We start from the raw sequence: 107,139 nt of genomic DNA on the forward strand, positions 1-107,139 counted from the left end.
AAACTGGTCTTGAAATCGGCATGAAGATCAGGGATGTCCCAACCTGTCTCGTGCTGGGACTATGGGGAAAACATTGATTAAGACACAGCAGGTCTCTATGGACAGACTAGGTTTGGTGAGTGAGAGAATCGAAGAGCTAGAAGGAGAGAAGGGTGTTTCAATTATTCTTACTTCATAATATATCAGTTGAAAACTTTAGAGACTTAACACAATAATCTCTCTCTCTTTTTTTTTTTTAACTGGATTCAGTTAGGTGGTTCATATGTTGGTCTCTGATGCTGTTGCTATGGCTGGGGCTGGAGTTATCATAAAGGCTTCTTCAGTCCCATGTCTGGTGACTGATGTTGGCGGTCAGTTGAGACCTGAGGCTGTTGGCCTCTCTGTGTGGCCTGGGCTTCCTCACAACATGGCGACTGGCTTCAACCAGCAAGCACCTCAAGAAGACCACGGAGAAGTGGTTTATGGTCTGGTCTCAAAAGATACAGAGCATCATTTCTGCCACAGTTAGACTCTCTCCGATTTAAGGGGAAGGAACATCATCCCAAACTCTGGATGGGAACAGGACCAATATCACGTTGCAGAAGAGCATGTCGGGAGATCTGTTTGCCGCCATCTTGGAAAATGCAATCTGACGTAACAGGGAAGAACAAAGGGCAGAATATAGGTGTTTAAGATGTTAGAAACCTGGCCATTCAAAAGGACCACAAGGACCACTCCTGTGGACTGTTGAGGTAGAATGGCAGCAAAGGTCATCACAGTTGAGGAAGATATGGGACAATTAGCCAGGGGAGTTGCATGGCCATCTACAAAGACACTGACATCCTTGGGAAAACAGGGGACTTGAGAGAGGTGTGCCAAAGGCAGAAAGGTCAGATGCTATGGTAAAGGCTTTCTTGAGTTTTTGCCTTTTGTTCCCAGGTGGTGAAAAAAAGTAATCTCTGGTGGGGAGAACTTCTCTTTTATTTGGAAAAAGATATTTGCTGTAGGCTGGTAGCTTGTGCAAATATAGCTAACATTTTTTCATGCTCATACATTCATTTGTTCATTCCAAATGTATACTTACTGCATACCTGCTCTGTGGTCAGGTCCTGTTTGAGATTCTGATGCAGTAGTCAACAAAGCAGAAGATGTCTGCCTTTGGGGGCCTTATATTCTAGTGGGAGAGACAGACATAAAAAAAGATTTTTAAAAAATAATACATATTATGTCATGTGTGTGTGCATGTTAAGTCTCTTCAGTCGTGTCCGACTCTGTGCGAACCTATGGGCTATAACCTGCCATGCTTCTCTGTCCATGGGATTCTCCAAGTGAGAATATTGGAGTGAGTTGCCATGCCCTCCTCCGAGGGATCTTCCTGACCCAGGGATCAAACCCAAGTCTCTTAGGTCTCCTGCACAGGCAGGCGGATTCTTTACCACTAGCACCACCTGGGAAGCCCACATATTATGTCATATAGTGGTAAATGCTAAGGAAAAAGAAGTCTCAATTCTATGTATGTGTATTAGCTCATAGCACAGGAGCTAAGAGCATGGATCAGGGAGCTAGCCTGCTGGAGCTTGAATCCTAGTTTGGCAACTTACTATGTGATTTTTAGCAGTTTATTTAGCCTCTCTGAGCCTCAGTTTCCTTATCTGTAAAACATAGATAACAATAGTTCCTACATCAAATGTTGCCGTCAGAATTACATACAGGTTAAGAACTTGAGAAGAAGATGGCAGGGGAGGAGCAAGTCGCCAACATCAGGGTTCCTACTGGAGCTCTGGGGCCATGCTTAGACTGGGTGGTCAGGGTGGCCATGCTGGGTTCATGGATCTTGGAAGCAAGGATCCCATCAGGGGCGCCTCAGGGTGCCCTAGGGTGGTGTCTGGGATGGCAGTGAGCAGATGGAATTTCATCAGAGTTCAGCATTTAATCCTGGGTCCTGCCTACCACGGGGCTTCCCCAGTAGCTCAGCAGTACCCCTGTGGCTCAACAGTAAAGAATTAGCTTGCAATGCAGGAGACACAGGAGACATGGGTTCAATCCCTGGGTTGGAAGATCCCCTGGAGGAGAACATGGCAACCCATTCCAATATTCTTGCCTGGAGAATCCCATGGACAGAGGAGTCTGGTGGGCTACAGTCCATAGTGTTGCAAAGAGTCGGACATGACTGAGGCAACTTAGCACAGCACTCCAGCCTACCTCATATCACAGGGCTATATTGTTTTTTACAGTGAAGCGGGAGCAGGAAAAGACCCTGAAACTTGGTTACATGCAGAGGGTAGATGGAAGAGGAGGGTTGGTGAATAAACCATCCATTCTGGGGGAAAAAACAGACCTTCCATGTCAAATTGAGAGATGCTTTCTCAGAAGGAAGCCACATCGCCTGGTGGGAAGGTGGGAATGCGTAAACCAGATGGGCATAGGTGCTAATTGAAGGTTTACCTCTTACAGTAATTGGGCCAGGTACTTAGCCCTCTGAGACTTACTTCTTTCTCATGGAAATTGCAGCCAATGATACCTACCTTGCATCAAGCTTATGAAAATATATAATATAACATATCAAGAATCCAACACAGTGCTGGGCATGTAGATGTGTGCGTAGTGGACAACATCTTTGGTGGGTCGGCAGGTCATCTGTGCACATAGCATGATTTCTAGTCCACTCCTCATCCAGTATTTATTTTTTTAAACATATTTTTTGATGTGGATGATTTTTAAAGTCTCTATTGAATTTGTTACAATGTAGTTTCTGTTGTTTGTGTTCTGGTTTTTCGGCCATGAGGCATGCGGTATTTTAGCTCCCAGCCAGGGTTTGAATCCTGCCCCCTACATTGGAAGATGAAGTCTTAACTGGACCACCAGGGAAGTCCTTCATCCAGTGTTTAAGAAAGAGCATTTCCTCTGTACCAGCCATAATGAAATGATATCAGAATTCATTATCCCTTGAAAGAAAAATGGCACATCCATCTGATCTCAGTAGGATATTCACTGTGAGTGGGATTTTCTCAAAGGACACTGGGAGGCCTGGGATTTCACAGACCCTGCTATAAAAAGATTCCTAGGGAATCCCGTGGTGGTCCAGTGGCTAGGACTCTGCGCTTTCACTGATGAAGGCACAGGCTGGATCTTTGGTCGGGGAGCTAAGACCCAAAAGCTGCAGGGCACAACCAAAAATAAGATTTCTAGCCAGCTACTGCTATACCTAAAGGGTCCCTCGGTATCCTTGCTGTGACCTTTCTCAAAACTTGGACAGGCTGCCCTAACAAGGGTCTCAGCGCAGCGCCAGGACCCTGTGAGATGATCCTGCCTCCCGAGAGAGTCTTCAGTTCAAGAACTGTCCCAGGGCCTCCATGGTGGCTCGGTGGTGAAAGACCTACCTGCCAATGCAGGAGACGGGTTTGATCCCTGGTCCAGGATGATCCCACAGGCCCCGGAGCAGCTAAGCCTGTGCACCACAACTGTTGAACCTGTTCTCTAGAGCCCAGGAACCACAGCTACTGAGCCCACATGTCACAGTTGCTGAAGCCTGTGTGTCCTGAGCCCATACTCTGCGGTGGGAGAGGCCACTGCACTTAGAAGCCCATGCACAGCAACTAGAGAGTGGGCCCCACTTGCTGCAACTAAGAGAAGGCCCATGTGTAGAAATGAAGATCCATTGCAGCCAAAAATAAATAAAATTGTTTTAAAAATAAAAATAATTAAAAAACAAGCAAACAAACAACAACAACTTGGACAGGTATCCTTGCTGTGACCTTTCTCAAAACTTGGACAGAAAATATACAGTGTTGTAACCCAGTGTTGCAACCCAGCAGAGCAAGTTTGGGGTCACGAACAAGCTTGTAGAAATCTTTTGGGATTTCTGGTTCTGGTATGATGGATTGAGCCAACATAGAAAATACAGAAACACGAGATAAAACCTTCTAAGAAAAAAAAGCTGAGGGCATTCCCTGATGGTCCAGTGGTTAGGACTCTGCCCAGGGGCTGGGTTTGATTCCTGGTTGGGGAGCTAAAATCTCATAAGCCAAAAACAAAACATAAATAAATAGGAGAGCTTAGGAGAAAAAAAAAAGAAAGAAAAAAAGCTTAAATACATAGCCGAGCTCAGTAGGAAGACAGATTTCCAGGTGTGGATGAAAGAGACCTTAAAACCAGCCCTAAGAATGAATTGTTGTAGCTGTAGTGGCCGAAGGGCCTATGGCATGGGATGCTGGCTCCAGAAACTGTGATGATAAACTAGAGACTCTTTCCAACCTGAGTCTGTCCTTTCATGAAAAAGAACTGGAGGTGGCTCTTTGGGAGCACAGACGGGGAGAAGTTTCCAAAATGAGGTGGTATTTAAGCTGGCCCCATTCATTCAGTAACCCATTCATCAAATAACTCTTGAAAGTGAAAGTGAAGTCGCTCAGTCGTGTTCGACTCTTTGCGACCCCCCAAAAAACTGTAGGTCTACCAGGCTTCTCTGTCCATGGGATTTTCCAGACAAGGGTACTGGAGTGGGTTGCTATTTTCTTCTCCAGGGGATCTTCCCAACCCAGGAATCGAACCTGGGTTTCCTGCTTTGCAGGCAGATGCTTTACCCTCTGAGCCAGTTGTGCCAGAACACAACACAACACATGAGTGGTCAGATGTGTCTGACTCTTTGTGACGCCATGGATTGTAGCCTGCCAGGACCCTCTTGTCCATGGGATTTTTCAGGCAAGAATACTGGAGTGGGTTGCCGTTTCCTTCTCCAGGGGATCTTTCTGACCCCGGGATGGAACTCAAGTCTCCTTCGTCTCCTGCGTTGACATGTGGATTCTTTACCACTGGCGACACCTGGGAAGCCCATTGTTGTTCTAGGTACTACCTCCTACTGCTGGGAATACAGATGATCCAGGCACCCTCGCCACAGAATTTATAGTTGGTAGAGGCAGACATTGGAGAAGGCAGTGGCACCCCACTCCAGTACTGTTGCCTGGAAAATCCCATGGACGGAGGAGCATGGTAGGCTGCAGTCCATGGGGTCGCTAAGAGTCGGACACGACTGAGTGCCTTCACTTTCACTTTTCACTTTCGTGCATTGGAGAAGGAAATGGCAACCCACTCCAGTGTTCTTGCCTGGAGAATCCCAGGGACAGGGAAGCCTGGTGGGCTGCCGTCTATGGGGTTGCACAGAGTTGGACACGACTGAAGTGACTTAGCAGTAGCAGCAGCAGAGGCAGACATTAAGTCAGCAACTATAACACAGAAGCTCTGTGTACACCTTTTAAAAACAAGTTTTACTGAGATATAATTTACATACCATAAAGTTTACCCTTTTAGAGTAGTTTTATTCATAGCGTTGTGCTTCCACCATTCTAGTTCCAGAATGTTACATTACCCCCAAAAGAAACCTGTACCCATTAGCAATCACGTCACATTTTCCATCACCCCAGCTCTTGGCCACAAGTAATCTATTGTCTCTCTCTAGGGATTTGCCTGTTCTAGACATTTCATTTAAAAGGAATGATACAGGGCTTTTCTAGTGGTCCAGTGGTTAAAAATCTGCCTGCCAATGCAAGGGACATAGTTTCAGTCCCTGGCCCAGGAAGGTTCCACGTGCCACAGGGCAACTAAGCGTGTGTGCCACAACGAAGACCCAGTGAAGCCAATGAATAAATGCATAATTAAAATTTTAAAAATACATAAAAGGAATGATACAAAAATAAGCTTCAAGAATATATTGCACAACACAGGGACTATAGCCAATATTTAATAATAATTTTAAGTGGAGTATATCCTTTAAAAATCATCAATCACTATATTGCACACCTGTAACATATAATACTGTATTAGCAACTATGTGTACGTTCATGCTCAGTCGCTAAGTCGTGTCTGACTCTGTGACCCCAGAGACTGTAGCCTGCCAGGCTCCTCTGTCCATGGGATTTTCCAGGCAAGAATCCTGGAGTGGATTGCCATTTCCTCCTCCAGGGGATCTTCCTGATCCAGAGATTGAATCCACATCTCCTGTGTCTCCTGCATTGCAGGCAGATTCTTTACCACTGTGCCATCTGGGAAGCCCATTAGCAACTATAATTTAAAATAAATAAAAGGAGTGATACAATACTAGGCTGTTATGTCTGGATCTTTCACTTTGCATAATGTTTTCAAAGTTCATCCATATTATAGCATATATCAGTATTTCATTCCTTTTTATGATTGAATACCAATGCACTATTGTATGCATATACTACATTTTGTTTATTCATTTATCAGTTGATGGGCTTTTTTGGCTATTATGAATAATGCTGCTATGAACACTCATGGACAAGCTTTTGTGTGGACTTGTTTTCAGTTCTCTTGGGAATATATCCAGGAGTGGAGTTCTGGGGTCATATAGTAACTAGTAACTATGTTTAACATTTTGAGAAATTGCCAAACTGTTTTCTGAGAGGCTACACCCAGCAATGTATTGATGTGGTTTCCATCTGTGTATAGTGTGGTTTGTTTGTTTGTTTGTTTTGGCTGCATTATGTGGCTTGCAGGATCTTAGTTCCTCAACCAAGAATGGAACCTGGGCCCTGACAGTGGAAGCACAGAGTCCTAACCACTGGACTGCCATGGAATTCCCTATATACAAGTTTTAAAGCTTACATGTTTGGATTGGCGCAAAGTGACCTCCCAGAGTTGTGCCCATCAAGCACAGAAGGTCAGTTACCACTCGGCACTATAGAAAGGTTGATGAACCACTTATGAGACAGAGGAGCTTCTTCCATACAGAGACAAAGGCTCTTCCTGGTGAGCCTCCAACAGTGACAGCCTCATCCAACTTCTTGCCACAGTAGCTTCCTGTCTGCCCAGCCACCCCTTCCTGCTTCTGGGAACAGCACTTTCTTGTGTTTTTGGGAGAACTGGTTTTCATAGACTCTCTTGTAGGGCTGCTGGGAGCTAAGGTCTCCAGCACTCTTTCTTTCTAGCTACAGGGCTCGTGAGTGATCTGAGTCTGGTCGATGAATTCTTCATCAGGATTTTATCTTACTTTATGTATTTATTTCGTCTGCACTGAGTCTTCATTGCAGTGTGTGGGCTTCTCCAGTTGCACCAAGGAGGCTTAGTTGCCCTGCCACATGTGGGATATTTTAGTTCCTTAACCAGGGATCGAACCTGTGCCCCCTGCATTGGAAGATTAATTCTTAACCAGAGAAGTCCCTCATCAGAATTTTCAAAGTTGAATTTAAGGGAGGAAAGGCAGTCCTTTCCTGGTAGAGGGGAAAAAAAAAAGGTGCAAATGGAGAAACAATGGGACCATTTTTTCTTCTATAGGCAGAAAACTGGCTTGAGAAAACAAAATTGACACACAGAGATGAACGTGGACAGAGAGAGTCTTGATGGGGTTTGAATCCCCAGCCTGATGAGCTGGATTTGTGTCACCAGAGTCCCAATTAAGACAATAGAAGTGGAAAAGTCTTCCAGGAGAAAAAAAAAAATCTAAGTAGTGCGTCAGTTAAGAGTATGAAAGCTCCAAGGTGAAGGTAGTAGAATGTGTATGAGGAATTCAAAGAAGTCTCTTCAATTGTTTGGCAAAAAAACAAACAAACACCATTAACAGGGAAAGGGGGCAAGCCAAAGTATTGGAAACAATATCTTCAATACACATATTGACACATATTTGTATCCAAAAAGTATAAAGACCTTCTATAAACCAATAAGAAAAAGACAACTTGTTTTTTAAAGAGTAAACAAGGCTTAAATAAGCGCTTTGAAAAAGAGAAAAATCTAGGTAATCAATAAGCATATGAAAGGTGCTCAGATTCATTGCTCTTCAGGGACAGGCAATTTAAAAACCACCACGATCCCTCTAGAGAACCACATTTTCTAAAACTTAAAGCACGGAACTTGCTGAGGGTTGCTGAGGATGTGGAGTACCCAGAACTCTCATTCTTTGCTAATAGTTTAAATTGGTACAACCACTTTGGAAAACTTCGTAACAGCGTGGTGGCCCTGGTAAAGCTGCTATGAACATTCTGTAAATGTCTTTTGGTGGCTATATGGGCTCATGTCTATGGAGAATATATCCAGGAATGGAATTAGAGTCAAACAGTATTAGTAAATACTGCCTAGGTCAATTCAGTCAGTCTCCCTTCAAGAGAATCTGCTGCAAAGAGGCTAGATGGCCAGTAGCCTCCAGCTGACACCCCTTGGGTTTTTTTTTTTTTTTAAGTCTTACAAAAATTATTATTATTATTTTGGTTGCACTGGGTCTTTGTTGCTGCATGTGGGCTTTCTCTAGTTTCAGAGAGTGAGGGCTCTTCTTCGCTTTCGAGCACAGGTTTCTCACTGTGGTGGCTCTTTTGTTGTGGAGCATGGGCTCTAGGTGCATGGGCTTCAGTAGTGTCAGCCCAGGGGCTCAGTAGTGGCGACTTTCAGTTTCTAGAGCACAGGCTCAGTGGTTGTGGCACATGGGGCTTTGTTGCTCTGTGGCCTGTGGAATCTTCCCCGACTAGGGATTAAACCTGTGTCCCCTGCATTGGCACACAGATTCTTATCCACTGTATCATCAGGGAAGCCCTCAAGCAACGCTTTACTGGGGCACTTGCTACAGCAGTGGGGGGGGAGAACAAGCAACAGGTTCCCTTGCTCCACACCTTTGGATCCATCACAGCATTCATGCTGAGCCCGTGCTCTCCCCAGGCTGCTTCGAGTGCCTGGCAGGACCACTAGAACTGGATCACTCCTGCCTTGGTCCCTGTCAGCCTCGCTAAGACTGCAGAACTTTCACAGTGGTCAGACCTGCCCTGTGATCTGGAGGCTCTCCATACCTGCTCTTCTTCCCTGTCCCTTTTATTCTTCAGAGACATCACCTCCTGTAAATATCTCTTAGACATCTGATTTCACCTTGGTATCACTTCTTTGGAGGACATGAATTAACCTAGGCAATATTTACTAATACTGTCTGACTCTAATTCCACTCATGGATGTATTCTCAATAGACAAGACAGCATACAGCCACCAAAAGACATTTACAAAATGTTTGTAGCAGCTTTACTTATTATAGCTAAAAACTGGCCAAATGTCCACCAACAGTGGACAGACTGGATAAATAAAATTGTGGTTAATCATATAATACACTATTACTCAGCTGTGTACAATAACATGAATAAACCTCTCAGACATAATGATGAGTCAAAGAAGCCAGATAGTCAATAGATCTCATTAAGTGAGTAGAGGAATCCTGAAGGAGGAGGGCTACCAGGAGAATGAGCGCATTCAGTTATATGAAAACCACCAGAGAGTTAGAGCGGTGATCTTTTTGAGGACTGCGGTAGGCTGACTTTAAGATGATCCCAGTGATCTGTCTGCCGGTATTCATGCCTTTGTTTAATGCCCTCCCATTCAGCGCAGACTGGACCTAGGGACTTCTTTTTTCCCCCAGTTTTATTGAGATATAATTGACATGTAACATGGTGCTAAGTTTAAGACATACAACATGATTTGATACATGCTGTGAAAGTGCTGCACTCAATATGCCAGCAAATTTGGAAAACTCAGCAGTGGCCACAGGACTGGAAAAGGTCAGTTTTCATTCCAATCCCAAAGAAAGGCAATGCCAAAGAGTGCTCAAACGACCGCACAGTTGCACTCATCTCACACGCTAGCAATGCTCAAAATTCTCCAAGCCAGGCTTCAGCAATATGTGAACCATGAACTTCCTGATGTTCAAGCTGGTTTTCGAAAAGGCAGAGGAACCAGAGCTCAGATTGCCAACATCTGCTGGATCATCGAAAAAGCAAGAGAGTTCCAGAAAAACATCTATTTCTGCTTTATTGACTATGCCAAAGCTTTTGACTGTGTGGATCACAATAAACTGTGGAAAATTCTGAAAGAGATGGGAATACCAGACCACCTGACCTGCCTCTTGAGAAATCTGTATGCAGGTCAGGAAGCAACAGTTAGAACTGGACATGGAACAACAGACTGGTTCCGAATAGGAAAAGGAGTACGTCAAGGCTGTATATTGTCACCCTGCTTATTTAACTTCTATGCAGAGTACATCATGAGAAACGCTGGACTGGAAGAAACACAAGCTGGAATCAAGATTGCTGGGAGAAATATCAATAATCTCAGATATGCAGATGACACCACCCTTATGGCAGAAAGTGAAGAGGAACTCAAAAGCCTCTTGATGAAAGTGAAAGAGGAGAGTGAAAAAGTTGGCTTAAAGCTCAACATTCAGAAAACGAAGATCATGGCATCCGGTCCCATCACTTCATGGGAAATAGATGGGGAAACAGTGGGAACAGTGTCAGACTTTATTTTGGGGGGCTCCAAAATCACTACAGATGGTGACTGCAGCCATGAAATTAAAAGATGCTTCCTCCTTGGAAGGAAAGTTATGACCAACCTAGATAGCATTTTCAAAAGCAGAGACATTACTTTGCCAACAAAGGTTTGTCTAGTCAAGGCTATGGTTTTTCCTGTGGTCATGTATGGATGTGAGAGTTGGACTGTGAAGAAGGCTGAGCGCAGAAGAATGGATGCTTTTGAACTGTGGTGTTGGAGAAGACTCTTGAGAGTCCCTTGGACTGCAAGGAGATCCAACCAGTCCATTCTGAAGGAGATCAGCCCTGGGATTTCTTTGGAAGGAATGATGCTAAAGCTGAAACTCCAGTACTTTGGCCACCTCATGTGAAGAGTTGACTCATTGGAAAAGACTCTGATGCTGGGAGGGATTGGGGACAGGAGGAGAAGGGGATGACAGAGGATGAGATGGCTGGATGGCATCACTGACTCGATGGACGTGAGTTTGAGTAAGCTCCGGGAGTTGGTGATGGACAGGGAGGCCTGGCATGCTGCGATTCATGGGGTCACAAAGAATCGGACACGACTGAGCGACTGAACTGAACTGAGCTGATGCATTGTGAAATGATTACCACAATAAAATTAGTTAATGCATCCATCACCATATCTAATTACCTTTGCCTGGAGGGAGGAAATGAGAACATTTAAGATTTAGCCACTCTCTAAGCAACTTTCACATATACAATACATATTATTAACTACAGATTCCATTTGGTACATTACAGCTCCAGAACTAATTCATCTTATAATTGGAAGTTTATGCCCTTTGACTAACATCTCCCCATTTTCTCTACCTGCAAGCCCCTGCCAACCATCAATAAATGTTTCTATGATTTCAGCTTTTTTATTTTCCACGTGTGAGATTATATAGTACAGTTGACCCTTGAACAACACAGGTTTGAACTACACAGGTCCATTTGTACGTGGATTTTTTTCAATACACACATATACAGTACTAAACAATCCTCAGTTGGTTGCATCTGTGGTGGTGAAACCTCAGATATGGAGGGCTAACTGTAAAGTTATGTGGATTTTTGACTTCGCAGTGAGGTCAGTGCCTCTAAACCCTGCCTTGTTCAAGGGTCAACTGTAGTTGACTTTCTCTGATTTATTTCACTTAGCATAATGCCCTCAACGTTTTTCCATGTTGTCTCAAATGGGAGGATTTCTTTCCTTTTTTGTGGCTGAATAATATTGCATTGTGGATACATACCACATTTCCTTTATCCATTCATTCATCCATGGACACTTAGGTTAAGTAATCAGATCAGATCAGATCAGTCGCTCAGTCGTGTCTGATTCTTTGTGACCCCATGAATCATAGCACGCCAGGCCTCCCTGTCCATCACCAACTCCCGGAGTTCCCTCAGACTCACGTCCATCGAGTCAGTGATGCCATCCAGCCATCTCATCCTCTGTCGTCCCCTTCTCCTCCTGCCCCCAGTCCCTCCCAGCATGAGTCTTTTCCAATGAGTCAACTCTTCGCATGAGGTGGCCAAAGTACTGGAGTTTCAGCTTTAGCATCATTCCTTCCAAAGAACACTCAGGGCTGATCTCCTTCAGAATGGACTGGTTGGATCTCCTTGCAGTCCAAGGGACTCTCAAGAGTCTTCTCCAACACCACAGTTCAAAAGCATCCATTCTTCTGCGCTCAGCCTTCTTCACAGTCCAACTCTCACATCCATACATGACCACAGGAAAAACCATAGCCTTGACTAGACAAACCTTTGTTGGCAAAGTAATGTCTCTGCTTTTGAAAATGCTATCTAGGTTGGTCATAACTTTCCTTCCAAGGAGGAAGCATCTTTTAATTTCATGGCTGCAGTCACCATCTGTAGTGATTTTGGAGCCCCCCAAAATAAAGTCTGACACTGTTCCCACTGTTTCCCCATCTATTTCCCATGAAGTGATGGGACCGGATGCCATGATCTTCGTTTTCTGAATGTTGAGCTTTAAGCCAACTTTTTCACTCTCCTCTTTCACTTTCATCAAGAGGCTTTTGAGTTCCTCTTCACTTTCTGCCATAAGGGTGGTGTCATCTCCATATCTGAGGTTATTGATATTTCTCGCAGCAATCTTGATTCCAGCTTGTGTTTCTTCCAGTCCAGCGTTTCTCATGATGTACTCTGCATAGAAGTTAAATAAGCAGGGTGACAATATACAGCCTTGACGTACTCCTTTTCCTATTCGGAACCAGTCTGTTGTTCCATGTCCAGTTCTAACTGTTGCTTCCTGACCTGCATACAGGTTTCTCAAGAGGCAGGTCAGGTGGTCTGGTATTCCCATCTCTTTCAGAATTTCCCACAGTTTATTGTGATCCACACAGTCAAAGGCTTTGGCATAGTCAATAAAGCAGAAATAGATGTTTTTCTGGAACTCTCTTGCTTTTTCGATGATCCAGCAGATGTTGGCAATCTGAGCTCTGGTTCCTCTGCCTTTTCGAAAACCGGCTTGAACATCAGGAAGTTCATGGTTCACATATTGCTGAAGCCTGGCTTGGAGAATTTTGAAGAAAAAAGCAAAATGGCTGTCTGGGGAGGCCTTACAAATAGCTGTGAAAAGAAGAGAAGCGAAAAGCAAAGGAGAAAAGGAAAGATATAAACATCTGAATGCAGAGTTCCAAAGAATAGCAAGAAGAGATAAGAAAGCCTTCCTCAGCCATCAATGCAAAGAAATAGAGGAAAACAACAGAATGGGAAAGACTAGAGATCTCTTCAAGAAAATCAGAGATACCAAGGGAACATTTCATGCAAAGATGGGCTCGATAAAGGACAGAAATGGTATGGACCTAACAGAAGCAGAAGATATCAAGAAGAGATGGCAAGAATACACAGAAGAACTGTACAAAAAAGATCTTCACGACCCAGATAATCACGATGGCGTGATCACTGACCTAGAGCCAGACATCCTGGAATGTGAAGTCAAGTGGGCCTTAGAAAGCATCACTAGGAACAAAGCTAGTGGAGGTGATAGAATTCCAGTTGAGCTATTCCAAATCCTGAAAGATGATGCTGTGAAAGTGCTGCACTCAATATGCCAGCAAATTTGGAAAACTCAGCAGTGGCCACAGGACTGGAAAAGGTCAGCTTTCATTCCAATCCCAAAGAAAGGCAATGCCAAAGAATGCTCAAACGACCGCACAGTTGCACTCATCTCACACGCTAGTAAAGTAATGCTCAAAATTCTCCAAGCCAGGCTTCAGCAATATGTGAACCGTGAACTTCCTATATAAGTAATAGAATATGTAAAAGTGGTGGGCTGTCTCTTCTGAGAGTAGGTTACAAAAAAGACTGTGACTTCCATTTCTCTCTCTCTCTTATCCCTTGCTCTCAGGGAAGTTAGCAGCTTCTTATGGAGAAATGCAAGTGGCCAGAAACTCATGAATCCAGTCAACAGCCATGTGAGTGAGCTTGAAAGAGGATTCTCCTGCCTTGAGATGCCTGCAGCCCCAGTAAACATCCTGATGGCATCCTTGTGAGAGACCCTGAGCCAGGGAATCCAGCTAAACAATTCCTGACCCACAGAAACTATGAGGAAATATGTATTTTCCTTTATTTTGGGCTTCCCTGGTAGCTCAGCTGGTAAAGAATCTGCCTGCGATGCAGGAGATCTGAGTTCGATCCCTGGGTCAGGAAAAACCCCTGGAGAAGGGAATGGCTACCCACTCCAGTATTCTTGTCTGGAGAATTTCATGGATAGAGGAGTCTGGCAGGCTACAGTCCATGGGGTTGCAAAGAGTAGGACACGACTAAGTGATTTTCACTTCACTTTCTTTAAGTTACTAAGTTTGGGGAAGTTTGTTACTGATCAATACATAATACAAGGACAACAGTTACTCAAAATCACTATATGAAACAAATCTTGGACAGTTCAGTTCAGTTCAGTCACTCAGTCGTGTCCAACTCTTTGCGACCCCATGGACTGCAGCATGCCAGGCCTCCCAGTCTATCACCAACTCCCAGAGTTCACTCAAACTCATGTCCATTGAGTCGGTGATGCCATCCAACCATCTCATCTTGTCATCCCTTTCTACTCCCACCTTCAATCTCTCCCAGCATCAGGGTCTTTTCAAATGAGTCAGCTCTTTGCATCAGGTGGCCAAAGTATTGAAGCTTCAGCTTCAACATCAGTCCTCCCAATGAATATTCAGGACTGATTTCCTTTAGGATGAACTCCTTAGGTTGGATCTCCTTGCAGTTACAACCAGGAAAAAGCTAGCAATATCTAAGAACAATATGTTTCTTAGAGACAGTGAGAATAACATACATGTGTTTTTCTTTTAGTTTTGGCCACCAGGAAGCTCAGAGCCAGATTTGTGGCTCAGTTTTAATTATTATATGCTACTCTATGGCCTACTTGTCTATGTTCTTACTCCTGGTCTTTCCTTATATTTTGAATAGGCTTTTTCTTCATCCCAATTTTTTAGTTCATTTTTATATTTTACTGTATTACATGAAGTATGTTGTTGTTGTTCAGTGGCTCATGAATGCTGGCGACTTCCCCCACCCCTGCCATCTTGTTCTCAAGTTCTTAATCTGTATGTAATTCTGACAACAACATTTGATGTAGGAACTATTGTTTCCTATGTTTTCAGTTCAGTTCAGTTGCTCAGTCCTGTCTGACTCTCTGGGACCCCATGGATTGCAGCACGCAGGCTTCCCTTCCTATCAGAAACTCCCAGAGCTTTCTCAAAATTGTGTCCATCGAGTTAGTGACGCAATCCAACCATCTCATCCTCTGTCATCCCCTTCTTCTCCTGCCTTCAATCTTTCCCAGCATCAGGGTCTTTTCCAATGAGTCAGTTCTTCGAATCAGGAGGCCAAAGTATTAGAGCTTTAGCTTCAGCATCAGTCCTTCCATTGAATATTCAGGGTTGATTTTCTTTAGGATTGACTGGTTTGATATCTTTGCTGTCCTAGGGACCCTCAAAGGTCTTCTCCAACACCACAGTTCAAAAGCATCAATTCCTCGGCTCTCAGACTTTAGTTAAGCCATCTCAAATTCAGCTCACAGGGAAGCAAGGCATTCAGAAATAATTTTTAAAAATAGTTCAGCTTGCACTTGTTGAATATGAAGTGCGTGGAGGTGGTGATGGAGAACATCAGGGAACATAAGCGTGGTTCTAGAGCTTGGCTCTGGAATTCTGGCCAATGGCCAAGGTTAATTTGGATTGGGTGAGAAAATACCAAGTGATGATAAAAAAAAAAAGCGGAAAGTATGGCCATTGATTAGCCCCCCAGGAGGTGGGGCCAAGGGCTTATCCAGTCACACACGTTGATATCTTTGAAATTTATTCCTCGCACCCAGTCCTATAGGACCCGCCCGCGCCACCCGACCCCTGCTCGCCCCACCCCACCCCTGCTTGCCCCTCCCCTCCCGCCCCAAAGCCCCGCCCTTCACCCAATGGCCCCGCCCATTCTTTGGCCCCGCCCGCTGCGCGCGCCGCGCCGCCTCTGGCTCCGCCCGCCGGCCGGCCTCTCGGGCGGTTGCGCGCTCCGCCCCCTCCCTCCGCGCCCGCGCGCGCCTTCACAGCCCGGCAGGGCGCTCTCCTTTCGGGGCGGTTGGGCCGCGCGCCTGTGGGGGCGGGGCCCGGAGGAGGCGGTCGAGCCAATGGGGCGAGGCGGCGGCGGCGGCGGTGGCGGCGGCGGCGGAGGCGGTGGCGGTAGCGGCAGCGGCTGGGTCGGGCCCCGACGGGCGGCGGCGGCTGAGGTGGAGGCGGAGGGAGGCGGCGGCGGCGGCGGCGGTGAAGGAGGCGGCGGCGGCGGCGGCGGCGGAGGGGGGAAGATGGCGGCGCCCGTCCTGCTGAGAGTGTCGGTGCCGCGTTGGGAGCGGGTGGCCCGGTATGCAGTGTGCGCCGCCGGGATCCTGCTCTCCATCTACGCCTACCACGTGGAGCGGGAGAAGGAGCGGGACCCCGAGCACCGGGCCCTCTGCGACCTGGGGCCCTGGGTGAAGTGCTCCGCCGCCCTTGCCTCCAGGTAGCCCGGCTGGGGGGAGCGGGCCGGGAGCGGCCGAGCGGGGCGAGGGCGGAGGCTGGGGGTGGGGAGCGCGCGGCGGGAGCTCCGGCCTGGGGGGGTGGCGGGGACCGGGCCGCGAAGGGACCGACGGCGCCGCGAGCCGGGCAGGGGGCCGCGGCCGGGGCCGGAGGGGAGCGGCGGCCCGGGGTGGGGGGCGGCCGGAGTGCAGGCCGCCAGGGCTGAGGTGGCGGGGCCGCGAGAGCGACGAGGAGGGAGGGATGAGGTGGCAGAGTGCAGCCGGGGAGGCCGGAGCGGACCGAGAGCAGTTGGGGAGGCTGGGAAGGAGCGAGTGGGGCTCACGGAGGGTGGGTCCCGGCTGGCTTGACAGATTTCCTGGTTCTCGCCCCGGGAGGCGGGTCGGGGGTGCGGGACCCTGCTCGAAGTAGCCGTGAGGTCAGTGTCCACCCCTCGTCCGGGGTCGCCGCTGCTGCCCTAGGCTGTGCGGCCGGCGTGGGCTCGGAGGTTGCATTTCCCAATGTCTTCCCGGTGCTAGGACAGGTGTTTCCGTGGTCAGGCCTCTTTGTACTCTGGAGCGCTGATGGGAATTTTGCAGACTTCTTGAGACAGTGACATTTGCGGGCAAACACGAATTTGACCCTACTCTGGAAGAAGATACCGGCACTCAACATATCTGATTTCTTGGATTCCCCCTCGTATATTTCGGGATACCCGGTGGCCTGAGTTTGGGTCTAGTCTCAGCTTAATTTCAGTAAAATATGTCATGTGTGATGACGATGTTTGGGGAATAAGGGTGACTTTTAAACGTTGTCGGTTATTATAATGAAATACCCACCGAAGATTAAAAATACATAGATTGCTAAACTGAAAGGATTGGTTTGTTTTACTGATAATCTTAGGTTTTTAAGCATGTTGTAGTTGATTTATCTGTTACACTTTATTTTCTGCGTTAGATTTTCCTAGGCAAATTACTTTGAAAAAAAAGAGGAATTTACATCTTTAAAGTGACGGCTCTTTTTTTTTTTTTTTTTAGGAGGGTTCCTTTTTAAAAAGTAGCAAAAGTAAAAGAAATTATTTTACAATTGCTAGGTTACACAGGTTGCACTGTTAATAGAGACATACTATGCCTAATATTTTGAGTTTGTTAGCGGTAGTCACGTTTGAGCAGTTCTTCTCCTGTTGATCTGTAAATTGCTAGGCAGACAGTCATGTATATAGCTCACTAGTTATTTTGACCTACATATTGGTGATTATATGAACAACCTAGCATTGGAGTTTGTCTTGTTACTATTTACAAGCTCCAGGCTGAGGATCTTTTCCCCTTAATGTTCTTAGTGAGCCAAGTACTCTTTCTCATCTGTAACTTTTTAGTGGGAAAATAGTTATCATCATTGCTACATTAGACACAATGTGTTTAAAACGTAGATACCAGTTAACAGTTAAAATACAACAAAGTAACAAAAAGTTTACATTTGTTGTTGGGTATTTTGAACCAAGTTAATAGACCTAACAGACTCTCAGATACCCTTTTGAGGACTGCTGAGTGTATTTTATGTAAACATTTGTATATTATTTTCACTACCCATTGGGAAGGACTTTTATACTTCGAGTACCTTGCACCCAAAGTTAGCTGAATAAATATATAATGAAAAGACTGTGCAGCAGTATATATCAGGTATTTGAAAAAAGAAGAAATAAAATAAGTTTTGATATTAGACTAATGTGGAATTTAAGCAACATTATTACCAGTTTTAGCTTTTGGATACATTATAGTCTATAATTTTACTAGATCTGTTAAGTTTTGGGCATGGAAAGAGTGATTTATGTTATCCAGACTGTATGTTTAAGTTCTTAAAATTGGCTCTCCTTCAAAAAGAGTGGGTTTGAGTCATGTAGTAAGTACAGATTTTAAATATTTTCCGTTATGTGTCCTGCGAGATACAGGTTTTTGTGCTCTGATTTCATTTTAATAAGGCACCATAAAATAATATAAATAGCATCAAGTGAGATTAAAAGATGTGTAAGACTGAAAAATCTGGCTCTCTTTATAATTTTAAATGTGAATTTAATATGTTGTGACTGAAACTAATATTTAATTGTGTAGCTGTGTACATAGACTATTTTAAATTTGCTCACCAAAGGAGGTAAGAAATAAGAGAAGTATGCTAATAAGAAAAGTAAATAGCTATGTATACAGTAAATTTGCCATGTGTACAGTAGAATTCAAGAAATTTATCTAGTTTGACCAACTTGTTTGTAAACTACTTGCAAAGCCATATGTGTGTGTATATATATATACACACTATATTTATCTATCTATATACATTATATATATATACACACACACACACACACATACAGTGGAGATAGAGAAATGTGGAAATTTGCTTGAGTCTGATTTATTGACCAATTTTCTTTTGGAAGTAGTACACTAAACCTAATTAAAAGTTTTTATTTTGTCAAAGTGAAAAAGGCTTTAAATAAAAGCAAATTATTGGAGGCCTCAAGTAGTAGATCTTTTTATTTGACTTAAGTATTGATTGCCACCTAGCAGTAGTAGTAAAGAATGTAGTCACAAACTTTCTGTTCCTATTTTAGGAAGAGAAAGTTTGAGCCCAGGTTTGAGTGAGTAGAATTGAAGATAAAGAATGAGAAAAATCAACCAGTGAAACACATCTTGAGGAAAGTTCTCTGCCCAGCCCAACATTAACTCATGTGATTTTGGATCGCTGAAACTCACTTTATTCCCATTTCTCAATCCTTCAGTGTCCCCATCTAAGTAAAATAGAGATTAATGAGAGAGTCTTGAGGTGTCTGTGTGAAGTCCTCTGTTATTTTGGGAGGCGTCATTGTCTAAGGAAGTAGTTTCCAAATTTTTTTGGATTTCAGAAGTATTCCCCCCCCAAATTGGGAGGCTGCAAGAGAGGTGCCGGGCTTCTTCCTAGTGGTAAAGAACCCACCTGCTAATGCAGGAGACAAAAGACTGTCACTGTCATTTTAAGTAAGGATATTTTAACTCAAATAATTAGAACCAAATCTCAGCATGAAAGACCTTTAAATTGAATCAGTTAGCTTTGTTGAAAAGTTTACTCTCTTTTTACTTTTCCTCATTTACTTTTAAATTACTAAAAAACACCATTGCAAGTCTGCACCAGCCTGGCAGCTAATCCCTGTCTAGTGCACTGAGCTCGGATCCAAAGATTTTTGGTGGACTCCTAGCTCTTCACTTGTTAGACTGTGACATCAAGTTAATTGTCATCTTCATGGAGCCATAGTTGCTTCTCCTGTTAAACGGGGATATTAAAACCTACTTTGCCAGATGAATGGTAGGATTAAAAAGGATACACGGAATGAATAAATGGATGATACTTGGAATAAAGTATGTACTCAATTAGTTACAGCTGTTATTGACTGGAGGTGGAATGATTATTTTTTTGCAGTGTCTCATCATAAATGCCTTTAAATAGTAGAAGTTTCTTGTTTTAGGTGTAGTATTTATGTATTTTAAGTGTAAATTGTTCTAGTGTACTTTATTGCTGGGGCTTCCCAGGTGGCTCAGTGGTAAAGAATCCTGCCAGTGCAGGAGACAGGAGATGCTGGTTCGATCCCTGGGTTGGGAAGATCCCTTGGAGAAGAAAATAGCAACCCAGTATTATTGCCTAGAAAATCTCATGGACAGAGGAGCCTGGTGGGCTGCAGTCCATGAGGTCATGAAGTGTTAGATACAGCTTAGCAACTGAGCATGCACACATGCGCTTTATTGCTCACTCCATGGCATAGTATAAAGACTTTAGTATAAAAACTTAAAGTCCAGAGATTTCCCTGGTAGTCTAGTGGTTAAGACTTCGCCTTCCAGTGCAGGGTCATGGGTTCAATCCCTTGATCAGGGAGCAAAGTCCCACATGCCTAGGGGTCAAAAAACCAAAGCATAAAACAGAAGCAGTATTGTAACAAATTCAGTTAAGATTTTTAAAAATGGTCCATGTTAAAAAAACACACAAAACTTAATAAAATCCATTTAAACAACTCCAAAGGTATGGCGAGAGACACAAAATAATGAGCAGAATATTCTTTAAAGGTATTTCCTGTAAGTTGCATTAGACCCCTTCTAAGGAGAGCTTTTATGTAAGACAGAAATAATCTTGAAAGATTAATAAGCTTGACAGTTCATGTTCTCAAAAAGTTGCCTTACTTTGCAAAATGTTGAACTAGTACCCCCTCATATCTTAAAGATAGTACCATCTATTTACTACCCTCCTCTTTGATATACATTTTTGGAATTAGATTAGAACCTAGAAATCTTTGCTGTCCCTAGCTTGGTCCAGCTATAGTCACAGGTTAAATGACTTGCCCAGGGTAACAGAGTTAGTGCAGCTTGGGACTAGAAGACTAGCTTCCAGAGTACTTGTTTAGAGGGACCACCACCTACCACCTCCATTTTAAAAAGTAGATTCTTATACAGATAATATGGGCTTCCCTGGTGGCCCAGACGGTAAAGAATCTGCGTGCAGTGCAGGAGACCCAGGTTTGATCTCTGGGTTGGAAAGATCCTGTGGAGAAGGGAATGACAATCCATTCCAGTATTCTTGCCTGAAGAATTCCATGGACAGAGGAGCCTGGTGGGCTACAGTCGGTGGGGTTGCAAAGAGTCAAACATGACAGAGCAGCTAACACACACATAAATAATATATTCACTGCTTCAAATTTGAAAGATACTAAAGTATATACAATGAATCACCCCTTTCATGATCCTTCTCCCAGGCTTGTACTTCTCCCTTTCCTTAATCAGACATGAAACTTTATAGAGCCATCTTATGTGTATACAAGCATAAATATGACATTAGTCTCCCAGTTTTTTAAACATAAAGCTGCCATATTCTGTGTTGTGATCTGTACTTTCCTCTTTGCTAGCATTCTTTCCATCACCACTATACTTTTATAGTGGTGGAATGTTTGGTGGAATGTTAATAGTAACTGCTTCTATGTAAGAGAAAATTTGTTCTGCTAGTTAGTTTTGATCAAGATGAATTTAATAAATAAAACACAGATTCTTATGTGACCATTGTTTCAGGAGCAGTATGAACATCAGAGTGTAAGCGGAATAGATGTCACAAAGAGGTGAAGCTGGATTGCCATGTGTTAGAGATAATTGTTAATACTTGGATAATGTTTACTGTGTGCTAGGCACTGTTTTGAATGCTTTACATATGTTATTTAATTCTTGAAACTGTCCTGTGAGGCATTTTTATCACCATTTTACAGATGAGAAGATTGAAGTACACAGAAGGTAAATGAAACTTGATTTAGAAAATACAGTGGCAGAGATCACATTTTTACCCAGGCAATCTGGCTCTTTACCACTACTTTATTTTTAATTTTTTTGCTCTGCAGCTTGTGGGATCTTAGTTTCACACTTTGATTCCAGTTTTCAGGAATCAAACCGATACTCCTGCAGTGGGAGCTCAGTCTTAACTGGACTATCAAGGAAGTCCCTCTTTACCTCTACTTTAAATTTCATTTGATCTGATAGTGATACAGTAATACCAATATGAGCCAAATTTTAAAAAATAGACACACATCTATGCTTTTTTTTTTTTTTTTTTCAATCTGTGCCTAGTTTCATGTTTTAGCTTTTACTTATTGAGCGTGATCTTTTTGGAAAAGCAAGGACATTGCTATGAAGGCATGATGCTCAAGAAGTAACTCCTTGGAGTGTTTGCTTTCTAAGCCTAAACTTGTAAAGATAGGGCTTTTGTCACACCTAGTTAGTGAAGCGATTTCTAGTGGGGTGAAGATCAGGAAGACCTGACAGAATAGCTGAGAGGAGAATCATCAGGTGGATCTAGGTACCTGGAGGTATAGAGGGGAGGGGAAAAGAGTTATTTTGAATTTGTACTGGGGTGGGATAGTCCTTTCTGAGAGAGGTGTTGATTCATAAGGACTTAGAGACTAGAGAGTTGGGCCTGGGGTGTGGTGGAGGTAAATCTCCAGAACCAAGAATTTGAGAGAGATTCATTTCCTGGCTGATTTGAAAGAATTCTAAATATGTGGAAAGGCAAAAATGGTGACCATTCTGTGGAGGGAAGCAAACAGTCATATTCTCACGTAACAGAAACTTACCTGGGTCAGGAAAGGACTGAAATCTAGAGGCTGGCCAGAAAAATGCACAGCCAAGCATTCTTGTAATCCACGTGTTCTTGTAAACATAGATAAGACTTAGAAGCACTGTGCCATGGGCTTCTCTTCTGTAATGTGTTTGTACTAGATTGCACTAGATTTGTACCAGATTATTAATTTAAAGAATTCATTCCCCAGAATCCTAGTTTTATGGTAGTACAACATAGATTTCATAAGCATTTGAGTCACATTTTTACCATTGTAAACTTTAAAACACTGTAAACATTGTTACCCAGGGCTTCCCTGGTAGCTCAGCTGGTAAAGAATCTCCTGCAATGCAGGAGACCCCTGTTTTATGCCTGGGTTGGGGATCTGCTTGAGAAGGGATAGGCTACCCACTCCAGTATTCTTGGACTTCCCTGGTGGCTCAGACAGTAAAGAATCCACCTATTTCCACCTGCAATGTGGGAGACCTGGGTTCGATCCCTGTTTTGGGAAAATCCCCTGGAGAAGGGAACGGTTTCCCACTCCAGTATTCTGGCCTTGAGAATTCCATGGACAGAGTCTGGCAGACTATAGTCCATGGGGTCGCAAAGAGTTGGGCACGACTGAGCGATTTCCATTTCACTTCAAACATTGATACACATTCAAATGTTATATCATGCTAAATTTTAACAAATTAAAGACTGCTGATTTGTACTGCCAGATTATCTAGGTTAAAAAAAAAAGTCAGTCTTTAAAGGTTACATTCTATACAGTTGCATTTATATAACATTATTGAGATAACAAAATTATAGAGATGAAGAATGGATTAGTTGTTGCCAGAAGTTAGGAATAGGGGAAGGTGTGGTTAAGGAGGCAGCATGAGGGAGCTTTGTAGGGAGGGAACAGTTCTGTATCTCAACTGTTGTTACTCAAAGCTACAAGTGTCAAATGTGATGAAATTGCATAGAACACACACATGAATGTGAAAGTGGTGAAAATATTAATTAATAAACTCTGTGGATTGTACCACAGTCAGTTTCCTTGTGATCTTGCACTAGAAGTATGTAAGATATTACCATTGAAGGAAGTTAGGTGAAGGGTCCTTAGGACCTTCCTGTATAGTTTTTTGCAAATTCCTATGATTTATAACTATTTTTAGATGGGACATAAAAAAAAAAAGAAAAGGCAATGTATTTAGGATATTTGAGGGAAAATAAAAGAAAAAAACTAAAATTATCCATAATGCCAACAGCCAGGTAACGATTCTTATAATGACATTTCTTGCTTTCCTTGTGCATGTACTTGAATTTCTAAAAATTCTGTTGATTGGAAAAATTGTAGCTTTGTTTATATTGTTCTTTTAAAAATTCAGACCAGTGCTTATTTGTTCATGTAAGATTATAGGAGCAAATTTGCTCCTATAGACAGCTCTCATTTCATTGTGCAGTAACATGTGACTGCTTTGTATATATAATGTCTTGATGTCAGATTAGTATATATTTTAAGCTTCATATTTTTCTTTCTACCAAAATATTTGTGGTTACCACATATTCTCATTGATATTATTAGAGATTTAACTTAGAATTTTTCTACTTGGACTTCTGGACAGGTGTAATAAATCCTTAGATAGCAGTAATGTGCTGTTTTTAAAAGAATGACAAAGACTTATTTGTAACTGCTAATCTCTGTGAATCAGGTTTTTTTTTTTTATACTGGGCAATAAACAAAACAGATTTGTCCCGGTTTGAGTTCATCAGAAGAATTTCACGGTAAATATTATAAATTTGAACTTTTCAAATACACTAATAGAATAAAATGCTGCTTTGTTTCTCATATGGTAGGTCCATATAAAATTTCACTTAGAAAAGCATTCCTTTGCTTTAAAAAATTGTTTTAAATCCCCTGGATTATGATCTATAAAGTTTCTTTTGTCATTAGCACCTGAAACTGTCAGCATTTCAAGGATGCTGTTGTCACTGTTGTGTGATTATTGACCTTTTGAAAGCAGCATTATATTTAGAAGTAAAGTAATGGAATATCCATGACAAAATAGGAAGTGAGAGGAGTATATTCAACTCTTAGGAGTTTGATTTATTTCCACCTGTCCATTGTACTAGTAGTTACAATCACAGGCTAGAGCAGATGTATCTGGGTTGAAACCTTGGCTCCATGATTTGATCTCTCTTGTCACAGTCTGTCTATAAAATGAGGATAATAAAGTGTCTAACTCAAGATTATTGTAAATATGAAGTGCACCAGTGCACCAATAACCTGTAGACAGCCTTAGCTCAGTGTCTGGCAGAGAAGTAAGTGTCCATAAAACTTAGCTGTTATTTTAAAATATGGTTGAGATCATACTGTATGTATTTTATATCTTTTTTCCTTATTTAACAAGTCACAACTCTTTTCTCATATCATTAAAAATTCCACCTGTAAGGTAAATAGGAGATCATCAGGTGCCCTGTACCTCTGCCAGTATTGGCCATTCTCATTTTTTTACACCTTTATCAATTTCATGTGTGAAAAATGTCATCTCATTGTTTTGACTTCCTTTCCCCCCACAAGTACAAGCAAGGTTTCATGGTTTTCACATTGTTTTAACTGTTTGCATTTATTCTCTAGTCTTGCTCGTATAGATCTAAGAATTTCTATATTGATTTAGATAATGCTTTCTATATTTAAAGTATATGAACAATTTATTATATTTGTTAATATTTTTGCCATTTTCTATTTCATTAATTTTTGCAGTACTAGGGTTTTTTTAAAGTATATAAAATTTATTTTTCTTTAAGTTTTTGTTAGGTTTTAAGTTTATAAGGGCATTTCTCATTCTGACATCAGATGAATGTATATTTATTAATTTCTTTTAGTATTGAAAAAATTAATTTCTTAATCATCTAAAATGTAGCTTATCAGACTTTAGATGAGTCTGTAACCTAACTTTTGTGCAGACATGTTAATGGGCATTCATATTCCTTCTGGATATTGCCTGTTCATGTCTTTGACCATTTTTTCCCCTTCAGGGTTGTCTTTTTTTTTTTTCTTATTGATTAGCAGGAATTCTTCAGATATGCAGTAGTTAATCCTTTGTTGTATGCATTACACATATTTTTTCAACTAGTTTCTTCTCACTTGTCTTTTAATTTCATTTATGGTGTTTTTATTCATATAGAACTTTAAACTTTTTATGTGGTCCCATCTTTGACTTCTTTGTAGCTTTTGAGGTTTGTTTTTTTTTTTTTTTTTCCTTTAATCTTGTTTAACAAAATCTCTACCATCCCAAGATTTTTTTTTTTTAACTCTCATGTGTTTGAAATTTGTTTTTTCATATCATATTTACTCCTTCAGTTTATGTGGAATTTACTTTTTGTCTGATGTGGAGTCGAGATCTTTTTTCTAAATTGACAAGCTTTTCCTAATTTCACTTATTGACTTGTCCATGTTTGAAATGCTGCAAGAATTTCTTTATATACGTAGGGCCTCTGGATTTGCTGTTCAATCCCCGTGGTGTGTTTGTGTATGTTTCTGCAGAATTCTATTACACAGTCCCCCTTCCCCCTGCAGCTTTATATACTACAGTTTGATACTAGATAGAGCGGGGATGCCTGGTGGGCTGCCGTCTATGGGGTCGCACAGAGTCAGACACGACTGAAGTGACTTAGCAGCAGCAGCAGAGCAAATATGCTCATTTTCAGTTTTTTCTTGGCTGTTATCATGCATTTATTGTTTCAGGTGAATTTTAAAATTTATTTTGATAAGGTCTAAAAAAATTCCATTGAAATTTTGATTAGAGTTGTACTGACTTTATAGGTGAATTTGGGAAGGAGACAGCCTTCACTAAAATCTTTTTATTAAGGAACAAACCTGTTTTGGCTTTCTGCTTCTTCTGAAGTTGCTAATCTCATGCACATTTAACCTAGATGCCCATTGTGTTTTGTTTTGTATGTGATTGATCTGGTACTAGAAATTGAGAAATTTTAGGATGGTATTCTGGTGGGATCCAGGAATATTAGAATTCTCTCCAGTCCACAGCCACAGTTTTCAAATTATGGGGCTCCTAAGGCAGAGATTTATATTAAGGATTTGTACTGGCAATAAAAACCACCAAACTTTGCCTCTTATCCTTGACTAGGACTTGAGCACCAAAGCCCAAGACAGAAGACTCCAATGAGCCCCACTGCTTTTATGTGGAGTTGCTGTTTTTCTCAATGTAGTTTAGCTTCATTTGTTTGAAACTGACCCAGGCCATGAGATGGATGCCCTCCATCTCCCCAGTTTTTGAGCACAGCTAGATCTTTCTCCTGTGATGTGGGCGAAGCTGGCCTGACTCATTCCTATCAGTGCTCAGGGCCTTGTAACCAGAGAGAGCCCATTTGCCCCGGCTGACTGCTGATCTGGCCTTGGCCTCCTGCCTCTGGCCTTTTCTGCCCAAGTAGTAGGTTTAGCCCTGGCTCTTCCTTGGAGTAGCAGAAGTCCTCTCTTGAAGGCGTCTCATGCCATTTCAGTCACATGAAGACACGTAAAAGTGAGCTTGCACCTGTGTGCTGACCTTTTCATACCGATTCTGCCCAGTGGTGCAGACCTAACGCTCTCCAGTCTTATCTTCTTCCTTCCTGAGAAGCAGGGAGAAGAGTGAGAGGGGCCTTCGTTTCCCACTTCTAAAGACAACATGAAAACTTAGGACCATTCTCAGAAGCATTGGTTTTCTCTTGGTTGTTCTTTTCCCCAATCAGCCAGAGAGAGGTGGAGTAAAAACTGGCTCTCTGAGTATTGCACATAACCCGTATGCTTCCTTCACTACGCACCAACCTGCAGTGAGTGACTGATTACTCAGGAGGCGTTCTCTTCCTTTGCTTAATGGTTCACCACACACTCTTGATAGTCCTCCCACCACTTGGGTCCTTCTCAGTTTTTTTGTTCTTTTTTACTGGCTTATCCTCCTGGACCTGCCCGTTAAATGTTGGCATGCCCGGGATCAGCCCCATACCTCCTTGTCAATCTTCTTTCCCTAGACAGTCATCTCCCTGTCCATGATTTCCCTGACAGGTGAATCCAAAATTTCTCTCTCACCTGGACCTCTCCTTTGAGCTCGAGATCGGCATATCTAATTGCCCACTGGACATCTCTACCTGGATGTCTCAAAGGTACTATAAATTCACCGTGTCCAAGCTTAAATTCATATCTTTCCCTTGAAAATGCTGTTTCCTTATCTCAGTGAAAGGCATCCCCACCCAAACTGGTGTGCAAGTCAGAAATCTGGCAGTTTCCCTTGGCTGTCTCTTTATTTCTCTCTTCCCCCAGCAAACCCCATCAGTTACCGAGTCCAGCTGACTTTTTAAAATCTTTTTTTTTTTTTTTCTGATTTGTAACCTTTTCAGTTTTGTTCTGATACATACAGAAAAGTCATTGGTCTGTGCATCTTTCTTTGACGTAGTGATTAAAAAGCATAAGCCTTGTTAACAAACATTCAGGTCACTAAGTAGACAATTGTCAGCATCGCAGAAAGCCCTCCTTAAAATTCCTGCTTATGAACTATACTTCTGCTCCTTCACTAGAGTGATCTCTGTCCTGACGATATATATATAAAATTTTATTTATTTATTTATTTTTAGCTGTGCTGTCTCTTCATTGCTGTATGGGCTTTTCTCTAGTTGCAGAGAACAGGGTTACTCTTCATTGTGGTACGTGGGCCTCTCATTGTGGTGGCTTTTCTTGTTGCAGAGCACTGGCTCTAGGGTGCGTGGGCTTCAGTGATGCAGCTTGTGGGCTCTAGAGTGCAGGCTCAGTAGTTGTGATGCATGGGCTTAGTTGCTCTAAGGCATGTGGGGTCTTCCTAGACCAGAGATTGAACCTGTGTCTCCTGTGTTGGTAGGCAGGTTCTTTACCACTGAGCCATCAGGGAAGCCCTCTGTCCTGACTCTTATGATATCATATCGTAATCACTTTCTTACTTTTCTACCTAAGGTTGCACCCAAATTTGGTAGTTTAGTTTTGCCTGCTTTTTCAACCTTATATAAATGGAACCATTTATTTTGTATACTTTGCTCTGGCTGTTTTCACTCAACATTATTTTGTGAGATTCATCTGTGTGTGATGGAGCTGTAGTTGGTTCGTTATTATGGAATGTTCTCTTATACAAATATATCACAGTTGATTATTTTGCTTTTTTTTTTTCGATGAGTTGCACCGGTTTTATCAGTTGCTTAGTCCCATTTTTCATTGCTTAGTCTCATTTTCGGAGAAGGCAATGGCAACCCACCCCAGTACTCTTGCCTGGAAAATCCCATGGACAGAGGCGCCTGGTAGGCTGCAGTCCTTGGGGTCGCTAAGAGCCAGACATGACTGAGCGACTTCACTTTCACTTTTCACGTTCATGCATTGGAGAAGGAAATGGCAACCCACTCCAGTGTTCTTGCCTGGAGAACCCAGGAATGGGGGAACCTGGTGGGCTGCTGTCTATGAGGTCGCACAGAGTCAGGCACAACTGAAGTGACTTAGCAGGAGCAGCAGCAGTCCCATTTTATGATTATCATTTTTTTTATTGACTTGTTTCTAAGTTTGGCTATTGTGAATTAAGCTGCTATGAACATTCTCATGCACATCTTTCTATATATACATACTCATTTCTCTTGAGTATATTTGAGGTGTGGATTTTGGGTCATCAGGCAGGCATCTAATTTTATTAGAAACTACAGAATAGTTTCCCAAAGTGGTTGTACTATTTAACAATCCTTGTTGGTTTTAATTTGCATTCCCCTGATTACTACTGTGATTGAGCAGCCTTTCGTTTATTTATTGACCGTCATCTTTTTGAAGGACTCATTAAAATCATTTGCCCATTTTCCTATCTGCTGTTCTGTCTTTTTCTTATTTGTGTGTGTGTGTGTGTGTGTATTTTCGGATACCTATATTGCAGATATCATCTTCCACTCGTGGCTTGCCTTACCTTTTCGTTTTCTTAAAGGTATTTTTGGATGAACAAATTCTCAATTTTAATATAGTTAAGTACATCAGTCTTTTCCTTTATAATTAGAACTTTTTGTATCCAGGTGATGAAGATATATTTGCTATTGTTTTCTGTTAGGTTTTGCTATCCATAGATCAACAGTCTATGTGGGATTTTTTTAATGGTGTAAGATAGGGATCAATTTAGTTCTTTTCCTATATAAATATCTAATTACTGTTGGGTTGACCAAAGTGTTTGGGCTTTTCCCATTACATTGTACAGAAAAACCCGAACAAGGTTTTTGGCCAACCCAGTATTATTGTGGCACTGCTTTTTAAAATGTCCGCTGTCCCCTGCTCTGTAGAGTCACTTTGGTCATGAGTCAGCTGGGTGTATAGACAAGGATTTGTCTGGGCCCTCCTATTCCATTTCTCTATTTTGTCTGTCCTTATGCCAAAATGCCATTGCATTAAGTAGTCTATTTCAGTAGCTCTCCTGGGACCATGTAGAGTCCCTGAGACCCTTTAAGGGGTCTCTGAGGTCAAAACTGTTTTCATAGTAATAATAAGATGTTATTTGCTTTATTCACTCAACTGTCTCATGAGTGCACAGTAGGTTTTCCAGAGAATGTGTGACGTGTGATATTGAAGTTGAATGAATAAAGGAGCAGATTTGAGAATCCAGCCATCTCCTGTTAAGCTAGATGTTGAAGAGATTTATGAAAATGTAAAACAGTGCCACTCTTCTCACTAAATGTTTTGGAAAACAGTTGTTTTTCATAAATTTATTTCTATTAGCATGTGATAAGCTTCTTATTATTTTAAAATGAATTTTCTGTTTAGTTTCAAAGGTAAAAGATAAACTCCCATAAACTAAAGCTCTTTAGAGTCTCAATAACTTGTAAGAGTATAAGACTAAAAAAAAAGTTTGAGAATTACTACTCTAGTTTGATAAATCTGGATATGCAATAGATAATTCCTGGTTATTTTGGGCTCCTTGCATTTGCATATACCTTTTCAAATCAGCTTGTAAGATTCCACAATGGTAAGTTTAGGTGCAACTGCAATCTTTATACCAATGAGTCTTCTAGTTTATGAATATTATCTCTCCATGTGTTTTGATCTTCTTTTGTTTTTTTTCTCAATAATGTTTTATAGACTTCTAGAGGTATTGCATATCTTCCTAACAAAATTTTTGAAGAGAAAAAAGTAATTTAACAATAGACATAAAAATCGTCAGTATTATGCCATAGCTGGGCAATGTCTTTCTTTTTTTAGTGGTACATAAAATAATTGTATCTTTTTAGAAAAATATTTATTGGAGTATACTTGATTTATAGTGTTGTGTTAGTTTCATATTGAAGGTATCTTGAAGTTCATAAAATATAATCTGTAAACCCAGTATAATAATAATATCTCAAACAAGATTTTCAAAACTTGATTCTAAAGTTCATATGAAAGGACAAAAGTGAAATTTTTCATAAAAATTATGGAAAAGCCAGTGTTCATGAAGAAGGGATTAATGCTATTAGAGTCTGTGTTAAAGCAGAAGTAATAAAGAGCACCAGAGTAGACAAGTTACACTAGATAGAGTTGAGAGGACTGAAGTAGCCTTATTTGTAGAAATGTCAAATGTGATAAAGATGAAAACAAATTTTCAATAAATAGTATTGGGTGTACTACATCCCGGAAGTTGTTTACACTGGCGTCTACCCGCCTTATGCAGGAGGAGGCAGATTCCTCTACTCCGGCCACCTGGCCCTGAGACTGTACAATATGACTGACCGGGTCCTTCTTTACCCCATCGATGATGTTTATACTGGAATGTGCCTTCAGAAACTCGGCCTCTCTCCAGAGAGACACAAAGGCTTCAGGACATTTGATATAGAAGAGAAAAGCAGGAGTAACATTTGTTCCTATGTAGATTTGATGTTGTTACATAGTAGAAAACCTCAAGAGATAATTGATATTTGGTCTAGGTTGCAGAGTGCTCAGTTAAAATGCTGAATTATGTGCAAACTACATTTACATAGAAATGTATCTCAAATAGTTCCCATTTGTGTTCTCTTCCATTAGAGGTAATTTCTATGTAAAACCATCAAAATTGCCTTTATAGGTCGTGTCCGTTTGACAGCCTCTAAACCCTTCAGTTCAGACGGTAAAGCATCTGCCTGCAATGCGGGAGACCTGGGTTTGATCCCTGGGTTGGGAAGATCCCCTGGAGAAGGAGATGGCAACCCACTCCAGTATTCTTGCCTGGAGAATCCCATGGGCGGAGGAGTCTGGGGGGCTAGTCCACGGGGTTGCAAAGAGTCGGACACGACTGAGTGACTTCACTTCACTCAAACTGAGTAGCCATTTGGGGGGGGAAAAAAGCTAGCTTGTGATCTCACTTTAAAAGAGAAAAACCTTGGAGAAGGAAATGGCAACCCACTCCAGTTTCTTGCCTGGGAAATCCCATGGACAGGGGAGCCTGGCAGGCTACTGTCCATGGGATCGCGAAAGTCAGACATGACTTAGCAACTAAACAACAATAACAAAACCACAAACAACTTGGTCTTCCTGCCTCTCAGAAAATAAACATTATTTTTATTTAATGAAAAAGAAACTTTTATCGAAATGCAATTCACAGGAAAGTACACATATTTAAGGGATCAACTCAACAAATTTTTATGTGTGTATACACAAAGTACTCACTGCCTTGATCAAGATGTAGACCATCTCCAACACTTAGAAAATCTCTCTTATGTTCTTCCTAGTCAATATGACCTCCCCTAGTGATAACTACTATTCTGACCTCTGTCCATAGATTAGTTTTGCCTGGTTTTGGTCTTCACATAAATTGAATCATATGGTAAGTCTTTTGGGTCTAGTTTCTTTTGCTTAATATTATGTATGGCATTTATTTATGTTGCACATAGCAACATAATGAAAGCATTTTTAATATGTATGATTGGTGAAGAGAAAAAAGTTTGATTGATTTAGCTAACATGTAGGGGAATAGCTACTTCCATTTTAGTAATAGTTCTTTTTTAGTGTTGTGTTGAATTATATTGTGTTAATATGTCACACTTTATTCTCCTGTTGATAGAAATTTTGGTTGTTTATACTTTTGGGAGTAAAACTGCTGAGAACATTCTTATGCATGTTTGTGGGGAGAGCACAAGTGCTCATTTTCCGTTGGAATTGAGAGGAAATGCTGGGTCACAGGATATGTGTATGTTTAATTTTAGTATATATTGCCAAACAGTTTTCCAGAGTGACTCTACCAGCTTATATCCACCAGCAAAATATGAGAGTTCATTTGCCCTGAGTGTTGTGAAACAGCAGAAACTATAAAGAAGAAAAGTTGATGAGTTTGCATAAAGACAGATAAAACCTGTGCATGGCAATAACTAACATAAACAAAATTAGAACTCCAGAGACATACTGGGAGAAAACTAGCCACGCATCATATTTAAGGAACTTCTTGTCGTTCAGTTGCTTAGTTGTGCCGACTCTTGGTGATCCCATAGACTGCAGCACACCAGGCTTCCCTGTTCTTCACCATCTCCTGGAGTTTGTTCAGACTCATGTCTGTTGAGTCAGTGATGCCATCGAACCGTCTCATCCTCTGCTGTCCCCTTGTTGTCCTGCCTTCCGTCTTTCCCAGTGTCATGGTTTTTACCAATGAGTCGGCTTTTCGCATCAGGTGGCCAAAGTATCAGAGCCTCAGCTTCAGCATCAGTCCTTCCAATGAATATTCAGGATTAATTTCCTTTTTAATTGACTGGTTTGATCTTCTTGCAGTTCAAGGGACTCTCAAGAGTCTCCTCCAGCACCACAGTTTGAAAGGATCATTTCTTTGGTGCTCAGCCTTCTTTATGGTCCAATTCTCACATCTGTTCATGACTACTGGAAAAAAACATAACTTTGACTATGGACCTTTGTTGGCCATGTAATGACTCTGCTTTTTAATACGATGCTAGGTTGGTCATAGCTTTCCTTCCGAGGAGCACGTGTCCTTTAATTTCATGGCTGCAGTCACCATCCACACTGATTTTGGAGCCCAAGAAAATAATGTCTGTCACTGTTTCCCTTGTTACCCCATATATTTGCCATGAAGTAGCAGAACCAGATGCCATAATTTTAGTTTTTTGAATGTTGAGATTTAAGAAGTTAATTTTCTTTCAAAAAAACTGGGAGTCCATTTAAATCAATACAAAAAAGGCCAACAACTCAATAACAAGTAGACATAGGACATTCAGGGGCTTCTCAGGTGGTAAAGTATCTGCCTGCCAATGTAGAAGATGCAGGAGATGCGGGTTCTATTCCTGGATCAGGAGGGTCCCCTGGAGAAGCAAATGGCAACCCACTCCAATATTCTTGCTTGGAAAATCCCATAGACAGAGGAGCCTGGCAGACTATAGTCCACAGAGTCACAGAGTCAGACACGACTTAGCAAATGAGCATGCATGCACAGGACATTCAAAGATGGTTGAAAGTAAAAACAGTTTTTAAACAGGAAATAATTTCCAGGTTCAGTCATAATAAGAGAAAAGCAAATGTAAAGTATATTGAAAGCATTTTTAATAAATATGATTGGCAAAGAGAAAAATGTTTAGCTAACATGTAGGGGAATAGCTACTTCCATATAGTAACAGGATTCTAAACTATGGAGAGAAGATGGTATCCATTATAATTAAGAATGCACATATCTCAAGAGTAGTATGGATAAGTTATGATACATTAAACAATGAAATATTGCAGAGAGCAAGAATGAATGAATTATAGGACTTCCCTGGCAGTTCAGTGGTTAAGATTCCATGCTTCCAATGCAGGTGGCATGGGTTCAATCCCTGATCTGGGAATTAAGATCCCACATGCCATGTGGCCCAGCAAAAAAAAAAAAAAAAAAGGAATGAATGAATTACGATTCACACATCATATAAATGATTCTCACAAATGTATTATTGAGTGGAAGCTGCTGCTGCTGCTGCTAAGTTGCTTCAGTCGTGTCTGACTCTGTGTGACCCCATAGATGGCAGCCCAGCAGGTTCCCCAGTCCCTGGGATTTTCGAGGCAAGAACACTGGAGTGGGTTGCCATTTCCTTCTCCAATGCATGAACGTGAAAAGTGAAAGTGAAGTCGCTCAGTCGTGTCCGGCTCTTAGCGACCCCATGGACTGCAGCCCACCAGGCTCCTCCATCCATGGGGTTTTCCAGGCAAGAGTACTGGAGTGGGGTGCTGTTGCCTTCTCCGATTGAGTGAAAGAGCTAGACACAAAAGTTCAAAAGCAGACACAATTAATCTATGGTGTTACAAATCAGAGTAGTGTTACCCTTGATGGAGCTTACTGAAAGGAACACAAGAAGGGCTTTGAGGGCTTGTAATGTCCTGTATCTTGATGTGGGTGCTGGTTACACAGTTGTGTTTACACTGGGAAAATTCATCGAGCTATAAATCTAGGATTTGTATATTTTTCTGTGTGTATGATATACTTTAATAATAATTTTTAAAAAGTGTATATGTATAGTCATTAAGCTCATACCTTTGTTTTAGCAAGTCCCGTCTATGCTTGTAAGTACACACATACATAAACATACACGTTTGTATATATTGGGGATGAAATAGTACGAACATATTCACTGCTGTGTTTATAACAGCAAAATTTTGGACAAAACCTATTTACCCATCAGTGGGGAGCTGGTAGAATAACTAATGGTTATAGTCATACAGTGGATTAGTAGTAGCTCTCAGAAGTTCTATGTGTATTCCTTTAGAAATATCTCTAAGATACATTAAATGAAGAGACCAAGGTGCATGAACACTATATGTAGTTTGCTGTCCTTTCCATGTGTGTATTTTTTAAGGCATGTACATACAGACTTATATAGAATATCTCTAGAAGGATAGAAAATATACATATATATGTATATGGACAGAGAAATGTGTGTGTGTGTGTATACATTTTTTTTTCCCTCTGAGAGTGAGCGAGTGACTTAATGGGAAACACTCTCCCATTATTATTTTGTGACTTTTAAATTAAAAAAAATTTAAATTGCCGCAAAATACACAAAGCATAAATTTTGCCATCTTAACCATTTTAAGTATGCAGTTCAGGATTTACTGTTAAGTATATATACATTGTTGTGCACCCAACCTCCAGAGCCTTTCGTACCCATTAAATGACTCTAAAATTTCCTATTTCCTCTTCACCTTGATCCCTAGCTGTTACCATTCTACTTTTGTTTTTTCTATGACTTTGACTACTCTGGATGCCTCATAAAAGTAGAGTCATAAAGTATTTGTCTTTCTGCAGTTGGCTTATTTCACTTAGCATAACATCCTCAAAATTCATTTAAACTATTTTGTGACCTTTGAGTTCTGTACCTTGTTCATTTATTACTTAGTTTTAAGAGATCATTAAAATATAAAGTTAGAACCATATTGTTCAGAATGGCTAGTCAGACGGTAAAAAGTTGATCCTGTGTATTACTCACCTAACCAACATTTAACACCAGTTGTGGCAGCAAAAGCACTTGATGCCAAAGTGGTATTTGAAGCTTTATCTCACCTCTTGTTTCTCCTGTTTTCGTCTGTAGGTGCCAGTCAAACTCAGGCTCATGAAGTTCTCAGTCTCTTGACCATCAGCCTGCTCAGTAGTTTTTCCCCTGGGCTTACTGTCCAACTTTGGTCTTCTCAAAATCTACCTCTTCACCTCAGGCACAGTCTGGTTCTGTGCCAAGGGAATTGCTTTCTCTTGGCAGCTTTCTCCCCTATTTCTGACTTATCTTAAAGGGGGTTTTCGTTCTGCTAGGTGTTCAGTACTGTTTGAGATCATTAGTCTAGAGCCTTCTGTAGTAATATTGTTTCATTGGAACCTTTGACTGGGGGAATTGATGTGGAGATAGAGGAACAAGTTGAAATGACTTTGAAGTTTATGGGAGGACTTGTCCCATTAAATAGAACAGAGGGAGACAGGCAGGTCCTAGGTGGAAGATATATGATTTGGGGAAATATTGGCTTGAGATGCTGGCCTATAAAACAGCAGGAGCTGTGATGTAGAAATGGGAATTTAGAAAATAAACTTCTCATTGTAAATGTAGTGTTTGTGTATGTATATGTATAATGAAAATACAGAAAATATATAGAATAAAAAGTATTCATAAAACAATTATTCTTAACATTGAATTAACTTTTTGTGTGTGTGTGTGTGGTTACATACATATAAATGTACGTATAAAAACTCAAATTTCAAGATGTAGTTGAGCTTTTGCATTTTGTATTCTGCTTTCTGGTGTGTGTGTTCTATTCATGAATGAAGAAGTCCAAGGCCAGTTACATATGGTGCTTCTCTTGTGTTAAGAGTCAGCAGCAAAAGAGGTCACAAATGAAACTGTGGGGCTTGTTGAAATTACACATGGTACTATCCTGCACAGATGGAGAAGGAAATGTGGCAAGCACAGGACTTTGGAAACTTGCCTGTATTTGAGGATTCAAGAATAAATCATAATCAGAGAAGTAAAATTAAAAGAGTGTAGTGTCAAATTGAGAGTGGAGCAAATTCCAACAAAAAATAGATTTTTTTTTTTTTTTTTTTTTTTTTTTTCAAAAAGAGGGCTGGATGAAGACTAAGACAAAGGCTTTAGGAAATAGTAAAATCGATAGTTGATATACCATATTTTTACCATATTTATTCTGCCCAGCATTGTTTGGAATAACAAGGACTGAATTTACCTTGCTGCCTTAAGCAATTAGAAAACTAGACAATATATGAAATAACAGACAAACACAGGAATGTGATCACTGAAAGAAGGGAAGCAAATCTAAGGAGCCTCTATGGTCGCCCCGCTTTATTATCTGGAGGTAGTTTTCGGGCTGCATAGCAGGAGTGGGGAACCCAAGTAGAGCCCAGTGATCTCACTGAGTTGAGAAGACAGAGAAGTTTGAAGGGGCCCAGGCAGCTATAATTTGTGGGGCTTACAGGAGGAAGTGGCATAGAAAACACCAGAGATATGCAGAGGTGTCCCCTTGAGTCTGGCTGAGTACTGATCTGCACATGCATGAGAGGAAATCACCTGAGGCCAGAGAAAGAACCGTGCTGGAAAAATGGTGAGCTGGAACTCATCCAGGTTGGGAATGTCTGTGTTCTCACTTGCCAGAGTATGCACAGGGCATTAAAAAGGTACTGCCCTGGTAATAGGTCTCAATTAACCTTAAATTAAAGGCTGTTCTGGACCCACTCCAACAGAGCACAAAAGCAAGCTTTGGAGGGTCCAACTGATTTCAAGAAACTTAACTGTACACCAGAACAAAGTCAAGCACTATTTAAAGGAGTATAGCAAAATCCAGCACCCAAAGCATAAAATTCACAATCAAATCAAAAGTTACCAGACATGCAAAGAACCAGAAACTGTGGGCTTCTCTCGTTGCGATGCGTGGGTTTAGTTGTCCCATGACATATGGGGTCTTGGTTCCCCAACCAGGGATCGATTCACGTCCCCTGCATTGGAAGGCAGGTTCTTAACCACTGGACCACCAGGGAAGTCCCTGTGTTTTTGTTTTGTTTTGTTTTGTTTTTTTAAGAACAAAATTGAGACTGTGCTCTTTGTTTTCATTTAATTTTGAATTGTAAGCATTTTGACTTGTAATAAAATATTTGAAAGCAGCTTTTGATGTGTGTGTAGAATTCCACTAAATGGCCAAAATGTAATTTGTTTTGTCCTGGACTGTTTCCCATGTAGGTTTTTTCAATTTGCTGTTTTAAATGCTGTGATGAGCACCCTTGTACACTTTTATGTAAACCTTTACCTCATTGGTTATTTTTCTATAACCAACCATTTTCAGGCTATGTTCCTGGAGGTAGAATTGTGAAATTTATTTCTAGACAATTATAGCAATTTATGTTCCCTCTATAGCATATAGGAATGTTGAATTAATGTCATCCTTGTCCACCTGTAATAGTAGTTAAACATTGCCTAAATGTTTAACATTAAACATTAAAACAGTTTTTTAAATTGTAGGTAACTTGACTTCCACTCTGAAGGCTTATAAGGATACTGTTTCCTTGAAGTTCGAAAATTCTACCAGAATGTCTTTGTATTAAATTTGGCCAGAAGACAAAATTGTACATTTATTTTTCCTTCTCCTTCCTCCTCTTCTTCCTTCTTTTCTTCCTTTCTCCATCCTTCAGCAGTATATTGTTTCCATTTCTTTGGTTATTGCTTCAGCCTCATTTGTTCTAGAAGATGAACTTTTCCATGTCTATCTTGTTCACTGTTGTTTCCTCACTGCCTGAATATATTATACCATATGCTCAATAAATTTGTAGAATAATGAACTCTTTTCCTTTCTACAGCTCTTATTGGTAAAAGTTGATCTGTATAATATTTCTAACTTTTAAATTTCATTGTCCTTTTGATTAGAGTTGTGGGATAATTTGTCCATTTGTGTTATCATGTCACTAATTTTCGTTTGGTAATACTTCATCTGCTGTTCACTGCTTCTATTGCTATTTCGAATTTGGCAAATCATGTTTTTCATCTCAGAAAATCTTTTCATTTCTGTGAAGTTGTTCCTCATCTTAGATTATTCTCACTTCATGATTATTTACATATGTGGAATTCTCTCAAATTCTTTTAAAACATTAAATTTTCACCTCAATTTATACCAGCTTTTTTAGACTCTTAGCTTTTTATATCTTTTTATTACCTCTAGGGAATTTAAACCAGTAGGAAATAAAAGAAAATGGAGTATCCATTTGTTGATTAGTTTTGTCATTTGTTTCTTTACCTCAGCCACTTCAACACACAATTTAAATGTGGTATCACAAGATACTTAGTAGTAGAAATTTAGGCTGAAGGGTTATTAGCAAATAGTGCTATGTGGGACTATTCTAGAACTTCTTGAGCTATTTTTTGAGACTTCCAAAGGTAGAGAGCTGAATCAAAGAAACAGGTAATCAAAGAAAGTTTGAACATAAACTACCTATTTTTAAGAAGACCACAAATTCAGAAAAATCCAGAACTTGAAAGAGTCGGAATTATTCCTTTCCTTAATTACATACACTTTGGAATTTGACCTTGGGAACTCAGAAATGAATAAATAAGAGTTCCTGTCCCCCAGGAGTCCATCGCCTGTGTCTTAAATTAGACAGAATGGTGGTGGTGGTGATGAACCGGATGGTGAAGGAGCTCCATAGTTCCTGGTCTCCGTTTTCTTCTGAGAGAAGCCAGGAGACATGCAGAGTGAAAGAGGTTTCAGATTGCATTTTGGAGTAATAGACTTGAACCTGGGATGAGTGAAAAAATTACAAATTAAAATTAAAAAAATTTTTTTTCTTAGTATGAGTCCTCACATAAGTGTAGAAAATGACAGTAAAATTGACTCAAGGTAATTTGAAGGAGAATTTGAAGCACTTGTCAAGCAACAGGTGCTTGACAAACTCAGATTTGTATATATAACTACTTGAATCCTCGTTACTTTGCATATTTAATGTGAAATTAATTGCTGAAGCCTCAAGTTAGAATGGAAGTTTAAAATGTTTTTCCTCATACCTGAAAACTATTCCTGGTAGCAGTATTTCTAATGATCTCAGGCATCCTCTTTCCCAATCCTGAATAACTGTCTGGAAAGAATGGCTTTGCTTTCACATTACAGAATGACCCACAGTAGACTTCCTGGTGTTTAGTTTTGATTACTGGCAACATACACCACTGTGAACACTACTGGTTTTGTGTTTTGTATTTTAATCGTGGTGGAAAGGTCTAATATTTTCATCAATATTAGCTAGGCTAATGATCTACCAATCTCTGAACCAGGTGTTTAATTAGTTTTCAAGTTCAAATTCACTCAAACTTCAGGGAGTCTGAGATTAAAATCAGAATACTTCAATATTTCCAAAGACAATTTTGTTCAGCTTATTACGCTAAACAGGATAGGTTTTGTTCTTTGGAGAATCTTCCTTGTCTCCCCACCCCACCATCAGAGACATCAGTTTCAATGGATTTTGGATTAAATACGGAAATGTGCTCTAGTCCATGCTTTCATTATTTATTGTGAAAACAAGCAAAATGTCAGGCCTAATAACTCCTGTGCTACCTGGGGTCTATGAGCACTTTTCACATAAATACCCACAGCTGGTTAAAATATTTTCCTCTATCCATCAGATTTCAAGATATTTAAAAATTTATGTTTGTTTTAGGTGTTCGCAAAATCTCAATAAATATATGTTCAGAATTTACATGAATTTACTCTGTTGACACTCAGGACACAAGTATCTATTCAGAGTTAGCCCAGAGAATCCGATAGGAACCTGAAACGTCTTGAAGTTGTCTGAAGATTCTTCAATCACTATGTCAAGCGACACAGATATTTCTCTTTCTTCATATGATGAAGATCAGGGATCTAAACTTATCCGAAAAGCTAGAGAGGCTCCATTTGTCCCCATTGGAATGGCAGGTTTTGCAGCAGTTGTTGCATATGGATTATATAGATTGAAGAGCAGGGGACATACTAAAATGTCTGTTCACCTGATCCACATGCGTGTGGCAGCCCAAGGCTTTGTTGTGGGAGCAATGGCCCTTGGTATGGGCTGTTCCCTGCATCAAGAATTCTGGGGGAACCTAAACCTTAGAAGAGGAGATGCTGTCTTGGTCGTCTTGGTGGTGCTTGCTTTAGTTAGACATCTCATATTGAGGTTATATGTTTATGCTGAAAATAAATTGTTTGGGTCAGACAAGAACATGGCAATTTGAAAATTGGCTTCCTTTCTTGCAGGCTTGATTTGCCTGGTGACCAAGTTACTGGTGACTAGTTCACTAGTTAGGTCATTCAGGGGAGTCAGACCAGCACAAAAGAAACATGTCACTTTTAAATACACTTGATAGTGGTACCTGTCCACCTTCTTAAACTCTTCTGTTGAAATTAGTTCTAAAGAAGACAGCATGCCAATCCTGAAAATGCTCCCAGTTGCTGCAGAATATATGCTTTTGATGTAATGTAGGAATCCTATTTACCCCAGTTAATTTAACTTTCTGACGGCCTTGTGGACTGAGTACTGTTTTAAGGGCTGGTTGGCTCTTGAGGAACCCTTTCAGAACAGTGCATGGAATACAACATTACAAACCTCCCTGGAAGTCTGTGTGTGTTTTTAAACCAAAACTAAAAAGCTGGTAACAGAGCCACTTTGAAGTAGTATTTATTTTAGAATCATAGTTATAAACATGAGAGTAACTTGTGGATCCCTTTTAGCTCTTTTGTAATTGCCGAATTATATTTTGCTGCTGTTATATTAGAATAATTTTAAATTATTTTGAAACATGTATTTTAAGTGCTAATGCAAAGGTAAATGAAAAACACTTTTTAAATGTGTGCAGTATGTTTATTTTCTCCAAAAGTATCATCAACTAAATAAAATCCCTATAATGGACGTCATTGATGAGCAAGCTGGTTTGGTCAGACATTATACAAACTTTGGTATATCACAGAATGCTTTGTTGTACTTGTGAAATTCTCGTCTAACCTGAATTTACATTCCATGGTGATAACATGGTAAATGTAGTGTTATTAAAGTAAATGAACACACACACACACACACACACACACACACAAAACAAAGTTAGCCCAATGTTTCGCAAACTGTGGTGAAGGAAGAGTGAGATTTCCAGTCAATTATGGACCAATATTTGTGCAAAGTGAATTATTAAAAAATAGGTGAAAACAACAAACATGCTAAATACAAGCTCATGTAGTTTAATCATCTTACAAAATTATATTTTAATGATTAGGCAGTAAATAACAGAATACAAAGAGTTACAAAAACTGTAAAAAAAAAAAAAGAAAAGAAAAAACTATACCTGTGTAGTCAATGTGGTGAATTTCTCCGTTATGTTCTTAATGTAATTTTGTAGTTGTAACTTTAAAAAGTTATGCAATAGCAATTAGGTATTCTAAATACCTAACATACATCTTGAACAAACACTGTTTTATCAATATTTAAAGTTTTTTAAAAATTTTTATTTATTGTCTTTGGCTGAGCTGTCTTCATTGCTGCATGTGGGTTTTCTCTAGTTGTGGCCAGCAGGGGCTACTCTCTAGGTGTGGTACGTGGGCTTCTCGTTACAGTGGCTTCTCTTGTTGCAGAGCACAGACTCTAGGGTGAACAGGCACAGTGGTTGGGGCATGTGGGATCAACCCTTCCCGGGCCAGGGGTTGGATCCATGTTCTTAAATTGGCAGGTGGATTCTTAACCACTGGACCACCAGAGAAGTCCAGTGTTTAAAGTTTTAATGTAATAAGCTCACTTCTTGCTTGTTATCTAGGTTGAAGACAGCACTACTTTCAGGTAGTAACATATAGCTAATCTGTTGTGCTTTGGTTTAACAATACTCAAGTAGAGAAACCATCTTTACTGAGTTATGTTGATGGGACTGGAAGAAGAGATACTGAAGGCAATGTCATCAAGCTCAGGATATTCATTTAGAATTTCATCCAAAAACAAGTGCTGTAATCTCAAATTTGTCCTTTACCATTCAAGAGTAGCCAATTCCAGTAGTTATATGATGAACAGTTAAATTGTATTTAAATGAAAGAAATAGGTTTAGTTCTATTACATTTATTATCTATGGATGCTATTGGGTTGGAAAATTAAATTTCAAAATTTCATTGGAAAATGTGGATTGAGGCAATATTTCCAAGCAAATATCTTTGATGTAATTGTTCATTTGTCTTTTAACAATTGTATTTAGCATTTTAGTCTTGGAATCCAAAGTGCAAGAATAGGAAGCCTCTAAAACCAACATTTATTGAGAAAATATTGAATATGTGCTTTTGTTAGCCTAATTCAGTGTTCTTTCTTTCAGAAAATTCTTTTGGCTCTGAGCTTATTTTTGTGTGTTTTTGTAAGTGTTGTTCAGTCACTAAGTCATGACTGACTCTCTGAGAGCAGGCTTCCCTGTTGACATTCCACTATCTCCCAGAGTTTGCTCAAGTTCACGTCCATTGAGTCGGTGATGCTATCTAACCATCTCATCCTCTGCTGCCCTCTTCTTTTGCCTTCAGTCTTTCCCAGCATCAGGGTCTTTTCCAATGAGCTGGCTCTTCGCCGACTTTGTGAGTGCTCCTTAAATTTTGGTATTTTTGTTGCTCCATTAACTAATATATCTCTGCAGTTAACACACATGATGATAACACTTTACCATCAGTTATGGCTACAAATTGATGATATGGGGCTTCCCTGGTGGCTCAGATGGTAAAGAATCCATCTATAATGCAGAAGACCTGGATTCAATCCCTGGGTTGGGAATATCTCCTGGAGAAGGGAATGGCTACCCACTCCAGTATTCTGGCCTGGAGAATTCCATGGGCAGAGAAGCCTGGCAGGCTACAGTCCGTGGGGTTGCTAAGAGTTGAACACAACTGAGTGACTTAAAAAAAGGCTACAGAACTGAACTCAGTATATAAGGGATCATACTCCTGAGTGAAAGAAGGCCTCTTTTGATCTACATCTGGAATCACTTCCTTTACCCTCATTTGCTTTGCAGATACAGGCACATTCAGAAAAGATGTGTCTTTTCCACTAAAATGTTGCTGAAAAATATACTGAAGTTTGTTCATCCACGTGTAAATTCGGTTCAAAAGTCATATAAATTTCACTTCTCTCATTTAGCTAATGATATTATAATTTAAAAAGCATGATTAAGAACAAACTGCTATAAAATTAACTAGTTATAAAAATGAGTAAACTTGTGTATTTTCTCAGGTTTTTATAAATCTTTTAGGTAGTTGACAAAGTAACCTTAAAATGTCACATGAAACTTTGTTATACTGTGCTTCCCTAGCGCAGTCATGCCAGATGCAATTCGTCACGTAAGTCTGGTAACACTTGGATCTGTCTGTATTTTCTTCATCAAGACAAATCCGCTAATCATGTACTTTGATGTCATGGCAATGTCAAATGTCTATAAAAATTTCTAAGTGCTTACTTTCAGTTTCTAAACTGATCTCATCACAGATCCATAGCAGATAGTTCATAGACCATCACTGATGTGTGATCCATGCTTTCAGTAGCAGTGGACCTCTAGTAGAGTTGTAGGCTTTATGTGCACTGATACTTAAATCTGTTGGAAATAACCAGCTTCATTGCATCTTTTTAAAGATTTATTTGACACCCATTACATGGCACAACAGAGCCTATTATGCACTGAATGTGCTTAGTTGCTCGGCTGTGTCTGACTCTTTGTGATTGTATGGACTGTAGCCTGCCAGGCTCCTCTGTCCATGGGATTCTCCAGACAAGAACACTGGAACAGGTAGCCATACCCTTCTTCAGGGGATTTTCCTGACCCAGGGATTAAGCCTGAGTCCCCTGCATTGCATGCAGATTCTTTACCAACTGAGCCACCGGGGAAGCCCTATTACACACAGTTGAGGTATAATTCCATAATAAGGTAATATTAAGGCAAGAAACACTGTACTTTATACTTAGTGATTATTATAATTTTCAAATATTTGCAGTGCTTTCATGAAAAAATGTGCAGGCATCTATTGTTTTAACTGGAATTTCAGAACACTTAAAAGTAGATATGAGCTGTTCTCTTGGCTCTGCTGGGTCTTCTTTGCTGCGCGTGGGCTTTCTGTAACTGCGGTGTGCGGGCCTCTCATTGCAGTGGCTTCTCTTGATGCGGAGCACAGGCTCAGTAGTTGTGGCTCATGGGCTTAGTTGCCCCGTGGCGTGTGGGATCTTCCTGGACCAGGGATCAAACCCAAGTCCCCTTTATTAGCAGACAGATTCTTAACCACTGGACCACCAGGGAAGTCCTGTGAGCTGTTTATAAGGCATGAATGTGCAGATGTAACTTCTTAATGTTGGTGGAGCTGTTGGGTACTGTTTCTTCCCCAAGTAGCCATCAAGAACCACTGTGTGGTGTAACCTGTGGCTCTTCCCAAGATCACAGTGCTTACAGCTGACCCTTTTTAGTGCATACTTAACCCCCATGTTTCTGAACTGGCGCCATCAGATGTGTTCTGATTTATGTGATCGATAAGAATGTGTGATGAAATGGGTGAGAATAACCCACCATTTTATTACAAGAATTTTCAAGCATTCAGAAAATGTTAAAGAATTTGAGTGCCTGTATACCCACCACTTAGATTCTTCCATTAACATTTTACTATAGTTGTATTTATTACATGCCTGTACAAATGTCTACACTTCTATCCAGCCATCACTAAAACCTTTCTCCTAAAAACTTCCGCATACACATCATTAACTGGAATTCATTGTTTGTTTACAGTCTGTTTTCTTTGAGCTAAAATACACATACAATGAAACACACAGATTTCAAATGGATATTCTCTGAATTTTGACAAATGTATATGTCTATGTAAGTCAAATCTGTCAAGATGTAGGGCAGTTGTGTTCATTTAGCGGCGGTTTTGCCTCCAAGGGGAGATTTGACAGTTTCTGGAGTTATTTTTGGTTGTCCAAGCTGGGCGGCAGCGTGCTGACATCTAGTGGGTAGAGTCCACTCACAATTCTTTGTCAGGAGTGCCTCATTTGAGAAATCATGTAGAGCATTACCCCAACCCTGGAAAGTTTCATCATGTCTCTGGCCAGTCAACCCCTACCCTCACCCCCAACATTTTAGAGATAACCATTGGGGTGGGTGTTTTTTTTTTTACTTACTATAGTTTTACTTGTTCTAGAATATCAATATAAATGGGACCAAACATTATATACTTCACAGCAGTCTTGCCTTAATAACACAAAACTGCCTCAAGGGAGGCAGTTTTTCCCCCCATTAACTATAAAAGAAATCTTTTGTAGGATTTCACATAAAGGATGCAGAAATATATAGACAGTATTCGCAGCAACATGCCCGTAAGAAACAAATTACAGGTGTTCCCTCAGTATACGCAAAGGATTGGCTCCAGGACCTACCATAGACTGTAAAACCCGCAGATGCTCAAGTCCCTCTGTCAGCCCTTTGCAGTCATGCTTCCACATACTAAGATTCAACCAATCTCAGATCATGTGGTACTCTATGTATTTATTGAAAAAATGTCTGCATATAAACCTGCATAGTTTAAAACTATGTTGTTCAAGGGTCAGTTGTAAAGGATTTCACATGACTGTTCCCTTCAGACATAATGCCAACATGAAACTCAGTGCAAGCAGCTTTACATAGAGACAATATTGTCCAAAGACATAGGTTTCTAATAGTCCAGTTTGATTTCAAATTAAAACCCTTAGATGAATATTTGGGATGATCTTCAGATACTCCCCATGAAGGGTACTTTGTTCAGCAGGATTTGACAAGACATGTACAGCATCCATTTCAAGGTATATACGCAGTGTAGACAACATGATGCCAGTTAAGGGGAAATCTACCAGCTTTGGAGAACAAATAAGAAACTTGCCTCACATTTAATGTTACCTATACATTATTTTCCTTGAAGGTAGTATTTGAGAATATCTGAAGGCAAAGAAAGGTTTAAAAACCCAAATAACACAGTTGTTCCACTCTAACAGAAGCTCAGATCTCCAAGTTAACTACCACTTTCATCCTTGGCGGCTCTGATGACTAATAGTCATGTTTATTAGTCACTGATTGATGAATTGATTCATTTATGTCAGAAGTCACTTGGTGTTGTCATTGTCTCATGAATTTGAATGCCATGTATGTGCTGCTGCTGCTGCTAAGTCACGTCAGTCATGTCCAACTCTGTGCAACCCCATAGACAGCAGCCCACCAGGCTCCCCCGTCCCTGGGATTCTCCAGGCAAGAATACTGGACTGGGTTGCCATTTCCTTCTCCAGTGCATGAAAGTGAAAAGTGAAAGTGAAGTCGCTCAGTGGTAAATAACCCACCTGCCAATGTAGGTGACCAAAGAGACATGGTTTGATCCCTGGGTCAGGAAGATCCTTTGGAGAAGGGCATGGCAACCCACTCCAGTAGTCTTGCCTGAAGAATCCCATGGACAGAGGAGCCTGGTAGGCTACAGTCCATGGGGTCACAAGGAGTCGCAACCCCATGGAAGAGTACTGGTTCCCAAACATTCATCTAAGGGTTTTAATTTGAAATCAAACTGGACTATTAGAAACCTATGTCTTTGGACAATATTGTCTCTATGTAAAGCTGCTTGCACTGAGTTTCATGTTGGCATTATGTCTGAAGGGAACAGTCATGTGAACTCCTTTACAACTGACCCTTGAACAACATAGTTTTAAACTATGCAGGTTTATATGCAGACATCTATATATATATGTCTGCATATATGCTGACATCTCCCAAATTCCTTAAACTATAAACGCATAAATCCAATTGCCTACCTGACATCTCCACTTGGATATATAAAAGGCAATTCAAACTTGATGTTTCCAGAACTGAAGTCTCTCTCTGATTATTTCCCTAAAGCCTTCTCTTTCACATCTCAGAAAATAGCCTAAGTTATTTTTCCTAATAGCCTTGAGCTTTCTAGCAGCTCAAGTCAAAAGCTTGGTGTCACCTTAGACCATTTTTATCGCACACTGCACATCCAACCAACTCTTTATTTATTCATTTAGGTCATGCTGCATGGCTTGTGGGATCTTAGTTCCCCAACCAGGGCTGGAACCTGGACCCTCGGCAGGGACAATATGGAGTCTTAACCACTGGACCGCCAGGGAATTCCCTGAAGAACTCATTTTAGTGTGGGTCTTCTAGTGAACATGTTTAGGTTTTATTCATCTCAGAAAGTATTTTCCCTTCATTTTCAAATAATATTTAGACTAGATATAGAATTGTAAGTTGGCAGTTCATTGTCTTTTAGCTTCCCTTTCTGTTGGTGTTAGCGGTCAGTCTTATTGTTGCTGATTTAAGAGTAATGTGTCTGTTTCTCCCTCTTTTGTGGCTGCTTCTTTCATTTTCTGGAGTTTTATTATAATATTCCCGTATGTGTTTTTCTTTAAATGTCCTGCTTGGAATTCAGCACCTCTTGACTCTGGCTTGGTATCCATCTTCAGTTTTGGAAGATTCTTAACAATTATCTATTACTTCAAATATTGCTTCTGTCCCACTTTCTTCTGTCTCTGGTGACAGCAAAGTGGAAGGTTTGGTCAGGGGGACGGACAACTGACTTGGGGTTGCTGAATGGGTAGTTGATGTGGTGGGATGATTCACCTATGTGGTGTCCAGGTCTCTTAAAAAGATGATAGGAGTTGGGGAAGAGAGAAAGACTATGAACCAGGAGCCAAAGCCTCCCTTGATTATAAGGGTGTGAGAGTACAATCATCCGTATGATTATAAGGTTGGTGGGTGGAAATGGCTGGGCTTGTGTATTGAAACACAACTGCAAGGAGCAGGGAGTTTTGGAAGAGGGAAAGAGAAGCAAAGCCCTGAAAGCAAAAATTAGAAGAAAGGAGCATATTTTCCTTCCTGGCTCTAACAAATGAATATGAGACAAAATGAAGTCAGCATTTGAATGGGCTGTAAAGGAATTTGTGTTGTCAGAAGAGCTAAAGAAGGCAGAAAAGGCTCTTCTAAAAGTTAATGAACAGAATTTCAGAAGACATAATTTGAGAGGTTTGGGAGGTAGGGGAGAAGAATGAGAAATTAGATTTTAATGGGAAGTAAAAGCAGTGTGAGATTAATGTGATTATTTAGGATGTTTGACCTGGCACTGACAGGTACAAGAGGCACAGTGAGAAGGGTCCTGAGAGTTTCTAAAGATGGGCTATCACATTTTTCCTCCTGATTATGAAGGCTTCCCCTTCAGGTATGGAGAAGTGAGATGGTTCTTAATGTATCACTTCTTCTGAGCTTTTTGGATAGGGTGACTTAGCCAGGGCAGGCTTCCCAGTAGAGACTCAGTGTGCTAATATTTTCATATGTGGCTCACTGAGGCTGGAAATAGTAGCTTCTCAGGGGTTTTCAAGGTTTTGAGATTTTGAAACCCAAAGCCAGGGCCTTGACTATGATCAGTGAAAGCCAGACCCTTGGCTTTGACCAATGCACCAAGCTAAATACTAATTGTGAGATGTCTGGCAGCTTCACGGTTGGTATTTTTCTTTTTTTTGGTTAGTCTTTACCCTCTGTTAAGCTGGACAGTTTATCTTTACATTCTATAACTGTATGATCTTTATCAGTAGTGACGTTATTCTAGTTAAATGCAAAGATTGGCTTTTTCTTCTTTTTACAGTAGGTCCTTGTTGGTTATCTGTTTTAAATATAGCAGTGTGAATGCGTCAATCCCAAACAATTTATCCCACAGCCCCCTTCCTCCTGGTAACCATAATTTCATTCTCTAAATCTGTGAGTATGTTCCTATCTTGTAAATAATTTCATTTATATTATATAATAAGTTCATATATATGTATGTATATGTATATTTAGTTTACAGTATTTAGTATGCAATATATGTATACATATATAGTATATGTATACATATATAGTATATGTATACATATATAGTATATGTATATATACACACACATATATAGTATATGTATATATGTATGTATATATATACATATATTTAGTATACAGTGTATGTATATATATATGTATATTTAGAGTACAGTATTTGCCTTTTCCTGTGGCTGACTTTTTCTTTAAGGGCCAGATAGCAATTATTTTAGATTTTGTGGGCCACGTGATCTCTGTAGCAAGAGATAGTACAGATGAGAGTGGTCATGTTCTAATTAAATTTTATTTACAAAAACAGGCAATGGGACTGAATTTGGCCCTTGAGTTGTAGTCTTCCAGCCTTTGGGCAAATGAAACCCTTAAGGATATTTTTCATTGAAACCACTGTCACTTTGACAGTACACTTTAGTAAATTTTTTGTGCCATGTGGTCTTCAAATTTTGTGAAAATCTATCTAGTAATTTTTGCAAATGTGGTAACAGACAAATGTTCAACTGCTTAGTTTTATTTATATGAATTTGCTGGGTGGTGATTGACAGCTGTACCTACCCGTGATTCTTAAATCATTGTTAATCACTAGCTTAATTGCCAACTCTAGGAAGTATTTTTTACTCTGTATTTTGCTAATCTTTTCCTCACGGTTTGATATTGAATATTGTATTTTCTGTAAATCCTGTCTTCCTGTGACTGCGCTCCCCTGGTTCTCCTACCACTCTTGCCCATTTTCAGTCACCCTCATGGATTTCTTCTCTCTGCTCTTTTTTTTTTCTGACTACTCTCCCTGAGCTCTCTTACTTGTGGCTGTGGTTTTTTAGAGCCATATTTTTAAACCCACATTTTAGACCAGTTTATAAACCTTCAGATTTTTACTTTTGGCTGCTTATTAACTGTAATTATCTGTGTAACTCCGAGGTACATGAAAACTCAGAATGTCAGAACTAAACTCAGTTCTCCATCGTTCTCACTCCTATGTTTGTCTCATAAAGAGCCTCACTGTCTACCCAGTCATCCTGGCAACTTGGGAGTCAGTCATCCTTTCCCCATAATTCAGTACATTATCAAATCCTCTCCATTGTACTTCCTAACTATCTTTTGGATCCATCTTCAGTGCTCTGAGTCCTAGTTCATACCATATTTCCCCTAAATTATTATAGTGGTTTGCTAATTGGCCTTACTCTTTTCAATTCTGACCCCTTTGATCTTTGATTGGTGCTGTATACCAATGCCATACTCCCTTGTTAACCCTCCCAGACAGAATTAAACCCTCTTCATCTAGGTACATAGTTACTTTACAGTGTTTTATTACTTTGCATTATGTTTCTGGATGTCATTTTTCTCTCTATTCTTGAGTATTTATTTATTTATTTAGCTGTGCCAGGTCTTAGTTGCGGAATATGAACTCCCACTTGTGGCACATGGGGTCTAGTTCCCTGACCAAGGATCAAACTCAGGCTTCGTGCATTGGCAACGTGGAGTCTTAGCCACTGGACCACCAGGAGAGTCTCTCTGTTCTTTAAGATGAAGCTTCTTGAGGGTATGGACTGTGCTTCATGCATTTATATGTCTAACTTCACACCCTCTGCTGCTTCAAACACCTGCTGCCTGGCATATATGTATTTGATAAAATTTGAGTAAGTGAATTTTAGATTTCCAGATAAACATAATGGATTTTATGCACGTGTTTATCTCTTACCGTCAGAGAATTCCAAGGAAAGGAGAGTAAAGGAATGAAAGAAATTATATAAAACCACAAGGACAGAAAGAATGGGATAGCAGACATAGCTCTAAGAACACTAGCAGCCAGGCATCGTCAGCATACCCTTACTAGCAATAGGAGATGGGGCGGTGGCGGGGGGGGGTGGGGGTGGGGGTGGGTTGGGTGTTTAAAAAATGTCTCCTAAACATATTAGGAAAAAATGTTTCTTTAGAAAAAGAAATTCCTCCAGTCTCCTACTGCTTGTAAGGATATGGTGAAGATGCTGGGCGGCCTGGCATGCTGCAGTCCATGAGGTTGCAAAGAGTCGGACACGACTTTGTGACTGAACAACAATGGTATGATTAACTCTGTATTTTATAACCCATCTATAGTAACATCTCATGTTGACAAAATCATACCCAATAATAGAAATTCCATGCTTCCCTGATGGCTCAGATGGTAAAGAGTTTCCCTTTTTACAGGAGACACTGGTTATATCCCTGGATAGGGAAAATCCCCTGGAGAAGGGAATGACTACTCACTCTAGTATTCTTGAGCTTCCCTGGTGACTCAGATGATAAAGAATCTGCCTGCAAGTCAGGAGATCTGGATTCGATCCCTGAGTCAAGAAGATCCCCTGGAGTAGGAAATGGCAACCCACTCCTGTATTCTTAACTGGAGAATTCCCATGGACAGAGGAGCCTGATGGGCTACAGTCCATGGGGGTCACAAAGAGTCAGACATTACTGAGCAACTAAACAATAACAATCTTGAAATTAGTGTGTGTTCTCCAGTTGCATTATTTTTAAAAAATATTTTGACTTTTTCTAGTTCCTCTACCTTTCTATATAAATTTTTGTCACTATCTATAAAAAAATCTCACTGTTATTATTATTTTTATTAGAATTGAGTTGAATCTGCATTAATGTCTGAACAGAATTAGTATCCTAACCATTTTGAGTCTTCCAGTCTTTCTCCATCTATGTAGGTCTTCTTTGTATCATAACTTTTCAGCATGTGAAAGTCGCTCAGTCATGTCTGACTCTTTGTGACCCCATGGACTATAGTCCATGGAATTCTCCACGCCAGAATACTGGAGTGGGTAGCCTTTCCCTTCTCCAGGGGATCTTCCCAACCCAGGGATCCAACCCAGGTTTCCTGCATTGCAGGTGGATTCTTTACCAGATGAGCCACAAGGGAAGGTCTTCTTTATTTTATCATAATTTTCAGCATACAGGTACTATTAATACATATACATTGTTAGGTTTGTACCTATGTACTTTATTTTTGTGTATGTACTATTGTAGATGATCATTTTAAATGTTTTATTTCCAATAATTAATTTCTAGTATATAGAAATATGGGCTTCTTCTTAATGAGTAAAGAACCTGCCTGCAATGCAGGAGATGCTGGAGATAAGACTTCAGTTCCTGGGTCGGCAAGATCCCCTGGAGGAGGGCATAGCAACTCACTCCAGTATTCCTACCTGGAGAATCCCCATGGACAGAGGAGCCTGGTGGGTCATGATGTGTTATCCTTCATGTATTTTGCTGGATAGAATTTACAGTGTTTTGTTGAGGATCTTTGAGTCTGTTTTCAGGAGTGTAGTGGTTTTTTGGTTTGTTTTGATGTTATTGTCTGGCTTTGATATCACGGAATCCCCATGGACAGAGGAGCCTGGCAGGCCACAGTCCATAGGTCGCAAAGTTGGACGTGACTGAAGTGACTGAGCACAGCACAGCACGGCGTATAGAAATACAGTTGATTTTTTTTATTTTGATCTTGTGTTGTATAACCTCATAAACTTACTCACCTGTTAATTCTAGGAATTTCCTTTAGTAGACTCCTGATATGGAAATAAATGAAGACCATCCAAAAAAAAGTAGGGCATCAGCCACCATTTCTTGCATTTGGCACAGAATCAGAAGGAAATCTAAGAGTATGAAAACTTTTATAATGAACCTGAAGGGAAAGCTTCAGGTTGCCTTAATTGGAAGTTGTTGGCATGAGGAAGCTGGAAGTGGGCCTAACTAGAAGTAGGGCATCCTGTGTGGTTGGTGGGGGGAGTTTATTTGACTTTGGTTGGTCCTAAATTGGAAGTGGGGGCAAAAGTTAGGGAAGCTGGCAGTTATTGATCAAGGCCTGGCAGTTTGGAATTAGTTGCTACAGAAGCTGCGGTCTGCCTTCCTGGACTGGTTGTTGCAGAGGGTGTGGGTCAAGGTTGTTTTTGGATGTGATCTGGCTGTTGTCCTTTTGTATATTCAGTCTCTCACTTGGGATTTTCTATGGAGACAATCACGTGGTCTTGCAAATAGAGTTTTATTTCTTCCTTTCTAATTGGTATGCCTTTATTTTCTTCCCTAATTGTACCAGCTAGGACTTCCAGTACAGTGTTGAATATGAGTGGTGCAAGCAGACATCTTTTTTTTTTTTCCCTTTGAGAGCAGATGTCTTTGATTTTGTTCCTAGTCTTAGGGGAAAAAATTTAGTCTTTCCTCATTGAATGTGATGTTAGCTGTAGGTTTTATGTAGGTGACTTTTATTAGATAAACGAAAATCCCTTCTCTTCCTAGTTTGTTAGGCATTTTAAAAATCACGAACGGGAGACTTCCTGGTGGTCCAGTGTTCAAGACTCCACACTTCCAATGTAGGGCACAAGGGTTCCATCCTTGGTCGGGGAACTAAGACCCCTCATGTCACACAGCATGGCCAAAAAATACGTAAAATAAGAATGATAAAATAATTGTTTAAAAAATCATGAGTGGATGTTGTGTTTTGTCAAGTGCATTTTCTGCATCTACTGAGATCATCATGTGGTTTTTCCCTTTAGTCTGTTAATGTGATGAATCACACTGATAGATTTTTGAATGTTGAACTAGCTTTCCATTCTCACAATTCATCCCCTTTGGACATGATGTGTTATCCTTCATGTATTTTGCTGGATTGAATTTACAGTGTTTTGTTGAGGATCTTTGAGTCTGTTTTCAGGAGTGTAGTGGTTTTTTGGTTTGTTTGTTGTGATGTTATTGTCTGGCTTTGATATCACAGTAATTCTGGTCTCATAAAATGATTGAGTTGAGAAATGTTGCACCTTCTACTGTTTTCTGGAAGAGATTGTATAGAATTGGTGCTGATATAATATTGGTATTATATATGGTAGAATTTCCATATATATATAGTGCAGCCATCTAGATGTGGAGAGTTAAGTTGTCAAATTTATAGGCATAGTTGTTTGTAGCATCCTTTTAGTGTCTGTACCTTATAGATACGTGTGTGTGTGCTCAGTCACACAGTTGTGTCCAGCTCTTGCAACACCCTGACCTATAGCCTGCCGGGCCTCTGTCCGTGGAATTTTCTAGGCAAGAATACTGAAGTGGGTTGCCATTTCCTCGTCCAGGGGATCTTCCCAGTGCAGGGATCAAACCTGCATCTCTTGTATCTCCTGAATTGGCAGGCAGATTCTTTATCACTGAGCCATCTGGGAAGCCCCTATAATGATATATACCCTCTTTCATTTCTGATTTTGATGCTCTGTGTGTGTGTGTGTGTGGCCACAGCACACAAATTGTGGGATCTTAATTCCCCAGCAAGGGATCAAACCCAGGCCCTTGGCAGTGAAAGCACGGAGTCCTAACTACTGACCTGCCAGAGAATTCCTTGATATTGATATTTTTAGTCTTCTCTCTCTTTCTTTTTCTCGTTGTCAAGTATAGCTAGAGGTTTATCAATTTTATTGATCATTTCAAAGAACCAGCTGAGCCACAAGAGAATTCCAAGAATACTGGAGTGGGTAGCCTATCCCTTCTCCAGTGGATCTTCCTGACCTAGGAATCAAACCAGAGTCTTCTGCATTGCAGGTGGATTCTTTACCAACTGAGCTACCAGCTTTTTATTCCATTTATTGTTTTTCTGTATCAATTTCATTGATTTCTGATCTAGTCTCATTTTCCCTTCCTCCTTTAATCTTTATTTGTTTATTTATGGCTGCGTTGGGTCTTAGTTACAGCACCGTTCATTGAAGATGCGTGATCTTTGATTGTGGTGCCCAGGCTATTTGTTGTGGACCATGGGCTTCTCTCTAATTGCAGCTCTCAGGCTCTAGAGCACGCATGCTCTGTAGTTGCAGCAGGCATGTTTAGTTGCCCCACAGCATGTGGGATCTTAGTTCCCTAGTTCAGTTCAGTTCAGTTCGGTCGCTCAGTCGTGTCCGACTCTTTGCGACCCCATGAATCGCAGCACGCCAGGCCTCCCTGTCCATCACCAACTCCCGGAGCTTACTCAAACTCATGTCTATCGAGTCGGTGATGCCATCCAGCCATCTCATCCTCTGTCATCCCCTTCTCCTCCTGCCCCCAATCCCTCCCAGCATCAGGGTCTTTTCCAAGGAGTCAACTCTTGGCATGAGGTGGCCAAAGTACTGGAGTTTCAGCTTTAGCATCAGTCCTTCCAATGAACCAGTGATCAAATCAGAGTCCCCTGCATTGGAAGGTGGATTCTTAACCACTGGACCACCCGGGAAATCCCCTTTACCATTTTTTTTAAATTAAAATTTTGTTTTGGTTTTGCTGGGTCTTCATTGCTGCGCATAGGCTTTCTCGAGTTACGACGAGCGGGGGCTACTCTTTGTTGCAGTCCACGGGCTTCTCATTGCATGGCCTCTTCTGTTGTGGAGCATAGGGTCTAGGCACAGGGGCTGCAGCACGTAGGCTCAGTAGTTGTAGCTCAAGGGCTTTAGAGCACGGGCTCAGTAGTTGGGCACACAGGCTAAGTTGCTCCTTGGCATGTGGAATCTTCCTGGACCAGGGATTGAACCCATGTCCGCTGCTCTGGCAGGTGGATTCCCATCCACTGTATCCCCCACTATTGGATAATTTCTATTAATCTTTCAGCTCACTGAATCTTCCCCTTGGCCATCTTCATTCTGCTTTTGACCTCCTCTAGTGGAACAGACTGGTTTCATATAGGAAAAGGAGTACGTCAAGGCTGTATATTGTCACCCTGCTTATTTAACTTCTATGCAGAGTACATCATGAGAAACGCTGGGCTGGAAGAAGCACAAGCTGGAATCAAGATTGCTGGGAGAAATATCAATAACCTCAGATATGCAGATGACACCACCCTTATGGTAGAAAGTGAAGAGGAACTCAAAAGCCTCTTGATGAAAGTGAAAGAGGAGAGTGAAAAAGTTGGTTAAAGCTCAACATTCAGAAAACTAAGATCATGGCATCCGGTCCCACCACTTCATGGGAAATAGATGGGGAAACAGTGGAAACAGTGTCAGACTTTATTTTGGGGGGCTCCAAAATCACTACAGATGGTGACTGCAGCCATGAAATTAAAAGACACTTACTCCTTGAAAGGAAAGTTATGTCTAACCTAGATAGCATATTCAAAAGCAGAGACATCACTTTGCCAACAAAGGTCCGTCTAGTCAAGGCTATGGTTTTTCCTGTGGTCATGTATGGATGTGAGAGTTGGACTGTGAAGAAGGTTGAGTGCCAAAAAATTGATGCTTTTGAACTGTGGTGTTGGAGAAGACTCTTGCGAGTCCCTTGGACTGCAAGGAGATCCAACCAGTCCATTCTGAAGGAGATCAGCCCTGGGATTTCTTTGGAAGGAATGATGCTAAAGCTGAAACTCCAGTACTTTGGCCACTTCATGTGAAGAGTTGACTCATTGGAAAAGACTCTGATGCTGGGAGGGACTGCGGGCAGGAGGAGAAGGGGACGACAGAGGATGAGATGGCTGGATGGCGTCATTGACTCGATGGACGTGGGTCTGGGTGAACTCCGGGAATTGGTGATGGACAGGGAGGCATGGCGTGCTGCGATTCATGGGGTTGCAAAGAGTCGGACACGACTGAGCAACTGAACTGAACTGAACTGAGTGCATTGTTTAGTTAAATAATTTCAATTTAGCTTCTGTTTATAGTTATTCTTTCTCTTCTGAGAACTTCCATCTTTCCAGTCGTTTCTCATTACCTTCACCTGTGGAACACAGATATAACTGTTCTAAATCTTTTTTTCTGATAACTCCAGTATCTAAGCCATTTTAGGATTCACTTTTGTTCCCTTAAGAATTGATCAGTTTGGGGGGTTTGGTTTTGTTTTGGATTTTTTGTTCATTGTATGCTACGTGATTTTGAAAGGTATCTTTAGCTCATTGTATTTTGAACATTTTGCTTTTAGACTCTGGGTTCTGTTCAGATCTTCTGAGAATGCTGATTTTTGTTTTGTTTCAACAGATAATCAAGTTGTAGATTAAACCTACAAATTTTGTCTCCTCTGTTGGTGATGGTTTCAATCTCACTTCCATTTTTAAAACCTTTGCCCTCACACGCCCCACCCAGTAGTCAGTCTGCCACTTGAGTGGTGGTGTAGGCAGTTTTGGTCTCAAAGACTTGGCTGGGCTTCTCTGATTCTGTTCCATGCATGTGCAACTCAAGGGTGAGGCTGGGACTTTTGTAGTTGTTACACAGCATCAGTTCAGTTCAGTTGTTCAGTCGTGTCCGACTCTGCGACCCCATGAATCACAGCATGCCAGGCCTCCCTGTCCATCACCAACTCCCGGAGTTTACTCATCAGGAGCTCCTTTCTCCAACTCACCCCTTGCTGGGATGTTCTTCCCAACCTCTGGGTCCAACACCCACTTACCCCCCCCACCCACCCCCGACTCCGTGTCTAGTTCCTCTGGCTAGAAAGACAGGTTTCTCACAGAGCATTTTAGGTCCCTCGCTGTCTTAGAGTTCCATGTGGCAGATTTCGCCCTCAGGGTAAAGTAATGAGAACAAAGAGGAAAAAAATGACAGGGATTCCCTTTCCATGCTTAAGAGCATGGGGGCCCCTTTTCTCATTTCTTCCAAGCAGAGACAAGTTTTCTGTCAGTTTGAGGTATGTGGACTGTCATCCCTGAGATTCGGTTTCAGAACACTTGCTCACTTTTAAGCAAGGCCAGGAAAGAAAAAAATAAATATGGAAGCAAACTGTGGTTGCCCCCACACTATTCAGCTCACATGGGTCCTTTTTCTTCATCTTCTAGCCAGAAAGAGGGGCTCTGGGGCTGTCCACCACCCCTGGTCAGTTCTGCAACTTGAGCTACTCTTGGTTCAAAGGCAGATGGCAGAAGAGAAGAAAAACCCCAGAAAACTCCACAGTACTGATTGTTCAAGTTTCAACTTCTCCCACCTGTCCCCTTGCTGGTTTTTACTTTTTAGAGTCCTCAGGTAGCTGGTTTTTGTATTCTTTCCAATTTTCAGTTGTAATCAGTGAAGGAGACAGGCTTTGGTGGGCATAATCTTTTTTGCCCGGCACTGAAATTGGCATTCATATTTTTAATGCCTGTCTACAAGTGAGACATTTGAGAAAAGTCTTCAGTATGGGAGACAGACAAACATAGACATCCATCAAAGAACTCAGAGGAAGGACTATTCAGAGAAGGACTGGGACAAAAGGCAGGAATGTTACCCAAATGGAGGCATCTCCATGTGGAAATTTGAAGAACAGGGAGTGATTCAAATATCTGTGTATGTGTTTGCATATAGAGAGAATTTTTAAATTGTTTTTAAAGAATGTTGATATTATTAAAAAGCAAGATGATCACACATTTATTGGTAACAGAAATTTAAATACCTAAGAAAAAAAGCAAATAATTTCTAAAATATCAGTAAAGCAAGTAAATAAAGGTAATCAGGAGTTTAAACTTGGGAGTATATTTTTCTGTTTAAATATAAAGGCAGGTATATCCTTAATTCAGTTCTAGTTGTTTCAAAGAAGATATTTCAGGGACTGATATATAAATTTCAGGGACTGAAGTATAAGTTGGTGTAACTTTTATGCACAACTTTTTGCTCAATAACACAATACTTTTTAGGATGCTTCTGCCACCAGATCAAGTCATTTCTTTCTTTGTAGTCTATCTTATAGAAATAATGCAATATGCAGACAGACATTTTGCACAATATGTTCATTTAATGGTTTTTATAACTTTGAGAGGTAGAAACAACCCACCAACTTTTACCAAAAAAGGATATGTTCAGTTAAGTTAATTGTAATACAAATATACCTATAAAATATAGACTATTTTAAAATATTTAGGATCAAAATTTAAAAGTGTCAATAAAGTAAGCATATATTTATGGATGGAAAAAAGCTTTATATAAATTCTATTTCAAAACAACTGCCTTGAAGAGAGAATGCCAGGTAGCAGAATGTCTTATGTATAACTCAGTCACATTGCTGTAAGGAGAAATTAAATACAACATTCTAAATCAACCATGCTTCAATAAATTTTGTTTTAAATGGTAAACCACTACATAATTATTCTCAACACAGTTATTTCTCACAACAGTCCTGTGAATTGGCTGCCATAATCATCTCCATTCTACAAATGAGGGAATTCAGAGTTCAAGGTTAAATGACTCACCGAAAGTCATCAAACCTGTTGATAGTAAAACCAAGTTTGTCTGACTCTGAAACTCTCACTCTTGGCCCTGCTGTCTCTGGATGCCTGGCAGGAAGCAGGTCCGCAGTGGGTAGACTTTTCCTTTGTGTAAATTACATTTGTAGGATTATTTTAAAGCTGCTGTAAGACAATCTTATTTTTCTTGAAGATGCCCAACTTTTTGCCATATCACTTCATAATGTCATAATGCCCCCAGCCAACTTTGGAAGTCACTTGGATTTTTCTGTGGATTGCAGCTTATACAGATTGGTTGGTTGGTTGTTTTTTTCAGTAAAGTGTACTTCCCAGAGTTGTATAACATAAAAAAATACAGTTTAAAATGCTAAAATAGACTAATACCAATAGGCTTACATCATGCTTATAAGATCTAAAATTAGAAAATTGTAGGCAAAATATACTTCATTAACAAAGCTGGAATTTAAGAGGGAAAAAAAGCAAGAGTCCAGTTGTCTTGGGTATATTTATAAGCGAAAAGTGTATTTTTAAGTGAGGTATGTAAGCAAGCATCTCAGTAAAGTCTTCCTCAGAGTAAGGAAAATACTAGGGGAGCTCTTATATTCTTGTATTCATTTTCTCTCTTTACTAATTTTGTATTCCTGAATGTTTTAGTCATGATCTTAGAGCTTTGGTAGATTTTCCATGATGAAAAAGATTGTTTGCAGTAAAATTTATCATATGCTTTTTATGTATTGAGATTATATGATTTTTTTCTTTCATGCTATTAATGTGATGTATCACATTGACTGATTTGCATAAATTGAATCATCCCTGCATCCTGAATGTAAATTCCACTTGATTCATGGTGAATGGTCCTTTTAATATGCTGCTGACTTTGGTTTGCTAGTATTTTTTTTTTTTTTTTTTTTTTGGTTGCACTGGGTCTTAGTTGCAGCATGCGAGATCTTTTTAGTTGCCGCATGTGGGATCTAGTTCCCTGACCAGGGATCAAACCCAGGCCCTCTGCATTAGGAGCTCAGAGTCTTACCCACTGGACTACCAAACAGGGAAGTCCTGGTTTGCTAGTATTTTATTGACAGTTTTTGCATCTGGTAGTGTCTTTCTTTTTGCTTTGGTATCAGGGCTGGCCTCATAAGATGAGTCTGGCCTCGTCACATATTTTGGAAGATCTCGGGGAAGATTGGTGCAAAGGTCATCATTTTAAAGAGTACACTCAGTGACGTGTAGTACACTTGCAGTGTTGCGCATCCATCACCTCATCTAGTGGCAGAACATTTTGATTACCCACAAAGGAGGTATTGTACTCATTAAGCAGTCACTCCTCACTGCCCCTCTCCCCTAGCCTCTGGCAACCACTAGCCTACTTTCTGTCTCTATGGATCTGTCTGTCCTGAAACTCGCATACGGATGTGGTCTTTTGTGTCTGGCATTTTTCACTTAGCACAATTATTCAAGATTCATCCGTGTTGTGGCATGTATCAGCACTTCATTCCTTTGTATGGATATACCATGTTTTGAGTATTGAGTTGTTTTTACCTTTTGACTATTGTGAATGGTGCTGTTGTGAACAAGTACTTGTACTTGCTTGAATACCTGTTTTCAAATATTTGGGGTATATACCTAGGAGTGGAATTGCTGAATCATATGGTAATTCCATGTTTCACTTTTTGAGGAACAAACAAATTGTTTTCCTCTGTGACTGCACCTTTTTATCCACCAGCAGTATACAGGGGTTCCCAAATCTCCACATCCTCATCAACATGTGTTAGTTTCTTCTTTAAAAAAAAAAAGTTACAGCCATGGAATCTTTTAAAAATATAATTTATTTAAAAATAAATTGAAAATATTTATTGAAAGGTATAATATTTATTTTATTGAGGTATAATTGACATATCATTTTAGGTGTACCATGCATTGACTTGACATTTGCATATATTGCAAAATGATCACCATAATAAGTCCAGTTAACAACCATCACCATACACAGGTATACAACATTTTTTTCTTGTGATGAGAACTTTGAAGAGCCATTTACCTAGCTACTTTCAAATAGACAATACAGTATTCTTAACTGTAGCCAGCACACTGTACATTACACCCTCAGGGTTTATTCATTTTGTAACTGGAAATTTGTACCTTTTGACTCCCTTCACCAATTTTGTTCCCTCCCTCCCAACCACCAATCTATTCTCTATATCCATGAACTCAGTTTTTTTGTTCATTTGTTATTTGTTGTTTTAGATCTCACATATAAGTGAGATCATACAATCTCTATCTTTTTCTGACTTATTTCATTTAGCATAAGGCCCTTAAGTTCTATCCATGGTGTTACACATAGCAAACTTCCCTTCTTTTTTATGGTTGAATAACCTATTATATGCCACGTTTTCTTTACCCATTCACCCACTGATGGACGGTTTAGTTTGTTTCCATGTCTTGGCTGTTGTAAATAACGCTACAGTGAAGATAAGGGTACTGTCTTTTTCAGTTAGTGTTTTTGTTTTCTTCAGATAAATACCCAGTCGTAGAACGGCCGGATCATGCGGTGGTTCTATTTTTAGTTGCTTAAGAAAGCTATATACTGTTTTCCATAGTGGCTACACCAAAAAGCATTCCCACCAGCAAGTGTTCTCTCTTCTCCATATCTTTACCAACCCTCATTTCTTGTCTTTTTGATAGTAGCCATTCTAACAGGTGTGAGGTGATATCTCACTGTGGTTTTGATTTGCATTTCCCTATGACTAGTGATGTTGAACACCTTCAAATACCTATTGGCCAACTGTGTCTTCTTTGGAAAAATGTCTATTTAGTTCCTCAGCCCATTTAAACAATCAGATTGTTTGATTTTTTGCTATTGCACTGTATGAGTTCTTTATGCATTTTGGGTATTAAGTCCTCATCAGATATATAATTTGGAAATATCTTCTCCCACTCAGTAGGTTGCCTTTTATTATTATTATTTTTTGATGCTTCTTTTTGCCCTGAAGCAGCTGCTTAGTTTGATGTAGTCCCACTTGTTTATTTTTGCTTTTGTTGCCTTTACTTTTGGTGTTAAATCCAAAAAATTGCCAGGACTAATGTCAGGGAACTTACTACATATGTTTTCTTCTAGAGTTTATGGCTTCAGTTCTTACATTCACGTCTTTAATGCATTTTGAGTTAATTTTTATGTGTGGTGTATATAGTGGTCTAGTTTCATTCTTTTGATGGGTTGTCCAGTTTTCCCAACATCATTTACTGAAGAGACTATTCTTTCCCCATTGTATATTCTTGGCTCTTTTATCATAAATTAGTTGGCCATACATGTGTGGGTTTATTTCTGGGCCCTCTGTTCTGTTCCATTGATCTGTGTGTCTCTTTTTATGCAACTGCCATACTGATTGGGGAAGGCGATGGCACCCCACTCCAGTACTTTTGCCTAGAAAATCCCATGGACGGAGGAGCCTGGTAGGCTGCAGTCCATGGGGTCGTGAAGAGTTGGACATGACTGAGTGACTTCACTTTCACTTTTCACTTTCCTGTATTGGAGAAGGAAATGGCAACCCACTCCAGTGTTCTTGCCTAGAGAATCCCAGGGACGGGGGAACCTGGAGGGCTACCATCTATGGGGTCGCACAGAGTTGGACACGACTGAAGTGACTTAGCAGCAGCAGCAGCCGTACTGATTTGATTGCTGTAGCTTTTTGTATAGTTTAAAATCAAAGACTGTGATGCCTCCAGCTTTGTTCTTCTTTCTCAAGATTACTTTGGCTATTCAGAGTCTTTTTTGATTCCACAAAGACTTTAGGATTGTTTGTTCTAATTCTACTTTATCTCATCCCAGTTTATAAAATTTTGTCTGACTTGTGATTTGGGGTTTTTTTGGGGGGTGAACTGGTCAAAAGCAGTGATTTTCAAACTTTTTGATAGGAGAACCCCTTTATACTTTTAATAATTATTGAATACCCCTAAAAGGCCTTATGTGGGTTATATCTGTATTTGGTATTTTGGTATTGACTGTATTAGAAATTACAAACTGAGAAATTATTTAAATATGCATCCATTCATTGAAATATAATAAACCCATTATATGTTAACAAAATATTATGAATAATAACTCCCCCCTACCCCACACATGCACATACTCAATAATGGAAAGACTTGCATAGTTTCTCTTATCGCAAGTCTCTTTAATGTCTGCTGTAAGGTAGACTGTTGATTCTCACATAAGGTCCTGAGATCTGCATGTAGCCTTTGGAAAACTCCCCTATACACTTGTGAGAGAATGGTAATGAAGGAGGCAAATAATGTCTTAGATTTCTCCTCAGTGACTGAGGATACCCAGGTTGGAGAGCAATTGGTTTTAAGAGTTGTTGTTTCTGGCAAAACTAGGAGTGTTTAAAAACCTTTCAGCAATTTTTTATCATAGCTTAGGGAATGGTATTGGTTGTTTTGAACCCAAATACAAAATATTCAAGGAACTTACTATTTGGGTCAAAGATGAACCTTTTTTTAAGAATCAAAGATTAAAGAGGAGTTATCAATTGCATAATCTCTTCTTTTATGTTATCACACTGAAGCAAAATGAACAGCTGTATAACTAGTACTTTCAGAAAACATTTCTTTTTGCTCAGTCAGTTAATATCGCATCCCACCTTGTTCCATAAGGTACTTGGGGCAACTCTGCAGATAAGTGGTATAATAGAATTTTGAATACAGATGGGACAAGAAGAAGATGGTTAGAAACTAAGACAAAGCCAAGTATAAAGTAGCACATACACTTTTGTATAACTTTTAGGAGTGGGAGAAAACTATAGTGTTTTCAAATGTTCCAACTTGGGAAGAAGATTCACTAGGGGTTTTTAATGACTCACACCATCCTTTGCAATTGTGCAGCATAGTGTCTTTAATGAAAATCTGTTCTTACCTTTCCAAGGAAAATAATCTTACATATTGCCAGTCTACTTTGCTAGTTACTTGACTTGCTAACAGTTATTACATCAGCTTTATCAAAATGTATTAAGCTATGCTAAGTCACTTCAGTCATGTCCGACTCTGTGCGACCCCATAGACGGCAGCCCACCAGGCCCCGCTGTCCCTGGGATTCTCCAGGCAAGAACACTGGAGTGGGTTGCCATTTCCTTCTCCAGTATTAAGCTATACTCAGCATTATTAATTGTATTTGTATGTGTGCTCAGTCATGTCCAGCTCTTTGCAACCCCGTGGACTGTAGCCCACCAGGCTCCTCTGCCCGAGGGATTCTCCAGGAAAGAATCTGGAGTGAGTTGTCATTTCTTTCTCCAGGGATCTTTAGTTATAGCATGTGAGATCTAGTTCCCTGATCAGGTATGGAACCTGGGCCCCCTGCATTGGGAGCATGGAGACTTAGTCACTGGATCACCAGGGAAGTCCCGGTAATTGCATTTTATAATGTTATGTAGGATAAAGGAAAGAGCACAGCACTGCAATCCAGGAGACCAGAGATCTAACTAAGGTTCCGAGGCTGGATTCCTACAAGCCTAGGCAGTCACTTTTTCTTGCTCGCGGGCAGAGAGGAGAACAGGTTTCTGGAAAGGGGCTAACAATTTAATTTGGGAGATGGAAGCACTCTATAGAGTGTTGAGGTGGTTTTTGTTTTTTTTAATGAAAGGTAAAAAAAAACCTTTCTCGCTTCACACTACTAGAATTACTTCACACTCCAGAATTGCTATACCATGATTACAATTTGTATACCAGGGTTACTCAGGTATTTGTATTGGTCAAAATTGTACAGTTAAGATTTGTGCATGTATATATATTTTACCTTAAAAAAATTAAAAATAATCAAGTGGTTAGTGGGTAAAGGTGGCAATAAAACAAGAAAGGCACAATTTTCAAAGCTACACGATAGGGACGTGAGGTTACTACCCAGCTCCGTTCACTTTGTGTATGTACATTTGAAGCTTTCCGTGTTGAAATGTTTTTGTTTAAGCAGCTTTCTGCTCTGCCATATTAGAATGTCAAAAGATAGCATTTAGAATTGATAAATCAAGAAATAGCAATGTAAATAAATACTTTAGAAATGTGGAAATAAAAGGGGAAAATAATTAAAAGGTATCAAAGTGGTTGCCTATGGGGATCAGAGCTGAGTGTAGAGAGGGCTGGAGTAGGAAATACCTCGATTTTGTTTTATAAGAATTTCAGTGTTATTTGAGTTTTAAACCTTATGCATGTATTCCTTGGATGAAATAGTATATTCATTCTGTGAATTACTGCATTGCTTTCGAGGAACATATCCACAGGATCATATGTGGACAGTTAGTATTAATTCTAAGCACAGACCAATGCTTAGAATAAAAATTGTTTACTTATGATAATTTTGGCAGTATGCGCAGTTGTTTCCATTGCCAGAGTTGATGATTTACATTTGAATTCCTGCTTCAGATGCAGAGGGCTCCAGAGTTTGATTGCATAGTTTGTCCCTGCCCTCCTGTAGTTTGTTCTTGACACCATAGTCAAGAGTGATCATTATAAAGCCTCTATTACTCTCCTGTTCAAAAGCCACCGAGTGGCTTCCCATGGCAGTTAGACTAGAATTCAAAGTCTTCATCATGGCCCACAGACAAGGCTGTAAGTTACTTAAGTGATGGGATGGTGCCTTATCTTCTTGTCACTCTCCCTCCTCAGAGTCAGCTGGATGGCCTTTCACACACTCTGAGCTCTTGCCTGCCTCCAGGCCCTCATACTTGCCATTGCTCCTGAGACTGGCTGCTTCTCCTCATTCAGGAATTAATTCCTGAAAAAGGCCTCCCCTGACCATCTAGTTATATAGTAGCTCCTTCCACCCCTTCTCCATGTAGAGCAGTGGCACTGAGAGTGGTCCTCAGACCAGAAGCATGAGCATCACATGGGAACACTTTGTTTTGTTTGGAAATGCATCACAGACCTGCTGAAATAAAATCTGCATTTTAACAAAATCCTCTGGTATGCAGTGTAAATTTTTCCAAAGTTGTGATCTAAAATAAACCCCCCTTCTCAGTTTTCCTGTTAATAGCTCATTTCTGAAGATAACCTGGTCATTTGCCTGTCCATTACTTCTCCCTAAATGAAATAACTGTACAACAACAATCTTCATGGTGTTCATTTATTTGTAAAATTGGGGTCATACTATCTCCCACCCTCGTCATTATGAAGAGATTCACTATTTCTTGGACTACTGAAGTCATGCAACTAATAAAGAATCATTCATTTATCCTTATCTTCAGGTAGTTTGCCTTCAGAACTGAAGTTTAGGTTTTATTGAGCACTTTGCTACAGATTGAAAACACTTTCTTTTTGGTATTTTATAAAGCACTTCCATTCAGAGTGCTGACTTTAAAAAATGCACAACGTGAGAGTTGCAAGTTAAGTTTTACTTGGGGCAAAGTGAGGACTGTAGCCCGGCAGACAGCATTTCAGATCAGCGGGGGAGCATGACCTTGGCTGAGGGCAGTACATGCAGTCAAGCACGTGTTTTCTTGCAGGTATCTTCTAGTCAGGAGCAGCAGTTGTCACTACGAAGGATTTTAGTGCTTTTCTAGATATGAGGAGGTAGAAAAATTGGGCTCATGAAATCAGCTCCTGAACACATCTGTCTGAAAACCTGTCCTGTGGGGTACTGAAAATCAACAGCTGCAGCAGCACATGATTTAATCCTTGTAGAGGTAGATGGCAGGTGCCCATTTGGAGTTGACAAGGGTTAAAGTTGTCATTAAAGGTTTTTATCCAAAGGAAGTGTTAGTCTACTATTTGTATCAAATTTTATTAAATCAGAATTTAATAAATTTTTAATAAGAAAAGATTCTGAAAATGGAAAGTCAAATGCAAAATTTTCAGTTAAACTAAAATAAAAACTGATGGGGCAAATAATGCATCAACTTTTTACTTGTGAGGTAAGATTCTAGGAAAAACTTTAGTTTTGGATAGTCTACATTTAAAGATAATGTTCCCAGGATATGTCTCCTCATGCATGTCCTGGGTCAGGAAAAGCTTCATTCTACGTACTTTGAGTGAAGAAATAGGACAGCTTACATCAGTGACTTTCAACTGGGGGTGATTTTGCCCCCAGGGACATTTGGCAATGGCTGAAGACATTTTTGGTAGGCGCAGCTGGTGGAGAGGTGGGTGTAGAGGCCAGGGACCTCCAAATACCGTGTAATGCCCCCCACTTAACAGCTCTCCACCACAAAGAATTATTTAGCCCAGAATGTCAGTGGTGCTGCTTCAAAGAGACCCTGGCTTAAAATTCAAAGAGCCCTTCCTCTGCAAATACCAATGCTATCAGAAAAACAACACTTTGTTCAACCTTTTGGAAAAGAGACTATATAGAAACTGGCAATTTAGAGATTCAGATCGGTATGTGGGCAGGAAATGCTCAGATAGTTCTCCTTTTTTAAAAAGAAGAAAACTCAAATATAGGGTTACTGGTTTTCTTTATTTTACAGATGGGGTCGAGGATTTGGTCTTTTGGGTTCCATTTTTGGAAAGGATGGTGTATTAAACCAGCCAAACAGTATCTTTGGACTTATATTTTATATACTACAGTTATTACTTGGTAAGTATTTATACAGCAATACATAAATAAGTTTGTTTTGTTATATTTCATTTAGTACTTTGTCTCTTTGTCCTGATGTGTCTTTATAGTAAGTAAAAAAGCAGATGTTGATGGTAGAACCACTAGTTTGTAACACATTTTTGTGTTGTGAAAACTTGGTTCACTAAGATTTTGATGACACTCAGCCTGAACTTGGTATCTGTTGGTATTTAATCAGGGATAGGAGCATCCCAGGATGCTCAGAAAAACGAGTCCCATTCAGGGAAATTATTACTCCAAACAGTTTGCCTTGGAAACCTTGTTTCCTTGTTATTTTGTATGCTCTGTAGCTATTTTAAAATATTATGCATTGAGAAAACATTAATGCTAAATGATATTCAGTCATAATTCCATCACCTTTGTATAGCCACTATTGCCATTGTTCCTTACTTTTTTTACTTAATTTTATGTGAACTCTCTTACACTGTCTATCCTCTTAAGTGCTTTGCTGTTGTGGATATCAGGCTTCAGATTTTTTAATGTTCTAAATAATACTACAGTGATTAACTTTGTTTAAAGTCCTTTTCTCATACTTCCTTTTCTCTTTGAATTATTTCTGCAAAACAAATATCTAAATGTAGGATGAATGAGTCAACAAACATAGATTTTTGTGGGGTATGGATTTTAATAGGTAGAAACAAACTGATTTTCCCTCAGTTGTCAGGTTTTCCCAAAGCTTCAACCATCCTCATTTTTTTTTCTATAAAATTTCTAATTCAGTAGTTATATATTAATAGCCATATTAATTTTATTTTTAATTTTATAGTATTTTAATTTCCTTTTATTGCCAATTGAGTTATTGGGATCCTGATAACAGAACATTTCTTATTTGTTACAAACATTTTACTCATTCTTTATTCTTGTTTTAGAAATATTGATTTTGTGAATTTTGATTATACAGAAGGTTTTATAGTTTCAGAGCAATTGTTAATATTTTATCCTGTTATCTGGCAGGTCTTCTTTCTAGCAACAATAGATTTATTCCAAGGCAAACTGTGTACCTAAATTTTTCTCAATAGCCTTATCAAGTTTGCCCCCTTCCATATCTGTATATCCTGCAGAAGTAAAAAAACACACACAAGGATATTCATAGCAGTTCAGTTTAAAATAGCAAAAAATTAGAAGTAGCTTGTAAGGATTGAATAAATTAGGTTACAAGCATGCTAAAAAATACTATGTAGCCATTAAAGGGAAAAGTAGGTCTACAAACCCTGGAAGATCAAAACCTAGTTTAGCAATTAAAAAAAAAAAGCAAATTGTGGTATAATAAATAGAGGATAAGTATATGTTTATATATGTGCAGGGTTGAGACTTCCACCTTTTATTTCATTTAATTGTTTTGTTTGGATTTCTAAAGAAGAATATAAAGTATAAGTTCACAATAAAATAACCTAAGAAAAGCTTCTGACTATGTTAATTTTGGGAGATGGGGTTGAACATCTCCCAAATTTTGTAATATTTAATTTGTTAATTTCATTTAAAATCATGTGTATCATATGTATTTTTTCTAGTCACATTTTAGGCATTCACATGCATTTTTAGTGTTTGTGTCTTTACCACCAGAGGCACATTTGAACTCCCCAAACGTGGTTTTCCAGAGCACATCAGGTTCACTCCCTTCTAAGTTGTTCAAGATAGAGCCTTTTTTCTTTTGGCAGCACTGTGCAGCTTTGTGGGATCTTAGTTCCCCAACCAGGAATTGAACCTAGGCCACCCCAGTGAAAGTCCTGAGTCCTAACCACCGGACTGCTGGGGAAATCCCATCCTATTAGGTCTTTAAATCTGCACAATAGTCTTAAGAGGCAGTCATGATTATTATCCCACTTTTACAGTTAAGGAAAAGAGTTGCACAGAGAGCGCAAATAACTTGCCTATATCATTTTGAAATTAACTTTCTTAGATAAAAATTAAGGTGCCAGCATTCATTTTTGAAGTTTGAGATATTCACATAAATGAAGTCAGCCAACTTTGTATTTTAGTAAAGGGCCAGATAGGAAGTCATTTAGGCTTTGCTGACTATGACAGCTACTCAGCTCTGCCACTCTAGTGCCAAAGCAGTCATGGTCATTACATACACGAATGAGTGTGGCTGGGCTACGATAAATCTATTTACAAAAGCAGGTGGCATAAGTAATCCAATGGTATCTTAGTCTGGAAAGAGCCTTGTTAAAGCATCAGGGATGTCTCTGGCGGTCCAGTAGTTAAGACTCTGTATTCCCAATGCAGGGGACGCAGGTTCAATCCCTGGTCAGGGAACTAAGATCCCACATGCCACACAGTGTAGTCAAATAAATAAATTAATAAATACTCCTCTGCTTTAAAAAAAAAAATGATTTCTTCAAAAAACATGTACTCTCTTAAGTGGTCTCTAGGCAAGTCGGTCCCCATGGCTAGGCTACAGCCCAGATGCAACTTCTCATTGTACTGGCAGTGTGATCTCAGCTCCTTAATTAACCTCTTCAAACCACTACCACTTATTTATTTGTATCTGTTTCTGTGATCCTTATCCATTAGTTGTTGGGTAGGAGGGTAGGTAGTTTAATATGCTCTGCTATCTCTTGTCCTTAAAAATAAATGCACATGTTCTCAATACTGTTGGCTACAGGAAATTACAAAACCAAACATGTGAAGATGTCAGATGATAGCATCAAGAGTTCAGGCTAGTCTTTGTCTTGAGAACTCAGGTTGTCTCCATCTGGTTTGACCCACATGTGGCCAACTGGCCAAATGTGGTTTTCCTTATGCCCCAGGGTGAGCCCTTTCTGAAATGTTTATCATGATTTTTTTTTTTCCCCTTCAACAGCATGTTGATGTAATCATCTCCCATTATGGGATTTTTGATAAATTTGATCTGAACACAGGAAAGCAAATTTTACTTTCCACAGGTGGGGAGCCTGCCTATAGTGAAAAGGGTCTGTCTGGATGGTCTCACCAAATGTGTCCTGCTTGGAAGAGAAGGTTGTGGTCCTCACATTACTTTTTTCTCCTCCTCTCATTACTTTATTCATTATAGGAGGTAGGGCTGTCAGTTTTACAAATCTGCTTCATTGCATAATGTGATTGTAAAAGTGCATATTTTCTTTACATGCCTTAGCTAAGGCTAGTTTATGAAATATATAATATTTCATCCAGAATATTTACCAGTCAAAAACAGTGCAGCTATGGGATGGACATGTACACACTGCTATATTTTAAGTGGATGACCAACAAAGACCTACTGTATAGCACAGGGAACTCTGCTCAGTGTTATGTGGCAGCCTGGACAGGATGCGAGTTTGGGGAAGAATATTGTTGTTGTTTAGTGACTAAGTTATGTCTGACTCTTTTGCAACCCCATGGACTGTAGGTCGCCAGGCTCCTCTGTCTGTGGGATTTCCCAAGCAAGAATACTGGAGTAGGTTGCCATTTCCGCTCCAGGGGATCTTCCTAATCCAGGTGGATTCTTTACCACTGAGCCACCAGGGAAGCCCTTGGGAGAGAATGGATACGTGTATATGTATGGCTGAGTCCCTTCGCTATTCACCTGGAACTATCACAACATCACAACATTGTTAATCAGCCATACTCCAATACAAAAAAAAAACAAAAAACAAATCAGTAACACTGCAGCTATAAAACTTAAGAAAATAGACCTGTAGGTCTTGTCCTCAAATTTCAGTGTTTTGTCTTAAGATCAGTGTTCCAACCCTGAAGCAAATCACAAAATGTTCCCTTTGAACTGGAAAGCTTGTTCTCCAGTGTCAAGGTCTGACTGAGCCAGTGTCCGTTCCTCTTGCAGGCCTGACAGCGAGTGCGGTTGCAGCTTTAATCCTCATGACATCCTCCATCATGTCCGTAGTGGGGTCTTTGTACCTGGCCTACATCCTGTACTTTGTGCTGAAGGAGTTTTGCATCATCTGCGTCATCACATATGTGCTGAACTTCATTCTTCTTATCATCAACTACAAACGACTAGTTTACTTGAACGAAGCCTGGAAACGGCAACTGCAGCCCAAGCAGGACTGACCGCCTGATGAACTCTTTAACTGACAGTCTGAAGTCCCTTTTTCCATTAAGTTTATTTTGCAGCAGTTTGGGTTTTTTTTTTTTTTTTAATTCTTCTTCTTCTTCTTCTTCTTCACAACAGACACTTTCCCTAAGAATCTTAAACTGATTTTTTAAAATCCTATAAATTAGAAGGGGCTCTAGCTATTTTCTGTGTCAATCTTCATTTTAAATATGGATACAAAGAAAGGATATACCAAGCCAATCAAAGACAAGCTTTAACTTTACTTTGGAGATGTTTCTGAAATGGTAAAATGTAGCCCTAGCCCCTTCCCCTCAGTTGTAAAGTGAGCAACCATTGCTAGTAATTCTCTAATGTGTATAAATTCAATTTCAGGTATAACAAATGTGATCATGACATGAAAATATTTTAGAATAGATACTGTATTCAATATTGCCATGTTTACAATATGTAATATGTTTTTTAGCCGATGGATTTAAACATGTAGATTCAACTAGAATCCATTTATGTGATATTTGTAAATAAAGGTAGAGATATTGGATCCAGCCCTGCAGAAACTTGCTGTACAGCTTAGTTGGAGTGTAGCGATGAGGAACAATCAGCTCAACGCTGACTGAAGACGTAGTGAAAATACTAAGTCCACACAGAGCATCTTGTGGAAAGGACTGGCAGCTGTGGGTCCAGCACTGACAGCAAAAATAATAGGGTGACTGGTTCCCTTTCATCTCCTTCCTTTGAAAGGAAGAAACTAAATTTGGACATTCAAGTCAAGCTTGTACCTAGTCATAAAACTGGATCAATTAGAAACTTACAGTGTGAGTCATGTGACCAGACTTTCAAGGCTTTCAGGACACTAAAGGTGGGAAAATGGGTAGATTTCTCTGGCAAAAAGCTGGAAATAGTACTATGGCATTTCATAGTCTCTTGCAACAGGTGAATTTTCATGCAGATAATTTTCCTTCACATTAGTGCCAGTCAACCAAACAGTATTGGCTTGGAAAGTCATCAGTATAAGCCCCAGTCACTCCAGAGTAGGATTACTCTTGGGTAGCTCCATATGTTTCTCCTGTTTCTTTCTTCACTAACTAACCAGACATCTAGTTTGTTTTAGAGTCAGATATTAGATTCGTAAACTTTAGGGCTGACATGCTGCTCAATTGGCTTAACTGGGAGGAGTACTAAAGGGAGAAGTATCTCAAGGTGGAACATAGTACTCTTTCTAATAACTACCCCAATGCAGAGTCTTTGAAAGAGATTTGAATGAACCCAAATGAAACAGTGACAGTATGTTTCTCTGGTTAACATCTTCTATCAGAATGTTCAAAGTGCCTTCTGTCTTAAATCTCAAACCAAATATTTTGTGTGTTGAACTTGGGCAGAAGTGTCCTTCCTTCCTTTCTCAGCATGAAGTAGGAAACTTGCATTCTATAGAAAGGTTCTGTGTGGTCTTTTCATTCCTTAGATTGAGAAGGAGTTGCCATGTTTTTGCTTCTATTTCTGTTCATCATTACGTTAAGAAGAAACCGGTAACTATTGAGTGTTCTGCCTTCTTTTGTAGGGAGGGGACAGGCTCTGCTCTGTAAACCATAACGTGTAGAGTCATCAACTGTCCAGCAGTTTCCAACCAACTGTCATAATTGATGCAGTGTACTCTTCTAGCCCAAGGCAGGTATCAAATTGCATTGTAATGTACTTTTAACCAGTTTAAACCAGTTTTGTAAAAGATATCCTTGTTCTGATTTCATCCAGGCTTATGTTTTTTCCCATGAATGTGAATATTTCAATGTCTGTTTTATTATGTATGTATTGTTCTTGTTTCTCTAAAGAACTCTAGAAAGTGTTGATTAGATGTCTGGTATTTATGGAGAAATGAGTTCTCTGGAGAACTGCACGATGAGCTCGTCTGGCAGCAGAGCTTCCCCTCTACCTAGCAGATCAGCAGTTCACTGCTTCTCTTTTCTCCACTAGTCTGGAGACAGCTTCACCGTGATGACATTATGGTATATATATATATATATATATATATAAACTCTGGTTGTGCTAAACAAGTTCCTTGTGTCCCCATTTAAAATTGTTCTTTGCCCTCCTCTGTCAGTGGAGTAGAGTTAAAGCTTGTCTCAATGTTGCGTTCTTGCGAACCCCTACAGTTCTTTTGTGAGAAAACATCAGAGTGTTCAGCCAGACCCTTCAAGTTTTTCCTTTGCTTTTCTAAGCCTTGGGGACACCACTGTTTCAGTTGTAGAAAAATTGTTGCCACATTCCTACAACCCCAGAATTCATGTCCTTCTCACTAAGGGATGAACATGTGCTGCCTGAAATAACCACGTGGTGATGCCTATCTCTCTAAGCAAAGGACCCCCACGCTGGTGTGTGTGATTTGGTATTTTTCCCTGGGAAGAATTTAGGCTTCCCTCTACATCCTCAATTCTACCCTAGAAGAAGGGGAAAACCCCCTGTTATAAAAGTCTGAGGGTTATTAAGATTACTTCAGACTGAATATTTAAACATTGCAACATTATTAGCTACCAGTGTTGAAGAACAGGTGGGGGAAAATGTGAATTTCTGCTTCTCAGTTTTCAAAATGATTTGTAACAGATGAAGCCTCTTATTTACTTGACAGTCCTATCATTTGAAGAAATAAGAGAAGTCGTGGTTACATGATAAATTTTAGGAAAGCTCGGTGGTTTGAAGGGTTTCATTTGATTTTTTTTTTTCATTGCAGCTAGTTGCTATCAGTTGAGGATCAACTTCTGGTGAAGTGTCAGATTTAACTAGCTGTGTGCCCTGGGTGTATGTCGCCCCTCCTTAAATCCATGACTTCTAAAGATGTTGATAGCATTGATTATTTTCATTCAGAGAGACAAAAATCTCTCATTTGATACAAGAGATCTTTGGACCTCCTACGTAGAATACAGGACCAAGACTACAATGAAATTAAACTGTGAGTTGGCTTTAGTTTTCTTAGACTTCATTTAAGACTATCAGCAGAAGTACAAAGTTGTATCCAGCAAAGCTTGAGACCAGTAACTGCTGACAGATCGTACCCTGAACGTCAGTACTGGACAACTGCCAGCAAGAAACCCGCTCTCATTTTTGGTAACCTATTTGGGAAAGAATACCTAATATTCAGCCTTCGTCCTCGTGTATTTTTCTGTATTTTTTCCCCAATGGGCAAGTTCTGGTGAAACACTGCTCTTTATGTATTTTAGGCAGCACTTACGAGTCCTAATTTGTGAGAACTACCCTTCGATAAATCAAGGGACGGGGGTGGGAGTCCAGGTGACTTGGTTAAACTTTTTTTTTTAACATATTAGCCCAGAAAAGGTAAAATGTTTTGTTATAAAACTGTATTAAGCATGGCCTAAGTATTAGGTGTATGATCTGTATAGTATGTTCCATCAAAAAATATTTATTACTAGTGCTTTAAGCTCCAGAGTAAACACTCATTTAAAATGGAGTTCACTGGGCAGATTTCCCCTTTAATATAGATAGAAATATTCTTTATCAGAGGTTTAGGACACAGTTTTGCTAACTGGTAAAAACAAATGTAAATATGTAAGAATGTTTATTTGTTGCACATAACTTTTTTGGTATAAAATAAATGTAGAAGTTACCTGTGGAAGTTGTGCTGCCCTCATTCTTATACTGCAGTGTTATATTTCAAAAAAGCAGTAGAAATGAATTCAGTCTTAGAAGCGATTTTAAGTTCTGGTCACACCCTGAGGTCAGGACCTTAGTTCCCCAACCAGGGATCGAACCCGTGTCCCTTGCACTGGAAGGCAGAGTCTTAACCATTGGACCATCAGAAGTCCCTATAAATGATCCTTGCAATTAGTACCATGGCCTCATTTCTACAGGTATAGAGTTGACTCTTTTTCTCTTAAATTATAGGTAAACTTATAGAAGACAGAAGCAGAATTCTTAGAGATTCTAGTTCTTGGAATTCCTGTGGGCTTATGATGTATGTGGTTGTCAAGAATTAATGAAGATGTTACTGCTTATAGTTCTGTGAACACATAGATTGTATTAATCAGCTGTTTTTTCACTGCTTTAGTGTACCTCACCTTGAATACTCCACTCTTATGATCTCCTAAAAAGTTAATATCTGCAAGAAAGATAATTTCGTTGGAAATGCAGTTAGCCATATTTTATTGAATAGAACAAATGTGTCCTTTGTTAGGACCTTAGGACTTGAGAAAAGAATCTTACCCCTAATTTGTAAAACATTTAAGTGTGTCTTTCATGTTTCTTTTTTTTTTTATAATGTTTGTCAGGTAAAGAATTTTATATATTATTCCTTGACATTAAACTGGAACATAAAACTTGATTACTTCAAGAAACTTAGAAATTTTAGGGTAACAAAAGAAATATACAGCCCCTAAAATTCCTAACTTATTACTGGAACGGACTACACTCTCATTTCTTCACGGAGATTGGAAAGAAAGGTTAAAAAAGGGCATGTGTTGAGACATGAAATCCCCTACAAGTGGATCAAACTCTGTATCAAGAACTACATTAATTTATGGTCTTCAATTTGATTGGACCGTATTTTTCCAAAGCTTTCAGCTTTAAATCAGGGTTGATGAACACTGAAATCTTACAAATAACATACCTTACTTAATGCAGCCTGCGGAAGAGGGGCAGGAGGACAGATTCCTAAGGAAAGGCTGTCCTCGGGAGCAGAGCAGGTGGCGGCACCAGGTATGGAAGCCTGTCCTGTCTGCGGCCCACGCATTCAGAGGCTGCATCTCCACCTTCAGTGGAGTTGGCTGCAATGGTCCAGTGGGCTTCTACAGCTGTCTATCCCTTTCAGTCCAGACAAGACGACGGCTGCGGTTGGAAGAACGTCCCAGCCGCACTGGAAACCTCTGAGCTCCCTTCCAGCTCCAACATTGCTCCATTCTTACCTTTCTTCTGCTTCTGTGTCAGCTTGGCTGTGGTTCACAGACCCCGTGCCTTCTTCTTCCAGCCTGATACTACTTTCTGGGAATTTGCTGAAACTTCAGCCCTTCTGTGTTTTCTGCCGTCACCCACTCAAGTCAAGGCTGGCCCAAAGCGCGCAGCAGGGCTAGTTTGGTGGCAGCACAGTTTGTAAGCCACACTCTGAGTGGGGCGTGAGTGCCAAAGCAGAGGTTTCCCCAGACTCTGTGCTTAGTTAAGGCTACAAAAACAGGCTGAGACACCGAAAAGAAATGCAGATGCTTTTCAGCAGTATAGATCATTCAGTTTACGGATGGTCACTTTTAAGCCAACTCTTTATTCTCATATGACAAAAGCTTTTCTTTATTATTATTATTGGCCATGCTGTGCAACATGTGGGATCTTAGTTTCTCAACCAGGGATCAAACTCAGGCCCCCTACAATGGAAGTGCTGAGTCTTAACCACTGGACTGCCAGGGAAGGCCCTACAAGTCTTTATTTTCACCTCTAATGTTCCCTTCTAGCAAATGACCACAAAATCCAGGTGAGAAGCTTCCAGGTCTGCCATGCACAGCGCAGGAAACACTTGCTCTGTGTGCGATGGAAGTAGCCCCCTCCCTGGGGAGGAGGAGCTGACCGAGCCAGTGTCTGCAGAGAGGTAGTTCTCGCTTTAAACAGTAAACAGGCCGCTTCCCACACACTGTGACGTCACAGCTGACCGCTGGTACCTGGTTTCATTGGCAAGTTTCCAGTATCTCTCTCGCAACAGGAAAGCTGCACTCTTTGGTTGTCTCTGCCGAGTGAAGATCCCTTTTCTGTTCCCAATCATCCGAACTGGTGCTAAAAACAAGACAAAAGGTGTTTCACATGACTTCTGATGGGGAAAATCAGAACCAGCCTGGAGCCAAGCTGGGCACTCAGCAATGTCTTCATGCTTTAGAGCTGCTCGGCCTGCTGTGGACTCGGAAGTGGCCACTTAATGGGGTAAAGACTTAAATACCAGTGCTCCCCAAAATACTTCAGCTTTCATCCCTTAGGGGAAGAATCCAAAACTGTTTATCTTTTCCTTGCAATATAATGTTTAAGACATTTAGGGTACCCAGCTGCCTGGTAACTGGAGTGGGGCTGAGACAAAGTTACTCTTCGAAAGGCTAGAGCCCTCTCTGAAAGGACTACTCTCCTAGTAGGAGCCAGAGTCTTGACTACTCACAGGAGCCCAAGTGGATGTTAAAGTCCTCCCAGGCAGACTTCCAGCTGGGTCCCCACCCCTGGAGGCAGGTCTGCCAGAGAGGGAGGTAGAAAGAGCAGCTATGCTCCCAGCAAGTCTTCTCTCCAACCCCAAGAGAAGCCACTCCTTCTGTGAAATGGAAAGGTCTCTCCCACTGAAAAGTTCAAGACAACAATCATTTCTTCCATGAAAAGCAAACACCAGGCACCGTGCCAAGCACTTCAAGTGGAATCCCCATGTCAACCTGCGAGCTGGTGGGTGTTATCCCCACTTCATAGGCTTGTGAAAAGGTAGGTACCTTGTCCAAGGTCACACAGCTAATTCCTTACTACACAAAGCCAGTGACCCTACTCACAAAACTAGGCTTCCATCCAAGTTTATTTCCAGGAGCCACTAATCTCATTTGCCAAGCAGAGTAGAGGATCACGTTCTCTTTCTTTTTCCTCTTTCACTCTTGCCATTCTGATTTTCTATTTTTTCTTATTTTGTATTTTTTTGGCCATGCTGCATGGCATGAGGAATCTTAGTCCTCTGACAACAGTTCAAACCCACGCTCCCTGCATTGGGAGTGCAGTCTTAACCACTGGACCACCAGGAAGCACCACCCCCCCACCACCAAATTCTGATTTTTAATTGAACTTTAACTTTCCAAAAACCTGTCTTTCCCCAGAAGTAATAAAAGGTAATTACCACTGTTATCAGTTCTTCCCTACCTCCCCCAGCTTGCTCTCCTCAATTTACAATATATCAAGAAGCTAGTAACCTAGAGGGGTAAAAAGATACAGGAAACATTCATTTGAAAGTTTCTCATTGTTCTCACTTGAGGAAGTACAGACCATGTTCACTCTGAAGGCTTTTAAACACTCCTACATTCAAAACCGTTTGATACTTACGTATATTTGGTGAACCTGCCTTTCATAAGCAAATCATATAAAACAGACTGAAATGTCTTGGGTTCTCAGGCTTTGTACCTCACCCTAGAATCACGAGTCTACCCTAGTAAATCCAATGCAAGATCCACTGTTCCCTCATACTATTGTGAAACAGGGAAAAGCTGGCCACCTCTGCCTTGAGATGGTCACCTCTCCCATTTACTTCAGAAAATGATTTGCATTACTTGCAGCACACAAGTAATCAGCTGCTTGCTCAACACAACTGACTTTATCCTAGGAAATCCTCTGTGTAGCCTGCTTTGATGATATCAGCCTTCCCCTGCTTGTTTCCAGGGTTCTTAGAACCAAATGTCCTGAACTAACACACCCACCAAAAACAATGAGAAGGGCTACATCCCGTGCACCCAAATGCCACTTACATTGATTAGTCATGAAATCAGCAAAATTCCAGATGAGCTCGCCAACCACATATTCTTTGCGTTTTTGGTCCAGAACCACATGATACTGCTCGAGCAGGCCTTTCTGGTACTCTTCACTGAACATCAGTGGTGGATCCTGGAATTCAAGGCAGAGAGAGAAGTTAGGAGTCAGAACCAGCAAAACTGCAAACATTAGATAAAGATCCATCTGATGATGACCAAAATATCTGTCCTTGTGGTGGGCTATAGTGCCTGCAGGACTTGCTGATACTGGTGGAGGGCCAGGCCAGTGTGTGATGTAGCCCAGGATTAAAAAAAAAAAAAAAAGTTTAAAAAACCACCACCACCACCATAATTAGTAACTTCTTTATTTATTAACAGAATTTGTGTTTTTTGGCCACACCAAGTGGCTGGTGGAATTTTAGTTCCCCAAACGAATTGAACCTGGACCTTCGGCAGTGAAAGCGCAAGTTCTAACCACTGGACCACCAGGGAATTCCCATTAAACAGAATTTAATATTTGCTTTACTTTTCTCCACCTCTATTTCCCACTGCAGTCTTACAACTGAACTACACTAGGAATAAAAGTACGTCTCCGGATAATAAAATTAAAACCCAAGGCTGAAGTAGCTGCCAATGCATAATTTGAACACTGGTGTGACTCAGCTTGAACTTCACTCCAATTCCCCTGTATCTCATCTAGGTAAGGAGCTGCTATTTAGCCCATTGACTATTCAACAAATCATTATGTAGAATCTGCTTATATGCCAGGCATTAGTGGCAAAGAAACTACAAAGATAGAGTCCCTGCCCTCATGGGCTTTACAATCTGGCAAGACACAAGCTCTAAGTGTAACAAGGGTGAATTGGGAGCATGTAGTGGGTGGGGGGTGGGTAGGAGGAGGTTAGCAGGGGGCGCAGACGGAGGCGGGGGCCACAGAAAGCTTCACTGAAGCGGAGACCTGCCAGGTGAGGAGGGGAAAAGCAGAGGCCACATCTATGGACTCAGCCTCCGGAGAAGAGCTCACATCTGCCGTGTGCTAAGATACAACGATCTCTGAGGTGTTCTTAGAGCGTAAGGTCTGTGTCTTCATCTCATGGGAATTAGTGGGGCTGCTGGGTCTTTGACGCTCGAGGGTGCAGCACCGCAGTCAACTTACAAGAGAACCAACCCCTGCTGCCCTTGGTCCTCCTTCCCAACAGGAAGGAGAGAACGCTGTTACATAGGATGCACTGCAGACACAACTGCGGAGTGCTTAGGAAGCCAAGGGAAACGCAATTTAATCTCCCTCCTGGAGCCCCCGGTCTGGTCAAGGAGAGAACCAAAGAGAGCAGGACAGCTCACGGTGTTCCTCTGCCAGCTAGCTGGGGCCCTCCTCCCCAAAGAGTGGACACCTGAGCTGAAGCATAACCACTGAGTCAAATTCCACTAGCTGGCGGTTACGGAGCTAAGAAGGGCTTGCTGGGCAGAAGGAAGAGGCCAGGCCAGCACAGGAGCCACCAAACAGAACAGACCAGGATCTGGGACTGAAGGCCTGGGAGAGGGCAGAGGACGCGGACAGCCCCGAGCACAGATTACGGCTTCGTCCTGTGGGGTCAGGGAAAGCCAGGGACAGGACAAGGCTTGGATTTGTTCCAGGGACCACGTGGGCAGCTTGTGGGAGGCTACCTGAGGACCACGCACATGGAACAGAGGCTGAGTCCGGGCTGGCCGTGTGGAGAGGCAGCTTAGGAAAAGCCTGGTTAGATGTGGGAGGTGGCCAGGACAAGGGAGGGACGGACAAGGAGGCAGATCTGTAGTCTGGGGCAGTGATGACTGACATCACTCTCCGAGAGAGGGAAAAAATAACCCCCATCTTCGATGCACTTACCTCGTGAAACCCTTCAATGGCATCTGCTCCGTACTCGCTCTGAATCATCGGCTTCTGGTAGGCCTTATACCAGTTCTCGAACTGGGTTGCCAACTGCAGCTGAATCACCTCCATGTGCCCATAGTCGTGGTACCAGGAATAGTAACTGTTCACACAGATGACGTCCACGTACGGCGCCTGCAAGAGCATAGGGAGAGTCCACCATCCAGGAGAGTGGAGGACTCACACTCGGGGTGCTTCTGGCAGAGGAGGTAAGAAGTGAGTGTGGAAAGTGCGTTAGATGCACACGTGTAGGAAATAATAGTCAGAAGGGACCTGAATGGAGCGAGTGAAGGGAGCAAGCCTCTCGTTCTGAGCCGGCACCCCTGACCTGGCTGCAGCTGGGCTCCGGGGAGGGCGATGAGAGAGCGGCCCCAGGCACACCAGCCCAGGGGAGCCCATCCAGACTGGACTTCCTTCATCTCTAGGTGGTGCTCCTGTCACTAGTCATCCCCTTCGCCCAACTGAGGGCCGAAGGCAGTTTTCTCCTCACAGAGCCTCCCGAGTCCCCTTTCTGAGCTACTGTCACGGGCCCTGAAGAGACTGGACAGTTCCCTCCTAGGAGAGCAGCCTGGGTTGGGGGCAGCACCGCCGCGAATCTGAGCAATGTGCCGCTCAGTGGATCCCAAAGCTCACCTGAACCCACGCTCACCTGCAGAGTCTGCACTGGGACCCACGTGGTCCATCTCTCCCAAGGGGCTGCAGCACCCTTCTGAGCTTGGGGCGGAAAGATGCCGCTGGGAAGTGGTACCTCTGGGTGGGCACGTGACCACAGCTCACACATCCCAGTGGGTGAGCCTGGCAACCTTCTGGGGGGACCAGCACAGGCTCCCCTGCCCACTAGAGCAGGAAGGGAAGCCACTGAGACTATGAGATGCCCAGGTCGCCTGTGCCCCGCTGGTGTTCCATTCCAGCACAGTCGTGTTCCTTTGAAGGGACGGCCCCAGATCACTAGGGCTGCAAACCATCAGGTCCATGTGAAAACGACAGCGCTCACACTTACACTTGAACACAGTGCTCTCTTATCCGCTCTTCCTCGAGAGGATTCGCTTTCTGGAGCACTTCTTAGTACTGACCTCAGTTCCCTAGTGAGGCATCTTCTTGCTCCTGTTTTACAGCTTTTGTGCAACAACTCAACACAGTTTCTGAGGGGCTGCTCTGCCCAGGGACCGTGAGAGGAGCATGGGGTCCAACTGGCTGGGTGAGCCTCTCCCTTCAATTTTCACTCCCCCTGACCCTGGATCTCAGCAGTGGTTCCCAAAGCTGATTGATGCCTGTAATCACTGAGGAGTTTTTTAAAAACTCAGATTCCTATCCTGGACATTATAAATCAGAATCACAAAATCCGGACCTCTGTACTTTCAAAAGCTTCCATTTGTGGCTCCAATAATCAGCCAAGTGGAGAAACAAGTCAATGATGACTTTAAGCTCCCTTAAAACTCTGCCCCTTTCTAAGCATATTAAACTTGGGGGCATAAAATTAAATCAAAGTGCAGAGAAATCGATGAATTGAGAATGAACTGAGAAGGAATTCGGCCTCCCTATGCCTGACCTCCTTAGCGTCAAGAAGCTACACTGCCTGGCAAATCACTCCCTGGCAGCTCTCTTTAACCCAAAGACCATCTATGGAAATGGTCAGACTGGCTGCTCGTGGTCCCTCCCAGCAGCTCATCTCAGCAAGCATCAGGGCAGGACAAGAGGACAGGCAGAAGGAAGATGTGCAGAGACCCCCAGGCTCACCCCCAGGTCTGCTTCATAGTTGGTGTTGGTCACAAAGGTCACGGGCCGGGAGGGGTCCAAGGCTTTAGTGTGGGCAATCAGCGTCCTGTCCACGGAGGGCAGAAGACACGGTGCCGTCAGTCTGGGGAGGGCCTCAGGTTCCCCTCCTGAATCCTCTCTTTCCCATCTTCCCAGACAGAACACCCCCAAGACATGGCTTTCCTCCCTGCCTTCTAGGGCACTTCAGGTAAGCAAACGTGCTCCTCGAGACATCATGTTCCCTGACATCATTTTCTCTTCCTCCCTCCCTAGATCTTAGCCCCCTACCCGTCCCCCAAAGGGGGCCATCCTCAAGAGAGGAGAGGCACAGCTGAGATCTTTGAGCTGGGCGCTGCCAAAAGCAAGTTTCCTCATCTCCGACAAAACTAGGATGTTCTGCAGGTTAGGATGAGTATTAATGTAACACATCACTAGGGAGCGTGTCCTGGGAGGCAAGCTGTGCACTGGGCATTCACTAGAGACTTAAATAGGCATGTATTGGCCTGGCCAGAAAGTTCACTCGAGTTTTTCACCAATGTTATGAAAAAACACAAACTTTTTGCCCAACCCGAGCTCCAGCTGTGTGTCCAGAGCTCGTCTTTGCCCAGGAAGGTCCACTACTCAGAGCCTCCATCCAGGACAGGGGGATGCAGGCAGTGTCTCCTAGGGAGTATTTCCATGGCCTCTGCTGCCTCCGCAGTAAGTGAAATAATTCCCCACACCCGGCTATGATACAACTGCAGGATGGCAAGAAAACGAAGAAACCAAGGAACACGCCAGGAGGCTGGCCCACTGTGGGGAGATGGCCCCTATGTGAGGTTTCTGCCCAGGACAATGCCTGGGGGTTGGGGGAAGTTACTGGTATGCAGTGAACGGACAATGAACTTCAGGTGACCTGGTCCCGTCTAACAACGTAACTTTAGAATAGTCAGAATATGCCCGTCTTTGAAAATCTGTTTATAATTACATGCCTAGGTAAGTCAGCTTTATAAAGCTTAAAGCCCTTTACAGGTGAACTCAAAAGCATTGCAAAGTGGTTTTGAGCAGTTCTAACATGTACTAAATTTCCCAGGAATGGGGACAGCATAAATATCAAGGGAAGACGCAGGTGGCTTAGTGGTGAAGAACCCGCCTGCCAAGCGGAAGACGCGGGCTTGATCACTAGGTCAGGCAGATCCCCTGGAGAAGGAAATGGCAACCCACTCCAGTATTCAGCCTGGGAAATCCCAAGGACAGAGGAGCCTGGTGGGCTACAGTCCATGAGGTCGCAAAGAGTTGGACACGACTTAGCGACTAAACAGTAACAGCAGGGCTTGGTTTTGACTGGAGCTCTGTCGGCCATGGCTCAGTGCCTCAGAAAAGAGCAGAACGGAGGGAAATGCTGCTCGCGGCACCAGAGTCGCCCACTATGCTTTCCAGCTTCTGTAGCTGTGTTTCCATGGAGTTTCCCAGAAGGTGCAAGCGCCTGAGTCCTTCAGTGGCCCTTCTGGAAAGTCAGCCTCACACATTTATGTATTCTTTGACAAACGTCTCTTCCTTATGTCAGGCCACGTCACTATCTTTTTTCTTTAATTTGAAGTTTTATGTATAAATAGGTAGGTAACTCTGCATTTCATTTCAGGTGTGTCAAGGAGACACTTGGCTGAAATCATAATCTGGGTGGGTGGGTACCTTGTCCCCTGAATTGACCAGGGACAGATGCCCCTGGGCTGGAAGCAGCCCACACCCACCGCAGGGCCCACCGCCACTCTCCCGTGGCTGCCAGCCAAGGCTGAGCTGGGCCAGCAGGCTGCGGTCTCACCCGGGACCCGGCCCAGGCAAGGCAGGAGCACTCACTTGAAGTAGTAACCAGCCGGTTTCAGGAAGGAAGCGGGCTCATTGGCCAAGGACCACATTACAACGGCCGGGTGATTCTTGTCCCTGCGGATCATTTCCTCCATCACCTCCAGGTGGTGCTGCAGAGACACGTTGCTGAAGCTCTCGCTGCAGGCCAAGGGAGGAAAGGGAGCAGGTCAGTCTGATTTTCTTTCTCTCTAGTAGAAACTCTGGGCTTCCCTGATGACTCAGTGGTAAACAACCCGCCTCCCAACGTAGGAAACACAAGTTCGATCCTTGGGTCGGGAAGATCCACTGAAGAAGGAAAATGGCAACCCACTCTCGTATTCTGGCCTGGAGAATCCCATAGATAGAGGAGTCTGCTGGGCTACAGTCCATAGGGTCCCAGAGTCAGACACGACTGAGCGACAGCATGCACGCACAGGCTGCCGAGCTGGGGGAGCCGCGCAGTGCAGACAGCAGGCACTCACACCAGCACGATGCCCACGCCAGGGCTCTCGTCGATGACTACGATCCCGTAGCGGTCACAGAGCTGCAGCACCTCCTCTGCGTAGGGGTAATGGCTGGTGCGGAAGGCATTGGCGCCCAGCCAGCGAAGCAGGTTGAAGTCCTTCACCAGCAGCGCCCAATCAAAGCCCTTCCCTCGGATCTGGAGGACAGCAGAGATGGGTGAGCCACTGCCCTCGACCCCATCCCAGACACGTTTCCACCAAGAGCTGGGCCCGCCGGAGTCACCCTATCAGCCCGCTATCCAGGCCAAGCACAGGCAGTGGTTTGGGGCCATTTGTTCTGAGCTGTCCTCAGCCACTCCAGGGGACGGGGAAGGGGATGGCGAGAAACGGGGACCCAGGAGCCCCTACTCACGTCTGAATCCTCATGCTTGTTGACCCCTCGGAAATAGAACGGCTTCCCATTGATGAGGAACTGGCTCTCAGTGACGGCCACGGTGCGGATCCCCACTGGGAGGGTGTAGAAGTCAGACACGGGCCCCACGGCCGTCTGCGCCGTCAGCTTCACCTGAGAAATCGAGCACTGGGCGTGAGGCAGCCTGACCGGCCTGAGCCCCATGCAGCCTCAGCTTCTCAGGACAGCCTCTGGCAAATCACCGCAGCCCACCTCTGGATCTGCAGGTGGAGAGAGGCAGAAATTATATCTGCTGTGAGCAAGAAAAAACTTTCGCCCACACTGTCGTGGGGCTTCTCTTACAACTCGGCCTCCCCACCAATGGCTGAAAAAAATCAGGCTGGGGACTCTTCAATCCAATGGACCAGGAAGCTGAGGGGGCCAGGCCTGCTGAAGCTAGGGCTGCTGGATGGGGGCAAAAGGCCTCCCCCAGCCCAATCCTCACCACCATTACCTCCAACGAGTACAGGTAGGCAGGGTGCTCATGCATCAGGTACGGCCACCAGAGGTGGGCACTGGGCACCTGCAGCTGGCCCTGGGCCCCTGCCCCTTTGGCCACGACTTTGCCTTCCTCATCCAGAAGAGACACGTCCACTTGGAAGTGGTCACTGCCCTGGACGATGATCTGGTAATTCACCAGCCCTACAGGAGACGAGAAATCAGATGAGAGAGAAGAGGGGGGCATGTGGCCTGTGGTACTACAGGTGAGAGCACGTTGAGGAGCTGGATGGGAGAGCCCGTCTCCAAGGGGATCTTTCCAAACAGGGAACCAAGCCACTCTGGGCCTGGCTGAGGGCAGATCCTGGCAGGAGCCTCACCAATGTCTTGGTCCATGTCGGTGGTGACGGTAATGTCATCGATGTAGGTGGTAGGTGTGGTGTAGAGGAGCACGGACCGATGCAGTCCCGCGTAGTTGAAGAAGTCAAACTTTGTGTTCTGGACAAAGTAACCCTTGGGGTACCTAGGACGGAGCAAGGGGACAGTGGCCTTGTCCTGAATCCTTCGATCTCAACTCACATGTCTCCTTGGCCTCCAAGAGCCAGGGCCTCACCTCTGCTGAAGCCACCCTGTCCCCTCGTGGGAAGACGTCTGGGCAAGGTAGGGAGTGGGGGTGGGGGCGGGGGCTGGGCAAGGTGCTGCTCACATGGAGGGGTCCGTCTTGTAGAGGATGGTCCCAGGCGGCAGGGTGTGGGGGGACAGCGTGTTGTTGACGGCGATGGTGATGCGGCAGGAGGACAGGGGCCCGCTCTGGACCAGCTTGCTGATGTCAGCCTCGAAGGGGAGATGGCCCCCCTCGTGCTCTAACACATGGACCCCATTCACCCACTGCAGATACAGGGAGACAAGCGGGGATGGGGGGCCCGACAGTTTCTGGCACACCCTCACACACAAGTGCAGGATGAGGGAAGCGGGCAGAGTGTGGCGGGCTGAGGGTTCTGCTAGTTGCCACTGACCTCGGGAGTGGAAGAATGGGGCTCCAGAGGAATAGAAGGGACCACTCTCCGCCACCCAGGGCACACTCCCCAGTGTGGGGCCTTAAATTTGCCCCCGCCCCCGCATGTACCCCAGAGGCAGGCCGTCAGGTGACGGCTGGGAGCAGGCACCCCAGGACAGCCCATCCCCCACCCTGCCCCACGCCTGGCCACCCGCTCTGCCTGCCGCCCGCTGCACTGACCACAATGGCATAGTAGTGGGCGCTGCCGATCCTCAGAACCACTCTTGTGCCCAGGTCTTCGGTCCACCGCTGGGGCAGGGTGATCTCCCGTTCATACCACACCCAGCCGACAAAACTCCGCAGCTGCCCATCCTGGCCCACGTCGTTGAAGCTGGAGGGCACCGGCATGTCCAGGGTAGGGCCCGACTGAGGAGACAAGGGTGGGAATTAGGTCCAGATCACCCGGGAAACTAAAGGGCCAGGTCCCCCAGCAATTCCTCCTGCAGGACAAAGCTGGACAAAATGACTTCTCCCCAGGGCCCTTCCTGGTGGCCCAGCAATAAGGAATCTGCTTTGCAATGCACGGGACACAGGTTCGATCCTGGTCTGGGAAGATTCCACATGCTGCAGGGCAATTAAGCCCAAGCACCAAAACTAAGACTGGATGCAGCCAAATACTTATTAGGCTGCACATTAAAATATTTAAAAAAAGACGTCTCCCAGACCCTCCCAGATTCCAGACCACCCTACCAGCAACTCACCAATGTCTTTTATGGATTCATTTAATTTTTATGACTCCATGAAGCAGACCCAGTCACTCACTCACTCATTCACTCAAGGGTGCACAGGGAACACCCACATGGCGTTCTAGGTGCTGGGAATAGAACACTGAACATGGCCTCTGCTGTCAGTGAGCAGCTCTGTGTAGAGTGTGTGGAGAGGGGCAGGGAACTATCTTGGGGTCAGGGAAGGCCTCTGGGGGCCAGGGCCCATGAGATCAACCTCTGGACATCCTGGCAGAACCTGAGCCCCACAAGGAACCCACTGAACCTCTTGACCCTGAACACCTCAGGGAGAAGGCAAGGCAGGAGCGGACAGATAGCTCAGTGAGTCTGGAAGCAGCTTGGGGAAGAGCTTCCTGAAGACACAGATGGGACAAGGGCGCTCGGAGGAAGCGGGATTCCCTGCCCCTCACAGCTGTACGCCCAGTGGCTGGCCCACAGCCTGCCACACAGTGAGGACCCAGTAAATACTGACTGAATGAATGGATAACTTTCTGATGACACCAACAGCAAGGATGCTTTGTGTCCCAGGTCTGGTGGGAGCAGAAGTTCTTTCTCAGGGCAGGGGGCACCAGAGTTTCCATGGAAAGGGGTGTGCCCAGGGCCACAGCCAGCCTGGGGCAAGAAGGATATCCAGAAATGAGACCCTGACTAAGAGGAAGATGATCAACTGACTGCCACCAGGAGGAAGGCTGGTCGGGGAGCCGGGGCGCTTTGCAGAGGAAACTGTGAGTGGGGCACGTGCCCAGCTCCCCCGCCCCTTTCTTCCTGTGATGAGGGCTGAGCGGCAAAGACTGAAAAAAGAGGATGTAAGGGAGGTGACCGTTGGATGCTCAAGGCCGACCCCCAACCCAGTTCTCTGCCCACCCGAGCCAAATCAGAGGGAAGACCTAGAAGTGGGTGCTCGGCTGGATGCCAAGCACCGTTCTCTACCTAAACCTTGGAACTCAGGGTTCTTCCTGCCAGGGCAAAGGTGCGGCCCCGAAATGTCCCAAGACTCCTCTCCAGCCTCGGGGCGGCCACTGGCATTAGCTCGCGGCAGGGACACCGCTTCGGCTCCGCCTCCCCTACCGAAGTCCCGCCCGCCCATTTCCTCCTGCCGGTCATGCTCCGGGTGGGTCGACACACGGCCCCTTAGGGCCGTCCATCAGTTCCGAGGCCACAAGGGGAAGGCTCCCCACGCCCCCCACACCGGGCTTCCAGGAGCTCCCCGGCCCTGGCCCAGGTCCCGTCTCCCGAGCGCGCACCTCCCGCAGCGGCGCCCGGTACCACTGCTGCTCGAAGCCCTGGCGCCGGTTGTCGGAGAAGTCGGCGCGAAAGCTCCAGAGGCCGTCCAGCTCCTTGCGCTCCCGCGACCGGCTCTCCCGGGGATAGAGCATCCCGCCCTGCAGCAGCGACAGCCCGCAGCCCCAAAGCAGAGGGCCGAGCACGGCCCAGGCGCCCGCCGATCCCCGGAGCATGGTTGCAGGGTGGCTGCGGGCAGCCAGCTGCCGGGCGTCCCGGGCAGCGCGCTGATAACAGGGCCGGGGCGGGGCCCAGAGTCACGGGTCCCGCCCCCGCGCCATCTTGGCCATTCGGGGCACCCCCTCCCCGCGAGGCCCGCGCCCCTCACGCCGCGACAGGTCCTCCTTCCTGCCCGAGGGCGGCGCGGCGGAGGGCCCGTTGGGAGCTGGAGCGCCAGCCCGGACCCGGAAGGGCGGAGGTCATAGCTCGCAGGCTCCGCACCCGCGGGGTCACCGCCCTCCTCCCTGGCGTCCCCAGCTGCTCGCGCCCAAGGCGGCTCGTCCAGACCGGACCTGAGAGACTGCGGGTTCCCCGCCACACACACCGATTCTTCAAGGAGACCGGCTGGGGACACCTCCAATCGCTTATGCCTGCGGGACACCGGTAAGCTCAAGCGAAGCCTGTATGCCTAGTGCCCTCCGGCCCACAGGCGTGATCACCCGGCTCTTGGCCTTGACCCTGGGCCTCCACCAGCAGTCCCCTGGTCCCCAACCCCTACCCAGGGGCCCTGCGCTCCTTGGCATTACGGACGTACACATAATGAGATGGAGTCTATGGGTAGTACCAGGACCCTGGCCTGGATGCATTTGTTCCTACAATTACTTGATTTTTAAATTATTACTTTTTCCTCTGATTCCATGTTCACCAAAGCAACCTTCTGGCTTGGACCTTGACACTGTAAACAAAGTAGATCCCGGGATAGTACAAATAAATAAATTGCAAGAATTGGCAAGGCCTAAAGATTTTTTTCCCCCAAATGCTTACAATATAAAGATAAGAAAAAGATGCAAAAGTTTATACTGTATGACCCTGGTAGTGCTAAAATTAAATCCACACAGATAGATGTGAAGTGTTATTATCAGTGTTACAGGTGATTTCCATTTTCTTCTTCATATGTTCTGAGTCTTTGAAAATTTCTATCATGAACATACGTTAATTTTATAATCAGAATGAAAACAGTGGGAACTTGCCTGGAGTTCCAGTGGATAAGACTTCCCCTGCAGTGCAGGGGTGTGGGTTTGATCCCTGGTCAGGGGCTAGTATCCCACCTGCCTCTAGGCCAAAAACCAAAACATAAATAAAACAGAAGCAATAATGTAACAAATTCAATAAATCCTTCAAAATTAAAAAAAAAAAGGTCCACATTAAAAAAAGAAAGAAACCAATGATCTTCTTAAAACTCGCACGTGGGCACAAATAAGTTGATCTGCTTCTGTATGTGTGCGTGTCCAGGCACTCTGTTGCTCAGTCGTGTGCCCCTCCTTCCAACCCCACAGGCTATAGCCTGCCCGACTCCTCTCTCCATGGGACTTGCCAGTCAAGAATACTGGAGTGGGTTGCCATATTCATCCAAGTGCATATTCCTGACTCAGGGATCAACCCTCGTCTCTTGCGCCTCCTGCTTTGGCAGGCAGACTCTTTCCCATTAGTGCCACCAAGAAAGAAAACAATAACCATTTTAAAGCTCACAAATGGGCTCAAATAAGTCAAGGTTGATTTGCTTTTATAAATTAATAAATTGATTTTCCATTTGAGAGTCAACATGTATATACTTAGTTGAAAGTTGATTTTCTACTGTTTGATGGAATTCAGAGAACACTTGCTTCCCGAACGTGTGACCCTGACATCCAGACCCTGAAAGGTGAAGTCCACTGGCCAATTTCCTTTCCCCTTCATTTTGAAGCCATGCATAAGCTGAATCTGGAGATGAAAATTTGGGAGTTGTCAGCAGTGAGAATGGATGAAGTCACCAAAGAACGGACGGCAGGTGGATAACAGATCCCAAGATTAGCCCTAATCACCCTATGTTATGAGTAGAGGGGACAAAGAGGATGAATGAGCAGGTCACCATCTTGAGGATAAATGCAGACCCCTTAGTATAGTCTGTGATGGTCTGACTGGTCCCCCTGATCCCTGGCTCTGAGTTCCAGAACACACCATGCTCCTGCTGGCTTCTGGGCCCTGGCTTAGGACCTTCCCTCTGTCTGGAAGCCCTTCCTCCCTGACTGGTTAACCCTTCCCTCTTCCCTATCACTCTCATTCTTCAGGGATCATTTCAGAGTTTTGTTTGTTTGTTTTGTAGCCACACCATGTGGCTTGTAGAATCTTAGTTCCTCAACCAAGGATGGAACCGAGGCCCTCAACAGTGAAAGGGCAGAGTCTCAACCATGAGATCACGAAGGAATTCTCTTTTTTTCCAAATACCTTTATCTTCACATCTCTTGGCCTCTGGTTCATTCCTTCCGCATACGCACAGGCCCCAAATTCACTGAGCAATTTGGTCCTTGGCTCGGTTCCCCTCTCCATCATACCTCCTGTCCCTATCAGTGGCCTTCCCATCCTGGGCCTTTGTTCTATGACCACCTTGACTTTATTTACCTTTCCATTACCTGTGGTGACTCATTTACTGGATCATGTTCTAGGTTCTTTTCATTTTCTCTTCCCAAGACTTCTGAGATTCCTCCCAGCCTACCATCTCCTCTAATTTTCATCATCCTCATTTACTCTAAATTTGCTCTTTTACCAGATCCACACTCTGTTTTTCTCTATCCTCCCCATCCCCTTATTTTTTTTTTTTTTAATGTTTGGTCGCACCTTGTGGCATGTGGTATCTTAGTTCCCCAACCAGGGATCAAACCTGTGCCCCCTGCATTGAAAGGCAGAGTCTTAACCACGGAACTGCCAGAGAAATCTCCGTCCTCCCTATTTTTCTGAATTGAGCTCTCCTCCCCCAGTTTTTCAGCCTGAAAGCCATTCTAAAACCACACCCTGACTCTCACAGGGGTCACCTACTATTCTGTAGCTTTTCTTCTGGAACCTCTCCACTCCTGTCTCTCCTTTCTTCTTCCTCAGTTGCTGCCACCACCCACTCCACCCTTGGGAGAATCTTCTTCTCCCCAGCTACCAACCCTGATGGGAATGAAACCAGCTTCTGCTTTGCTGCTCGCGAAGGTGGGCACACAGACTCTTTCTATCCTAAGGACTCGTCCACACAGAGAAAAAGGGGAGACCAAGCTAACAAACCCAGAAAGTTACTGAGTTCCATCTCTCATGAGCACTGGTCTGTAGTTGCTGCTTTTCTTTTGAAACTTTCCTCTAGTTACTTATTTTTTAATATTTATTTGTTTGTTTATTTGTGCCAAGTGACTATGCCAAAGCCTTTGACTGTGTGGATCACAATAAACTGTGGAAAACTCTGAAAGAGATGGGAATACCAGACCACCTGACCTGCCTCTTGAGAAACCTATATGAGGGTCAGGAAGCAGCAGTTAGAACTGAACATGAAACAACAGACTGGTTCCAAATAGGAAAAGGAGTATGTCAGGCTGTATATTGTCACCGTGCTTATATAACTTATATGCAGAGTACATCATGAGAAACGCTGGGCTGGAGGAAGCACAAGCTGGAATCAAGATTGCTGGGAGAAATATCAATAACCTCAGATATGCAGATGACACCACCTTTATGGCAGAAAGTGAAGAACTAAAGAGCCTCTTGATGAAAGTGAAAGAGGAGAGTCAAAAAGTTGGCTTAAAGCTCAACATTCAGAAAACTAAGATCATGGCATCCAGTCCCTTCACTTCATGGCAAATAGATGGGGAAACAGTGGAAACAGTGGCTGACTTTATTTTAGGGGGCTCCAAAATCACTGCGAATGGTGATTGCAGCTATGAAATTAAAAGACGCTTACTCCTTGGAAGGAAAGTTATCACCAACCTAGACAGCATATGAAAAGCAGAGACATTACTTTGTCAACAAAGGTCCGTCTAGTCAAGGCTATGGTTTTTCCAGTAGTCATGTATGGATGTGAGAGTTGGACTATAAAGAAAAATGAGTGGCGAAGAATTGATGCTTTTGAACTGTGGCATTGGAAAAGACTCTTGAGAGTCCCTTGGACCGCAAGCAGATCCAACCAGTCCATCTTCAAGGAGATCGGTCCTAGGTGTTCATTGGAAGGACTGATGCTGAAGCTGAAGCTCCAATACTTTGGCCACCTGATGCCAAAAGCTAACTCATTTGAAAAGACCCTGATGCTGGGAAAGATTGAGGGCAGGAAGAGAAGGGGATAACAGAGGATGAGATGGTTGTATGGCATCACCAACTCAGCGGACATAGGTTTGGGTAGACTCCAGAAGTTGGTGATGGACAGGGAGGCCTGGAATGCTGTGGTTCATGGGGTTGCAAACAGTTGGACACCAAGCGATTGAACTGAACTGAACTTAGTTGTGGCATGTGGGATCTTTGTACTTGACTAGGGATCAACCCATACCCCCTGCATTAGGAGCATGAAGTCTTAGCCACCAGACCACCAGGGAAGTCCCTAAAAGTTTTCTTTAAAGATCTGTCAGAGGACTTGCCTGCATTGGCCAGCAGATGGCTAATTCATCTGCTGTCCTGTGAACTGTTGAAAAATCTGAAATGGTCTTGAAGGAGGGATTCTTCTTTGACAGGTAACTAAGGCCCCTTACCGCCTCCCCCACCCCAGCCCCCCAGGGCATTGCTTCCTGTCTACAAATTGCTAACTCCAGGCTTTTCCCCCTCACTCTAGTTTATCCAACAAGACCATGACGTGTGAACCAGCCTTCAAACTCAGCAAGATCCCAGTGAAGCCCACAGCAAGACTGGTGCTCTCCAGGTGCCTTTCACTTCATGCATGGAATACTGGAGAGCCAGAGGAGCAGGCAGGATGTGCCTGAGAGAGACGCTGGGACTCCAAGTAGCGGGGGACCAGGGAAGGAGGATACACCCTGTGTGGAGAGCTCACTGCCTCAGCCATTCCCTCCATGACAAACGTGAGTTCCTCCACAAAGGCAGACTAAAGCCTGAAGCTCAAAGCTTACGCTGTTGGGCACCTCACTAGCTAGAGCCCCTTCTAAGGTCCTCAGGGGGATGGTAGTGGTTGATAACACGGTACAGCAGATGGCTCAGTTGCCCCGTGTCCCATACCCTCTGCCAGCCTTTGATTCTGTCCAAGCTGAGTTCCTTGAAAATGCAGTTACAAATGACCAATTCCCTGAAAACAGAGCCTCACGGCCTTCTGGCTCTGAATGGCTCAATTTTGCTTCTTCATTAGAGCTGAGAAGTGGAGTGAAATAGGTGTTAATAATCGAGAGACATCACCATTCAAAGAGAGATAGGAACCATTACATAAGTATTTCAGCCTTTCCTGCAGAAGCAAGGAAATCTGGGAGACGTTATGTACAATCAAGGTGTGACCTTGTTTATGCACTTTGATATTACCTTTTCATTCTTCTCTGTTTTCCTCTTCCTGCTACCATACTTCTGGGAACATTTTCCAAATCAGTGCCTGCGTGGAATAGATCTTTGTCCTGGGGCTTCTCTGCTGGTCCAGTGGGGAAGACTCTGCCCTTCCACTATACAGGTGCAGGTTCCATCCCTAGTTGGAGAACTAAGATTCTACATGCTGCACAGGGTGGCCAAAATAATAATAGTAATAACAGGCCTTTGTCTTCAACTCTGCTTTCAAGAAAACCCAACTGGAAGTGGCTCTGGGAAGTCAGCCCTTGGAACAGGATTCTGGAACAAGACAACCTTTGCAGTCATTCAGCAACAAGGACCCTGCTGTCACTCCAGTGAGTGGAGGGCATAACTCCTGAGGTGCCCTAACACTGGAATCACTAAGATTACCTGTTATGAATTGAGGTAAGCTACAGGTGGAGGGGGAAATAATAGGCCAGGCCGTAGAACTGGGATGAAATGTGAGTAAGGTTAATTTTAAGGACTGTAATTTTAAGCTGGCTGGGTTTGCTGAGATCCCAGAGACACTTCAAGAAAAAGAATGACAGGCTATCTCCAGCCAACTAGCAATCCAGGCCCCAGTGAAGCCAGAAGGCCTACTTGGCACTGTTGACACAGACCTTGATCTCCTGCAGTTGTAGGAAGACTGTACTGAAAACTGGGCCCGGCGTTGAACCATAAGTCGCCAGAGCTTATGATGTGAGTCCTATGAGGCTCATAGGGAAGGACTGAGAGCTGAGACGTGGGATGTGGACCCTGGGGTGGTTGAACCTGAACCTCTTGAACCCCAGCTTTACCTGGATCCTCTAACCAGTTAAAGAAGCCCTACCTGCCTGGAGAGTAGCCCCCTCTTGACAGAAACCACAGATGACGATCTCACCTGAGGGGACTTCCCTGCTGGTCCAGTGGCCAAGACCCCACGCTCCCAGTGTGGGAGAACAGAGTTTGATCCCTGGTCAGGGAACTAGATCCCGCATGCTGCAACTAAGACCCAGAGCAGACAAATACACAAACAACTTGGTTTAAGAAAAAGGATCTCACCTGAGGAGGCTGCCTCACAGGACGTCCTCTAGATCGCAAGCCTCCTCCCCTCTGGCCCCAGACCAATAACTGGGTCAGGTCTCGGCACAGGATGCGCAGGGAAGTACAAGCACCGCTGTGAGCAAAGAGCTCAATTGTGGAGCATTGCAGGAGCCACCACACGTGTCCTGACAGAAAGGGCGAGCCTCTGAAAGAGCAGAGCTAAGTCTGTGAGACCAAAGTGTGGAGGTAAAGCTAGATGAAAGTGAAAGTGAAGTTGCTCAGTTGTGTCTGACTCTTTTCAACCACATGGACTGTGGCCTACCAGGTTCCTCCATCCATGGGATTTTCCAGGCAAGAATACTGGAGTGGGTTGCCATTTCCTTCTCCAGGAGATCTTCCCAACCCAGGGATTAAACTTGGTCTCCCTCATTGTAGACAGACGCTTTACCATCTGAGCCACCAATATCCAAATTTCCTTATTCTCCTTGAGATTGTTCATCTCTGGGCTAGTATTTATACACCTTCAAACTGCTTCGCCCACCACCACCCCGTAAGATTTTGGTGTACATCCTCTCTTACAGTGTAGTACACCAAACCAGACACACTCCACTGACAATCCAAGCAGCAGTTAGAGAAGCAGGACTACCACTAACCAGCCTCATGTCAGTTTCTGTTCTAGAAGCACACATAGGAGCACATTAGCTTTTTTGGGCAGCCATGCTATACTACTAGCTCAGATTAAGCAGATCAATTCGTCCTCAAATGTATTTAAACTCAAATGTAGAGGTGTAATATTTTATCTTCAATTTCATATCATCACATTTTATCCATTGCACCAACCTTGTGAGCTTCTGTTCATACACCTGGCTATTAAATATATTTATAAACCTTTTTAGCTTTAGCATATTTTATACATATTAGTGAAAAAACATTAAACGGAATTAGAAGATAATAATTGTGGCAGCTACTCAAAACATTCCTCTCTGATTTCAAAGATGTGAACCTGAACTAATAAAGCAATACAAAAGCAAAGAAAAAAGTCAGTGGGACAATTAACTCTGATAAAGCCCCTTTTCCAAACAGTGTACATCTCATGTACGGATTTTCACTTAGGCACAAAAGAAGCAGGGACTCCATTGGCCACCAGGGGCTCAAACGCTGAATGTCCGCTCCCACTGCTATCATGGCGCCTTCATAGGGAGGATTTATTGAGAGAGGGTGGGGCTACTGGTCTGGAACTCAGAACATAACATTCTGGAAATATCTGGACTCAATCCTATGCCACTGCTGGGAAGGTTCCTCCAATCTTGATCACAATGGCAGTGAACTAAATGAGGGGGGATGTTGGAGCTGCCTTGAAGTATTAACGAAGGCCAGGTGGAAGCCCCAGAAGCACCCCAATCTGCCCCCATCCCACCCGCCTAGATAGGAAACCAGAAGCAGCACTTCACCCGCTCTGGAGCTGCGGAGTGGAGCCACCTTCCGAGACAGGGCGTGCAGGGCGCTGGTCAGCACTGTATCCCCTCCAGTGCCCCTCCACGGCCCCTGCAAAGTTCACGTTAGTGGGTTCAGTGTCAGGAGCCTTCCAGGGGTGTGCCTGCTACTCAGTGTGCCAGCCTGCTTACCCGCTACCCTGATGCCCAGGTGTGGGGCCAGAGATGACCGCTTGCTACACTGTCACTGGGTGTATATGGGTTGTGGAGGAGAAACGAGGCCAGAAGTTACAGATAAGTACAATCGCAAGCAGATAATTCATGCTTGTTGATCCCTAGTCATAATGCAGGATAATTCCTTACACAGAATAGCCTCAGTAATTGAGAATGCACTCTCATCATTATACATGGGCTTCCCTTGTGGCTCAGCTAGTAAAGAATCCACCTGCAATGCAGGAGACCTGGGATCAATCCCTGGGTTGGGAAGATCCCCTGGCAAAGGGAAAGGCTACCCACTCCAGTATTTTACCCTGGAGAATTCCATGGACTGTAGAGTCCATGGGGTCGCAAAGAGTTGGACACGACTGAGCAACTTTCACTTCACTTTATCATTATACATACATATGTATACACACACACACCCTGTTTTCTTTTCCATAAGGTATATGTAATAGAATTTATTCCAATGCCTGTGTCTGTAGGGTACAAACCTGTGCCAGTACCTTAAACAGAGGTTGTATCATTTTGTGAACTCACACCCCAGTGTATCAGCTCCACCTTAGCATTGCTGGTGCATCTTGTTCTGGAAAGTCTGGTGCTTCCAAACAAAATAGTGTGTTAAATTGCTGTCAATAGAGCGGAATGGCCTGAAGAAACAGTGACAAAACTCCCATCAGGCAAGGACTTGTTCCCACAGTGAGCCCTCCTCTGGCATGGAGACTATTTGCCTTGCTATTGAGTCACTAAATCCAATGTCCAATGTTTGTCTCTCAGTCATGTCCGACTCTTGTGACCCCATGGGCTGTAGCCCGCCAGGCTCCTCATCCATGGGATTTCCCAGGCAAGAATACTGGACTGGGTTGCCATTGTCATGCAAGCCCATCTTCCTCACCCAGGGATCAAACCCTCGTCTCTTGGCATCTCCTGCTTTAGCAGGCAGATCCTTTCCCATTAGCACTACCAAGAAAGAAACCAATAACTGTTTTGAAGCTCACAAATGGGCACAAATAAGTCAAGGTTGATCTGCTTCTATAAATTAATAAATTGATTTTCCATTTCGGAGTCAACCTGTATATACTTAATTAATTGAAAGTTGATTTTCTAATGTTTGTTATGATCAGAGGAAACTTAGTTTATGAACACGTGACTCTTGACAATCAGACCTTAAAGGGCGAAGTCCATTGGCCAGTTTCCTTCCCCCTTCATTTTGCAGCCATGCATAAGCTGAATCTGGAGATGAAATTTTGGGAGTTGCCAGCAGTGAGAATGGATGAGGTCACCAAAGAATGGAGGGCAGGTGGATAACAGATCTCAAGATTAGCCCTAAGACACCCTATGTTATGAGTAGAGGGGACAAAGAGGATGAATGAGCAGGTCACCATCTCCTTTAATAAATGCAGACCCCTTAGTATAGTCTGTTGTGGTCTGACTGGTCCCCTTGATCCCTGGCTCTGAGTTCCAGAACACACCATGCTCCTGCTGGCTTCTGGGCCCTGGCTTAGGACCTTACCTCTGTCTTCCACCTTGACTAGTTAACTCTTCCCTCTTCCCCATCACTCTCATTCTTCAGGGATCATTTCAGAGTTTTGTTTGTCTGTTTTTTAGCCACACCATGTGGCTTGTAGAATCTTAGAACCCCAACTAGGGAAGGAACCGAGGCCCTCAACAGTGAAATGGCAGAGTCTCAACCACGAGATCATGAAGGAATTCTCTTTTTTTCCCAAATACCTTTATCTTCACATCTCTTGGCCTCTGGTTCATTCCCTCCGCATATGCACAGGCCTCAGATTCACTGAGAAATTTGGTCCTTGGCTCAGGTCCCCTCTCCATCATACCTCCTGTCCCTATCAATGGCCTTCCCATCCTGGGCCTTTGTTCTGTGACCACCTTGACTTTATCTACTTTTCCATTACCCGTGGTGACTCATTTACTGGATCATGTTCTAGGTTCTTTTCGTTTTCTCTTCCCAAGACTTCTGAGATTCCTCCCAGCCTACCATCTCCTCTAATTTTCATCATCCCCATTTACTCTAAATTTGCTCTTTTACCAGATTCAAGCTCTGTTTTTCTCTATCTTGCCCACCCCTCCTTTTTTTTTTTTTTTTTTTTTTTTGGTCACACCTGGTTGCATGTGGTATTCTAGTTCCCGAACCTAGGATCGAACCCGTGCCCCCTGCATTAAGACTCCCCCCTGCAGAGTCTTAACCACGGAACTGCCAGGGAAATCCCCATCCTCCCAATTTTTCTGAATTTAGCTCTCCTCCCCCAGTTTTTCAGCCTGAAAGCTATTCTAAAACCACACCCTGACTGTTGCAGGGATCGCCCACCATTCTATAGCTTTTCTTCTGGAACCTCTCCACTCCTGTGTCCCCTGTTCTCTTCCTCAGTTGCTGCCACCACCCACTTCACCCCCACTTCACCCTTGGGAGAATCGTCTCCTCTGCAGCCACCAACCCTGGTGGGAATGAAACCAGCTTCCTCTTTGCTGCTTGTGAAGGTGGGCACACAGACTCTTTCTATCCTAAGGACGCGTCTACACATGGAGAAAGGGGAGACCAAGCTAACAAACGCAGGCAAATTACTGAGTTCTGTCTCTCATGGGCACTGCTCTGTAATTCCTGCTTTTCTTCTGAAACTTTCCTCTACTTATTTATTTTATAATATTTATTTGTTTATTTGTGCCAGGCCTTAGTTATGGCATGTGGGATCTTCGTCCTTTACTGGGGATCAAACCCACACCCCCTGCATTGGGAGCATGAAGTCTTAGCCACCAGACCACCAGGGAAGTCCCCAAACCTTTCCTTTAAAGATCTGTCAGAGGACTTGCCTGCATTGGCCAGCAGATGGCTAATTCATCGGCTCTCCGGTGAACTATTGAAAAGTCTGAAATGGCCGTGAGGGAGGGATTCTTCCTTGACAGGTACTAAGGCCGCCCCTCCCCACTTCCCCTCCCCGGCATTGCTTCCTGTCTACAAATTGCTAACTCTAGGCTTTTCTCCCTCACTCTAGTTTATCTAACAAGACAACTGATGAGAACCAGCCTTAAATCTCAGCAAGATCCCAGTGAAGCCCACAGCAAGACTGGTGCTCCCCAGTTGCCTTTCAGTTCACGCATAGAATAATGAAGAGCCAGAGGAGCCGGCAGGATGTGCCTGAGAGAGACACTGGGACTCCAAGTAGCGGGGGACCAGGGAAGGAGGATACACCCTGTGTGGAGAGCTCACTGCCTCAGCCATTCCCTCCATGACAAACATGAGTTCCTCCACAAAGCCAGATTAAAGCCTGAAGCTCAAAGCTTACGCTGTTGGGCACCTCACTAACTAGAGCCCCTTCTAAGGTCCTCATGTGAGCAGTTGATCACATGGTATAGCAGATGCCTCTGGTGGCCCGTGTCCCACCCGCTTTGGTAACCTCTGATTTCATTCCAAGCTGAGTTCCCTGAAAACACAATTACCAGTGACCAATCCATGTGATCACTCACCTAGAGCCGACATCCTGGAACATGAAGTCAAGTGGGCCTTAGGAAGCATCACTACAAACAAAGCTAGTGGAGGTGATGAAATTCCAGTTGAGCTATTTCACATCCTAAAAGATGATGCTGTGAAAGTGCTGCACTCAGTATGCCAGCAATTTTCAGAAACTGAGCAGTGGGCTCAGGACTGGAAAAGGTCAGTTTTCATTCCAGTCCCAAAGAAAGGCAAAGCCAAAGAATGCTCAAACTACTGCACAATTGCACTCATCTCACACACCAGTAAAGTAATGCTCAAAATTTTCCAAGCAATGCCTCCAAAATACGTGAACTGTGAACTTCCACATGTTCAACCAAGTTTTAGAAAAGGCATAGAGGACCAGAGATCAAATTGCCAACATCCGCTAGATGATTGAAAAAGCAAGAGATTCCAGAAAAACATCTTATTTCTGCTTTATTGACTATGCCAAAGCCTTTGACTGTGTGGATCACAACATACTGTGGAAAACTCTGAAAGAGATGGGAATATCAGACCACCTGACCTGCCTCTTGAGAAACCTGTATGCAGGTCAGGAAGCAACAGTTAGAACTGGACATGGAACAACAGACTGGTTCCAAATAGGAAAAGGAGTACATCAAGGCTGTATGTTGTCACCCTGCTTATTTAACTTATATGCAGAATACATCATGAGAAATGCTGGGCTGGATGAAGCACAAGCAGGAATCAAGACTGCCATGAGAAATATCAGTAACCTCACATATGCAGATGATACCACCCTTATGGTAGGAAGCTAAGAAGAACTAAAGAGCCTCTTGATGAAAGTGAAAGAGGAAAAAAAAAAAAAAAAAAGAAAGTTAAAGAGGAGAGTGAAAAAGTTGGCTTAAAGCTTAACATTCAGAAAACTAATATCATGGCATCCAGTCCCATCACTTCATGGCAAACAGATGGCGAAACAGTCTAAACAGTGGCTGACTTTATTTCTCTGGGCTCCAAATCAGAATTGACTTGGAGATGCAGATGGTGACTGCGGCCATGAAAATTAAAAGACGCTTACTTCTTGGAAGGAATGTATTGATGAACCTAGACAGCATATGAAAAAGTAGAGACATTACTTTTCCAACAAAGGTCTGTCTAGTCAAAGCTATGGTTCTTCCAGTAATCGTGTATGGATGTGAGAGTTGGACTATAAAGAAAGCTGAGCACCAAAGAATTGATGCTTTTGAACTGTGGTGTTGGAGAAGACTCTTGATAGTCCCTTGGACTCCAAGGAGATCTAACCAGTCCATCTTAAAGGAGATCGGTCCTGGGTGTTCATTGGAAGGACTGATGTTGATTGAAGCTGAAACTCCAATACTTTGGCCACCTGATGTGAACTCATTTGAAAAGACCCTGATGCTGAGAAAGATTGAAGGCAGGAGGAGAAGGGGATGACAGAGGATGAGATGGTTGGATGGCATCACCAACCCAATGGACATGAGTTTTGGTAATCTCCAGCAGTTGGTGATGGACAGGAAGGCCTGGAAGCTGTGGTCCATGGGGTCACAAAGAGTTGGACACAACTGAGTGACTGAACTGAAACCCCTGAAAACAGGCTCACCACCTACTGGCTCTGAATAGCTCAATTCTGCCTCATTAATAAAGCTGAGAAGTAGAGGTGAAATTGTTGTTAATAATCTAGAGACATCACCATTCAAAGAGAGATAGGAACCATTGCATAAGTGTTTCAGCCTTTCCTGCAATAGCAAGGAAATCTGGGAGACATTATGTATGATCAAGGTGTGACCTTGTTTGTGCACTTTGATATTACCTTTTCATTCTTCTCTGTTTTCCTCTTCCTGCTACCATACTTCAGGGCACATTTTCCAAATCAGTGCCTCCATGGAATAGGCCTTTGTACTGGGGCTTCTCTGCTGGTCCAATGGGGAAGACTCAGCCCTTCCACTACACAGGATGTGGGTTCCATCACTAGTTGAAGAACTAAGATTCTACATGCTTCATAGGGTCACCAAAATAATAATAGTAATAATAGGGTTTGTCTTCAGCTCTGCTTTCAAGAAAACCCAACTGGAAGTGGCTCTGGGAAGTCAGCCCTTGGAACAGGATTCTGGAACAAGACAGCCTTTGCAGTCATTCAGCAACAAGGGCCCTGCTGTCACTCCAGTGAGTGGAGGGCGTATAGCTCCTGAGGTGCCCCAACAGTGGAATCACTAAGATTACCTGTTATGAATTGAGATAAGCTACAGGTGGAAGGGGAAATAATAGGCCAGGCAATAGAACTGGAATGAAATCTGAGTAAGGTTAATTTTAAGGACTGTAATTTTAAGCTGGCTGGGTTTGCTAAGTTCCCAGAGACACTACAAGAAAAAGAATGACAGGCTATCTCCAGCCAACTAGCAATCCAGGGCCCAGTGAAGCCACAAGGCCTACTTGGCACTGTTGACAGAGACCTTCATCTCCTGCAGTTGTAGGAAGACTGTACTGAAAACTGGGCCCGGCATTGAACCATAAGCTGCCAGAGTTTATGATGTGAGTCCTATGAGGCTCATAGGGAAGGACTGAGAGCTGAGACCTGGGATGTGGACCTTTGGGTCGTTGAACCTGAACCTCTTGAACCCCAGCTTTACCTGGATCCTCTAACCAGTTAAAGAAGCCCTACCTGCCTGGAGAGTAGCCCCCTCTTGACAGAAACCACAGATGATGATCTCACCTGAGGGGACTTCCCTGCTGGTCCAGTGGCCAAGACTCCACGCTCCCAATGTGGAAGAACAGAGTTCGATCCCTGGTCAGGGAACTAGATCCCGCATGCTGCAACTAAGACCCAGAGCAGACAAATACATAAACAACTTGGTTTAAGAAAAAGGATCTCACCTGAGGAGGCTGCCTCACAGGACGTCCTCCTCTAGATTGCAAGCCTCCTCCCCTCTGGCCCCAGACCAATAACTGGGTCAGGTCTCGGCACAGGATGCACAGGGAAGTACAAGCACCGCTGTGAGCAAAGAGCTCAATCGTGGAGCATTGCAGGAGCCACCACACGTGTCCTGACAGAAAGGGCGAGCCTCTGAAAGAGCAGAGCTAAGTCTGTGATACCAAAGTGTGGAGGTAAAGCTAGATAGGGAGGGTTTATTGAGAGAGGGTGAGGCTACTGGTCTGGGATCAGGGCATAATGTTCTGGAAAGGAGATCTGGACTCAATCCTATGACATTGCTGGGAAGGTTCCTCCAATCTTGATCACAATGGTGGTGAACTAAATGAGGGGGGATATTGGAACTGCTTTGGAGTATTGACAAGGCAATGTGGAAGCCCTGACAGCACCCCAGTCCGCCCTCCATTCCACCCTCCTAGATAGTAAACCAGAAGCAGCACTTCATCCCCTGCCCCCTGTAACTGCGGAGTGGAGCCACCTTCTAAGACAGGGCGTGCAGGGCGCTGGTCAGCACTGTATCCCCCTCCATGCACCTCCATGGCCCCTGCAAAGTTGTCGCTAGTCGGTCCAATGTCAGGAGGCTTCCAGGGGTGTGCCTGCTACTCAGTGTGCCAGCCTGCTTACCCACTACCCTGATGCCCAGGTGTGGGGCCAGAGATGACCGCTTGCTACACTGTCACTGGGTGTATATGGGTTGTGGAGGAGAAACGAGGCCAGAAGTTACAGATAAGTACAATTGCAAGCAGATAATTCATGCTTTTTAATACCTGGTGATAATGCAGGATCATTCCTTACACAGAATAACCTCAGTAATTGAGAATATGCTCTAATCATCATACATGGGCTTCCCTTGTGGCTCAGCTGGTAAAAAAATCCGCCTGCAATGCAGGAGACCTGGGTTCAAACCTTGGGTTGGGAAGATCCCCTGGTGAAGGGAAAGGCTACCCACTCCAGTATTTTACCCTGGAGAATTCCATGGACTGCACAGTCCATGGGGTCGCAAAGAGTCAGACACGACTGAGCAACTTGCACTTCACTTTATACATACATATGTATACACACACCCTGTTTTCTTTTCCGGAAGATACATGTAATAGAATTTATTCCAATGCCTGTGTCTGTAGGGTACCAACCTGTGCCAGTACCTTAAACAGAGGTTGTATCATTTTGTGAACTCACACCCCAGTGTATCAGCTCCACCTTAGCATTGCTGGTGCATCTTGTTCTGGAAAGTCTGGTGCTTCCAAACAAAATAGTGTGTTAAATTGCTGTCAATAGAGCGGAATGGCCTGAAGAAACAGTGACAAAACTCCCATCAGGAAAGGACTTGTTCTCACAGTGAACCCTCTTCTGGCATGGACACTATTTGCCCTAGAATTGAATCACTAAATGCAGTGTCCAATATTTGTCACTTGGTCGTGTCCAACTGTTATGACCCCATGGGCTGTAGCCCACCAGGCTCCTCTGTCATGGAATTTCCCAGGCAAGACTACTCGAGTGGGTTGCCATTTCCTTCTCCAGGGAATCTTCATTGCAGACAGACTCTTTACTGCCTGACAACCAGGGAAGTCCATTAAATCACTATTGTGAAGTATTCCAACACATCCCAGAATCATCCGTCATGAAGCATAGTCTCTCATCCCAAGTTCCCCTCCACAGTACAGTTTATCGGAATTTTCTGTGTTCTGGGTCACCAGATTCTTCCATCCCATTTACTCCCACTGTACTCCAAACAGGATTAACACTCCATGGAAACTATTTAGGCTGGCCAAAACGTTTCTGTAACATCTTTCCAAAAAGCTTGAATGAAGCTTTTGGCCAACCCAGTACTTGTCATGAACATCAGTTCTGTGTTCTTAGATCCAAATTCCCTTGCAGTCTTACTCTGGGTAACCTTTGGCTTGGGTGTTCAAGGAAAAGCGCCTTCGCTTCCATGAAGCTACATCCACTTCATTTTCCTCCAACCTCACTGGCCATTTCTCTGCCTTGTCTTCTGGCTCCCTCTCTTTTGTCCCATCTTCAGATGTTGGGAGTGTCTCAGGGTTCTCTGTTCTATATCCTCACCACACCAAATTAACTCATCCATTTCCATGACTTAGTACAGTATATGCCAAGAGAATCTTTTGAAACTTGTATCTCTTTATAATCTCTTCTCATATCCTATGAGGGTTGGTCTATGTGAGATGAACAATGGCAGAATTGATGGTGTGTTGCTTCCAGGACAAGGTCATTGTGTGATTTCTGCCTATTGGTGTTTCTTGGATCGCATGCTTCAGGGGAAGCTAGCTGCCATGTTCTCAAGAAGCCCATAGCAGTGGCACAGGGTGAGAAATGGAAGCCTCCTGCCAACAGCTGTGTGGCAGCCCATTCTCCAGCCCTCATTAAGCTTTCAGTTGACTTCCATTCCAGCTGACATCTTGACCACAACTTTATGAGGCCCCAAACCATTATTACCCAACTAAGCCACCCCCAATTTCCTGACCAACAGAAACCATGAGATAATAAATGTTTGTTGTTGTAAGCTGCTAGATTTGTGGGCTTCTTGTTATGTGGCAGTAGAACACTTATACAGTCCCCAAGTTCATATCTCTGGCGTTTTCCACTCCACAGATCTCCAAATTCATATACTGAAGTACTACCTCCACGATCAGTTTCCCTGGTGGTTCAGTGGTAAGGAACCCGCCTGCCAATGCAGGAGACTCGGGTTCAATCCCTGGCTCACAAAGATCCCCTGAAGAAGGGAATGGCAACCCCCTCCAGTATTCTTGCCTGGCAAATCCCATGGACAGAAGCCTGGTGGGCT

General features: G+C 42.8%; 3 protein-coding genes across 5 annotated transcripts; 2 read left to right on the forward strand and 1 right to left on the reverse strand.

Moving 5' to 3' along the window:
* The first annotated feature begins 16,047 nt into the window (after positions 1 to 16,047).
* On the forward strand, positions 16,048 to 76,046 carry VKORC1L1 (vitamin K epoxide reductase complex subunit 1 like 1). 2 transcript variants are annotated; one of them, XR_008707663.1, is made up of 4 exons: positions 16,048 to 16,280; positions 68,270 to 68,379; positions 72,197 to 74,424; positions 75,147 to 76,046. XR_008707663.1 is itself a non-coding variant. In XM_055562470.1 (3 exons), the coding sequence occupies exons 1-3, from the start codon at positions 16,087 to 16,089 to the stop codon at positions 72,421 to 72,423; spliced, it is 531 nt and encodes a 176-aa protein (XP_055418445.1). In that variant the 5' UTR covers positions 16,048 to 16,086; the 3' UTR covers positions 72,424 to 76,046. The 2 variants fall into 2 exon arrangements, 1 of the variants encoding a protein (XP_055418445.1); XM_055562470.1 differs by having other exon boundaries at positions 72,197 to 76,046.
* Positions 38,345 to 41,892, forward strand: LOC129638027 (HIG1 domain family member 1A, mitochondrial-like). The gene has a single exon (XM_055562471.1). The coding sequence runs from the start codon at positions 40,661 to 40,663 to the stop codon at positions 41,060 to 41,062; it is 402 nt and encodes a 133-aa protein (XP_055418446.1). The 5' UTR covers positions 38,345 to 40,660; the 3' UTR covers positions 41,063 to 41,892.
* Positions 76,047 to 77,661: 1,615 nt separating the features above from the next.
* Positions 77,662 to 90,163, reverse strand: GUSB (glucuronidase beta). 2 transcript variants are annotated; one of them, XM_055562468.1, is made up of 12 exons: positions 89,755 to 90,147; positions 87,966 to 88,151; positions 87,435 to 87,616; positions 87,109 to 87,251; positions 86,745 to 86,932; positions 86,252 to 86,404; positions 85,858 to 86,036; positions 85,388 to 85,534; positions 83,534 to 83,618; positions 81,755 to 81,931; positions 79,885 to 80,020; positions 77,662 to 78,184 (listed from the first exon to the last, which is right to left on the reverse strand). In XM_055562468.1, the coding sequence occupies exons 1-12, from the start codon at positions 89,965 to 89,967 to the stop codon at positions 78,015 to 78,017; spliced, it is 1,959 nt and encodes a 652-aa protein (XP_055418443.1). In that variant the 5' UTR covers positions 89,968 to 90,147; the 3' UTR covers positions 77,662 to 78,014. The 2 variants fall into 2 exon arrangements, with proteins under 2 accessions (XP_055418443.1, XP_055418444.1); XM_055562469.1 differs by lacking the exon at positions 77,662 to 78,184 and adding an exon at positions 78,537 to 78,726 and having other exon boundaries at positions 89,755 to 90,163.
* Positions 90,164 to 107,139: the final 16,976 nt, after the last annotated feature.

This window comes from Bubalus kerabau, chromosome 23 (assembly GCF_029407905.1).
Source record: "Bubalus kerabau isolate K-KA32 ecotype Philippines breed swamp buffalo chromosome 23, PCC_UOA_SB_1v2, whole genome shotgun sequence".
NCBI lineage: Eukaryota > Metazoa > Chordata > Mammalia > Artiodactyla > Bovidae > Bubalus > Bubalus kerabau.

Bases quoted from the DNA above. Each gene is read 5' to 3' on its own strand.
- VKORC1L1 (XM_055562470.1), top strand. From the start codon at position 16,087: ATGGCGGCGCCCGTCCTGCTGAGAGTGTCGGTGCCGCGTTGGGAGCGG. The intron at 16,281-68,269 runs GTAGCCCGGCTG...TTTATTTTACAG, and splicing joins TCCGCCGCCCTTGCCTCCAG to ATGGGGTCGAGGATTTGGTC. The intron at 68,380-72,196 runs GTAAGTATTTAT...TTCCTCTTGCAG, and splicing joins TATACTACAGTTATTACTTG to GCCTGACAGCGAGTGCGGTT.
- LOC129638027 (XM_055562471.1), top strand. From the start codon at position 40,661: ATGTCAAGCGACACAGATATTTCTCTTTCTTCATATGATGAAGATCAG.
- GUSB (XM_055562468.1), bottom strand. From the start codon at position 89,967: ATGCTCCGGGGATCGGCGGGCGCCTGGGCCGTGCTCGGCCCTCTGCTT. The intron at 81,932-83,533 runs GTGAGCCTGGGG...ATGCTCTTGCAG, and splicing joins ACTATGAAGCAGACCTGGGG to GCGCCGTACGTGGACGTCAT. The intron at 78,185-79,884 runs GTAAGTGGCATT...TCTTGTTTTTAG, and splicing joins TGATTTCATGACTAATCAAT to CACCAGTTCGGATGATTGGG.